Genomic DNA, 122,098 nt, shown 5'->3' on the forward strand with positions numbered 1-122,098 from the left:
AGTACTTAAGAGTGTGACAATCGCAGCTGATCCATTCCATCACGTATTTTAAGACGACCAACAACGAATATTTGCTGAAAAACATTAAACATTATCAAATGAGGAAAATGAGTAAATTAAATAATGCAAATGAATAAAGTAAATATTTATATTAGTGTAATTCAACTGATGTAGAATAAAAGTGTAAGACACCAGCTTTTGTTCCATCGTCTCACTAAGATGGCTATGATGGAAGAGTACGCAAAACAGTATTGAGACATTATCATTAGTCCTAAAAACGAATTCGAAGTGGAAAAAAGTCGTAGGACTTATCTCTGAGACTGGGAAGCTGTAATGTTGATAACAAAAGGTGGGATTACAAGACATGTGGCCTCAACATATGACAGTTTAACGGAACCTTGATTTTCCCGCCATTTTTAAGCCGTACTATTGCCCCAGAGACAGTGACCTTGACACTTGTCACAGCAGTTACCTTGAACTGTCACTTTAAAAGTGAAAGGTCAAAAAACCCAAAAATCAGTGAGTCCATACCCTTTTGCCCCATTACTCTCATTAACTGTAAATGTTTAATTTTCTCCCCTTTACGAATTAAATGAGCTGCTTGAATGTGCTGATACACTTATATTATTAATTAATCAGATGCTATTGTTTACCTTCAATAACATTTAGTTGCAGCAAGTCCTATCCACAGATCAGATAGTAAGAACCATTTACACACAAAGCACCTGAATTTTTTTATTGGGTAGTCACAACATGAATGATTCCACTCTCAACCATCAGCAAGTTCGTAAACGAATTGTGTAAAGAGAGTTTCACTCGTCTCTTAACCTTCACACATCAAAATGTCTGTTATTACAGTCAGTGACACAGTTTTTCTACCTTGCCGACTGGTTTCGTTCAGTTACAGAATATCATGGTGGCTGCATACCAGCCACTTTCAGGTGCTGTGGACAATGCCATTTTGTTGTCATGGTTACTAGGCTGTTGCCATAAAACATGAAATGCTCACATTTCTTATGTTTCTGTTACTAGGACTGTGATCAATATTCTCCGACTCACACAAATTACCTCACTTCTATTTTAACAATTTTGTAACGCAACTTAGTGTGCGACATATACATTTCTTAAAGCAGTACCTGTCGTGCATATGTACTAACCTCTGTAAATTATTCTTTCAGGTACTTTATTGTGGCATATGTCAAAAACATTGACAGAATGATGATGTTTTGAAGTGACTCTAACATTGTCTACGCAAATCTTCAAGTAATCGTGGAGAAGCAATATATAAAGCAGAAGAGCACTGGCACGATGACTCCTGCTGCAGCTGTTGTAAGCAGGTACAATCCATCCCCACCACGCCACCTTCGAACAGCATTTGTTTGTTTTTTGTTTTCCTCTCCCCTCCCTCCTCCCCCACTCTTCAGCCCGCTAGATACGGCTTACGACGCTCAATCGTTGTCGGCTTCACGAGCTGATGGCAGTGAGTGAATGCGCCGTTTTCTTTTAGCAAGGATACAGTGCATTGCGGCCCGCTAGAGAGTCATCCCTGTAAACGGCACGATGTCTTCATGTTTCTGTGCTGATGGGAGAAGGTGGCAGGTAAGCAAGGCGACTGGTTTGAAATTTACGACAGTAAGCCGAAAAAATTTTCGCGCTAATTCTGGTCGATGTTTTATTTATGCATTTATTTCTACTGACAGGATTAGGGTTAGGAGGCACACTCTTACATCTAATGAAAGAGCTTTCTCAAATTCCAATAACGTGATACCAGATTTAGGTTCAAACAAATAAATGCAATGAGACTACAACTGACATAATATAAATGTTTCATTGTTAAGGGAAGAAAATTATTACTGTAATACGGTTCTGGGCAGTGGAGACAACTGTTAGATTAGGCAGAGAAGTATTAACAGTTCTATAGCAATAAATTATAAGTCATACAGCCAAGATTTTTGGAAGAATTTTACTAAATCATTTAGGTGGAAAGATAGAAAAGGAGCTGAGTGAAGAACAGCATGGATTTAGGAAAGGAAGAAGCACGATCGACCTGATATTTTCTATCCGTCAACTGACGGAAAAAAAGGTTGGGAGTATAACAAAAGGGTGATAACGGTTTTCATAGACATAGAAAAGGCTTATACTCAGTTAACAGGGAAAGCCTCTGGGAAGAAATGAAGAAGATAGGTATAGAAGATGGATACATTAATGTAATAAAGACAATGTACAGAGGACACAATTGGGGAACTCTGGATACTTCGAAATAAGACAAGGACTTAAACCAGGAAGTATTCTATCTCCTTCACTTTTTAATATTGTAGTGGAGGGCAGTTAAAGATATAGTAAAAGAAAAAAGAAAAGATGATTTTTGCAGATGATATGGTAATATGGGACGATAAAGAGGTAGATGCACAGTTACAACTTAATGTGTGGAAGGAAATAATGAAAAGGTCTGGATTAAAAATAAATAAAGATAAGAGTGAAGTAACGGTATTTGGAAGAGACAAAACGATCAATGGGAATATTACTCTGAACGGAGAACCACTCAAAGTGGTAGACAGTTTCACTTATTTAGGGAGTGAAATATCTAGTGATGGAAGAATAACCAACGAAATTAATAGGAGGTTATAGAAGGGAGGCAATTTCTGCCAAACAATAAAACACCTGATTTGGAATAAGGAAGTTTCAGAAAAAGCAAAACTCCTTACGTATAAGAGTTATTACTTCCCTGTTGTCACCTATGGAGGAGAAACATGGACAATGACAGAAATGGACTGGAGCAGACTGCAAGCAGGGGAAATGAAATTCCTCAGAGCAGCTAACGGAAAAACAAGAATGGACAGAGTAAGGAACGTAAATATTAGAAGGCACCTTAAACAAGAAAGTATGAGAGAAGAACTCGAAAAAAAAGAGACTAATATGGTACAGACATGTTGAGAGGATGTGTGGGCAGAGACTCCCCAAAATTATGGAAGAACTAAAGATGGATGGAAAAAGACCTAGAGGGCTCCCAAGAACACGGTGCAAAACAGGAGTAAATATCTGTGGGAGGGAGAGGCGTGACCGGGCAGCAACTGGAGGAAGAAAAGTGGTGGTAGGACCGAGCCAAGTGGAGGGGACTCGTCAGCACCCAGACGCGGCAGTAGCTGGAGCGGGATCCGGATATAGATAGATAATTAATAATATGGAAGTAGCTGACACACCAATCTAGCGTCCCTCATGTGTTTCACGAACGGCCCCTAAAAGAAGTATTTGTTGTTCCTGCCTACATGACAGATCAAAAACATTCTTACTCCACAGAGACAGAACTAAAACTTATCTCTTCATAATTTTCACAGGTATTCCGTATAACTACTATATTATAAGAGAACAATTTATTGGAGGGGTATCTCCCGGTCCGCAGCTCGTGGTCGCGCGGTAGCGTTCTCGCTTCCCGCGCCCGGGTTCGATTCCCGGCGAGGTCAGGGATTTTCTCTGCCTCGTGATGACTGGGTGTTGTGTGATGTCCTTAGGTTAGTTAGTTTAAGTAGTTCTAAGTTCTAGGGGACTGATGACCATAGATGTTAAGTCCCATAGTGCTCAGAGCCATTTTTTTGGTATCTCCCGGGTATTCATGTCGGTTTTCGAAACTGAAGACTTAATTCCGATCAAGCAACACGTTAGTTGCTAAGTACATGCCAGCTGATCCCACCAAGATACTAGTAATCGGGAGACGCACTCACGTTTTTCATGTTTGTCACACAATGACCGCTCATCCAAGCGGGCAGATGTCTCGACGTAAAAATTTCCATTATAATTTCCCAGTAATATGGAATGCACTGTTCATTTTCTCGTTGGAGAAAAGGTAGCTGTTATTACTTATTTTATACGTAAAGGTTTTAATCTTCATTTAATTACAACATTATAAAATTTTATCTTCCTGCCACAGTCTATTCAACTATCAATCTGTTTATGATCACTGTTGTTACTTGAATCCAAAAAGCTCTGTGTTATTACTTATTTTATACGCAAAGGATTTAAATCTCCATTTAATTACAACATTAAAAATATTCTATCTTCCTGACACAGTCTATTCAACTACCATTTTGTTTTTGATCACAGTTGTTGCCTGAATGTGTTTGATAGAAATGGGATGAAAAATTAGTGTACACAACGAAAATAGACAAGCAGCCGAGGGTCACAAAAATTGCTGCTCATTTTTCAGAGGAAAATGTCTCATTAATGCAGCCGTATCACAGGAAACGAGTCAGTGACAGGAAGGGACGTAGGCAGTTTAATATGTGATCTTTCGCTTTCCCGGTGAATCAGCTGTTTTTTGTTAATCTCGGGTGTATATTCGGGTCCAGTCGTTTACGTAACCTACAGGTACCGCCTCAAGATAACGGCAAGATGAGCTGTCAAAATATCGTATTACGTAAACGAAGGTACCCGCATGGGCAAACGAGAGCAATACAAAGATAGGTTCGCGTTTAACGCCTCGTGCCGTAGTTACATCATTAATGACGGAGCACCTGCTTCTACGGGGCCTCAGAGAGAAACGAGCATTGAGTCGCCTGTTTTATGAGAACATCAATCTCTTTTCTAACGTTTACATTTCTCCCCCTTGTTGAAATGTCTCTTATAAGCTACACTACTGGCCATTAAAATTGCTACACCACGAAGATGACGTGCTACAGACGCGAAATTTAACCGACAGGAAGAAGATGCTGTGATATGCAAATGATTAGCTTTTCACAGCATTCACACAAGGCTGGCGCCGGTGGCGACATCTACAACGTGCTGGCATGAGGAAAGTTTCCAACCGATTTCTCATACACAAACAGCAGTTGACCGGCGTTGCCTGTTGAAACGTGGTTGTGATGCCTCGTGTAAGGAGGAGAAATGCGTACCATCACGTTTCCGACATTCTCCAGATCTCTCACCAATTGAAAAAGTCTAATCAATGGTGGCCGAGCAACTGGCTCGTCACAATACGCCAGTCACTACTCTTGATGAACTGTGGTATCGCGTTGGAGTTGCATGGGCAGCTGTAAAAAAATGGTTCAAATGGCTCTGAGCACTATGGGACTTAACAGCTATGGTCATCAGTCCCCTAGAACTTAGAACTACTTAAACCTAACTAACCTAAGGACATCACACAACACCCAGTCATCACGAGGCACATCCTGAACCCGCGGGGAATCGAACCCGGGAACCCGGGCGCGGGAAGCGAGAACGCTACCGCACGACCACGAGTTGCGGACAGGGGCAGCTGTACCTGTACACGCGATCCAAGCTTTGTTTGACTCGATGCCGAGGTGTATCAAGGACGTTATTACGGCTAGAGGTGGTTGTTCTGGGTACTGATTTCTCAGGATCTATGCACCCAAATTATGTGAAAACGTAATCACATGTCAGTTCTAGCATAATATATTTGTCTAATGAATACCCGTTTATCATCTGCATTTCTTCTTGGTGTAGCAATTTTAATAGCCAGTAATGTATTTCACAGGAAGTAAATTTCAATTATGGTCGTTAGGTTAATCCCTGTCAAAAACAATCATAAACAGATAAACAAAACGTTAAAAATTCAACGACCTACTGACACGTTGTGCCGGCCGAGGTGGCCGAGCGGTTCTAGGCGCTACAGTCTGGAACCGCGCGACCGCTACGGTTGCAGGTTCGAATCCTGCCTCGGGCATGGATGTGTGTGATGTTCTTAGGTTAGATAGGTTTAAGTAGTTCTAAGTTCTAGGGGACTGATGACCTTAGCAGTTAAGTCCCATAGTGCTCAGAGCCATTTGAACCATTTGACACGTTGTAATTACTTTAACATCCTTTATTGCTGGCGACACTGTCGAAGACATTATAAGTTGTTGATGTAATCCACTGGTCTTCAAACAGCAGCTCGCGGGCCGCATGCGGCCCGAATCAAGTATATATACTGCCCCTGGTTCTCAGCCGTGTTTTATCCATTGTGTGATTGTTACCCAGAATCTATTATCTTTTTACAAAGATCTAAATGCATACAAGTTGTCTTTTCCGAATTTTCGTACGACACAAGAGAACTCTTGACGTTACACGATTGCACTTACTGATAGGACCTGAGTTCTAACCGCCACCACGAAATCTCATTAACATTACCGATATACCTAGCAAGAAGCGCACGAGGGAAACTCCAAGAGCATGTGAGCGTCGTTCGTGTCAGTCGAGCTTCGGTGCTCTTGATCGTTAGACGCGTTAAGTGTGTATGTAGTCGTTCGTGTTGTGATTACTTCTATCAGAATAAATAATGCCTGGTGTACCATCAGAAATACCCTGGTGTCCAAAATTTAAGCAAAAAACCTCTATTTTCCCGTTCTGTGTCTAATTCACGATATGATCATACTAACTGTCAACCACATGTCCGTACCATCTGCACGGAAGATGGCATTCCGGTCAACGAACAACCATCCCAACGATGACGTCAGAGCGCCTTTGAAACGAGGTATTGTTTCTCGGATTGTCCCACATCCTCAACCGCTGTGAACACAGTCACCAACGGTACAGTATGCCACAGGGAGAATGCCTACCAGATTCTCTGCTGTGGAGGGCCGTAGAAAGAAAGATGGCTTATCGTGAATCGTTCTGTTGTTTCTCAGATGAGGCGACAGTTTATAGAGACCGAAACTGTGTCCCGAAGAGCAGCGCAGGGCCGACCATGTGTGACGTCAGAAAGAGAGGACCGTTATTTGGCTGTAACGGCACGATAGTACAGTCTTAGCACTGCACAGCAACTGGCTCGTGGGGTCGCAGCATGCACTGGACGTGTTGTATCGAAGCAAACGGTGTGCAGAAGTGTTCGGCAGAGTGGCCTTTATTGTCGGAGACGTGCTGTATTTCTACCTCTGACGCCTCCTCACTGAAGGGAACGTCTAGAGTGGAGTCGTCAACATGCCTCCTAAACGATCGAAAAGTGGGCTAATGTCGTTTTCGCAAATGGGTCCCGATTTAGACTGGAGAGTGATTCTCGATGGATTCACATCTGGAGAGAACGTTGAACACAATTTCTCGACCCAAGTATTGTGAAAACAGACCGATATTGAGGAGAACCTGATGGGATACCAGTTCGATTTTACACAGAGTACGCGAAGGAACTTGCCCCCCCTTCTTGCAGCGGTGTACAGTAGGTCTCTAGAAGAGCGTAGCGTTCCAAAGGATTGGAAAAGGTCACAGGTCATCCCCATTTTCAAGAAGGGACGTCGAACAGATGTGCAGAACTATAGACCTATATCTCTAACGTCGAGCAGTTGTAGAATTTTGGAACACGTATTATGTTCGAGTATAATGACTTTTCTGGAGACTAGAAATCTACTCTGTAGGAATCAGCATGGGTTTCGAAAAAGACGGTCGCGTGAAACCCAGCTCGCGCTATTCGTCCACGAGACTCAGAGGGCCATAGACACAGGTTCACAGGTAGATGCCGTGTTTCTTGACTTCCGCAAGGCGTTCGATACAGTTCCCCACAGTCGTTTAATGAACAAAGTAAGAGCATATGGACTATCAGACCAATTATGTGATTGGATTGAGGAGTTCCTAGATAACAGAACGCAGCATGTCATTCTCAATGGAGAGAAGTCTTCCGAAGTAAGAGTGATTTCAGGTGTGCCGCAGGGGAGTGTCGTAGGACCGTTGCTATTCACAATATACATAAATGACCTGGTGGATGACATCGGAAGTTCACTGAGGCTTTTTGCAGATGATGCTGTGGTGTATCGAGTGGTTGTAACAATGGAAAATTGTACTGAAATGCAGGAGGATCTGCAGCGAATTGACGCATGGTGCAGGGAATGGCAATTGAATCTCAATGTAGACAAGTGTAATGTGCTGCGAATATATAGAAAGATAGATCCCTTATCATTTAGCTACAAAATAGCAGGTCAGCAACTGGAAGCAGTTAATTCCATAAATTATCTGGGAGTACGCATTAGGAGTGATTTAAAATGGAATGATCATATAAAGATGATCGTCGGTAAAGCAGGCGCCAGACTGAGATTCATTGGAAGAATCCTAAGGAAATGCAATCCGAAAACAAAGGAAGTAGGTTACAGTACGCTTCTTCGCCCACTGCTTGCATACTGCTCAGTAGTGTGGGATCCGTACCAGATAGGGTTGATAGAAGAGATAGAGAAGATCCAACGGAGAGCAGCGCACTTCGTTACAGGATCATTTAGTAATCGCGAAAGCGTTACGAAGATAATACATAAACTCCAGTGGAAGACTCTGCAGGAGAGACGCTCAGTAGCTCGGTACGGGCTTTTGTTAAAGTTTCGAGAACATACCTTCACTGAAGAGTCAAGCAGTATATTGCTCCCTCCTACGTATATCTCGCGAAGAGACCATGAGGATAAAATCAGAGAGATTAGAGCCCACACAGAAGCATACCGACAATCCTTCTTTCCACGAACAATACGAGACCGGAATAGAAGGGAGAACCGATAGAGGTACTCAGGGTACCCTCCGCCACACACCGTCAGGTGGCTTGCGGAGTATGGATGTAGATGTAGATGTAGAATCCCTAATGCGTGGTGACTGGGTGCTGTGTGCTGTCCTTAGGTTAGTTAGGTTTAAGTAGTTGTAAGTTCTAGGGGACTGATGACCATAGATGTTAAGTCCCATAGTGCTCAGAGCCATTTGAACCATTTGAACCTAATGCATGGGCACATATTATGTTGACCACTCGAATCCCTCTTTATGAAATGGTACGGGTGAATTGGTGAAGTTTAACTGCTGTCAGGTATCGTGATGGGATTGAGGGACCTCATCTGCAACTGTTGTGAGGTGCTGCGGGCCCAGACTTCGCATTAATGCACGATCATGCTCGACTCATAGACCACGGGTGGTTGGAAACCGAAGATGCTGCACGCATGGCGTGACCTGCTCGTTCTCCCGATTTGAATCCCATAGAGCATATTTGGGATGCACTAGGAACATGGCTTGAATCACGTCAGCATCCGCAACCACTTTCCAAGACCGTGAGCAGCTCTGGACGAAGAATGGGCTTTACTGCCTCAACATGAGACTGATGACATCATTCACAGCATGCCACGTCGTTGTTGGGCCTGTATTGCTGCCAAAGGTGGTCACATCTCATGCTGAGCACATTGACGTGTTCTCAGATTGTGTGTGTAAATTCCGTTACGTTGGAAGAAACGAAGAACATTTTTGTCTACTGTTATGCATGTTGCAGTTATTTAGATATTATTTACATCGTTTCTACTGAGACCGCCAGAAAAATGTATACACTCTTTGTCAGGCCTTATCGGGATATCAATATTGTCGTTCGAGTTGAGTAACGAGTGTTTTGTACGAGGTGCATTCAAGTTCTAAGGCCTTCGATTTTTTTTCTCCGGACTGGAAAGAGATAGAAACATGCACATTGTTTTAAAATGAGGCCGCGTTCTTGTCAATACGTCCCAGAGATGGTAGCACCATACGGCAGATGGAATTTTACCACCAGCGGCGAGAATGAGAACTGTTTTAAATACTTAAAATGGTGACGTTTTCCTTACTTGAACAGCATGCAATCATTCGTTTTCTGAATTTGCGTGGTGTGAAACCAATTGAAATTCTTTGACAGTTGAAGGAGACATGTGGTGATGGACTTATGGATGCGTCGAAAGTGTGTTCGTGGGTGCGACAGTTTAATGAAGGCAGAACATCGTGTGACAACAAACTGAAACAACCTCGGGCTCGCACAAGCCGGTCTGACGACATGATCGAGAAAGTGGAGAGAATTGTTTTGGGGGATCGCCGAATGACTGTTGAACAGATCGCCTCCAGAGTTGGCATTTCTGTGAGTTCGTGCACACAATCCTGCATGACGACCTGAAAATGCGAAAAGTGTCATCCAGGTGGGTGCCACGAATGCTGATGGATGACCACATGGCTGCCCGTGTGGCATGTTGCCAAGCAATGTTGACGCGCAACGACAGCATGAATGGGACTTTCTTTTCGTCGGTTGTGACAATGGATCAATGGATGAGACGTGGATGCCATTTTTCAATCCAGAAACAAAGCGCCAGTCAGTTCAATGGAAGCACACAGATTCACCGCCACCAAAAAAATTTCGGGTAACCGCCAGTGCTGAAAAAGTGATGGTGTCCATGTTCTGGGACAGCGAGGGCGTAATCCTTACCCATTGCGTTCCAAAGGGCACTACAGAAACAGGTGCATCCTACGAAAATGTTTTGAAGAACAAATTCCTTCCTGCACTGCAACAAAAACGTCCGGGAAGGGCTGCGCGTGTGCTGTTTCATCAAGACAACGCACCCGCACATCGAGCTAACGTTACGCAACAGTTTCTTCGTGATAACAACTTTGAAGTGATTCCTCATGCTCCCTACTCACCTGACCTGGCTCCTGGTGACTTTTGGCTCTCCGCACATTCACCAGCCGTGCTGCTATTGCCTCAGCGATTTTCCAGTGGTCAAAACAGACTCCTAAAGAAGCCTTCACCGCTGCCATGGAATCATGGCGTCAGCGTTGTGAAAAATGTGTACGTCTGCAGGGCGATTACGTCGAGAAGTAACGCCAGTTTCATCGATTTCGGGTGAGTAGTTAATTAGAAAAAAAATCGGAGGCCTTAGAACTTGAATGCACCTCGTAGTATGGTCTTTGATTCAACAGATGTTAGTACTTTCATCTCAGTATTGAGAAAACAAGGTGGCTGGAGCACGCTTGACATTCGAGCAACGAAAATGTTTTGTGAAGTGGTTTTTCTAGTTTGATAATGCATCGAGGTGCAACGTCAGTGGAGGCGGGAGTTTGAAACAGAACCGCCAACCCGCCTAGCAAATAAACGCATCGTTGACAAGTTTGAATTGCATGGAACGATTTGTGATATTCACAAAGGAAGGACGAGAAGTCAGTGTACAGCTACAAGTCCTGCTTCGACGGCTCTTGTGTTGGAAACATTTGTTAATTCTCCACAGAAGTCTGCTACACAATGTGTACATGAAGTGAGGGTTAGCAGTACAAGTGTACGAAGAATTCTGAAAGCTGCTAAGTGGAAAGTTTGCATTCCACTATTACTGCACGCGATTAATGATGGCGATACTGATCGCTGAATGCAATTTTGCGAATGGTATCAGCAAATGGTAACTGATGACTAACAGTTTGTGGCAAAGGTAGAATGGAGTGACAAGGCTCAATTTAAACTTAATGGAACCGTGAATCGTCATAACAGGGTGTGCAGGCACCGGGAAATCCGTATGTTTATGTGGATAAAGCGTTCAATCTACCAGCGGTTCATGTGTGGTGTGCACTATCATCTAGGGGCTTAGTAGGTTCCTTTATCTTTGATGCTACTGTCACTGGAAAAGTGTACCTCGAAATGTTACGCACATCAATTTTGCCAGGTATACGTGCGCTTTATGGAGCTGATGAAAAGATCTTCTACCAACAGGACGGGGCGCCACCACACTACCACCTAGCCGTTCGAACTTTCCCGGAAGACAGTTTTCCAGGGCATTGGATTGGACAAAGAGGGCTCATTGAGTTCTCTCCACGGTCGCCAGATCTAACACCTATGGACTTTTTCTTGTGGGGAACTGTGAAAGATAACGTCTATCGACGTTAAGCCACGCAAGCTGGAGGAACTTCGTCAGAAGGTTACAGCGACATGCGCAGCGATCTCCACTGTTAACATTGACTGACGTAGTTGCGGCGACCGGTTATCGTTCTGTTATGTGTACAGCCACCAACGGTGAACATTTTGAACATTTAAAGCAAACATGTGCTTAACTGAAGGTTGTGCAACTTGTGTGATCAATTATTAAATGTAAAATAAACACATAAGTAATACTTTTCGTTCCTTAAAGTGTATACACACTTTTTTGGCGGACTCTGTACTTGACTGTCAAATGTTTATACTCTTTTGTGGCAAAATAAAAGCAACCTTGCAAAATTTCAGTTTGTTCCTTTAATTTTGGACACCAGTGTAGTTATTAAGAGGAAAATAAATGAGGAGCATAGAAGTTTCCAAGAAAAATGGGAAGAATATAACCGAACACAAAGAAGAAACTGCTGTTTGTTTAAGGGCCGAAGAACGATTGAATGTAAAGGTACATTTTATTTCGTCACTACCCCTAAGTCAGCATATTTCATTTACAGTAGCTATTATCTTAGATTTAAATGCAAGAAAAAAAAATTATCATCTAAAATCAACAAAACGTTATGCCAGTAACGGTTGAGCAAAACGGTGATGTCACGAATACATCAGACGACGTAAGTAACCTTCTTTCAGAAAAATATGAAATCTTTCACGAATGCTAATTAGTGAATCAAAGTGCGTTAATCGTTTTTCAAACTTTTTTCAACGTTTCTTAATCAGTAGGCTTAAACAAACATTGGCTGAAATAAATAATCTTACGCTTTTGGAATCCAATTGTCGCTGCCGCATAGAAGGCATTTCAAAATATATGTTTGACGAATTAATTAATAAAGTAAAACTATGTAAATATTTTAGTCTTGCATGTCATTTCAGTACAGATAAATCTTCGACGGCTCAATTTTCATTATTTATGCGTTACTGCAGGTATGATGTGGTAGTAGACGAAAACGCCTTGGCGTTATAATCACAAGAGGTCACACAAAAGTTTGTGATTTTTATGGATGCAACTGACAATTTTGTGGGAAAAAATGGCTTACCCAGGTAAAATTTAATATGAGTGTATGCTAAAGCCTTTCTGTAGAAGATGGGGCAAACAATTGTTTGATAGCATTGATTAAGAGGGAATGGAAACTCAGATCGGTACTCAACATTCTATGTCGATAGAGTATGAACCAAAACTTTGATTTAGTGCATACTGTGTGCTGACTCCAGCAGAACGAGCGTAAACGTTAATTAAAAATAACACCAGAATTACGGAGCAGGAACAGCATATCCGTCATTAATATGTATAACTTCGAGTGGGTGGAGCCTCTCCACGCCCACACCGCCATGATGGCCAACACAAAAGGTCTACTACCATATCTGCAGAAGGATTAGTTTTCAACTGGAATGAGGTCTCGCAGGATGTGAGTACTGCGATGTTTGCGTACGTCTGGTTAGGGTTAACCATTAATACGCGCTGATCTGGAGATAGATTGGGTCGAAAGTTGAACGAAGGTTAGCGGTTTGAAGGGCAGAGGGAAAAAGTGCCAAGGCAAGAGTCAAGGGAAAAAAAAAACCTGCGATAGTTGGGTCGGGTTGTAAGAGCAGTACCGGTTTTCTTGCTACCTGCGACAGGTCATGCAAGGGTAGGTTTTGTTAGTAGTGGGTATCATGCAGGTCGATACCTTTAATGTTGTGCGGTGCTATTACTCAGCGGGTGCTGCTGGGTGTCAGTCTTGATTTCTCCGTCAGCGTCAGCATTCACCTGTAACAGTTAGGTTCATCGTCGTTTTGTGTCCGGTAGATCATACATCAGATTCACAGTGTAGGGTAATGTTTACGATTGTTTTGTGCGTCAGTGTGCGAGCTTGTCGGTTTCTCTGCTGTAGCCTGTTGGTCAGCTGGCATATCCAATCAACGTTGCTTTTTTATAGGGGCTTGCCGGCGTTTGTCGCTTGTGGGTGTATGTTAGCTTGCCATAGGTGCTTATGCCCTAGCTAGTAGTGTCTATGACCGCTTATGGTTCCACCTATGGTTGCGATCATAGTTTCCCAGAGTAAGGATGAAAGGACTTTAAGGGTGTCTCGATTCCTGTATAGTCGTGTGGCTTGTTTTTAGAATACTTTCTTCAGGGTTAAGGCGGTATTCATTGTGAAGATTCACGGTGCGTGTGTAGCGTGGAGCGTTGCTAATGATCCATAGCACTTTGTTATGTTTCATCTGAGGGCGCCGCAGGCGTGTAGGAGCTGCGTATCTCCAGACGGGAGCTGCGCACGTCATCAGATGTCTAATCAGTGCCATGGACCTCGACACCCTCCTATTCAGTGTACTTTCCATATTGAGCATTGGGTAAAGTTGTTCGAGCCTCGCCTGCACTCTGTTGGCAACGTATTCGATGTGGTCCCCCCATGTAAGTTTTCTACATCTACATCTACATTTATACTCCCCAAGCCACCCAACGGTGTGTGGCGGAGGGAACTTTACGTGCCACTGTTATTACCTCCCTTTCCTGTTCCAGTCGCGTATGGTTCGCGGGAAGAACGACTGTCTGAAAGCCTCCTTGCGCGCTCTAATCTCTCTAATTTTACACTGTCATTACCTCCCTTTCCTGTTCCAGTCGCGTATGGTTCGCGGGAAGAACGACTGTCTGAAAACCTCCGTGCGTGCTCTAATCTCTCTAATTTTACATTCGTGATCTCCTCGGGAGGTATAAGTAGGGGGAAGCAATATATTCGATACCTCATCCAGAAACGCACCCTCTCGAAACCTGGCGAGCAAGCTACACCGCGATGCAGAGCGCCTCACTTGCAGAGTCTGCCACTTGAGTTTGTTAAACATCTCCGTAACGCTATCACGGTTACCAAATAACCCTGTGACGAAACGCGACGCTCTTCTTCGGATCTTCTCTATCTCCTCCGTCAACCTGATCTGGTACGGATCCCACACTGATGAGCAATACTCAAGCATAGGTCGAACGAGTGTTTTGTAAGCCACCTCCTTTGTTGATAGACTACATTTTCTAAGGACTCTCTCAATGAATCTCAATCTGGTACCCGCCTTACCAACAATTAATTTTATATGATCATTCCACTTCAAATCGTTCCGCACGCATACTCCCAGATATTTTACAGAAGTAACTGCTACCAGTGTTTGTTCCACTGTCATATAATCATACAATAAAGGATCCTTCTTTCTATGTATTCGCAATACATTACATTTGTCTATGTTAAGGGTCAGTTGCCACTCCCTGCACCAAGTGCCTATCCGCTGCAGATCTTCCTGCATTTCGCTACAATTTTCTAATGCTGCAACTTCTCTGTATACTACAGCATCATCCGCGAAAAGCCGCATGGGACTTCCGACACTATCTACTAGGTCATTTATATATATTGTGAAAAGCAATGGTCCCATAACACTCCCCTGTGGCACGCCAGAGGTTACTTTAACGTCTGTAGACGTCTCTCCATTGGTAACAACATGCTGTGTCCAGCCAGACACCGAGATATCTGACTTTCTCTTGGAAACGTATTGGGCATATACGTAGTGTTACCTGTCTAGAGTGTCGATGTTTGCGCAGTAGTTTCGGTCTTCGTGTGAACAGAACTGCTTCGCACTTGTCGATGTCTACTTTAATACGCCATCGTTCCAACCAAAACTCAGCAGTTCTGAGTGCTGTCTGTATTCGTGAATTTATGTTTGACGGTTTCCAGTCTTGCGCAAAGATGGATGTGTCATCTTACTAGATGGTTAACGTCGTATTTTGTATTGCTGGGAAGTCGTTAATGTACAGGTTGAACAAGGTGTGCCCTAGGATACTTCCTCCTGCCAGAGGTTCGAGTCCTCCCTCGGGCATGGGTGTGTGTGTTGTTCTTAGCATATGCTAGTTTAAGTTAGTTCAAGTAGTGTGTAAGTCTAGGGACAGATGACCTAACCAGTTTGGTCCCTTAGGAACTCACACGCATTTGAAAATTTTTTCGGATGCTTCCCTGGGGTAATCCAGCTTGGATACCGTGTTGTGTCAGTTGTTTACCCAGCACTTCAGTGTTAAAACAACTGTTCGTGAGATTTGAGTGTATGAGACATACGAGTCCATCTGGGAAACCAGCTCCACATAGTTTCCGTATAAGGCCATTGTGCCAAAGCTTCGTAGGGCAATTGGTAGCGTGTTAGATTGTTGTCACAATAACCAATGGCAGTGGTACGGAATAACTTACATCCATAAAACACTCAGAATGGAAATACAAAAACGTCCACTAAAAATTGCGGCACAAAACTGGCGAATAAACCAACACACAATAAGAGCGCTCGCCAGTACCCATGCCAATCGAATTGTAACGCTGGGACAAAGAGTCGAACTCATCAACACTATGATTCTGTCGAAAGCCTGGTATTGGCACAGATACTATGCGCACCAGCAGAAATTGTGTGAATGCTAATATGAGCTTCTATTACCTGATGTGAAGGCGGGAGATATTCAAAGTCCTACAGGCGACATGCTCGTTGGTGAAGGAGGAAGGAAGTATTGGAACAAAGTTGACACTGAGCCACTTTGGCGGCATGTAGACTTGGCAATAGCGCATGACGTCATCAAAGATGGCGGCCAGGACGTAATTCAAGATGGCGAATTTAGGCGGGAAGTATGAATTATGGCGGGAGAAGGTCAATTGGGCTACATCCACTAACCTAACCCCCTCCCCTCCCCCAGAAAAATGGCGGGAAGTTCAAATTCCAACAGGATAATGCATCACACCACAGTTATCTCTACTAAGCTAAGAAAATCGTGGGAAGATAGGCCACTTGGTCTACTTCCACTAACCTGTGACCCGACTGCCACTTCCTCCTATGAACTGGCGTCAATTTTGAATTTTGGCAGTAAATAAAAGTCACTTGAGGTTTCGCTACCAACCTAAGAAAATCGTGGGAAGATAGGTCATGTGGACTAACCTCAGTCACCTGACCGCCACCTCTTCCTAGGAACTGGCGCCAAGTCTGAATTTTGGCAGTAAAGAAAGGTCACTTGGAATTTCGCTACCAACCTCAGAAAATTGCTGCATAGAAAGGACTCTTGGACTAACCTCAGTCACCCGACCGCCACCTCTTCCTAGTGATTCGTGGGAAATGGAATCAGTCTTCATTGGGCTGCTGGAGAGAGGAATGAGTGTGCTTTATTTATTTTGGAACAATTTATTTATGGATGGAGAATATTTATCATAGTGATACAGAACACACACTCTGACATGCCACACAGCATAGATACCTGGAAACTACTCCTAAAAAACTCATGTATAATGTTCTACACACACACACACACACACACACACACACACACACACACACACACCTGCTAATTGTAAACTGTAAAAATAACGCATTGCACAGCCTACAGACATGCAAACCACTCGTAAATAATGCAATACATTTACATCCAGAGACCCAAAAAGCTCTTAAATTGTCAAAATAATAATCCATCTAAAACACTCTGCAACATGCTTGCTAATCGTCAACTATCGAAATCATGGACCAGTCTTTATTTAAACAATTAGAGACAGCACCACCATCCAGTGTGTTCGCCAGGAGGTCTGGACTCCCACTGACTTAGTACACACTACCACCAGCAGAGGGCGCTGTCGTCTGTGACGTCATCTGACGATGCGACTACAGTTATTCAAGATGGTGACCTACATTGTGTTCACCACAAGGCCTAGAACATATTGACACCACCAGAGAGCGCTACCGTGGACTTGGAATGAATTTTCAGGAATACCCCTCCCACCTGGACTTGGAAGGAAATAGTTAATGTCTCCACCACGATCCTCAACCGACCGCCACGTCCCCTTACCAACCCATGTTGTCATGCTAACGTACACTAATGTGTACTAAAGTATATTAATGTGCAGTAACGTGTACTAACGTTCACTAACATGAACTAAAGTGTACTAATGTGCACTAATGTGCACTAACGTGCACTAACAAGCACCAACATGTACTAACATGTACTAGTGTGCACAGTGCATGATGTCATCCAAGATGGTGGGGGGAAATGGCGGGACAACGACTCTGCCTATGATGACATTAGTTTTTATTTTGCAAGCAATGTCTCCACCAAGAGATCTAGACTCCAACTGACCAAGTACACGTTACTGCCACCAGAGGGCGCTGTCATCCGTCCTGTGACCTAATCCCAGATGGTGGTCTGGAGGGGGAAAATGGCGCGAAAACGATTCGGCCTGCGCTGGGAAGAGTAAGGAAGGAGTGTATTCTATTTAGTTTCGAACATTTTATTTAGGGATGGAGTATATTTATCACACTGGTACAAAACACATGCTGGGGTCACGCCACACAACCCACAGACCTGTAAACTACTCCTATATAATGCTCTGTAGACACACATACAACTCCTAATTTTCCAAAATAATTTTAGTACGGGCCTGCAAACTGTTCCTAAATAATGCAGCACAGTGATGTGTAGACATGCTCAGTACTCGTAAACTGTCTAAATAGCACATGGCACAGCCTACAGGCCCACTCACAAAATAATGCAGTCAATGCACGCAAGCACCACCACCCCACACCCTGTCCACTGGACTGCAAGGTAATGCGGTTGTCAGCTGTCAAACCATACACAGATGACTACACGCATGAGGCGGGGACATCCCTTTCATACTTGATTTTTGATAAATTCCTGTCCAAATACGTGTTCACCTAGACATAGGTGCTGACGTGATCGGGCAGGAGCACAGCCACAAGCCGCCGCTGAGCGCAGGTGAAAGTTGCATCTATTGTCAGGTATACAGCCACTGTTATACTAACGTCACATAACACCAAGGCGCAGCTCCCATATGCGAGGCACCTCCGGACAGCACTTGTCTTTACCTTTGATGACAGTGTAGCTACAATCCTTCACAAACCCATTTAAGAATGTTCTCAATCTTATTCTCATGTCATCTGTCTATATGCAAGTACTTCCTCAATTCACCTGCATTTTGTTGCATATTCAGTCAATTTATACCTATTCCCACCAAATAAATAAATATATTTACAAGAACTTAGTCGACCTCGCGGAAATTGTATAAGGTCCCAGAAATAGTTAAGATTCACTTTCTTGATGTCTCAGCTTGTATGCACGAAAATTCCTGCCCTAACAGAACCTGTTTACGAAAATGACGCAGAATAGCGTCGAATGCAGTCTTCCTCGCGGACCTAATGTGGTACCCGCTCCATCATGTGCTACCCTTCCTGCTCTCAACATACGCAATTTTTCCCACCACTATGTAAAGGCTCCTATATCCCAGCACAAAGGATGTGGATGAATCGAGAATTATGATTGGCTCTTATCGAATTTATCCGCCACGTTACTGTTGTCGTCAATATCGAAGCACCACCATCTTTTCTTTCTTTCTGCAGACTGGACTTTCAGCGGTAAAATTATTTTGCATAGACCGCTAAAGTGCATTGAGAGTTAAACCCGTAAAATTGTCTATAGATCATCAAATACATACGCGACTCACAAGGATATGGGAAGCCAGGAACATATTTACCAGTGTAACTAAATTAAATATAACGATTGCTGCTACAGTCTGACACCGATCCATGTACAGGTAACGTCTCCTCGTGATGGCTGTGCTTCTGGAACGAATCTCAGAATCTATAGCGCCCATAATTTTCCAAGAAAAAATCTCTCGTGGTTATCAATGTGCTGAATCTATACATACCTCACGATAGGACACATAGTCATCCTCTCTAGTCATGCCACACCATAAACCACAGTAACTTTACAATGCAGTATATAGACATTTTACACAACATAAGCTACAATAACTTTACAATGCAATACATACATATTTTACACAAAGAGAGCAGTTATCTTTTATATCTGTATAGCACCCGAAAAAATTATGGTATACCTACACTCAAACCGGCTATATTTCACGATGCTGCTCAGTCCTAGGGAAGCACTGTCCACCCTTCCTTTCTTTCTACAGACGATACTTTCAGCGGCAATAAACTATTTTACATTGACCACGATACTGCAGCGACAACTAAACCTCGCGAAGTGTCGTACATATCGTCAAATACGGAAAGACTCTTGCTCTATTAGACTGCTCTCCCACTGATGACAGGACCTTGAATACAAGAACACAAGTATTTCCGGATCGTTTACCATAATATTATATCATTTTCGAGGTACTTCTCTATATCAAGCACACAGCAGTACCCTCCCGATAGCTCACGCAACATAATTCCGAAGATATAGACTGGAAATTATTTCTCTACAAACCTGAAACTTCAGCTAGGTGGAGCATGCTCTAGATCACTGACCAACTAGAAACAAACGGATGAGAAATAATATTTCCATCCGCAAATTCTGATCTCGCTGATGTAACAGATACCAAATCATCCCTAATTTACAAGCCAACTAAGGTGTTTCTCATGTCTAGAGAACAAGCAAACGTCTCTTTCACCTGCTAGATGCACACCCTACAATCGATCTTCTCTCAACTAAATTAAGGCGCGAAATGTGCAGAAGCAGTCAACCGAACAATTTACATGGGGGGGGGGGGGGGGGGGGGGGGGGAAGAACAGTCCAATGCAAACGCATCTCCATATCCATTCTTAAATTTCCACTTGTTCACAAAAGCTATCCAACACATATTAATTATTAGTTCGCTATTCGGTCGTCTAGACTCTAGAGGATGGCAAAGTTAACTCAGATGTATTTCTACACTCCAACAGGCCTTTGCATTCGGATGGATGGTGCCATTAACGGGAAACGTGAATCATTCCCACCACAGGCCATGCATACACGGAATCGTTCTAGAAAACCCGTCACATATATCTTTTATTATTATACTTACAATTAAATGTTATGATCGCAGTCTCAATTGAAAGGCACCCAACAATGAGCGAAGTATCGGAAATACACCCTGCTGAAGGCTGTGTCTCTGGAAATGGAAATATATGTACCTTCCTTATGACTGGACGTAGTCATCCTCTTTCCATAAACACATACTTTATAAACCTGATTCTCAAATGCGAACATATTATGCGCTTACCACTACTACTAAGTATAATACTTCATCAATAACTGATTGCCTATGATACGAAATAATACTTACCGAAAATCAACAATGCATGTGCATGTCTCTTCTGTTTTTCTTGCCAGTGCTACCACTGTGTCACAGAAAGATAGATGTAATTGGGCAGACGTTAAAAAAAATCAGATCCCAACAACTACTACATATTGCTGTCACAAGCGATCTTGGTTCTACAGGTGCACACAAGTATCCCTGTTAAAAGCTATACCCGCTTTACGAATCGAGGTACGACATTACCTCTGAATGAGGTGGTTTTTTTCCAGACAAATACCGTGACGGTGATCATAGGAATGTGTATTATCAGCCCATGATGCAACATCTTGATAAAATCACTGAACTTTGAAAGTGATTCAGCTAAGGAATGTGATATGTAAGCGCTATTTGCGTCTCGCTCAAACCGCCCCCAGCTAGATAATTCTACAGTATTTGTAGCGCATTCTGTCTCGAGACCATATCAGAGGTTCCACGATATATCCACTGAGTTATAGGTGATGACTGATTGAGAAGGAACACAAACAGTAGTAGTAGTATATGATGTGCCGCTTGAGTTCGTAAGAAAATGTACACGAACTTCTCAGATCTCTAGTATTATGCTATCTGCTAGAAATGATGTCCATGATTTGGAATCGGGTCTTTCCATTCAACCACATACCTGCATTGGATCCTATTGACAATACCTTTAATGGTTACAACCACTACTCAATATATATTTCTGACACTTTCATATCTTGGAACGAGTCACCTTTCCCAAACCTAGCTGCTACAGTAAAATTCCAACGTGGTTTTAGACACTCCCTACGCATCTTGCAACTTCTCCCATTTCTAAAGCTTTCTGCATGTGATCGTTCCAATTTAAGCCGGAACTGAGCAGAAGTCGGAGAAAGACATATCCTCCACCTTTTGCAACTCATGTACAAATAGAATGACCTGAGTTACTGCAACAGGACCGTGTTTTGACCATTCGGTGGAAATGCGCGCAATGAGGTACATCTCCAAACTAGATAAAGATACTAAGGCCTGAAGAAAAAAAAAAAAAAAAAAAAAAAGGTTCAAATGGTTCTGAGCACTATGGGGCTTAACGTCTATGATCATCAGTCCCCTAGAACTTAGAACTACTGAAACCTAACTAACCTAAGGACATCACACAACACCCAGTCATCACGAGGCATCACGGAGAATCGAACCCGGGAACCCGGGCGCGGGAAGCGAGAACGCTACCGCACGACCATGAGCTGCGGACAGCCTGAAGCAGATCCATGTCCATTCAAATCAGTCAGCCCAACATGCTACCATCGTTATTCTCTACCCCTCAACAGAGAAAAATTACGAACTATAGAAGCTCAACTAACTTCATCCGATATAGAAGTCACCTAGGCATCGATGCTGGCGCGATGATACAAAGCTGTGGTGGGGCTCCAGCGTGGAGAAAGAAATTTCACAAAGCTCCCCAGAATAGCGCAGTGTGCAGCCATGCAAGCATCCCTAACAGTATACACAGTCCCTCACCGAATTTACACCTCAAACTGCAGCTGCTAGTGTGCTTCTAAACTGGCATTAAGAAGTTCTGATCCGCGGCCTTTCGCAGGAAACTAGACGTTGCACAGTGTAATTTATGTTCTAACGGCGGATAACATAACACGTAACACATCGGCTGATTTTAAGTAAAACACATCTACAACATAAGGAAACCGGAAGAGTTTGCTCGCGTTGTGTACAGTCCCCAAACTACAGTCCGAACATAATTCACGAGCTCTACATTTAGACTCGTTTCGCCGGCCATTGTGGCCGAGCTGTTCTAGGCACTTCAGTCCGGAAATGCGCTGCTGCTACAGTCGCAGGTTCGAATCCTGCCTCGGCCATGGATGTGTGTGATGTCCTTAGGTTAGTTAGGTTTAAGTAGTTCTAAGCTCTAGGGGACTGGTGACCTAAGAAGTTAAGTCCCATAGTGCTCAGAGCCATTTGAACCATTTTTTGGAACAAGTATGCGGCAACAGGAGGAATCAGAGAAAACGTCGACACCGAAACGAAGGGAATCAGGGAGGCAGTCAATTTTTTTCCGTCGAGGCAGCATTATACTGTATGTCTATTGAGTTACCAGTGATACACGCGAGTTGACTACTGTATTTGATGCTTTTCAGGAGTCGGGCAGAGAACCATTCACTTCTAAACTTACTTGCATCTGCATTAAAGGATAACAGAGTGTTGACGGGGGTGATCAATTGAGATAGAGCTGTAATGGGATACGATTTAATGTTTGATGCATTCTAGAGAAGGAGAAGTTGTTACAGGTCAATTTTTTCCAGTGTTTTGTCCGGATGCATCAGTCGCGTGACATAACCTGCATTCTACTCATATACAGCCACGTTTTCTGGATGTGGTTTAAAGCACTGTCGACTTGCAACCGTTAACAGTAAACCTGTCAGACATCAGAGGACTTCCACCTCATGTGTGATGAAACTTGACACATTTCTCTAAACGAACTCTGATTTATGCGATGTGCTTCATCCCGCCTGTCGCATCTTGGTAGTAAAATCGAGACTACAGCGTCATAACTAAGTTAGCAATAGGAGCTTGTGAGGCGCTGCAGTCCCCGTGTACACATTTGCCCGACAGATATGCTGTTTCAGAGTTAGTGACGGAATAACTTGTAATTTTCACGTGTCGGTCGCAGCTGTTATGCATTTATCTGTTTGCTTGTGGGATGTATCCCCTGCTACTAAAGATCATTTTGTACAGGCCTGATGCAGGCATCGCATAATTTGTGAACGGTGATTGGATGTGAACAGTGGACACTATACATCTCCAGAAAGCTATATTGTGCTCGTATCTGCCAAGAGCAAGTGTTTTACGGAAGTAATTTTTTCGTTTTTACGAGCGGTCTTCTTCTGGTCGGTTGCAGATTAATTCCCTAATGGTGCTGCAGGGAGGGTAGGTCAATGGCTGTGTGAGAGGGCCTTCCACTCTCTAATTTTACCCTAAGACAGTGAGAACGCTCTATGACTCCCATACACAGAGAGATAGATCGTAAATTACTGGTATACTTTGATGATTTATGTGTTCGAGAATTAACACTGAATGGACATACTGCACAGTAATCTATCCATATTCGCAATGATACTCTCTAAGTGGAGAGGGGGTGGTTTAGCTATGATACTGAAACTGGAGAAACATGCTGTCACGTCACTGGCCGATGTTGAAGTTACTCTTAAATTGGTAAAAAATTGTTCTTGCTATCAGCTATGATGCTCATTATTAGAGTACATAGATGGTGCCGTTTCCATCCCATCCATGCACTGGCACGCTATTGGACACCACATAAAGATTGACTGGCATCGCTTATTTGAGTTGTAGAGAAAGTTTAACTATTTCCTTTCCAAGTCCAGGTGGGCGTGGCATTCGCGAAAATTCATTCCAAGTCCATGGTAGTGCTCTCTGGTGGTGTCAATATGTACTAGGCTTCGAGGTGAACACAATGTATGCCACCATCTTGAATAACTGTAGTCGCATCATCAGATGACGTCACGGACGACAGTGCCCTCTGCTGGTGGTGGTGTGTACTAAGTCAGTTGGAGCCCAGACCTCCTGACGAACACACTGGATAGTAGTGCTGTCTCTAATTGTTAAAATAAAGACTGGTGCATGATTTCGATGGTTGACGATTAGCAAGCATGTTTTGCAGAGTGTTTTAGATGGATTATTATTTTGACAATTTAAGAGCTGTTTGGGTCTCTGGATGTAAATGTGTTACATTATTTACGAGTGGTTTGCATGTCTGTAGGCTGTGCAATGCGTTATTTTGACAGATTACAATTAGCAGGTGTGTGTGTGTAGAACATTATAGATGAGTTTTTTAGGGGTAGTTTCCAGGTATGTATGCTGTGTGGCATGTCAGAGTGTGTGTTCTGTATCACTGTGATAAATGTTCTCCATCCCTAAATAAATTGTTCCAAAATAAATAAAGTACACTCATTCCTCTCTCCAGCAGCCCAATGAAGACTGATTTCATTTCCCGCTAATTGCTAGGAAGAGGTGGCGGTCGGGTGACTGAGGTTAGTCCAAGTGTCCTTTCTATGCAGCAATTTTCTTAGGTTGGTAGCGAAACTCCAAGTGACCTTTCTTTACTGCCAAAATTAAAACTAGGCGCCAGTTCCTAGGAAGAGGTGGCGGTCAGGTGACTGAGGTTAGTCCACATGACCTATCTTCCCACGATTTTCTTAGGTTGGTAGCGAAACCCCAAGTGACTTTTGTTTACTGCCAAAATTCAAAATTGGCGCCAGTTCATAGGCGGAAGTGGCAGTCAGGTCACGGGTTAGTGGAAGTAGACCAAGTGGCCTATCTTCCCACGATTTTCTTAGCTTAGTAGGGATAACCGTGGTGTGATTCATTATGCTGTTGGAATTTTAACTTCCTGCCATTATTCTGGGGGAGGGAAGGGGTTAGGTTAGTGGAGGTAACCCAAATGACCTTCTTCCCGCCAAAATTCAAACTTCCCGTCAAACTCCGCCGTCTTGAATGACGTCATGGCCGTGATCTTGGATGACGTCATCACCGCCTAATGGATACATCTGGCAACAATGCAGAGTGGCTGAGGTTCCAATACTGAAGGAGGGCTGGGATTGGTCGACATGAAAACAAAGCGATTTGTGCTGTTGTTCCACAATGCAATCCAAATGGAAAACAAGAACGGAAACAACGTCGCACCCTGCCCAATAAGGAACTACAGGCCATAGTCAGAGGAAGCGCCAGTAGACACTAGACACATCCCCTTCCAAGACGTGTCACATCAGGCAACTAACGCTCGACAACTACGCACTCCCCACTATGACTAACCCACAATTAAGGACGGCGAAACACATCTACGGTGAACTAAAAGGGCAAACGAACAAAAGAAAAATTGAGACAAAATTTCCAGACCACAATTGGCCAGCAGAGTCGAAAAGCATCTCAGAAGGTTTGCTAGCACGTGGATGCAGGATATTTCCTGGTTTACACTATATAGTAAAAATTGTTTCAGCATTTAAAATGGTATGCTATTCTCACTATTTACATATTATGTATAAGCAAGGGAAAGCAAGAAACACGTTATATTAAACCATGTAACACTGTATTACATTTAGACAATCGAGTGAGAAACAACACACTGGGATGCAATGGACAGAGCAAGTATAGAATAAATTTGATAAAAGTGGGGAACGAGAGTAAAACAGGCAGAGCAGAGAGAGAGGGAAAAAGTAATGGTTAAATAGAGTGTTTAAATCACTAATTGATTTCAGTGCTGAGCACTAATTTATTTCACTGCTAAGCTTTAATGATAGTGTGATAATCACTGTTTAGCACACATATTATTTACACATGAGGGAAAAATACACAGACACCAAAATGATTACGATGGCACTATAAGATAACTTTGCATGTGAGAACCTAAAAAAACCTCTTTTCACTGTCACTTAATTGCACTTGGAGACACATGTAGCAATTCTTGTTGCCTGTGGGGTGTGGAAGGGATGGGAAGGCGTTGGTGCCGACAACGAGAGCGTGGGGGCTGTGGGATTGGGGTGGCGACGGCGGGGGTGGGGGGGGGGGGGGAAAGGCTGGCTGGCAGACAGGCCATCCCTGAAGGCGCTATTTGGTTGTTGTTTTACCTTCTTGTCTTCTTCCCGCAAGTCCGTAAGGAATTGCACACTGTCGGATTGCTTTTTTCGCGTTTGCAGTCAAGGCTAGCATCCATATCGTGGCCGTGCTCTTCGGTCTGGGGAACGGTTTCGCATCAGGGACGGCAAGTGCCGTAATTTGTATGTTACGTGTATTGTTTGGGCTACCATTTGTTTTCATGTCGGCCATAGATTGCTGCTAGCCCTGCATAGGAACCGGTGTTGTGCGGTATCCTTTCCGTTGCAGATTTCGCAGTTGGGCGATTCTTTCATATGAGTTAGGGCCTGCCTTTCATTATTTGGTACGGTATTGTGCACGAACTTGTACCACATAGGTCTGGCATGCTCTGGAATTGCCAGTTCTGGGATTTTTTTTCGACACTATTCGCCAATCGTGGTCTGGAAATTTTGTCACAATTTTTGTTTTGTTCGTTTGTCGTCTTAGTGCGCCGTAGACGTGGTTTGTCGTTCTTAATTGTGGGTTAGTCACAGTGGGGAGAGCGTAGGTCTTGTCGAACGTCAGTTGCCTGTTCTTGTTCACCATTTGGGTTGCTCTGTGAAACAACAGCGCCGTCGACAAATCTCAGCCAACACGTCGCCTATGGCACTTCGAATATCTCCCGCATCCAAATCCGGTAAAAGATTCCCCTTGGATCGTTCGTGCAATTTCTGTTAGTGCGCAAAGTATCTGTGCCATATACCAGGCTTTCGACAGGATCTTAGTGTTGATGTGTTCGACTCTTTGTCCCAACAATAGGTTTTGGTTTGGATGGGTCCTGGCGAGCCCTCTTATTGTCTCTAGGGTTGTTCTTTAACGGATATTTTTCTATGGGGTCTGAACGCACGATGACCTCACGCACTATCAACTCACACTCTTGAGATCTGCAGAACTATCACTCACAGATACGACTTTGCTGTGCTGCGTAGTTCCGGTGTTAGTTTTAATTACCGTTAACACATGTTCTGTTGGATGACAGCACATAGCACGGACTAAATCGGTGTTTTGGTTGATACTCTATCTACTTACGATGTTTGGTACTGATCTGAGTATCTCGGTATAAGCAATGGAAAAGTACAAGAACAGTTCGTCAATTTAAAATCTGAAATTTTTTAATTCTTACAACACAGCAGTAAAAATGGTGGGCACTTACAGCTTTTTTCTTCAATACTGCACAAAAATTCAACAAATGTAATTTGGAAATCCAGGGCCAAAATAAAATAAATGGGCACATGACTAATTAAAAGATTAGCATGTGAAGCCAAACAGCAATTGCACGTAAATGAACATGAAGAAAAAGATTTCTCCAATTTTTCAACTGTTGCTGTGCTCCAATCTGACCTAACTATCGCCGAAAGTATTTACCAAGGCATGACATTCTACGTGAAAGTATGCTTGGAAGAAATTAAAAAAAAGGGTATTTGTTTCATCCTCACAGAAAACACTTGGTATGTTGATGATGGTGATCTCAAATTATTCTACCAATTTTGGCTTCATAAAACTTATTTAATAAATGAGATAATCGAACTTCATCTTAACACACAGCTTAAAGCTCAATTTATAGGACATTGTGAAAAGCAGGAATAGATTGAATTTTGGAGATGAGTGCCCAGCAATAATAAAAATTTACGAGACTCTACGCAGTTTATTTTAACACTATTTCCTTCAACCTATCTTTCTGAAATTTCGTTTGTGAAAATGAACTACTTGAAAAATAAATATCGTAATTAAAAGACGCACCGAGGATTGCATGCAGTCCAAACGACGCATATATGGTCGAAATAGCCGAAAAGTACAATAGATGTCAAATAAATTGGTATTTATATTTTTGTACCTAAGTTCACTTTGGATTTAAAATCAATAAAAATCCACTTTTAAGAAATGTTGACTGTTTTTATTGCCTTTGGCTTGTGAAGAGTATCGGAAATCAAGGGGCTTATAGGCTTTTTGTTATTTTGAAAGTTTGAGATTGGAGGTATTAGAATAAAGTTTTGATAATGTAACATAATTTTTTAACGAGACTACTAGCTGACTTGCATAAACTAGTCTGAAATCAACTTCAGGGACAAAATACACTGATCCCATATTCGTTTTTGATGGTGACTCAAAATAATCAAATTACTGATGAGTCCCTTTTTTTCCTGCATGCTTCACATGCGCCTGTCAAGGGACAAGAAAATTGTAAAAGTGTGCGGTACAGGTGAACTCCATTTCCACAGGGATGTGGTAGACAGGACTCAGTTAGACAGTCGCACTGTACTTTTTCTTTTAGTTCGTTCACAATTGATTAGCAGCACTTCATGTTATTTCATACATTCGCACTTAAGATGATAGTCATTCTGTGAGATTGCAATAATAATAATAATAATAATAATAATTTTATTGCTATGCAGCCATTACAGCAACAGAAAATGTTACACATATAATACAATACAATTGATATTTAAAAAAACAGGTTTGTTGTTAGTGTCACATTATTACAAAATGGTTCAAATGGCTCTGAGCTCTATGGGACTTAACATCTGAGGTCATCAGTCCTCTAGAACTTAGAACTACTTAAACCTAACTAACCTAAGGACATCACACACATCCACGCCCGAGGCAGGATTCGAACCTAAGACCGTAGCGGTTGCGCGGTTCTAGATTGAAAGGCCTAGAACCACTCGACCACTGCGGCCGGCACATTGTTACGCTGAAGCACCAAAGAAATTTGTATAGGAACGCGTCTTAAAATACAGAGATAGGTAAAGAGACAGGATACGACGCTGCGGCCGGCAACGCCACTATAAGACAACAAGTATCTGGCGCAGTTGTTAGATCGGTTGTTGCTGCTACAATGGCAGCTTGTCAAGTTTTTAAGTGAGTTTGAACGAGATGTTATAGTCGGGGCACGAGCGGTGGGACACAGCATCTTCTAGGTAGCGATGAAGTGGGGATTGTCCCGTACGACCATTTCACGATTGCAGCTTGAATATCAGGCATCAGGTAACACATCAGATCTCCGACATCGCTGAGGCAGGAAAAAGACTCGTTCAACGTGACAGAAGTGCAACCCTGCCGCAAATTGCTTCAGATTTCAATGCTGGTCCAACAACAACTGTCAGCGTTCGAACCATTCAACGAAACGTCATCGATATGGTCTTTCGGAACCGAAGGCCCACTCGTGTATCCTTGATGACTGCACGACACAAAGCTTTACGCCTCGCTTGGGCCCTTCAACACCGACATTGGACTGTTGACTGGAAATACGTTGCCTGGTTGGACGAGTCTCGTTTCAAATCGTATCAAGTGGATGGACGTGTACGGGTACGGAGACAACCTCATGAATCTAGGGACCCTGTATGCCAGCAGGGGACTGTTTAAGCTGGTGGAACCTCTGTAATGGTGTGGGACGCATACTGTTGAAGTGATATGGGACCCTTGATACGTCTAGATACGACTCTGACAGGTGACACGTACGTAAGCGACCTATCTGATCACCTGCTTCCATTCATGTCCACTGTGCATTCCGACGGACTTGGGCAATCCCAGCAGAACAATGCGACACCCCACACATCCAGAATTGCGACAGAGTGGCTCTAGGAACACTCTTCTTGGTTTAAACACTTCCGCTGCCCACCGATCTTCCCAGACACGAACATTATTGAGCATATATAGAATGCCTTTCAACGTGGTTCAGAAGAGATCTCCATCCCCTCGTACTCTTACGGATTTATGGACAGTCCTGGAGGATTCATGGTGGCAGTTCCCTCCATCAGTAATTCAGACATTAGTCGAGGCAATGCCACGTTCTGTTGCGGCACTTCTGTGTGCTCGCGGGGCCCTACACGATATTAGCCAGGTGTACCAGTTTCTTTGGCTCTTCATTGTATATTACAGTTGAAATGTTCATTTATATCGCGGAATGTGTGAGTAACTACCCAGTCATACAATATTTGTTTGAATGCTTGTTCCGGTAATTCTTGTAAAGATTGTGGAATGTTATTAAATAATTTATGCCACATGAGTTCGTAGCTATTCAGTGATTTGGACAGTCTGTGCTTTGGGTTATAAATGCAACTGTTGCCTTTTGTGTTATAACAATGTACATTTTCTCTACTTTTTTTCAGTAACTTCTTTTTTGCGTAAAATGAAACATAGTCTATGTGTAGTTTATTACAGTCATCATCTTTCATTCACAAAACAATAGTTTACGTTGCGATTTATAAGTGTTCCTCCATAAAATAATACCATATGTTACTATGCTGTGGAAGAAAGAAAAATAGGCTGTTCTAACATACGTTTTGACTACACAATCTGTAAGTCACCTTAACACATAGATCACACTTGACAGCTTACGACTAATATATTGCACATAATGTCCTCAAGATAATTTATCCTCTAAATATACCCCCAAAAGCTCAACATAACTTGGATCATCTGACGGAATCTTGCCTTTAGGATTGTTGTCATTCAGTAAGAAGCCATTTGCTTTAAACCAAGTGGATGCTTGATACATTGTCTTCGCAACACAACTTTTAAGGTTGCTGATATCATTACCACACTGAATTGCTGTCTTAAACAACTTGAATAAAATTTCATGAGTGTATATGACATTTTCTATGACTTGAAAAAACTCATGTAATGGAAAGTTACAGTGTTTTTGACATAAATTTGTTTCAAAATTATACCCTTACTCATTCTTCTTTACTTTAAAGTAATATTAACATATTTATGTGTTGTGACTGACAGGAATGTTCATGTTAGTTGCAAACAGTAAATTAACTGTTTGTTGATGTTTTATCATCCTGACTGTTCTATAGCTGCTGGTTACAAAGCACCCCCCCCCCCCCCCCCAAGCATATATCTGCCTTAGCTGATTAACACTTGCAACCCATAGTACAAAGACTTCCCTCCTACATCAAAGACACCAACCATATCCTAGATCATCTGAAATCCGCACCCATCCCACTCCCACCACACCCCTTGCTTGTCAACGTTGATGCCACCTCCCTCTATAACCAACATCCCCCACACATATGGTCTGTCTGCTGCTGAACGTTTTCTCAGTTAGTGCCCACCTGATTCAAAACCTATGACATCCTTCCTACTCATCTTACTCAGCTTCTTACTTACCAACTACTACTTCACCTTTGAGGGGCACACATACAAACAGATCAGGGTTATGGCCATGGGAACCAGGATGGCTCTTTCCTATGCCAACCTTTTCATGGGTCACTTCGAGGAGGCTTTCCTGGGATCCACAAGTCTTCACCCCTGGATTGGTTTAGATACATTGATGACATCTTTACCATATGGAATCATGGTGAAGCTGACCTGCTAAAATTCCTAGAATCTCTGAATACCTTCTTCCAATTAAACTTCACATGGTCCTATTCTGAGTTCCATGCTACTTTCCTTGATGTTGATCTCGTCCTCACTGAAGGGCAGCTACACACTTCCATCCACATTAAACCTACCAACCAACAAAAGCACTTACATTTTGACAGTTGCCATCATTCCCATGTCAAACGTTCCCTCCCGTACAGCCTTGGCATCAAAGGCAAATGTATTTGTTCGGATGCAGACTCTTTACAGCAGTACACCACCATTCTTACCTCAGCCTTCACTGCATGTAATTATCCCATAGCCTAGTTAAAAAGCAGATTTCCCGAACCATCACATCCAATCCTGGTACTGCTGATCATTCCAAAAAACAACTTCGGAGCACACTATTGGTATTCCAGTATTATCATGTTCTGGAATGTGTTAATCAGCTACTCTGACAGGGGCATGACTTCCTAAAATTATGCCCTGAAATGAGATTCATTCTGTCTGAAATTTTCCCACCACACCCAGAAATATTCTTGTCAAACCCTATGCTCCTTCTGCACCTATCTCCCTACCATATGGATCCTACCCCTGTGACCATCCCTGCTGCAAGACTTGCCCTAAGCACACTCCTACCACCACCTATAACAGTACTGTAACTCGCAAAACATACTATCAGAGGGAGAGCCACCTGTGAAACAACACATGTCATATACCAGCTGTTATGTAAACACTGTTTGGCCGTCTATATCAGCATTTCCCAAAATGTACCCATTTTCCTAGATCTCTCCAATCCTTTTCCTTCACCCCTCTTCCTTCCACTTCAACCCTTCTGCAAGAAGAAGGAGCCACTGGTTCCGTAAGCTTGCCAATTACAACTGTCTTTTATGTGTGTGTTTTGCTGCCCTTGGTGAGTAGATTTACTATCTATTCAGTTAAATAAATTAATAAATGTTAATGTTTATTAACTGATTGGGAAGGGTTCAATTATTGTCTGTTCTCTTATACCACTGCTTCATAAACTCCAGATCCTTCTGATACTCTGGGTGCAATTTATGTTGGTGCTGCAATGCTTTCAGCTGACATCTCACATCCATTGTGTTGGCTAATTGTACAGATTCCCTCTTCCAGTCAATGAAATTCATCTAAGGAACAATTGTGCCCTTCAACAGTGCCTGACAACTATTACTAATGCTGTATGGTTCTCGAAAACAGTCAGTCTTACACCAGTTATTATTATATGCTAAATATTTGTACTCAGCATGTAGTATGTATTCTGTTCACAACATGTCACTTAGAATCATTGCCTGTATCTCCCACTATCTATCTCACATGCAAATATGCTGATTCCAAATCATGATTGATAGGTGTTCACATGTTATTTTAATCCAGAGTAGTAAACTTGGTCCCTATTTGTGATGTAGTCACTTTATGATTGTCAATGACTACTTGGTCCCAGCTTGTGATGTATTTACTTGGTGATCAACAATGATTGCTCATTTGGTGTAGCACGCATGATCCTGTGTGATGTTCCTGTACAGAAGGATTGTGAATCAGCTCTTGTTTTCTTTTTTTCATATAACTACAGTCAGGACCACAAAATGAACTAGCTGAGATTATTGAATGAATTTCTCCCGTCAACACAATGCTGGCATGTCTGTTGTGTATACTACTTCATTACAATTCTCTGAATACACATTTTTCTCATGCCCAGTGTATGATTCTTACTGCATCTACAGCTAGGCGGTTCAAATAGTTCACTTTACTGCCATTATTTATGCCCCATACAAATGTACTATTTCCATGTCATATCCTTAGAGATGTTAATTTTTTATATTTTCTGATAGTGTGTAACAGCACAAAAATAAATGAACAAGTTCCATAGAAGTGAATTCAGTAATTAATCCGGGGAATTTCTGTGGTTTCTGACAACAGTGCACTGTGCCTGGACATTTTGCTCCTATGCCACAAGACAACTCTTTCTTTGGCTGTATCTTTCCTATTATCAAAAGGGCAAGGGAGCGTCCCATCAAAAATTTGTTTTAGCTTAAGAGGTGTGTATAGATAGATGACAGATGTTAGTAAACAATAGTCCTGTTTCGGGTACAATATCAGAAGAAATTGTCAACGTTTTTCAAAGAGTTATTATTTGGTACTCTGCAAAAGTATGACCCTTGTTTCTATAAAAGAAAAAAAAACACAGTATCATCAGTTCTATCAGACAAATAAATAACACCAGTGATGTATGAAGCACATGAACAGGAGTCAGTGAATAGGGCAGACTATTCAAAATTTTTGAGTATACATTATTGTTTGGGTATACATTATTATTGGAGTTCTCAATCTGAAGACTGGTTTGACGCAGCGATCCGTGCTAGTCTTCCTTGTATAATCCTCTTCCCCTTTGCATAGCTGCTGCAACCTACATCCATTTGAATCTATTTACTGTACTAAAACTTGGTCTTCTTCTACAATATTTACCCCCATACATCCCTCCATTATTAAATCTATAATTCCTTGATGTCTTAGGGTGTGTCTTATCAACCAATCACTTCTTTTAGCCAGATAGCGCCATAAATTTCTTTTCTGGCCAGTTCAACTCAGTACCTCCTCATTAATTACCCAACCTACCCACATAATTTTTGCTGTTATTCTGTAGCCCCCCACTGCTAGTCAAAGGTTCTGTGTTGATGCTCTGCATTGTCTTTACCTACCTGGAGATGTGCATTTTCAGTGTTCCAGAGATCAACTTTGTGTGGCACAGGATATCATCTGCAGGTTTTTGCCCCTTGACGAGAAGGTCCAGGTTGTGTCTTGAGTTCCCACATCCCACTATGTGCAAGGAACTGTGCATGTTTCTTGGAACTGTGAATTTTTCCAGGCACCACATAAAGGATGCCAGGAGTGTGCAAATAGTGCTCAAGGCTGCACTCTAGAGTGATCAAACAAAAGGCAACAGGTCCATTCTCTGGATGGCACAAATGTCTAAATTTTGAACTAACAAAGCATGACCTCTCACAAGCTGCCCCTCCTAGCATAACCTCATCTGACTACTCCATTCACAATTGTAATTGAAGTCAGCCAGTCTGCCATAGGCACAGTCCAGCAGCAACACACTGAAGGGAGTTGCAGCCCCTGAAATCTCACAGAGCCACAGCAGTGTTAAGCCATGTATGATCACTAGTTCCTTACTGTGTATTTCAGAACCTTGAAGCTGGGGTGCCATTTCACAGTTTTTAATGACTACTGCCTCTTGACAAAAGGTTTCTGTTGCGAAGAGGGCATGCAGATATCGCACAGTTCACCACTGTTGTCCAGCATGTTGCTGGAATAGACAACATAATCATCAACTGCTGATTGTGTGCCTTTACTGCTCCACTCAACTATTTGGACCTCACCACTGCTGCCTCTATTGCCGATGCTGATCTCCTACAGCTGCAAAACGATGTAAATATTGGTATCAGCTTGCAACCGTGTGTAATGCCAGGCACCCACAAAACCATGTAGTGCAATGTTCATGCCAGTACTGACCGGCCAGGCTCCCCCTTGGAACGTGTCCGTCCAAACCATCCCCCAGAGTTCCACAAGGCAGCTTTCAAGCACTTGCACAACCCTGGCATCTGTGAGTCTGCTGTGCTCCTGTGGGAGTATTTCATTTGGCCCAATATCCAGCATGATTGCACCAACTGGGCCCACACCTGCATCCCATGCCTGTGCTCTAAAGTAGGCAGGCACATGCATACCACTGCCCCCCCCCACCCCCCAGTGGACCATCACTTCTGATATCATGAATATCGTAGTCTCCTGCCATCATCCAATAGCCACTGGTATCTCCTTACTATTATCGATAGGTTCACCCAGTGGTCTGAAACAGTACCTCTGCCCAACATAACTTGCTACCAACCTGCTGCTAATGGCATGGTGGAGCAATTATACAGATCTCTAAAAGCTGCTCTCACATGCCACTCAGCAACTTGGACTGCTGCGCTGCCTCTAGTTCTCTTAAGTTTGTGGGTAGCCCACAAAGCAGATTTGGGAACATCTGCTGCCAAACTTGTGTATGGACAGCCACTTGCCCTCCCAGGCAACCTCACTGAGCAACACACCCTGCCACCCGGGACAGGCATGTCACCCTTTGTACAGCAGCTTCACAACTCAGTGGTGCACCTGCACCCAGCACCTCCCAGGCAACACGCTGAACACCAGTCCTTCATGCAGTGGGAACTCAGTATAGGTGCGCATGTGATGCTGTGGGTGAGGCCTATCAGTTGTCGCTCTGCCCACAGTACTCAGAGGCCTGCATCTCATCCTCTCATATGGCACAAAGATGCTCTCCTTGCAGCTCCACAGCATTGCGACCAATGTCTCAATCACCTGAAGCTGGCATAAACATGCGACCTCTCGAGCCCATGTGTGCCGCTGGCCATTGTGATTTAGGTGGCATCAAGCAACTGTGATGATGCCTCACCCAACACTGCCAAGCTAAGTGGCAGCCCATGGGACTCCAGGAAGGAGGCTGCCTTGCTGTTTGCCTTGCTGACCAACTCGACAGTGCTGCCAATTACTCAGCCACCTTGTCCACACTGCTGGACCTTCGCTCCCCGACTGTGGTACCTGAGTCGACATGCAAACACGCCACACCCCAGGCACTGATGGGCCATTCACTACCACTGCAGCACCAGCGCATGCCCTCCTAGTGGTGGGTGACCCGGCCTACCAGCACAGGGCACCCGCAGTGCATGCCCATGGCACCACTACAGTATGGTGTACAGTATACCACCCATGCAGGGCACACAGTGTGCCATTCTCCATGTGCCACCTGGCAACATACCAGGACACTACTGCCACTATTGTCACCTGTGTCCCAACTGTGCACCATGCTTCAATGTGGAAGTGGACCAAAGTGCAGTGCCACCCCTCACACCAGCTAGTGATTTGGTCATGGGACAACACAAAGCCAACCATATATGCTGTTAACATGCCTGCCATTGCAGCATATGCTGCCCTGCTGTCTCTACACTGCAGCCAGATATGGGGAACATGACACATCATCACTGCCTCCACAGCTGATGCCCCCCTCACCAGCTCCACACTGCCATCTGGTGCACGGGCTGCAACCACCACCACTGCCGTTGGCGGTGCACCCCTCCCTCCCAACTGTCTCCTTCTCACAGTGGGAAACTGTGTAGCAACATGCTACAATGTATGTGCGCTTGACATCTGCCTGCTTCAGCAGGCAACAACCGTGGATGATGTGGATCGGCTGTGTCCAAAGTGGACTGAAGCAGTGGAATCTCTGTCCACCATGCAGTGCCCTGTGGCAGCCCTGTGGTTTTTCCAGAGAAAAGCATGCAATGGAAAGAGCTGACTGGCACTTCCTGCACCAATGGTGAATGATTGAAAACCTCACCTGAGTGAGATAGTGCTTCATTGTGACTGTCTTTTGTGCTGTGTGGACTTGAAGACAGGACTTGCTGTGAGGTGCAGTGACAGTATTCTGGTCGTGTACTTTTGCAGAGAAGATGATGCTGGTGAGTTTGTATTGCATGCTTTGGCCAGAAAATGATTGAGGACATATGCAAAACCTTGCTGAGTGCTGGTGGTGGAGTGTTAGAATTTTGCTCACACGGACCAATTTGAGATTGATGTTTTTCACTCTATCCCCAGCAGTTTCATGGTATTGGTAGGCTACTTCCCCATCATGGAATTCCCAGTAATGACTATATTATACTGATTAGTATACCATATGTCATCTGATTGCTGTATTCTACCACATGTGTGCCCACAAGTTTTCTTTTCTTGTATTTGCTAGGTATGGAATAGGTGTGTAAAATTTTTGACTTTTATAATTCACTGCTTACCACTCTCTGAAACCTACAGTTCTGTGAGGCTTCTTATTTAATTTAATCCTGTTCTAATAAAGGAACCAAAAAATCAAGATTAACTTCCATATCCTGTTCACCTTTTTCCCTGTTAATATTAATACCTGTACGTACTAGTGTACCACAGGGTTATGTATGCAAGGTCAGTGAAGAAAGAATTCCCTACACATCTATTGTCTTCTTGTTTGAACTGTGTATTGTTCTTGTTTCACTTCCATACAAGGCTATTCTGCAGATAAATACATACAGAAAATACAGGGTGTACATAAAGCCCAGGAACACTTTCAATTACACTCCTGGAAATGGAAAAAAGAACACATTGACACCGGTGTGTCAGACCCACCATACTTGCTCCGGACACTGCGAGAGGGCTGTACAAGCAATGATCACAAGCACGGCACAGCGGACACACCAGGAACCGCGGTGTTGGCCGTCGAATGGCGCTAGCTGCGCAGCATTTGTGCACCGCCGCCGTCAGTGTCAGCCAGTTTGCCGTGGCATACGGAGCTCTATCGCAGTCTTTAACACTGGTAGCATGCCGCGACAGCGTGGACGTGAACCGTATGTGCAGTTGACGGACTTTGAGCGAGGGCGTATAGTGGGCATGCGGGAGGCCGGGTGGACGTACCGTCGAATTGCTCAACACGTGGGGCGTGAGGTCTCCACAGTACATCGATGTTGTCGCCAGTGGTCGGCGGAAGGTGCACGTGCCCGTCGACCTGGGACCGGACCGCAGCGACGCACAGATGCACGCCAAGACCGTAGGATCATACGCAGTGCCGTAGGGGACCGCACCGCCACTTCCCAGCAAATTAGGGACACTGTTGCTCCTGGGGTATCGGCGAGGACCATTCGCAACCGTCTCCATGAAGCTGGGCTACGGTCCCGCACACCGTTAGGCCGTCTTCCGCTCACGCCCCAACATCGTGCAGCCCGCCTCCAGTGGTGTCGCGACAGGCGTGAATGGAGGGACGAATGGAGACGTGTCGTCTTCAGCGATGAGAATCGCTTCTGCCTTGGTGCCAATGATGGTCGTATGCGTGTTTGGCCCCGTGCAGGTGAGCGCCACAATCAGGACTGCATACGACCGAGGCACACAGGGCCAACACCCGGCATCATGGTGTGGGGAGCGATCTCCTACACTGGCCGTACACCACTGGTGATCGTCGAGGGGACACTGAATAGTGCACGGTACATCCAAACCGTCATCGAACCCATCGTTCTACCCTTCCTAGACCGGCAAGGGAACTTGCTGTTCCAACAGGACAATGCACGTCCGCATGTATCCCGTGCCACCCAACGTGCTCTAGAAGGTGTAAGTCAACTACCCTGGCCAGCAAGATCTCCGGATCTGTCCCCCATTAAGCATGTTTGGGACTGGTTGAAGCGTCGTCTCACGCGGTCTGCACGTCCAGCACGAACGCTGGTCCAACTGAGGCGCCAGGTGGAAATGGCATGGCAAGCCGTTCCACAGGACTACATCCAGCATCTCTACGATCGTCTCCATGGGAGAATAGCTGCCTGCATTGCTGCGAAAGGTGGATATACACTGTACTAGTGCCGACATTGTGCATGCTCTGTTGCCGGTGTCTATGTGCCTGTGGTTCTGTCAGTGTGATCATGTGATGTATCTGACCCCAGGAATGTGTCAATAAAGTTTCCCCTTCCTGGGACAATGAATTCACGGTGTTCTTATTTCAATTTCCAGGAGTGTATTTATTGCACAAGAACTAAACATTGTACAGATGTCATACATATTGCATTTTGAAGAGAAGCTCTGAAAGTTTTTTTTAACAAACATTCAATATGCAAATCATGAGTGACCCAGCAGACGTCAATATGGTAATTGAATTAGTGCCATACCCATCCCAGCATGGCATTGTCGACTGTGGCAGTCACTTCCCATATTCTCTCCTGGAGCTCTGCTACATCACATGGTAGAGGCGGTACATCAGATCTTTAATGTGTCCCCACAGAAAAAGTCACATGGTGTGAGATCTGGTGATCAGAGAGGCCATTTCATGAAACAGCTGTCACTTTCTGTAGCACAGCTGATCCATTGCACCTAAGCTCGCCATGTTTGCGACTAGCGCTGACTATCAGCAGATTACCAAACTACACTGTGGTGGTATACATGAAGAAAACTTTCAGGGTTTATCTTCAAAATGACACATGTATGATATCTGTACGATGTTTGGTTCTTGTGCAATAAATAATTGAAAGTGTTCCCAGAATCTATGTACACCCTGTACTTCCTAAAATTTACATTTATATCTCTTTTTCGGAAATGCTTTTCTCGCTATTAACAGTGTACATCTTATATCCTCTCAAACTAAGCCTTTGTAAATTATATTGCTCTCCAAATAACAACAATCATCTTCTTTTTTATGTTGAAAATTCTAAACTAATTATCTCAGCACTGTCTGATTGAATATGGCTGCATTCAATTACCTTTTTTATATTTGCCAATGTTCATTTTATAACCTACTTGCAAGACACTGTTCTTCCAGTCAGTTGATATTTCTATTCCAGTCTCACTCCCTTCTTGCCTTTTGTGGTTCTACATTTTTCCAGAAACCACACCTGCCCTCTCTGGTGTCGACTTCCATCAGTTTTCCATCCTTCTGTAAAGAACTTGTATTGGCATTTCACAACCAAGTTATATTAAACTGATATTTTGGTAATATTCACATCAATCAGTATCTGGCTGCTTTGGCACTGAAATTATTACATTTCATTTGAAGTCTGATGGTGCCTCTCATTCAATTTTCACAGCAGGTGGAATAATTTTGAAACTGTCTGTTCTCCTAAGGATTCTGAGGGAATGTCATCTGTTGCAGAGACCTTGTTTTGACTTCGGTCTTTCTGTGCTGTGTCAGATTCTTCTCATGAGTATCTCAACCCCCACCTGTTCTTCCCCATTCTATAACATCGCCTTAGAGTTCATTTCATTTCAAAATTCCTTCTACATAATTCTTCTGCCTTTCGGCCTTACCTTCCTTGCTTTGTACTGGCTTGTCATGTGAGTTCTTAATATTCATGCAGGGGCGTATCTGTTCTCCAAAGGACTTGTGGAACTCCAGTGCATAGTGATAGGAAATGATAGACAACACAGTGGTACAGAATGCACAATACACTTTATTTTATAGAAACACGATACATACAAGAATATGTGACATAACACTCTCTGACCATCAACGCAAACATACCCACAGAGTGCCCACCACTCCCCCCCCCCCCCCTCCCCCCTTTCACTGCTAGTGCAGACCACAGTGTGGAGATCATGACTGGTGTGTGTGTGAAGGGCCGGGGGGGAGAGCAGAAGCACTGGTGGGGGAGTCTGGTGCAAGGTGTAGAGATGATATTCATGGAAATGAGTGGGTGCATGGATGGCACAGCTCCTGCGGGTGAGCATGGGAGGGGGAGGTACCTCTGGTACATGTGCATTGGGTGGGTCCATGAGCTTACTGTCCAGAGAGGGTAGGCATATAGTGAAGATGGTCAGGCAGCCATTAACAGTGAAATGCAAATGCAAAGTTGCAGGATTGACATTATCAGATAAGGTGAGAACTTCCCAGAAATGGTGTACCAGGGACTCAGGTGAGATGGTGCAGTCATCATGGTCCCCTGTGACTACCAGCTCCTTGTCTGTAACCATGAGACTAAGATGCACTGGTTGAGAGTTTGCCAGCGTGGGCCACTTGGAAGTCTGTCCTGAGCAGCAGAAATGAAGTTGGACATCAGCTATAGGATGGAACCAGATTGTCCAAGCAAGATGGTAGTCTGCATAGGCATGGCATGTTCAGTGAGCTGGGGAAGCTGAGATACAGGGTGGCAGGCAGTGCTGCAAGCAGGTGCTAGCTCAGCCTGGCAGGTGGCAGTGTCAGATTGCAGTCGCAGACTGGAGCTGGACCGCCCGGGTGAGGCTGGTGCATTTACATGCATGGCGTGGTCAACGAACTGTATAGGATCAGTTGCAGTGCGACAGGCACACAATGGGTGCAGGCGCTGGTTGGGCATGGACAGCAGCATACTGTGAAGGCGATGGCACAGTGTGGGTGAGGCCATTCTGCATAGGCGCAGCATGGGGCAGGAAGCAGCATACTGTGCAGGCACATATGCAGCATGGCAGGGATTGTCTGACATGAGTGCAGGCTTGGGGGAGGTGAACAGCAGGACTACAAGAGCAGCACCAATGACACAAGGTGCAAAGGAGCAGGCACAGAATAAGCAGCAAGTGATTTACTGACCTTGGTAAATGGTGAGATAGGGGTGGCTGCATCAAGTGATGTGAGGTGTCAAGTAACAGGTGCAGGTCCGTAAGTGTAGGTGATAGGTGTGGAATGGAGGTGCTCAAGGGGCGATCAAGCCTCTGCAATTTCTGCCTGCACTGTTTGGATGTGGCTGTGCAAGGACACATTGTACTGTCAGACGCAAATAAGTGTCTTTTGCGTGTCCTTATTCTGTTGACAGATGTGTAGTAAGTGGTCAGTGCAGTCCACACACTGTTTATGTACCACTGCATGGGCTTGTCCGAGGGTGAAGGATTGTTGGCATCATCGCATTGGGGCAGTGAGGTGGCCGAAGTGCGTGTACTGTCAGCAGTGTGATCAGGAGGCATGTAGAAGAGTTTGTTTGCATGCAGTAAGGGCATAAGGCAAAAGGCCCATAGGAAATCAGCACTCAGGGCCATCTCCGTAACACTGGAAATGGTGAACGACCATGTGAAGTGTGTAGCATAGCCAGGGTCTTGAGTATGTGTCTGGAATCCCTTAACAGCAACAGGAGAGCCATTAGCAGCTGTCAAGTGAATGTGCATGTCTGCAGACATAGGCAAGACAGGTGCGTGAGGGGCAAATATCTATTAGGTACATTATGTATGTAGATTGTGGACAGTTGGGAATGTAGGTCTGACAGGAAGCATGCAAGGTATAAGTCCCTGCAGTCGCACTATTCAACTGTGTCCTCGGTGGCTCAAATGGATAGAGTGTCTGCCATGTAAGCAGGAGATCCCGGGTTCGAGTCCCAATTGGGGCACACCTTTTCAGCTGTCTCCATCGAGGTATATCAACAACACCTGTCAGCAGCTGAGGGTTTCAACTAATTATCATTTATTCTAGAGAAGCTGCACGGTCATCAATGGTATCTGTTCTTTCGAGAATAGTTACTATCTTCATATATATATAGTTAAAAGGCTACTCAGCCATTGACCTTCGTCTGTGCGAATGCTCACAGGTTGCCAAACTCTTACGGGATTCATCACCTTAGTGTGTGCGAGTAATGAGTGGATGGGCAAATATCTATTAGGTACATTACGTATGTAGATTGTGGGCAGCTGGGAATGTGGGTCTCACGGGAAGCGTGCAAGGGATATGTCCCTGCAGTTGCACTATTCGTCTGTGTCCTCGGTGGCTCAGATGGATAGAGTGTCTGCCATGTAAGCAGGAGATCCTGGGTTTGAGCCCCAGTCGGGGCGCACATTTTCAGCTGTCCCCATCAAGGTATATCAACAACACCTGTCGGCAGCTGAGGGTTTTGACTAATTATCATATAATCATTTGTGATGTAAACCACTGCTTCTCAGTATATTTATTCCTTCATGAAATTTGTTGCAAGTAACATATCTCTATTTCCAACAAATAGATCAATACATAGTCTAAAATGACTTACCTTGGTCCAAAAAGTGATCCAGTATTCAGGAACACATATTTTCAACAAATTGTCAGCAACCATTAACAACTTGGCTTTAGATAAAGCATGGTTTAAACAGAGTTTGTAAGACTTTTTGATAGGCAACTCCTTCTGCTCTATAGAAGAATATCTTAACAGGGGCTGTTTGGCCAGATTAAGTAAAAATGTCTGTTACATTTCAGTTTTAGCAGCACTTAGTCACTACAGTTAAGATTATGTATTTTGTGCAATCATAGTCATTATGTGGAAACAGAGTGATTTATCTGATGTCCAAAATGTCATGATCATTGTCTTTTGAGCCAAGGGTGGCAGCATTTTCAAAATGTATAAGTTTGTAAACTTTTCATGTGCCGCTATGATTAAAGAATACTGTGTATAGCAAATTGGCACTATCCAAAACCAGTGAGGCAGCTGTGGTGCACCATGGGACATAGATGACAGGGCTGAATGATGGCTGTGGAGATGAGTATGAGCAAATAGACAAATAACTGTTAAGGAATCGACCACCCAGATTAACCCAGGGGCCACCTACATTGTCTTCTCAATGACTGTTCAGTGCACATTTCTGCGTATGGACCTCCACAGCAGGCACTTGGTTGATGCACCCAAGCTGAATGCTGTTCACTGGTGACAAAGGCTGGCACTCGCATGCCAGTACTGCAGTTGGATGTATGCTGAGTGGTGTTGAGTGACCTTCTCAAATGACTCACATTTTGTGCACAAAATGTCTGAAAGCAAACACCCGGCAACAGTTGTCAGAAGGGCTCAGGCTGGAGGAGGCAGTGTTATGTCCCAGGGGATATTTTTTGGCATTCCCTGAGTGATCTCATCACAATGAATCAACAAAAGTACACATCTATCCTTGGGGATCATGTCCACCCCTACTTATGGCTCGTTTTTCTTGACATGTTGGCATCTACCAGCAGGACAGTGCAACATGTCACACAGCTTGCAGTGTACATGCATGTTTCAAAGAGCACCAGGATGTGGCTAGCATTCTACCCTGGCCGCTAAACCGCCCTGGCCTAAACCCAATCAAGAATCTGTGGGACCACCTCAATCGGGCTGTTTACACCGTGGCACTGGAGTCAGCATGGCTCCACATACCTGTCGGTAACTTCCAGAACCTCATTGACTCTCTTCCTAGATGTCTCACACTGGTTGGTGCTCCACGAGGTGGTTATTCAAGCTTTTGACAGGTGGTCACATACGTGGGTATTAGGGGAAACGAACTGGCAGATGTGGCTGCCAAAGACGCATGTTCCCTCCCTCACGTTGTTGAATGTGCCGTCCCCCTCCATGCTGTTACCTCCCTTTTGCGTTTTCGTGTTATGAGTCAATGGGAAGAGGAATGACTGACAGTCGGTGAAAATAAGCTGCATCTGGTCAAGGCCACCACGCGGCCATGGCGTACGTCCTACCAGTCATGCAGGCGGGATGAGGTTGTCCTCACTTGCCTCCGCATCGGGCACAGTCCCTTAACGCATGGTTTTTTACTCTGGCGGGAGGAGGATTTGCCCTCTATTTTGCAAGATGACGCAATGATTGTAGTTAAGGTCTTACGGTTTTGTGTCCTGTCCAATTCGTTGCCTCGGATTTTAGGGAGAGGATTTTAATGTGCTGCTGGGTGACTGGCTCACCCAGGTTTTAGGTAAGAGGTCCGCCAGTCACAATTACCTACTTGTTTCACTTCGATTTCTGTTCTCTTTTCCTTGTGTTTCCTTTCCTTTTTTAGTGCGTTTCTTCTCTTCTCCTCTTGTTTTGCCTCTGTATGTGAGGATTTGGAACTGCATCAGGTCTGTGTCTTTTAGCCGTCTCCTTGTTCGCTGTCCGTCTTCGTCGCTTCACTGCATGTGTTCCTGTTTCTATGCATTTGGGCACTGACAACCATGCTGTTTAGTGCCCGAAAACCTCAAACCACACACACACACACACACACACACTAGTATGACTGGACAATGTATAATCAGCAATAAAAATCTTTCCTCATGCTAAATGTGAGTTGAATGAGGCCCATTCAGATCATTTTGAATAATCTCTAAGGTTTCTTTTTCTAAGCTTCTATTGCTTTCAAAACGTAAATTGCACATTTTATTTTCAAACAAACTTTACACTTCATAAACTCTGATTTTAAATTTGTTACAATCCATATGGTAACTGATGTTTACGTAATGTATCCAGATCGTTAAAATTTACATGTCCCAGAGTACAATGCCATTTCTCCTTTATTGATATACTATCCTTATTACTCATATTATTTACATTAATAACTTTCTTATAAATTGTACTTGTAATTTTGTACAGCCTATTTCCTTAGAAAGTGATCACAAGTAAGTTATTGTCTTTATCAAAAACTTTTGAGGAATTGTCTGCAGGCACAATTTTATTTATTTTTTTTGTCACTTTAGTATTGGTAATCAAAATTCTACCCATGTCTTTATGTAAAATACATTTTTTTATTTGAATTGGAATCATGTCATCATAAAGTGGAAAATAATTAATCATATTTCCAACTTTTGCAGCTTGTCAAACTTCACCATCCACAGTTTTTACATGCATTTGGTCTTGTAAATATATGCACTCAGAAAAATAACTATCATTATTGACAACATGATCTATACAACCACTGAGTAATAACCAGTTAATCTGTACATTGTTATCTGACTCAACATTATTACATGCTATCGTAGGTTGTACCTCCATTACAAAGCTGATCATGGCATATCAGTTCTGTTGATATCTTCTGCATCCTGGATGATGACCACCTCTTCAATCTACTCACCTTTAACATGTGACCAGTTGTTACTGCTGCTATCCTGTCCATTTTGACTATGGTGTCAACTGTCATGACTGCCTCCTCGAAGATGTCCATGAATCTCTGCTTGTTCCTGACTGGTGACAGTCCCTCTGGAAATGTCCTTGTTTGTCAAATACATAATGCAACTGCTCCTGGTAGCTCATAGTGGTTTGGTTCACAGAGTAAAATGCATTTGATTATGCACCTTCACTTTCATCCTTGTTTTTTAAATCCATCATTTTAATTTTACTTTTAATGTATTAAACTGCCTGAGATTTTTCTTTCAAAATTTCAATTAAGTCCCTGCTATAGCACAAAGATTCCAGCAAGGATCTCAGTGTATAGTTTTCTATCACTTAAGTGCCTGCTAATTTAGTTTCTTCACTGAAACTTCCTGGCAGATTAAAACTGTATGCTGGACCGACACTCAAACTCAGGACCTTTGCCCTTTGTGGGCAAGTGTTCTGTCAAACCAGCCAGTCAAGCATGACTCACAAGCTATCTTCACAGCTTGACTTCCACAAGTTCCTCATCTCCTACCATCAAAATTCACGGAAGTTCTCAAGAGTTCGCAGGAGAACTTCTGTGAAATTTGGAAGGTAGGGGACAAGATACTGGTCGAAGTCACTATAGTCTCTAAACTTCAGTTTATTCAACTTGTTTCTGCAAATAAATTGCAGTGCTGTCAGTTCTCTGGAGTATAATTCATCAAACTTTTTCATTATCTCAAAAGCAGTTTCCTAATCACTCACAAATTCTGGTTGCTTGTTTGAAATTGATGCATATATGTAGCTCAGTGCAGTTAAATTTCTTTTTCCCAAGTACCATATTGCTCATACTCATGTTTGCTCTTGAAGTGACTGCGGAGGATTTCTTTGTTTTCAGATACATTTCCATTCACTGCTTCCAGTTCCCAAAGTCTTCTCCAGAAAACACTGGTATCTCAATATCAACCATGTCCTATTCATTAAGCACTTTTTGAATAACAGTGTTCTTTTTAATTCATAATGGATCACTACTTTACCAAATAACAATCTTCCTTTTACTTAACAGCTGTGAACTGCCTCCAAGTTAAGAATATTTATTAACAGAAAGCTAAAGACATTTTACCTCTCTGTTTACACATTGAGCACAGTCACAGTACAGAACTGATTGACTACAATATGTACATATACACTCACTGTTGAGAGCCCTCTCAACACTATCGATACTATCACTGTAAATGTGCCACATTTCAAAAATTATATCAAGGTACTCAAAACAGTTTCTTCATGATTAACAAGGGCTAAGACCTGTAGTGGTCCTGACAGCTTTCTTTTGCTATTTAAATACTGGTTGTAAGCCTGCATAATTACCCTGTAGTAATATTCCATAGTTCAAGTGGGAGTGGAAGTAAGTGAAATAAGCATATAGTAGGAGGTATTTACCAGCACAGCTGCTCAGCTTGTGGAGCAGGTAGATTCCATATGCTAGTATGCTATATAATCTTTTGTATGGTTCTTTGTGCTGAGCTTTTGGTCCATTTAAAATGCTAATAGTTTTTGTTCAGTCCAAATGCTTCTAGTCATGATAGTGAACCAGTCATTGTCTACAGTTTCCTTGTCCTTTTTCTGTATTATGTTTTTCTGTAACAGGACTGAAGTACCTACCCAAGATACTTCCAACCCCTCCTGAAGTCGTGTTCCATTGACCACCCGACCTCCACATACCCTAGTCCATCCCTATTTCACTCCCAATCCCAACCGATTGCCACAAAGAGCATATCCCTGTGGAAGACCCAGTTGTAAAACCTGGCCAGTTTACCCATCCCACAATTCCTACTCCAGTCCTGTCACAGGTTTATCCTATGCCATCAGGGGTCTGGCCACCTGTGAAAGCAGCCATGTCATTTACCAGCTTTGCTGCAATCATTGCACAGCTTTTTATATTGGTGTGACTACTAACCAGCTGTCCTCCACGATGAGCGGCCACCACCAAACTGTGGCCAAGAGCAACATAGACCACTGCATGGCACAACACACAGCTGAACATAACACACTTGATTTCAATGGCTGCTTCACTACTCGAGCCATCTGTATCCTTTCCTCCACCAACAGTTTTTCTGAACTTTACAGATGGGAGTTATCTGTACAACACATTCTCCACTCCTGTAATTATCCCACCCTCTACCTACAGTAAGATACTGTCCCCAGACTCCACACCCTACACCCAAAAGTTTCCACCCCCTCTGTCTTATCATCTCCTACCCATTCCCATCTCCCACCCTGTTTATTTGCAGCCCTCGGCCAATGCATTCATCTGTCTCTCCCCGCTCCTCTACTTTCTTGCTCCTTTTTTCCCCATGTCCCTGCCCCTCAACCTCCTGATGCTGTGCCTGTTGGCAGTGTAGTCCGTGCACACTCCACCAGATGGTGCTTGTCTCTCTCCCCACCCATACACTACTCTTTCTTCCCCTTCCCTGCCCCTTCCATATTGCTGCTTGCATCTCACGTGACAGTTGCATTTCGGCTTGAGATGCTGGAGTTGGCAGTCATGTGAGTGTGAGGTGTGCTTGCATGTGTATGTGAATGTATGTGTCTCTCTTTTATAGGTGAATGTTGTGGCCAATTGTGACTGCCTGAAACTTGACATGTCTTTCTTACATTACATAGCAATTGATCTTTTCCTATAGTGTTAAATGTTAGCCTTTCTCAGGCCTAGGCATCTGAAGATGATAGTGGACATGTGTGTGCAAGTTAGAGTTTGTCGTTTGTGTGTGTGTGTGTGTGTGTGTGTGTGTGTGTGTGTGTGTGTGTGTGTGTGTGTGTGTGTGTGTTTTCTACATCTGAAGAAGAACCCTGTCTGGTAACTTAGTTTACTTTTAAATGTACTATTAAATGTTCTGTCTGCCACTCAATCCCTCCTCTATGTGGTGAGTGGAAATCTATCCTGTTTCATGTTGCTGTTAACCTTTGCTTTTGTATAAATAAAAGGCTTTTTTTCTGAAAAATCAACATTTGACACCCCTCTTCATCTCCTTTAAGTCACCCTGTATTTCCACAATCCCATTGTAGTTTTTTATACCTATTGCTAAAATTTTAAGTGTTTATCAGCTCTTATACATCAGTCCTAAATATTACAGATGCTACACATGAAAAATACTTTGTGGCTCCCATTTCTTTAGCTGTCAACACTTTATGAGTGAGGAGAAACTTACCTTCTGAACTCACTGTGTAACTTATCTTGAAGGTATGTGTCTTCTTTTCCAATCAATCTCAAAAAGTGGCAACAACAAAGTAAGTGATACCAATCCATTAACACTATCCAATGACTTTTATCATGGCAGTTAGATGCTAATAAAGTTGATGGCAAGTAATTACAGAATAGCAGCAAGTAAGGGGGCCTTTCCAATGTGAATGAAATATTACGGGCATAAGAAAAACAAAGAAAGTCATAAACATCTATTAATACATTTCCTAGTGCAGTAAATGCCAATCCAAAGGAAGTCAAATTGAAAAATGCAGTTGCTGCATTCAAGTAGTTGCCATGTAGGAATTTTTGCTTAAGAAGAATTCTTACTACAAGAATATGACATACAACATGCTTAAAATGAATTATTTTTGTGCGTGATACAAAACTGATGTAAGAAGGCAACACTCAGTAAGACAAATATGCCTACTGAAACTGAAAGAATTTGATCCATATTTGTTTTATAAAATGTGGAACCTTGTGTTTAACTGCAGACATATATCAACTTCTAATTGATTTCAAATTGCCTCTTATGTTGATATTTTTTATCTGGTATTATTGTTGTTGCTGTTGTAAATAGTTATCCATCTTGTTGATGTTGGTGTTGGCTGCTATCTGTTGTGTACACCCGAAACGTCATCTTTTAGAAATGACAGTCATAAAACCTATGAATACAATGAACTGGACATGATGCCTAATATTGAGTAATTTAGAATAGGCAGATTTATTCACCATATTCAAACAAGTTAAGTAATAATACATCTCAATGAGATACTAGAGATATTCAGATTTGTGATTAAATGAACTTATGACAACAGACAAATGTGAGTGCAACACCTGCAAAAAGCTTTTATTTTTTCATTTTTGCTACTCTGTTACAGATCATCTGGCAGTGTATACTTTTGCTAGCTGGAGTCATCACACAGGGACAGGGAGCTAACATTCTGTCAGTGATGACAGTTCCAAGCAAGAGTCACATGGTCTTTCTATCACCATTGCTCCATGAACTAGCTCAAAGAGGGCATAATTTGACTGTGATTAGTCCATTCCCACAGTCTCCACCTGTGAAGAATGTAAGAGATATTAAATTAAACTACAGAATGGATAGCTTTCGTAAGTAAAGCAGTGTTGATATAAAAAATAATTTAAGTAGAATAATGCTCATATCTGATGTACAGCATTACCTATTAACTGCCTCATTTTATTATTTACAGATAAAGAGAGAAACATGTCACTTTTTGAACTAGGTGAAGTGAACCCACTTATTTTTGTTTTCCGCAGTAGCATACTTGGAATTGAAATGTGTAAGGCTGCTATCAGTACACCAGAAGTACAAGAACTAATAACATCTAGTGACCAGAAGTTTGATCTCCTTATAGCTGGTGTTTACACTGACTGTTTTCTTGGACTGGCACATAAGCATAATGCCAGTATTATATATCAAATTCCAAATACTCTCACATTTATATTGGGTGATCCAGTTGGCAACCCTGGTGCATATTCCTACATTCCTGACATAATGCTTAATATTCCTGTGAATATGAATTTTTTACAACGGATGTTAAACAGTGTGTGTGGACTCCTTGTTGAATTAGTGTGGTTCTTCTGTTATATTCCACGCCAACAAGAAATAATGATGACATACTCTAGAAATATTGACAATTTTCCATCTATTGATAAGTTGTGGAAAAGCACTTCACTGTTTCTCGTTAACAACCATGAAAGCATAGGCCTTCCCAGGCCTCTAACACCAAATACAATTCAGATTGGAGGAATGCATATTAAACCTTCAAAAGATCTTCCAAAGGTGAGTATAAGATCAATATCCAGATAAGCAGTCTTGCATATTGCATTTGATAGAATTAATTTTGCAATATTTATATGTTTGGTGAAAATAAAAGTAGATATTTGGTAAACATATCATGCCAAAACTAAAACATTATTTCACAGATTGTATGATATATTCACAGTTGTTGAAATTAGGAATAAATTTGCTTCTGACTGCAGAAATGGTCTTCAGTTTCTTTTATTATGTCATGGGCAATTTCAGGGTTACGAATCCTTTCCAGAGATGTATCTGGAATATATACATCTAATCAATATGAGATATATATTTATTTTCCTCAGTAGCGTCCTTGGAATTGCAATGTGTAAGACTGCTGTCAGTACATCAGAAGTACAAGAACTAATAGCATCTAGTGACCGGAAGTTTGATCTCCTTATAGCTGACATTTACACTGATTGTTTTCTTGGACTGGCACATAAGCATAGTGCCAGTGTTATGTATCAGTTTCCAAATACTCTCACATTATAAAATGCTGTGTGGCTAGGGCCTCCTGTAGGGTAGGCCATTCGCTTGCTGCAAGTCTTTTGAGTTGACGCCACTTCGGCGACTTGCGTGTCAAACTCACACATTTATATTGGGTGACCCAGTTGGCAAGCTTGGTGCTTATTCCTACATTCCTGACATAATGCTCAATATTCCTGTGAATATGAATTTTGCTGTCATCACTATCCAACTGTAATGTGCACTGTAAAACCTGTGTCAACAGCACCATTTGGGAAGTTACTCCTCACTAGTCAGCAAAGCTGTTTATGTCCATACATACCAGGTGCAGCTGAGGATGCGATTGGTAGCCCCAAGTACAATCTTCACTACAAAAAGAAATTGAAAATCATGCTTGCAGTCAGAGAAAAATTTATCCCTAATCTCTAATTATTGTATGACTGTGTTCCCATACACCATCACAATGAAAAGTTTCAATATATCACAGTTGCATAATTTCAATTTAATCACCAATATTCCATTTTATTTCTTTTGTGATACTGCACACATTAGAAGACACTGCACACATTAAAGTAACTTTACTTCGCTAAATAGTGGAACATCAAAAAAATTGACATATATTTACCCACAGTTACTCAGAACTGAACAGACAGATTCATTATAAAGCTGCATGACAAGTAGTAGTATATTGTAAACAGCCTTTGTTGATACAGCCGTAGGTAACTCTGACTCATTCTACATTCTTGAAAGTTCTTCTTCTTGAAAAATCTGCAGAATATGAAGAATTAATGGTTGTAGACTCAACAACACAAATAGTAAAAGTGGCTGAAATTTGAGTTTCCCTCCATGTTACTCAGGAGCCAGTCACACCAACAGACTGTACGGTATTGCTCATAAAAGGAAAGGACACTTGTAGTTGTGAGTGTAACTGGGAGATTTATGCATTATTGACACTCAGTGCAAAGTGTGACCCTCTAGAAAAATGCAAGAAAATCTGTTCAGATAAGGAGCAAGCAAGCAAAGGGCACAGAGTGGTGCATGCAAATGAGAAAGCTAAACTGGTGAACTTCAGTGTGACAATACAATGGCCATCTTTTAGGATGAACAAATGGGAATGACATGAGACCAGCTAGCCAGGCCATTCACTTTTAAACTGACACAATTTATTATTTATTTAGTTTTTATTCTGCCCACATCTCTTTAAGCAGCTATCTTTTTTATTTAGTGGCTTTATCATCTGTTCATTTTGTTTCCTTATTTTAATGTGTTGATTAATCAATTAGATTTGTTGTATTATGCTTCTCTGTGCACCTTCATTGTTCATAATACTTTCTCTCCATTTCCATATTTAAATATTGTCAGTTAAGTGCGAATGTCTGGACTAGTTAGTCTCATGTCATTCAGTGCAGATCACTCCATGCACTACACTCACTTGTGGTAGTTGCCTCCTCTGTACCCAGCAAAGTGGCACTCAGGGTTGCAGCACATGACTGACGTATATGTTCTGGCTCCTACCTTACACCAAGCCTCTTCATCTGGCTGTTTCTTTGTGTTATTATTAGCTATCACCACAGTATTTTATTATTTCTTATTTCTTTATTCTTTATTTCTTATTTCTTTTAACGTTTCACCATATCTAGCCCAACAACTGCTAAGAATTGTGTATTGTATTGTATGAAATCAGGAACATAGAAACGATGGATAGGCTTCATCCCACTGTAGCCCTCAGTGGTTCACAACCCCACAACAGATCACAGCAGTCCACCCACACCACCACTGCCCCACAGCAAACCCAGGGTTATTGCGTGGTTTTGCCCCCAGTGGACACCCCCCCCCCCCCCTCGCCCCCGTGAGAACATCTCATACCAGATGAGTGTAACCCCAGATCCAGATGTTTGCATAGTAGAGTAAGGATGGTGTACACATACGTGGAAAGGGTGTTTGTGCAGCAATCGCTGACACAGTGTAACTGAGGCAGAATAAGGGGAACCAGCCCGCATTCGCCAAAGTAGATGGAAAACTGCATTAGAAACCATCCACAGGCTGGCCAGCACACCAGACCTTAACAGTAATCTGCTGGGAGGATTCATGCCAGGGACCAGCATGCCTTCCCACTCAGGACGCAGTGCGTTAGACCACACAGCTAGCCGGGCGGCCTAAAAATTGTGTATATGATATCTGCATTAGTTTTAATTATTTCATTCATGCAGGAATATAGAAAAATTATTTTTAGCACATTACTCTCCTTTGTTTTCAGTGATTTGCACATGGTGATGGACATTGTTCACCCAAAACTGGTTGTGACATTAAAAATAAAAGCCTTACAACTAAAATGTTGATTTTCATGTCTATCACAATTCTATTTCATTTTCTGCTAGGGCACTATTCCAGGGTCAGGAAAGTTTTCTCATATGGTCCACTTTATCTGCACCCATACTTTTTCAGTGGGTTTGATGTCTGGTACAGCAGGAAACCAGCTGAGAAAGGAAACCTCATTCTGTTCTTTCATGTGTATTGGGCAATGATCCTGCTGGAAGCAAATTGATCCCTTATGATATAATTGCCCCACCGATGGAATTGTAACATTATTCATAATATGAACATATTTTGGAAACTAAGGGCTACCAGCCTGAAACCTTTTGTAAGAGTTACTTTTGAGTGATCCCCAATCAGTGTATTAAAGTGCATCAAAGTGAGTGGATGCAGCATCCCCTTTGCAGAATTTACTAATGCTACAATCAGCCCCCCCCCCCTTCCTCCCACCCACCCGCTGTATACTGCAAATCGGCTAGAATCTAAGAAAATTTAAATTACATTTGCTGGACAGCTATTGAGCTAACTGCTGGCCATGGCATCTGTAGTTGCTGCTTGTGATTACATTGTGGCTGCTGGCTTATGGATGGAGATGGTAACTGCATGTGAGGTCAGCATGGACGTCTCTGGGTGTAATGAAGCTTGCAGTGTCTTCATGATGTCTTGTGGAAGTGAAGGCACTGGCTTGACTCACTCAATAGTGACCTTTGTGGTTTTGCCAGTTTGCTTGATCTCCATGGTGTGGTCTCCTGGTTGCATAATTGGAAAGGGAGCAGTGTATCGTTGCTGGAATGGTGATTTGATGTGACCTGTGTGGAGACTGATATAAATACAGTCATCCAAAGCTTCATGGATGAAATCATGGTGTTCAATGTGGCACAAAGCTGGGCAGGTAGGTGGTGGATCTAGGCAGGTGTGATCTTGGAGCTGTTGCACCACCTGTGGCATTTCTGCTGTACATGGTAGTGGTACAGGTATGAGGTACTTTGCTGGAATGCATAATGTTTCATCATGGGCCACTTCTGTTAATGATGCTCTGATGACCTGTTTGTACACTGCATGGAGGTCAAAGAGGACTGTGAGAAGAGCATCTGTCCCTTTCTCATTGTGGCATATGAGAGATGTCTTCAGTTCTGATGCCATCCTTCCACCAACCCACTACTGGTAAGATGATACTTTGTCATATGATGACACTGAATGCTGCAAAAGTTGGACAGTTCTTAGACCAAAATGGATTTGAATTGATGGCCCTCATCTGCAGTCATGTGGAGAGAGCAATCAAAACATGCTATCCAGGTGGTGACAAAGTAGAAATGTCCATGATAGGTGTTGCTTCGCTCATCAAGCACATCTGTCCATCACTCTGAAAAGGCATCTCTAGCCACTCACAGGTGGAGGGGGGCCTACAGTAGGGTGTCCATTTCATTTTCATTGAAAAAGGGAACATTTAAAATAAATTAGAGAAAAACCTGGGATAACGAAGAAAAAAAATGGGACATAAATATTGTATAGACTAATTTAATACACATACAAGTTTACCTTTAAAACGTGCACTCAGATGACCCCAAATAACTTCTTACAATTATTCTGCCACACTATCATCATGCTTTTCACTTTTATGTACTTTATCAAGAAGTGCATATTCATTTGAAATTGTATCATAAAAGTCAGTACTCGATACACCATTAAAGTGTGTTTTGACAATGAGCAAGGCCCTCACTGTTTCAACTTTCATTCTGGTTGTTTCATCTGACCACAAAGAGTTCACTAACGAAAACACATGTTCCAGAGGAGCATTTGACCCAGGAATTGCCAGATAAAACTCCACCAAATGAATCATGTTTTTCATGTTAATGTTTTTACTTTTGAAATAGCAAATATTTTAGACCACGTTGCACTAACACTTTCTTTGTCTCCTTCTTCACTTTTTTATGAAGTTCTGTGCACATGAAAATTCATCAAATAGTTCATCTTCATCAACAGGAAAATTTAGTACAATACTTTTAACAAAAACACAACAGTCCTGAATATCCTTTACTGTAGCTGCTCCTTTTCAGTATTTAACCCAGTCAAATGCTTTAAAAGGCGTGAGAAATGGTACACACCATTCTTTAATATACTCAATGCAAGAGTCATAGAAGATGTCAGCATAAACATGAAATTGTTCTACGGTAATTTCACCCTCTTCTTCCAGCTTTCTTAGAGTCTCAGTACAAAGGATGTGGGAAATCTTTCAGATTTTCTACGTTGCAATTTGCCCAATTATTTGATTATTTCTTGATAAACTTCCATTATTGTGATTTCTTGTTTCTCAATAAATTTAATTGTTGTGGAGGAAGGTTTTACCTGGCTAGTAAGAAAATGTACAAGAACAATAGACACAAGGTTATCAAAGAATTGTTTAAGGATAACAGGACACTTATCAAGGGAAATGAAATATGATTTAAAAGCAGGAAATATCTCTACAATTCTTTCGATGCTGGTAGCAGAGATAGCCACCTTGTCTTGCTGTGTCCAAGTACAGTTTTGTATACAGTTTCAGTAAACTTACAGAATTACTTCAGAGATTCAACCCTTACTGTATCTATGTGGAAATGCTGGTAGATTTTGTTTACAATTAATTGGCAGTCGATGGGTAGGCAATCTGAGCCAGTTTGTAAGGAATTGTGCACCACATGTGCGGGACAGCCAACACCTACTGTATTATTCACTGTGTTCTGTTGCAGTTTATAGAACAAATTGTTTTTTCCCTTTCCTCTGCTTGCCACCAAAATTGGTGTTAGTGTTGTCTGCAGAAACTACAATCACCTTTCCCTCAAGATCATATTTCTTTAAAACCACCAATTCTGAAGTAAATCTGAAGTTTCTCCAGCTAAATTAAGCAATTCGAGGACTTTCACCATGATGCCATTTTCAGGGTGAAAATACCTGATAAGGATAGGGACCAACTTCAAATCCAGATGATTCGATGTATCAATCATTACAGAAATGAATCAAGCACTTTTCAGTTCATTTAAAACCTGCTGAGCTGCATACGGTGCAATAACATTTGAAATGATTGCATTACATTTTGTGTGTCCACATGTGAATTTAGGATTGAAAAGTTTTTTAACAACTGCTGTAGTACAGTCCATTGACTTAAAGCTATGGTTATGCATTGCACTGTGGTATGAAAAAGTAGCTTCTTGAGCTGCCAACTGCCTATCCATTTCTGCTACTGATTTTAAGTTTACGTAGTAGTCACTCACGCATTTGTTTGCTCTTTTCGTTTGATCACTCATGCGATGTTTCTTAGTCTTAATGTGATTCACAGTGTCAGACCTTACACCATGATCAATAGCAAATTTTCATCTGCACAACGTACATTCTACAGTTTCTCCACTACCAGTGATAAAAGGAAACTTGCTTTTTATATTGCTGTTAAAATTACACTTTCGTTTTCGCATAATGAAACAGTGATTGCACAGTGCAAAACATTAACAGTGAGATGATAAAAACCAGAGAGCAAGTGTTAGTGGTGTAGAGTATCTCTGGACCGAAAGGACGGATTCAGTGGATCGATTTAGAAGAGAAGAATCTTCGTTGTTATTGGTAACCTATAGTGCGTTTAAAATTACTTGCGATTGTTGACAGTTCAGTACATGTTTGGTGTATGCTGAAAGTCATCACACGCTTCCTAGCGTAAATAATTGAGCAGTTAATAGCAAGTCAAACAACCAGTAGCGTAAAATACTCTAGCCAAGTGGAATCATAAAAAAACGGGACATTTGAGCATCCCCAAAAAAACTTTCGGGACAGCGAGACATTTTGGTAAAAAACCGGACTGTCCCGGGAAAAACGGGACGAATGGACACCCTAGCCTACAGGACTGATGTGGACTTGGGCAAGTCTTATTGGAGAGCCTCGAAACTGCCTCATGTCAGTGTTTATGACTCATCCTGTTTTGCATAGCTAGCATTGAATACATGAATGTGACTATGTGAGGACATTTATTTTAAACCAATAACTTGAGTATCACGTTTACTCCTGGATGTGACAGATTGTGAACACTGGCAAGAGTAGCTTTGTGGAGTTCTGGGGCAGTGTACAGGCTTGGCTTGTGTCAAGAGATGTTGCACCATAGTGTTAATTTTGTGCCTGGCACCAAGTTTGTGAAAGTCATGGTCCTGTGGAAGGGTAGGCAATAATTCCTTGTAGTTGTTGATCTGCAGTCTTCAGAAGGTAGCATGTTCTTAGCTGTCCATGCTATATATACGCCAAACCACAGATGTGTGAGAAGTAGTCAGCTGTAATATTTTCTGCTACTTTCACATGACACACCTCCATTGTAAACTGGCTGACAAATTCTGTATGTCTAACCACCTGGTGGAACACCTGTCACTAGTTTTCTGGAAAGTGGAACTAACAGTTTTGTGATCAGCTTAAACTGTCACAGTGCAAGTTTGAGATTGTTGGTGGAAATATTAAAGAACTTCTTACACTGCAAGTAGTTCTCTGCCATATGTGATCCACTGCTGTGAAGTGGTTGCAGTTTTTTTATTTAATGGTTGCCATTGGTGGTCAATCTGTTGGTGTAGGACTACATCTATTGCTGTTTGCCTGGCATCTGTGATTACTGCCAGCAGTGCAGATGGCACTGGGTGATTGAGGAGCACTGCACTAATAATGTTCAGCAGAAGACTGTAGAAAACTTTTCTGTCTCCAAGGTTGACTCAAGGGATCATCAACCTGTGGTATCATGTTCTGCAAGCATGTCTGTAAGGGACAGTTGCTGGGAAGTGGCAGCAAAAAAAGTTGATTATTCCCAGGAAACACTGTAATTATTGGCAGTCTGTTGGCTTCAGAAGGGTTTGTAGAGCTACTGATTTCTCTCATAATGGACGAATGTTATCTGCCAAAATGATTCATCCCAGTGAGGTCATTTCTGCTTTGCTGATGATGCATTTCTGCTCATTAAATACTATGTCATATTTGTCAACCACTAACATGCTTCTCACATTTGTCATTCATGTAGCCCGACATTTGGTGAGATTGCTAAAATGTCATTAAGGTATGTGATATGTTGCCATGTCTGTGGGACAGTTTTCAGATATAACAGCATAAATAGAATTCAGATGGGCCAAATGATATCTTCAGTGTGTCATTAAACTTCCACCTCCCTCCCATGTGTTTGGTTGCATGCTTCATGGCAGTATGTGATGCAGAAAACTTTTGTGTCAGCTAAAGCACCCACAAAATATTGAATGTTTGGCACAGAGTACCTGTTTGGTACGGTCCTGGCATTTAAAATGTGATAATCACCACAGGGGTGCAACAAGCTGTCTTTCTTGCAGATGAGTTGCAAAGGTGAAGACCACAATCTGTCAGAATGCTGGATTATCTCAGCTTGAAGCATTTCTTAAAATTTGGCCTTTGATTCTGGTAGGCACAATGAGGCAAGTCAGCAGGCATGTTGTGCAACAGATTAGCCAGTTGTGGTGTTTGATGTCACTATGCTGTGATGCTATCCAAAAACTGGCCATAGACTTCTTCTGTAGATTTGCACAGGTGTTAGCATTGTCTGTTGTCTGTACCATGCTGCAGGCAGAACTAGCCTGTCTAGGAGTTACTGTGCCTCTGATCACTTTGTTCTGTAGTCCTACTTTTGGCACCTAATACAAGCTTGGTGATGCCAGTAACTACAAATGTCCATATAGAGAGGCTGGTGAAGTCAAAGTCAATAATCAGTACGTAATGGCTTATTGTTTACTGCCTCCAGGTACAGATGTTCATCTCGTTTATTGTCAAATGTGCACTGAAGTGGGAAGATGCTGACCTTGGGGCCAGTGTCAGTCAAGGAGGCTATCTATCTGTCTCTCTGATACAACAATTGAAATGCTGTGGGGTGTGCAGGTGGCTGTAATATTTGTGAAGATTGTGTAGATGTTTTACTGCTACTGTGGACATACTAACCATTGTATAGCAGTTTGCTTACTGCTGCATGATGATGTCCCACCTGTTGTTTAACTTGCATTTGTCACTAGTGGCACATTTTGTTCAATTGCGATCTGTCGTGCCTAATCCAGATTGAGATTGTTGTTCGATTAGGTGCATGATTTTATGCATTTCTATGCTTGTTGACGTCTGTGGTACCAGCAAACATTAGTAGAATTGCTCCCAGGTTGCTGGTAACATTGGCATTGCAGTTCTGTAACTGTTTGCTAGGTCCTCTCCAGTGCTACTGTTCTCAAACCTGTCTGATAAGCATTTCAGCTGTGGTGAATGAGCTCTAGAGCTCTTCAGAAATGCTCAGCAGGTGGTGCAATGTGATGGTTGCAGTTCAATGTTGTCTCTTTGAGTGAGATCAGCATCCACTGGGCAGAGCTGAATGGCATGCCACCTGCCAATAAAGTCGTGGTCACTGTTTTTGGCATGTTCAGTGTTGCATATATTCTACCAGCTAGTTTTAGTAACTCGTTTATAAGTTGATATTCATGTGCCGCCAATGCTACTTGCACTGGTGATGGTAACTGTTGCCAAATTTGCAACAACAAATAGTCGAAAACTGTGATTGTGTTTATCATACCTTGTAGGTGCCACCAAAATTCTGAAGGGACTTTGTCACCCTTTGTTTCTTGATAAAGCACTTGTCTCAGCCTTTGACCTGGCAGTTTTGGGCAGCAAGCAATTACTTCTGCTTTTAAAATAAGGTAAGCTTGATGACTTGCTGGGTGCACAATAATATGAAACACCAAATGCTTCACCCACTTGACTAAATAGCTGATCACTAGTATAAATTATTCACATCTTTAACTTGTTGGTGTGTGAAAACATTTTCTATGATTGCAAACCAAATTTGTGGTTGATCAAGGATTTACAACAGGGACTGTAACTGCAAGTATGGCATAGAAGAACCTCTCAGCCGACAGGTGGCAGTTCATTGCTCCTGAGTAGCGATGCTACAGTGAAGAGTTTACCAGAACAATCAACATTTTCAAATTTGGCTTAACATCACTTTCTGGCATAGCAGGAAGATCAAATACATGGTAATGTGTAGTTGACATTATTGTTTCTGTTTGTTGAATGGATACAGGATTGTGCACTGTTTTTGTGTTGGTTCCCAGCACTTCACTGTGTTCACTTCTAGTGTTTCAGGAAAAGAGAGCTCCAAAACTTGAAGTGCATGGTGAATTTATTGAATCTTGGCCCTACATGGCTCTTATGCCAAAGACAGAAAAGGAAAAAAAATTGTTGCTTCCTAACATGGGACTGAACCTCCACCCTTTTACAGAGAATGCCAAATGTTGTCTGTTCCACTGTAGTGATGAGCAGAGACCAGAACTTTGGTAGAAACCCTTTTTTAAATGTGGTAAATCTACATTCAGTTTGAATGTGAATCTGTATTATTTACATGTTTATGATTGAAACACCAGCTGTAGGTTGCCTTTTTCTTTATTTAAATGCCTAACTGCTAATATAAAAGCCTTTTGTTGCCTCTTTGATTATTATTTATTCCTTTACTGGTTCAACTCATGTAAAGCTTTTTGTGGTGCCAGAATCTGTTTCTGGAAGCTATAGAATCCAACATTATGACAGTTTTCAGAGACGTATACAAATGAGTCATTGCCCAATGCATCAAGTTTATGAAACAGTTACTTAAGTGAATGATACAATGAAGTACCGGTAATGAAAATATTTAAAAATGAAGTAAAAAATAAAAGAATCAGTATTTCAGTCAACAAGTCAACTGATCCTATGGATCTTTTTGCTGCCGGTATAATTGTTAGACCATTAGATGCTTTAGAAGGCGAATTAAAAGAGCTTGCAACAGAGTATCTGGAAAAAGTTAATGATTCAACTATCACACTGTTATTTAGCAATTATTTACAGTTATGATGGCATGAAGAAACTGAATACCTATGACACTGTATTCATGTCATTCCATCTCAGATGCTGTGTTATACATGAAAAAGCACTATTTCAAAATGTGCTTCATGTGGCCTTTGTAGGATGTGGTTTTCACATAGTGTCAGGAGCTTGTTTCTGGATGTCGACAAATTGATATCCAGTATTAAGAAGATCATTGTGAAAGCCCTGTCGAGGAGTCAGGCATTTAAGGATATTGCACCAGACATATCTCTGCCCTCTCAGTTCATCGTAATGAGATGGGAGATGCAGTTTAGAGCAGCAGTTTACTATGCTACAAATTTCCCCAGTACAACTAAGTTGGTCATTGCTCTGGAGGATGAAGCATCTTCAGTTGTAACAGCAAAGAAACTTCTCATATCTTTGGAAGTGAGAAATGACTTTACTTCCATCATGGCAGAGTCCAGTGTCCTGGTACAAGTGATCTGCCAGCTTCAAGAAACAGGGCAACCTTTGACAAAGTCAGTGAAAATTGTGGACAATGCAGTTCAAAGATTGCGATGTGCCAGCAAAATTTGGTTTGTTGGAATTCCAGTGTGGGGAGTTTGAGGAATGAAGCAGGTTGCTAGCAAGTGAGGTTAATGTGAACTGTATTGTAGACAACAGAGAGTTCATGTGCACACAGTACAACTATTCATAACAAACTTTGGCTGACTAAAGTCACAGACATGTCCCTCCCTGCAGACTTGGATAATTAATATCACTTCCAAAGAGTTTTATTTGAGTGATATTTTGCATCAATGATGGTGAGGGCCCCACAGAAACTCCCTCAACCCCACTATGCAATGTGTAGCACTGATGGCAGGAGGCCACAAAGGTTTCAGCTTCTCACATGTTATTCATACTACTTCGAATGACCAGCAGGCCTGTGGCTGGCTCCAAGGCAGGACGTGACTGGACCATTCCTTGACAAAGAAGCACAGTGATGATGTCCCCTCTTTAGAGCAAATGAACTGTGTAAGGTTGGGGGGAGGCCTTTGTATATGGCTGCAATGACACTGCTGGCCAGTATCAAAAATCTTGAATTTCATCAGTGGGAGTGTTGCTTGTGGCAGAGATGGATGAGGTGGTGCATTGCCATCTCTTTCTTTTTGCTTGTTGTCTTCTGCACAAGTGGTACTTGTGTCATCTGTGGTGGGTTTATCCCCAAAGTCTAGGTTTGAGGCAATGCACAGAGACAGTGGGCCTGATGTGGTGTTAATTTTTTGCACTGTAACATGTATAATCGCTCTTCATAACTCTTTGTTATGATTGTAGTTCAGACTCCAAATCATGACGGTCATTACATAGTTGTAGGCACGTGTTATATGTCAAGTTTGAAGGGGGTTGTATAGGAATAATCCTCTCTGGAGTTGTATGTGAATGTGCTGGTGGACTGCCAGTGTTACTGGGTACTGACTCTCCACTGCTGGGGTTTGCCTGAAGATGCTTAATGTTAGGTCAGGGGAGAGGTGAAATCAATGGATAAAATCTGCATCCAAGATTGGTTCACAAACATCTCTTACCATCAGCTGCAATGGGAAATTCTCTCTAAGGTGCACAGTGTGCCTGATGGTAACAACAAATCTGATGTGAGTGTTATTTGCAATGTGCAATTGGATGAGAGATGTCATATGTTCCATTTGTGGTTGGATATAGTGATCTGAATTGCCTGTGGCAGAACACATAGCATTTGGGTGTTCGCACAGTGTGGATCAGTTGCATGCACAATCACCGAAACACGAGTAAAACCAACATAGCTGTGATTGCACCCTCTCGATGCTGTGAGGTATATTTTTGTCAACTGTGGGTATGGCAGTCACAGCCAGCTTGACGTCACCACTCTCTAGAAGTCACTTGTGATGTCACTCTCATGAGTGTACACAAATGGGGGGGTCTTAGCATCTCCTCATGATTGTAGCCAACATCACGCAGTAGGAATGTGCTTGAAATGTTTATTATTGTATGTATTATCCAACTATTGCCATTACTGTGAGACTACAAAAGCCTGTCCAGAAATAGTTTGTTTTTCGTTGGATTATATTTGTGCAAAATTATTTGCATTTGAAGCTGAGGTGTTAATTTAATTAGCCAGAGCACTCAGAGCATTCTGTCTTGCATGAAAGTCAGATTAACTGATTCACAGAGTTGTCTCATAAATTACTTGTCCTAGCTATTACTCTGGTGTCTCCATGAGTTGGAGCAGTGCTGCCTTAGCAGTGTCAGACTTGCCTTTGGCCAGATGTGCTTCTATGACATCATTAGTAATGTGGGCGTGATCCCCTGTGTTGCTTAGTAGCGCCATAAATTTGGAGGTATCATTGATGGATTCTGTAACTGTACAGTGTGAATTTGATGGTCATGAACTATTTTGCCAGGTGCTCCATTTTAAAGGTTGGTAATTTACACTGGGAACTCAAACATACATGTTCTCTACAGAAGTCCTATTAGGGACATGCTAAAACATTTGTTCTGAGGTCTATGGTGAACAAGATTCCATAGACCATGTATGTACAGTGCAGGTGGAAAATGAAGACTTTTCTTGCATTGGATTGTGAATGGATGCATCTGGTTCATTCCCATTGTAGATGGGCAAGTGAAGCCACATAATGTGTTGTCATACTGAGTTGAATTAGTTGCCCAAATACTTTGTTGATGATGTGAGGCAACATTTGCCTCATCACCAAAGTCACTGAGGACATTGAAATGTGTTCCACACAGTGTACAGAGTCACCATTTTTGTATTGATGGTAAGACACAGTAGATCATCAATTTCAAGTTTCAAAACAACTATAGGCTGATGATGGTGGAAGACAACATTATGTGAGTCATTTTTACTATCACAATTCTCTTTGAATTGTTTGAAATGATGGCAATTGTGGAAGGTTCCTCTGTCAAAGCTAACACTACATCGTAAGGTACACTTGTTGTATCAAAATAGAAGTTGTTGTTCACAGTAGGGTCATCACTCAATTCATTATTTGTAGCAAACTCCAGTTAACTAGAGTCACAAAGATTTTATTCCCTGTGGGCAGGAGTGACTAATATCTCTGTCAAAGAGTTTTATTTATGTGATATTTCACATCAGTGGTGGCAAGGTCACAATGGATTCATTAGTTAGAGAAAAGTGTAAAATGGTGTTTTTGAAAAATCTTGATCTTGACAGATTTCAAATATTCTACAAGGTGACAATTCAGTTGCAGTGGAAATGGACCCTACAATGGTTCAGTGTTTTAGATTTGTTCCAGTTACCTATATAGATGTTGAGGGCTCATTTTCTCATATTAAAAATGTGCTTTTTGACAGGAGACTCTGCAAGACTCCAGAAAATTAAAAAAGAATTTGACTGTCAACTGCAACCAATAAGCTGGTAAACCACTGTAGTGAATAGGCTTTCAAGAAACATTTTCCTTTTTCCATCAAGTACAATTAGCATTTTGTTTACAATCTTTAAGTTGCTTTAAAAATATAATGCACACAATGTTAACATAAATATGCTGATTTCATGGCTGAGTAGTGCAATTTATTAAACAAACAGAAATAATGTGAGGTTTTTCAACATTGCCTCATATTGCCTATTTTAGCTATTTATAATGCATTTTTGCCTGTCTATTTCAATGATTTATAGTGCCTACATATTTGTTCTCTATTGACAATCAACAGAAGCTTCCCTTTAAGCTGTTTCTTCAATGTACCTATAGCTAATAGCAGTGTATTTTGTTTGGAGAAAATTTTATTTTATTTTATTGAAGTACAGGCAGAATATATACAGGATGATATTGTGTAAGATTTCAAGTAATAATCTCTCTTCCTCTTGTTCTCAATGTAATCCAGAAAAATGGCATAGGACAATTCAATCATGTCAATGCTGTGCTGGACTTTGACTCTGGCTGCAGTTTTCCACTGCCACTTTTTGTGCTGTCAAGTGTACATTTGAATGGATATGTGATTATCTTTGCTTATTGCACCATGTGTGTTTTCTTAACTTCATGAAGCATAGATTAGTTGTCATAACAGTAATTATGATACTTTAGTTGCCAGGACCATTAAGTGTTATATCAAAATAGACAGTATTTAGAATTTGTCTGTCAGTAATAAAGTTTTTAGCAAGGTTCACTTTTTAATATTGCAGGAAATTAAAACAGTTATGGATAATTCAGAAGAAGGAGTTATATTCTTCAGTTTCGGATCAAATGTTCAACCTTCTGAAATGCCAAATGACAAATTTAATGTTTTTATGAAAGTTTTCTCAAAACTGAAGCAAACAGTATTATGGAAATGGGATCAAGATGATATGATTGGGAAGCCAAGTAATGTACATCTTGGGAAATGGTTTCCCCAAAATGATATTTTGGGTAATATACCTAACTTAAAAATCACATATGTATAATAATTTTTTATGTTAATTTAAGCATCACAAAGAGACATCAAAAAAAGTTTTGCATCACCTCAGTTCCAAGAGTTCTGGAACCTGTACAGAAAATTGGAATATATTTCAACATAAACATCATTTCCACCCTTTTTATTGCTCATGAAAATCACAAATTGCATGTTGTACCACCATACAGCGAGACCTTCAGAGGTGGTGGTCCAGATTGCTGTACACATCACTACTTCTAATACCCAGTAGCATGTCCTCTTGCGCTGATGAATGCCTGTATTCCTTGTGGCATTTTATCCACAAGTTTATCAAGGCACTGTTGGTCCAGATTGCCCCACTCCTCAACGGCGATTCGGCATGGATCCCTCAGAGTGGTTGGTGGGTCACATTGTCCATAAACAGCCCTTTTCAATCTATCCCAGGCATGTTACTTCCAACTTGGCCTCACCATTCTTTCCCATGTTCCTTCCTCAGAGAACCAGGCTTTCTACATAAGGAAACAAATCCTGACCATATCATCTTACCTGCAGACAAAGGTTCCACCACTGTTGCTATGAATCACAGTGACAAACTGGCAGAAGGCCCCTGTGAATTATCCAAGTCCTCCACTTATAAACTCTGCCAGAGTGATCACATCCCAGAAGCCTAACATAACCTCTGCTTAAAGCTGAAGGCCCTTCCCACAACCTCACCCCTAAATTCATTTCCCTTCTTCACCCTATGAAACTCTGTACATCTACCTTCTACATATTCAACAAAATCCACAAACCAACAATCCTGAATGCCCCATTGTTGCTGGTTATTGTGACCCCACTGGAAGAATTTCAGCCCTCACTGAACAACACCTCCAACAAATTGCTCATAATGTAGCCTCTCAGATCAGAGATACCAACCACTTGCTTTGCCAGCTCTCTACAATCCCCACTCATTTACCTCCTGGATCCCTACTTTTCACTGTTGACATGACTTCCCTATGGACCAACATCCCTTGTGCCTATGTTCTTACTGCTATTGAACACTACCTTTTCCAACATCGACTACCTCACACCTCATACACCTAAATCACATCTACTGCTCCTCTGAGGGGAAGGTATACAAACAAATCTGTGGCACAGCCGTGGGCACCTGCATGGCACCCTCACATGCCAACCTGTTTATGGGCCATCTAGAGGAGGCTTCCCTAGCCTCACAAAATGACAAACCCCTTGTCTGGTTCAGGTTCATTGATGATATCATCACAATCAGGAGTCATGGCCAAGATACCCTATCCTCATTCCTCCACAATCTCAGCACCTTCACTTGGTTCTCCTTAACCCAGCATGTCACCTTCCTGGGCGACCATGTCTTCCCCTCTGATGGCTCCATCCACACCTCTGCCCACATTACACCCACCAACCATCCACCAACAGTACCTATATTTCAATAGCTGTCATCCTTTACACACCAAAAGTTCCCTCCTATACAGCCTGGCCACCAGGGACAGAGTATCTGCAGTATGTTGAGGGTCTCACCAAAGCCTTCACATACAGGCACTATCCCCCACTCTCAGTCTGCAAATAGATCTCCCATGCCATTTTCCCCCACACCCCCAAACGCCCCACCGCCCCCAAGAATCAGCTACAAAAGAGTGCCCCTTCGTCACTCAGTACCATCCTGGACTTATCAGCTGAACCACATCTTTCTTCAGGGCATTGGTTACGTACCTTCATGCCCTGAAATGAAGGATTTCCTACCCAAGATCCTTCCCCTAAATTGGAAAACCCAGGTACAAGACCTGCCCATCCAACCGCCCAGCACTTCCCATTCCATTCCTGTCACAGGCTTATCCTATCCAATCAGACGCCAGGCCACCTGTAAAGTGGCTATGTCATATGCTTGATTTCAATGGCTGCTTCACTACCTGAGCTATCTGGATCCTCTGCTCCGCCATCAGTGTGTCAGAACTGTGCAGATGTGAGTCATCCTTATAGTACATTCTCTACTCCCAGCATCATCTCAGCCTCAAACTACAGTAACTTAACTGTCCTAACAACCTCAAACCAACAGCTTCCACCCATTCTTCCCTATCACCTCCCCCTATACTTGTCCCATTCCCCTCTTTGTGTGCCACATTCTGCCAATACATCCACCTGTCTTTCTCCTTTTTTGCTCCTCTTTTTCTAGCCTTTTACCCCCCCCCCCCCCCCCCCCACTCTCCTCATATCCAGGACCAATAGCCTCCCAATGCTGCACCTGTTGGTAGTCTAGTCCCTGCACACTCCTCCTACCCATACCCTGCTACTCCTTCCCCTTCCATGTCCCCTCCAGATGGCTGCTTCCATTCTGTATGAAAATTACTTTCTGGTCCCAGCTGCAGAAGATGGCGGTCATGTGTATGTAAGGCGTGCCTTGTTGTGTGAATGAATGGGTGTGTGTTTTCTTTTCTAATGAAGGTTTTGGCCAAAAGCTGATGTGTAAGTGTCTTTTCATTGTGCCTGTCTGCAACTCAGTGTGACATCTTTATGGTGAGTAGCCATCTGTCTTTTACTTATATTGTTGATATTGCAGCTGAGGTTTCCATTATTTGATTTAGCCAATAATGTTATTTTGTTTTTTACAGGACATAAAAAAGTTGTGTTGTTTATATCACACGGCGGTTTACATAGCCTTCAAGAAGCTGTCTACCATGGAGTTCCAGTTTTAGGAATACCAATATTTGGAGATCAAAATGTGAATTTAATTCGAGCTGAGGCTAAAGGATATGCAGTTAAATTACTGTTCCACAACATTACAGAAGAGTCATTACTATGGGCAATCAGCGAAGTCTTAACACAACAAAAGTAAGTTAGTTTATTCACTTTTATTAGCATGTCGACTATTACTGCTCTATTCAGTGATAAAACACTGCAGTCATTAGGTTATTTCCAGAGGGAAATAAATATTCCTCTGGAGTGACAGAAAATTATTTAGTGCCTCAAAAAATTCACAGGTTATATGTAAGCATTTCTTTACAAGGGTATTTATATTATAAGTAGTGAAGTTTGGGATTTCATCCATGATCAGTCCAGTATTTTGTTCTGTCAATTAAGTCACTTGTTCTTCTAGATATTGTTTGGAACTGCTCATTCAGCAATAACCAGTTATTTCCTTCTTTATGGTAGTAGACGATTTAATCATATTACTTTGCTGACATTGTGATTATTATTAGTAAATTCATACATGGCTTGTCGTTTTACCTGCCCGTATCCTTTGTGTCAAATGTATGTTACAGTATTAGTGTGTTACTGTACCCTCATGGATAGAATGCCATTTCCCTCGCCACTGTAGTGACACTGCTCTATTGTATTGTTTCTGTTGCACATGATTAAGCTTAGAGTACATTCATTCAAGGTCACTTCATCCACCTCCTCTTGTGTTACAAGTGCATAATAGTGTTTTGTTGTCATGATAATGCTGTTGTGCCCGGTTTGATATAACTGTGTGCTGAAGTATTTGTCTAAGTTGCGTAGACCGTGATGAGCATGTTTGCAAGTTATAGACTGCTTAGTGCCTTGTCGATAGGGCTGTGCCTGACAAACAGTGTCCACATCTCAAACTGCAAGCACCCACTGAGTGTTACCCACAGTGACTTATTTGTGGTTTGGCATCTGGCCTTTTTAAGCCAAGGACAGACAGCCTTCCTGTAAATATGCATACACTGAAGGGTATTATCTTAATAATACAGACACCTTCAAGCTGGTATTTAGTTTCACTTTGATACGTGCACCAGATCTAGGTGCATGCGAATAATAATGTCCACGAGGAGAGAAGTAGTGTCGTTTCAGAGACATTTTAAATTACTACATTATAGTATGTAATCTTACTATCTGTTATATGTAGTTTTCTCCAATTTCAGTAAAGAAATCAAAGAACATTTCTGTGTCTTGTTATGTCATTCTGCACACCTAGTCCTATGTGGCTCCTCCTCTATTGACCCCTGGTGAAACCCTGTTCCCGAGCCCATCCACAATCATGGCTGACCGCGATGAGCAGTTGCCAGCCTGACACTCCCCCCACCACACTGGGGCATGTGTACCATGCAGCTTTCCCCAGCCCCCTGCCTTCCCAATGCTCGTGAAGAAAGCAGCATACTGTGATGTGAAACAATCCCTGGTGCACTGCTCCCAGCGGTTTCAACCCCCACCAATGGCCAATGGTTAAACCCCTTCCACCCTCCCTCTCTCCACTCTACAGGGAAAGACGGATGGCTTCCAAGCATCTATGAATCTCTTCACATAGTTCACAGAAGCTGTCACCGTAAAGGTGCACACTTCCCCTCCCACCCCTCAGTCTTCCTCTGCTGCTGTTCACTTGCTTCCATTCAACACACATGAGCCCCTTCTGTGATTCACTTTCACAGAGACAATACTTGCAGGTTAGTCTATCACAAACAATGCAAATCAGTTTGCACTTGCTGTGGCACAGCTTAAACCCTCAGTCATTCACAGAGGCATGTCAAATTATCACCAACCCACTGCAGTTTGGCAAATTCAGTGGCCTACAAGCCCAGCTAAAAGAGTTACTTTCTGCAATGGAATTACATTGCACATGCACATTATTCTCATTGGAGGAATGTGCCTAGATGTGGCCCTCCCAGCTCTCCAGTACTTCCACATACTGGCCAAGCCAGCAGTGTTTCCCGACGCTGCTGGTTGTGACATGGGACATGCATTTTCCCACTGCAGTACACATGGCATTATCTGTGCAAGATTTTTTTATGGCCACTGCAGTGACCATAATTTCTGACAGAACATTTGAGGCCCTTGGCCCGACACCATAATCACTGCCGCACAGCATCGCAGTGCCTGCTTGCATGATTGTATGTTTGCACAACCTGTATCAACCCCTGCATCCCCAGCCCATGAATGCACCAAAGATATGGCCCAGCTAATAGCTAAGATGGTCAGTGAGAGGGGCATGCTTGCCACTGCCCTTGAGTGCACACACTTGCCCCACCCCACACATTGCCCACCTCCACCCACAGAATCTGTGGCATGCATTCATCTCCAGGCACATCCTGTCCCACCACCCCTGACCTGTTGATGATGGCCAAGGCGTGCATGGTGCCAACAATTATTGATGTTTGGCAGAGCCGCTGCAAACTGCCGTGCACTGTGTGCAAGGGCTAACGGCAACCAGTAGCAGGTGCTCCTGTCCACTCTGCGATACGACAGTGTCTGTTCGTGCATGATCATGGGAACCCACTCTCCTCGACCCTTGACACACTACCTCATTGTCACTGATTCAGATTTTTCCGACTATCCCTGCCAGTTGTACTTGCCATTGTCCTTACTCTCCCCTACTCCTCAACTACAGCTGATTGCTCAACGATCACAATCTTCTGCTGCACTTGATCCTTCAAGCTAGGTCTGGCAAGAGAATTTCCAGAGATCTTTATTATAACCAATGTTACGGACCCCATCCTTGCAGATTTTATTTTCCATTACAGCTCCTCTTCGGCTGGCAAATGGCACTGGCCGGAGTGGCCGTGCGGTTCTAGGCGCTACAGTCTGGAACTGGGGAACCGCTATGGTCGCAGGTTCGAATCCTGCTACAGGCACGGATGTGTGTGATGTCCTTAGGTTAGTTAGATTTAGTTAGTTCTAAGTTCTAGGCGACTGATGACCACAGAAGTTAAGTCGCATAGTGCTCAGAGCCATTTGAACCATTTGGCAAATCGCCATGTTGTTGATGCCACCTTCCACCATTCTGTCCCATGTCAATCCCGCTCCACCATTTTTACTCCTTCAAACAAGTGTCCTATGCCATCCATTTTCGTTGACGTCTTCACGACATTTCCCCCCCTCACCTGTTCCAACCACTCCCTTCCACCATACAAAGAGAGAGCCCCACAGGCCAAGATCTAGGCAGCAATCGCTGCGGAAGTGCTCCGACCTTCCAAGAGCCTATGGGCCTCCACTCTATACCTTGTGCAAAAGAAAGATGACACACGGCGCCCATGCAGAGACTTCCAGGCACTAAATGCCAGGATGGTGCCTATTCGTTACCCCATTCCACTTTTATGATTGTCCGGCGCAATCGTATTTAGCAAAGAAGACTGCACAAAAATGTGTACGAGATACCAATGGCCTCCAAGGATACGGAGAAGACGGCCTTATTACACCTTTCGTCCTCATCGAGAGTGTTTTCATGCCATTCCGGCTCCAAAAGCCACCCACAAATGGCAGCGCATCCTTGACAACGTCTTATGTTTGGTTTAGGGGTGTTTCGCATATTTGGACAGTATCCTAATTTACTCACATGACCTAGATGAGCACTGCCACCAAGTTCGGAAGGTATTCTCTCTCCTTCATGTGGTGTGTGTCATTATCAGTCTGGAGAAGTGCATTTACGTTTTCAGAGATCAACTTTCTGGGGTACAGGATATCGTTCGCAGATTCCCGCCCCATAGACGAGAAGGTCCGTGCCGTGTCATAGTTTCCATGCCCCACTACGCACAAGGAAATCTGCATGTTCCTTAGGATTGCAAATTTCTTTAAACGCCATCTGAATAACGCCGTGAGCATGCAAGCGCTGCTCATGACCACATCCATGGCAACTGCACAAAAGGCAACAGGCCCATTCCCTGAACAACACAGATGTCAAGAAGTTTTGAGCAAGTGAAACGCAGCCTCTCACAAGCCGCCCGCTTGGCCCATCTCCACCTGAACGGCCTGCTTGCAGTTGTTACTGACACCAACCAGTCAGCCATAGATGTAGTCCTGCAGCAACGTCATGAGAGGATGGAACAGCATCTGGCGGTTTTCTCAGCAAAGGTCGCAGAGTCATGGCAGCCTTGGGCCATGTAAGATCACGAGCTCCTTGCTTTGTATGAGGCGATTAGGTATTTCCACCCCTCGGTGAAAGAGCACCATTTCACTGTTTTTACTGCCCACTGCCCACTGAAACGAGATTATGTCGCTAGGAAAGCATGCAGGTCTCACCCAGCCAATTTTGACAGCATTGCTGGCATTGAAAACCCTAGTTGCTGATTACCTTAGTCAATCGCGCGTCCTTACCTTCAAACACCTGCATGGTCTGACCCATTCTGGCATCCGTGTGTTTACTATGCTCATTCTGGAGCATTTCGTTTGGCCTGGTATCCAGCGTGTCTGCACCAACTGGGCCTCCACCTGAGTCTCTTCCAGTGCTCAAAAGTAGGCAGGCACGTGCATGCCCCCATTGCCTCTTCTCTCCCTGGCTGACTATTTGCCTCTTGCACATACACATGGATCTTGTAGGCCCCCTCCCATCATCCAACAGTCACCAGGAGGTGATTAGTGTCACTGACAGATACCCCTGGTGGCCTGAAGCTATGCCCCTACTTGAAATAACCGTGGACACAGTGACCAAGGCTTTTATAGACATGTGGGTCTCATGTTTTGGGTGCCCTGCCATGTCACCACGGACTGCCATCCATTGGCAGTTCATGTCATGTTTATTAAAGATTCTCATGGAAACGTCTGCCACACTCATCCACTTTATGACAAGCTACCACCCTGCCGTCAGTTGCATGGTGGGGCGGTTTCACTGGTCTTTAAAAGCTGTCCTTACATGCTGCTCTGTAACTTTGTTCGCCACACTGCCTCTAGTCATATTAGGTGGCCCAAAAAGCTGATCTCGGTACATCTGCTGGCTTGGAATTTCACTAACTGACGTGGAATTCTCTCTTCAGTGATTAGTCCCATTTTGAACTGAGACCTGATGACCGGCGAAGATGTGTCTGGAGTTGCCCCCAACAGTGGTGGGATACCAAACTGACTGTCACCTACCATACAGCCTGACAACCAGGAGTGATGGTCGGGGATGCCATTTCTTTTCATAGTAGGACCACTTTGATTGACATCCACGGCACCCTTACAGCACAGCAAGTGTGTCGACGATATTCTATGGACTGTTTTGTTGCCCTTTATGGCAAACCATTCCAGGCTTACATTTCAGCAAGATAAAGCCCACCTGCACACGGCGAGAGTTTCTACTGCTTGTCTTCGAGCTTGCCAAACTATACCTTGGCAGCAAGATCGCAGAATCTCTCCACGGCTGAGAACTTTTGGAGTGTTATAGGCAGGACCCTCCAACCATCTCGAGATTTTGGCGGTCTAATGCAGAAACGGGACAGAATTTGGCACGGTATCTCTCAGGAGGACATCCAACAACTCTGTCAATCAGTGCCAAGCCGAATAACAGCTTGCATTAGGGCCAGATGTGGACCAATATTTTTATTAAACTTGCTCAATTTGTGGAACCTTTTCTCTTTAATAAATCATCCAATTTTTCTGAAATTGTAGTAATTTTATTTTGTCTGCACATGTACAATACGTCTACCAATTTCCCACCTATTCGGATAATTCCGTCGTGGTGTGTTATTTTCTTTGCCTTAGAGTGTATTTGACTATACAGCAGTGCATCTGAAAATTTCCAGCAGTAGTTACTTGAGACTCCGAACATGTCTGTGTGAGAATCCTCAGTATTATTGATTTTTATGGGCAGTCAAAAATACTGTAACTATATCCTAGATGAACACTGCAAGGAATTCTGTCTTGAAAAAGAAGTTGGTGCTTACATGTTAAAAAGTGTAAAGTGTAAAGTGACACGCTAAGAAGTCATACTTGGTGTGGTGTTCTGGGTGTTGTCCCTCGATGATCACAAAATTGTAAACTAATTTGACACACAGGTCGTCAGGTAGGAAGTTTTGGATCTCGAGATGTACCTCGAAATCATTGGGGGCTTCAATGTGTGTTGTCAGACGTCCCAGCTGAGTGCCAAGGGACGGGGCTGGCTGGCATGAAAGAAGCGGTGCAGCGTCAGTGGACGAGTTGATGTGCAGGGTCCACATGAGCTTGAGACGGTTTATTGTTACTGTTGAAAGCGTGTCATTCAGTAATATTTCGAAAGGCTGTATCCTTCGTTTAAGCACTTTCTTTGTGTCCGTGTGCCACCCGAAGCGGCCGCGCAAGGTAGTTAAAGTTAGATTAAGTAGTGTGTAAGTCTAGGGACAGATGACCTCAGTAGTTTGGTCCCTTAGGAATTCACACACATTTGAACATTTTGTGTGTGTGTATGGCATTTGCAAAGCTGACTGGACCATGTCGCTGTGGAGCATAACGAAATCACAGTCATCAAGCGCCTTGTGAATGAAGATAGGAGTGACACAGAGGCATGCTGTAAGGTATTTGCTGTGTGTGTGACGAGGATGGGTGGGTCTTGGCTGCAACTGGTGGTTGTTGAAGCACGAAATCAGCTGGTAAGGAGAGTGTTTCGCAATACAGAACCTCTGTTAGAGATTTGTCAGGTTTGTGTGCCAAGTACACTGATAATAGCATCCAAGGCAGGACTTCGGTTTATTGGCCTCCATGGAGCGAGTGCCACCATTCGACAAGACCATTGCTCTGTGGATGGTAGGCAGATGCCTGACATCGATGAGTAGCGCAAAAAGTTGCACAGTTCACTGAACAGGGCCGATTCGAATTGCCGACCTTGATCAGTGGTGATAGACGCCAGGCATCCAAACTGAGAAATGCACGTATCAGTGAGAGCTCTGGCTCACGAAACTGCTGTGATGTCTCTGATAGGTGCAGCCTCTACCCACGGCATTATGCAGTCGATGACTGAAAGAATACATCGATAGCATCTACCAGAGAGAGTTCCCGCCAGATCGAGATGTACATCTTGGTTACATCCCGTTGGGACCGCAAACCAGCCAGGAAGTGGTTGCACTTGATGCCCCACTGTGCTCTGTTGACAGAATGCACATGTGTATTCACTCTTTGCAATCTTCCTTAACGTTCAGCCACATGAAGCGATCTGTAACAAGGTTTGAGGATGTGAAAGATCCACCATGGTTAATAGCTGTGTTAGAAAAGCACTACGTAAACAAAGAGCACTTCATCTCATATTGAAGAGAAGTAAAAGCCTATCTGACAAACAAAAGCTGAACGAAGCGAGAAGGAGCGTAAGGAGAGCAATGAGAGAAGCATTCAACGATTTTGAAAGTAAGACGTTATCAACCGACCTGAGTAAAAACCCTAAGAGATTTTGGTCGTATGTAAAATCAGTAAGTGGGTCAAAATCATCTATTCATTCTGTCAGCAACCACATCGGCACCGAAACGGAAGATAACAGATAGTAGGCCGAAATACTGAATTCGGTCTTCCGAAGTTGTTTCACCGAGGAAGATCGTAACACCGTCCCTCATTTCAATCGTCATGCGAACGTCGAAATGGCAGATATTGAGATAACCGAGCGGAATTGAAAAGTAGCTACAATCGATTAGTAGTGGAAAGGCTTCAGGGCCAGATGAGATACCTATAAGATTCTATAAAGATTATGCGAAAGAACTTGCTCCCCTTCTGGCAGTAATTTATCGTAGATCGCTTGAACAACGAAAGGTACCTAACGACTAGAAAAAAGCGCAGAGTAGAAATCGTCGGATGCTTTTTAAGGCTATTCACAGATGATGCAATTGTTTATACCAAAGTAGCAATGCCAAAAGTTAGTAATAATTTGTGAAACGTCCCCTTAGAAAAATTATACATGACTGTGCTTAAACTGACACACAATATTTTTAGCGCAACGCAATCTGACTTTCAATAATCCCTACAAGATAATGGCCCTGACTAAATTAACCTATACGTTTCACAAATCACTTACCTCACAAAAATCTTCGTTACTCGAACTACTGCAATACAGCGAGCGCCACTACTGCCAGCTAAATAAAAGATTGAAACTACGGAAGGCACTAACTACTGATAGGCATAGTTAGCAAATGAAAGATTTTAATAGAGAACAAACAATGTATTTACCTTAATAGTCATAATATGTATAGCAGTTCATGCCATCCAGTCTTACAAATTTCAAAAATCCGCCATTTCTCTCCCCACATCCACCACTGCTGGCGGCTCACCTCCAACTGCGCAACGCTACGCGCTGTTCACATCCAGCTGCCCAACACTACAATGGCAGACAACAATGCAAACTAGCCACAGACTGCACACATCAGAGCCAGTGATTTTCATACAGAGTGCTACGTAACGTTGGCAATAAGAAAACATAAACAGCCTACTTACATTTGCAGAACGACCTGCAGAGAATTGATGAATGGTGCAGACTGTGGTAGTTGACCCTGAACATAAGTAAAGGTCACATATTGTGCATACATAGGAAAAGAAATCCACTACTGTACAGCTACACTATTGATGACAAACAGCTGGAGACAGCGTCTGCCGTAAAATATCTAGGCGTAACTATCCAGAGCGACCTTAAGTGGAATAACCATATAAAACAGATAGGGGAAAAGCAGACACCAGATTCAGATTCATCGGAAGAATCTTTAGGAAATGTAACTCATCCACGAAAGAAGTGGCTTATAATGCGGTTGTTCATGCGATTCCTGAGTATTGTTCAACTATCTTGGATCCCTATCAGATAGGACTGATAGAGGAGATAGAGAAGATTCAGCGAAGAGCGGCGCGTTTCGTCACGGGATCGTTCAACTGGCGAGAGAGCGTTACGGAGATGCTAAACAAACGTTACAAGAGACGTTACAAGAGAGGTGTTGTGCATCAGGAGAGATTTACTATTGAAATTTCGGGACAGCACTTTTCAGGAGGAGTTGGACAACATATGACATGGGGCAGGGGGAATGAAATAACAATGAACAAAAAATAATTTCCATATTAGTTCCCTCCTGAGTTGTGACATCCCCTGACCTGAAATGCCTGCTCATTGAACAGGTGAATGTCAGATGACCTCAGATGACAGAATATCTCCATCTCCTCCAGGAAGTTCATGAATCTGCCCTTCTCAGCTTTATGCAATAACCTGGCACCGATCCTCTGTGAGGAGAGTGTGTGTCCATTCTCAGCCTGATCGGCAGCGAAGTTGGATCTCTCAGCTATACAAAGCTACATGCTCACCAAACCTCATCTCAAGTCCTTTACCAGTCTGTCCCACATAGCAGGCATCACAGTCTGAACATTCCATCCTGTACACCCGCAGACAACATATTACTTCTCCCCATATACATTTCACGTATTGACCACTAGGAGAAAATTCGAGAAATTAGAGCCAATACAGAGATTTACTGTCAATCATTCTTCGCAGTCACAGGAACAGTGTTGGAGGGATCAGATAGTGGTACCGGAAGTACCCCCCCGCCACACACCATTAGGTGGCTTGCGGAGCATGATGTAGATGTAGGTGAAAGTGTGTCATTGGGCTGATGCTGGAATGCGACAATTTGTGCAACTCGTCGAAATGATCTTCCAAAGCAGTGAGATATAAAGGGGCGAGTTCGGTTTTGTAACACATCATACCAAAATCTGTCTACCCACCCCCAGTATCAAGCAATGTGTAAGTCTGAGATAAGTAGTGGGATCGTGGCGAAGGTGTTGTAGTTGTTGGAATTCGTTGTAGTCGATTCGCGCAAGAGGGCGTTGATTTGTGAGGTTGTCCACCACAACATTGTCTGCGCTCTTCAGGTGGTGCACATCGATTGTAAACTGTGCAGTATAGTTCAGGTGGCTGAATCTCCTGAGGCATATGCCTTTCGGATTGCGTCTGCGGTTGATGGCCCATGTAAATGACTAATGGCCTGCCTTCGATATCAACTTTGAACTGATGAACTGCCTCATAAACGGTTAGAAGCTCACGGTCATAGGTAAACCACTTACGCTGTGAAGCTTTCAGTTTACATGAGGAAAACTGAAGTGATTGCTTAACCTGTCACTGCCTGTTGGAGAACCGCCTCAATAGAGGAATCATTTGCATCAGATGTAATAGTGATGTGAGCGTGAGGAAGTGGGTGTGCCAAAATAATGACATGTGCAAGGTGGTCTTTAAGCTGGTCAAAGGCGAGCTGCATGCAAGGGGGCCCAGCCAGCTTACATTTTACCAGTGCTAATCTTGTTCGCAAAAACTTCTATGAGTTGAGCCTAAATGGCGACTACCTGCAGAAGGTAATGGCGATAGAAATTAATCATCCCTAGGAATAGACATAATTTTTGGAGATACTGCAGCAGCGGCAGCTGAAAGACGAATTCCACTTGTTGTGGTGTAGGACAAATGCCGTCATCATTAATGATATACCTGAGAAAGATGACCTCAGTGCGTCGAAACTGCCATTTTTCTTCATTAATCACAAACCGATATCAGCAATCGTGTCGAAAACTCATTTAAGATGCAATTCACGCGTGCCCTTGTCTGAGGACGTTGTCTAGGTGGGCAAAGCAGGTTATGAGCTTGAACAAAATACCACCAATAAAAAGATGCCTGATTTAAATCGCGTTTATCGGGCCATGTAGCGTAAACGGGAACTCGAAGAAGCTGAATGGCATGATAACCGCTGTCTTGTGAATATCTTTTGCACTCATCACTATCTGCAGGAACGCTTGCTTGCAGTGATTGATCCTCAAAGCAGAAGTGCGTACAAGACAATAGGTGAAATCCTGAATGTTCAGTGTGGGTGAAGCCCATGAGCTGTTCAAAGGTCTCAGAACTCCGGCTTTTAGGAGTTCATCGATTGCAGCCTTAGTGACACAGAGCTTGTCTGGCGGTAACCTGTGTGGTCTGTGATGGGCTGGAGGGTGTGGCATGGTGGTAATCTCACGTACCACTCCATTCCTGATAGCGCACTGTATAAACGACTCTTGTGGAGAGATTGGGGGTATAGGCATGCATGGAGTTTCAGTGGGAAGCACACAAGTAAGAGGTGCATTACTGACCCCATTGGTGAGTGAAGGGTTGTGTTGGCAGAGGCACTTCCTCAGAGACTTCCATCGCCGTTTGAGGCCGGGTTGAGATGGTGTGAGGAAGTTGTCATTGGCGAATGTAGGTGACTGTTGTGTCCGAACTCGGCTGCAGCGAGATGGTGGGCATGCTGAGGCTGTTGCTGCGATCTATGTGCAGTGGTATTATTGTCGGGCACAGTATATGATCGCGAACCTAACCGTTCGGATTATTGTGGCTCATTATGTCCCAGATTTTCATGGGAAGTGGGAGTGGCAACAAAGCCTCAAAGTAAATCGTTTGTAGTACACCATTGTTACTGTCCACTGTTGGAGCACTGTATTTGATGAATGCTGCAGAAGAGTAGATTACAAAGCACCATACGCTCTAACATTGAAATCATTGTCTTGTCTTGTGGACTGCACCACGCAATGGTTGCACAATGGCGTATTGTCGACGTGTAGTATCTGAATCAGCATGAAAATAAATCAGTATTTAGTCGTTATGGGTCAGCAATGTAGAGTCCTGCGCCAGGATAGGACCAGGGTGACAGATAACACGTCCTGCTTTGAGATAGCACTCTTTTTTTTTTACACGAATAACCGCAGTACAAGACCACATCCACACAAGAGACAGCCACAGAACCTACTAGAGCGCATTCGCAGTTCGAAAGACTACAGTCAACAGTCTGCGAGGTTAAAGTGTTGTGTCGACAGAGATGCCATTGTTGTGTCAAGACCACGTTTGGATGGTGTCACAAAGTTCTTGGGAGAGTGTAGGTGATTGTTGTGTCTGTGCTTGGCAGCAGTGTGGTGGCAGGGACGCTGAAGCTGGTGTTGTGGTATTATTATCGATGGTACCCCGATGCATTGTGTTAGAGTATGACGAAGATCCTGTCTGCTAATCTGGGCCAGTTATCCAACGATTTATGTTCATGGGTGATTATGCTGTACACTTGCGATGGAAGTTTGAAGATCCATAAAGTCCATAACATATGGTATGGCATCAGTTGATAACTAGTTTGCATAATCTACGTCAGAGCTGTGACGGAGACCTGTTCATGTACATCTACATCATACTTCGCATGCCAGCTAACGGCACGTAACTGATCCCTCGTTCCCTGTTCCGCTCGTGAATGGTTTGTGGGAAGAATGATTGATGGTAGGCCTCTGTATTATCTTTAATTTCTCGAATTTGCTCGTCGAGATAATTTCGCGAAATGTATGTGGGAGGAAGTAATATGTTGTCCAACTCTTCCCGGAAAGTGCTCTCTCGAAATTTTGATAGTAAGCCTCTCTGTGATGCACAATGCCTCTCTTGTTATGTCTAGCACAGGAGTTCGTTGAGCATATGAATCGCATCGCTCTTCATTGGATCCCAGATTGATGGAATCAAGAATCGGAGAACGAGCTCCTTGTAAGCCACTTCATTCATGGTGCGTTTACGATTATAGAATGAAATTATCACTGTACAGCGGAGTGTGCGCTGATATGGAACATCCTGGCAGATTAAAACTGTGTGCCAGACCGAGACTCGAACTCGGGACCTTTGCCTTTCGCGAGCAAGAGCTCTACCCACTGAGCTACCCAGGCACGATTCAGGCCCCGCCCCCACAGCTTTAATTCCGTCAGTACCTCGTCTCCTACCTTCCAAACTTCACAGAAGCTCTCCTGCGAACCTTGCAGAACTAGCACTCCTTGAAGGTTCGCAGGAGAGCTTCTGTGAAGTTTGGAAGGTAGGAGACGAGGTACTGGGGGAATTAAAGCTGTGGGGACGGGGCGTGAGTCGTGCTTGGGTAGCTCAGTTGGTAGAGCACTTGCCCGCGAAAGGCAAAGGTCCCGAGTTCGAGTCTCGGTCCGGCACACAGTTTTAACCTGCCAGAAGTTCCTTACGATTCTTCCTGTGAATCTCAGTCAGGCAACTGTTTTTCCTACCATTTGTTTTACGTGGACATTCCACTTAGGGTTGCTCTGGACAATTACTTTTATATATATATATATATATATATATATATATATATATATATATATATATATATATATATATACGGTATATGCTGTTTCCAGCAATTTGCCATCAACAGTGTAATTGTGCAGTAATGGATTTCGTTTCCTATGCACGCGGAATATATTACATTTATTTACATTGCGGGTCAATTGCCAAAGCTTGCACCATTCATCAATCCTCCGCTGGTGATTCTGCAAATCTGTATCGTTGCATTCCTACTTTCTTATAGAGAGTCACATTATCTGCAAACATTCTTCAAGAACTGCTTATCCTTCCTACCAATCATTTATGTACATTGTAAACAGTAACAGTTTTTATCACACTCCTTGGGGTATTCCGGAAGTTACTTTTACATCTGTCGATTTCCTTTAAGAGGAACGTATTGAGTTCTGTCTGCAAGGGTGCCCGTTTCCCAGATGTTCGTTATAAATCACTAGCTATAGTTGTTCTACCGGCATCCGTGAGAGGGATTGCAGAAGAGACGATTTTGCTGTAGTGTACTTGTTATCTGCAAGAGGCGCAAGGATAATGTTACTTACCACAAAGCGTGCTCTCATGAGAGATTGAACAGCGCGTAACAGGTTTAGCATCGTCACTAGTGATGTCATATGTGGCGAGGATGCTTTTGACTATAGCGAACCAGACAATGGGTTGGTCCGGGCCAAAAAGTGGCTGTCTAGGATGTGTGCTAAAGCTTGTGCAGGCGACATCAATGGGTAGTCGTGCCAGCTACCAGCACGACATCCTTAGGGGTACGACAGACGAATGTTCCATATCTGTTCGAAGCACAGTTGGGAGCCCGATACGACTTTCTGAAGACTGTTCATCCGGCTGCACTAGCACTGGATCGAACAATTTTGCAGGCGGCACGGAAGAAACGTCAGTCTGAAAGAACAATTTCAAATCGGACCAGTCGGACAGTTGTGGCTCAGTATGTGCCAGATTTTCGTGCGAAGCGGAAGTGGCAAGGAAGTCACAAAATAAATCGTTTGTGGTACCCCATTGTTTTACAATATTGTCTGCTGTTGAAGCACTGCACTGAAAGTGCACTTTGATGTTTGATGAATGTGGGTTGCTGAAGAGTCGATTGTGTTGTCTTGGAAAGTGCAGTTCACAACAATTGCACAACGGCTAGATTGTCAATGTGTTGTATTCGAACCGGTAAGAAAATACATCGCAGACAGAACAGGCGCCACACATATATGATTTATCTGTAAACTTGAATGCTATGATATCCTCAGTGCGGATACAAAATGGGGTCGTAACGTAGTACAGGGATTCCTGCGAGCAAATGAGGTAAATGGACAAGGATGGTACTTTCAAATGTGTGATGAGTTGAGAATTTGGCTCACACGGAAAGAGTTTTCGGACTGCCAAAGCAGTTGAGACAACCTTTCGCGCAAAGAGGGAAATCTGGATTCGAGTCCCAGTCCGACAAAAATTTTCAACTTCCGCCATTGAAGTATTTCGATGCCTATTTGCATCTGAAGTTGATACCTTCCTCAAGATAGTGATATTTACAGCTGCTGTATCAAAAAACAGTGGTGTCTGTTTTGTCAGATATGTTTGACGGAACGGATAAAGTATACAGAAAATGCTGCGAGACAATAGGTGTTCTGTAAGGTGAGAATTCGTGTCGGATGAAAAGCATGCTTGGGTAGCTGAAGCAGTTAAGGTGAGCATTCGCATAAAGTGGAAATCTGGGTTCGAATCTCGGCCTGGCACAATTTTTCAACTTTCGCTATTGAATTGTTTCAATGCCCAGTTGCGGACGTGTTCGACAGGACAGACATCAAACGTATGTAGTATGTGTTTAAACTTTTTGCATTATTCGAACACGAACCTCTTCCACCAGCTCAGTCGCAATTGATAACAAAATACTGACAGTCTGTCCCACACTACCGTATCTTTACACAACTCACACACAATATGCCAAACATCACAGTTTTCACGAATTTTCAGTGTTTTTCTTTGGAAGTTTGTCCACTTTTGACGACTCGGAAATCACTTCAACACCACCTGCCTCATGCAATATTTCCATTTCAGCACAATCACTGCATGAGATAAATACATTGCCACTAATAACGCCCGGTGTCTTAACATTTTCTGCATTTGTCACGGTACTTCGTTTGTATCGTTAGTAAATCTGCATTTACGTGTCTTGAATTTCAGTTTTGAGTCCATTACGCTTCTTGTTACCTTGTCTTCGGAATTCATCTTTTTTTCTGACTAAGTGTATTAGTAAGCTCTACTCACACATTATCAGTTTCATCACACAATTGTCCCTCATCTCTTGAGTCATTTATTCAATTTATTTATTAGTTTTTTCAGTTTCCCGATTAAGTTTTTCCATTTGCTGGTCGAGTTTTTCACTCTTTTGCAATATCTGCAACAGTAAATGAAAACTAATTCTCATTTTGTAACTCTGCTGGTGCTGAACTATGCGTTTTTGTGTTTGAATCACAAATCTTCTCTTACACAGCTCGCGGAATGATCGAGTTCACAACTCTTTTCTACATTAACTGAATCGTCGAATTGTCCTTCCTCATTAATAATGTCACCATCGTTTTGTTCTGTGTCAGCCATTGTAATAATGTTCACAATAATCACTTTTCATTATAATTGATGCCTATGCATAATTTAAATTCGTTAATAATGTTCACAGTTTCTTTCCTAATCAGTCCTAAACAATGTTGAATCCAGTTCGATACGAACTACTACTGTCGCAAATAACTGATGCACACACGATGTTGCTATGTTTTATTCTCCGATGTAGCCGAAGACAGTGATGAAATCGTAGTCCGACACATGCGTCGCCACACTTTCTAATGCCCAACTGCATTGATAATTCTTCATGTACAATATTAACAGTGTTAAATCTAGGATAATTTGATACTATTTCAGCCAACCGTAATGCTTAGCTTTGTTGAGCAATAATCTTAATTATGATGACTCAGGATCTCTGTCTGCCCAAATCAGTAACACCACAAAGACTAAACACGATTTATTTATACAAATTCACTTGAAATCGACTTAACATTTCAATTTGTTTGGTAATACTAAGCGAGGACCGCCTTGCTACGTCACAACGATCTTACAACTGCTCTTACTCCCACCGCAGCCAGCTTACAACTCTTTGTTCACTGCGCATGTCGCTGTGCATTGTGGGCGTCAGCGGTATTCTGTACCAACATGCTACTGTTCCCATGGACAATGGATGACTGATAACGAATGATTTGGAATGACGAATCACATTATACTTGTGGCAATGTCAGCATACATCTACGTCTTCATGGATACTCTACAAATCACACTTAAATGCCTGGCAGAAGCTTCCTCGAAACAGCTTCAGAATAATTCTCGATTATTCTACTCACGAACAGTTCACGGGAAAAACGAAGACCTATATCTTTCCGTGCGAGCTCTGATTTCCTTTATTTTATTATGATGATCGTTTCTCTCTATGTAGGTCGGCAACAATAAAATATTTTCGGATTCAGAGGAGGTAGTTGGTGCCTGAAATTTCGCGAGAAGATCCCACCGCAACGAGAAACGCCTTTATTTTCATTATGTCCACCACAAATCCTGTATCATGTCCAAGACAATCTCTCTCCATTTTCTTCGTATCCTTACAGCACAGCAGTACGTCAATGATATTCTACACTCCGTTTTGTTGGCCTTCATGGCAACCCTCCTCGGCTTACATTTCACCAAGACAACCCTTTCAGACCAGAAATACTAAATGTTAGATTTTTTGAATTTTCTTTTTTAATTAGATTATTAGACGTACGTCGAGACAGAACAATGTGAAAAACACGTGTCACATACATGAACTGAACACATATGGGGAGGTTTCAAATGCAGCCGCTGTGTATGAAATACCGTAGCTTTTTGGTGGTAAAATAAAATGCAGTTTCTTTCTTCGGGTAGGCATAGGGCTACTTGACAGAGAACACACATCCCGCTGATTCTGTGACGTTCTTTCTTTGTGCTTCAGGATACACAGTTCCTTGAGGTGCTATCTATTGGTAGATGCTTTGCTTCTGTTGTATATTTTTTATATGGTACACCAGTTTTACTTTTTTTTATTTATTTATTTTTTGCTCATGATACGCTTTGACTTCCAGGAATTTCTGATTAGCTTGGAAAACTATTTGTTACTGCGTACTATCGCCAAATCGAGATCACTGTCTTTAGCTAACACATCATCTCCAATTCTTCGTTTATGTGGCCATGTTGTCCGTAGTTGCTTTACAATTGTTGAGGGTATTTTCGTTCTGTCATTGCAGCCACAAAGAAGTGCATGTTTTTTGTTTCCACGAGACGCGTCTCGCTTGCTTGAGGTAAAGCATCACCAGTGATCTGTAATTGAGTTATTTACATTTTGATTTGCCTTAAGATTGAAAAACAGTTATTTAGCAATATGTTGATTTTTACTTAAGGTGATTTCCGCTTGATTTCTCGCCGACATCGTGAAATGCCGTCTGCTAGCACATCATTGATGCTTTTCCTCTTTATACAGTGATAGTTGTAGTCTAATTTTTAGATGCTCTGTAGAATTAAGCATTTTTTTATGTTTTACACAGCACACTTTTCCGCACAGGACTGTTTTCTGCTTGTTTTTTATTCTTCTAAGTATGTATTGTGGTTTGCGTTTTGTAGTGTTGCCAACATAACATTGCTATTAGTTTGTCTTTGACCTTTACTCATTTTTTTAGTTTATTGTATGAGTATAATTCTGTTTAATTATGTTGCTGTGTATTTATGTACTGTGTAAGAGTGGTGAAGTTTAGTGGTGATTTCTTTCCGGTGGGTGAGGCAGAAGCCATGATGAGTGGACATAAGTGTTTAGTAGCGTGATGAAGTGTGAGTTGGAGGAGGTGAGGAGCAAGAAGTGAAATGAAACTGGAAGGGGGGGGGGGATTGGGTGGGAGAGTGGGAGAGGGTGAAGGATGGAAAGGGCTCTTTTCTATTTCATGTAATTTCATAAATTATTTTATTAGAGTCTGGTTTCCAATATTTATTTGGTCATTGAGCAACTGTTCATTTTGTGTTAATCATCTCCACTTTCACTGCTGTTTTCAATCTCTGAGTCGGCATCAGAAGTAAACCCTTTCAAAAGGCACGCCAGAATTTCGGCTTCATTTATTCTGCGAGAGTACAATGTGTGAAACTGGAAATACAATAACTTTTTTTTCCTTTATTGTCATTTTATACCTTATACAAGGTAGGCCGGCAGCAGCAAAACTACGCCACTCTTCGGCCACAGACATTACAAGTAGTACAGATGAAGAGATAGAAAAGCAAAAACAAATTGGTGGATAGCAAATAGTAGACACACAAAGTAAAACACATGGAGCCCTTCACAGGCGTAACGAAATAAAAAAACGTTCAGCACTGATACACAAACATAGATGACAGAAACGACACACGTGAACGAGGAGCACGGACGGTGAAACACTAAGGCACTAACACGATGGCACACAAAAAACCAATGGCAATGATCTCTGGCGCGTGAATGTTCACTGGTCATGTACGAGTCCAGGGACCTGCCCTAGTGGAAAAGGTGGGGGAGGAGGGAGAAGGGTGGGTGTAGATGCCAGTGACAGACGAGAGGGGGGGGGGAGGAAAGAAGGTCAGGTGGGTAGGGGAAGCCTGGGGGAGAGGAGGGAGGGAGGTTGGGAGGAGCGAGAGAAGGGAGAGAGTGTGCCCTTGGGAAAAAACACAGGGGGTGGAAGGGGAGGATCAAAATTGGTAGGAGGGATAGATGGAGGGGATGCGGGCATCATCAGGGAGGCGGAGTTGGCGGAAGGCACCTTATGCGAGGGTATGGAGAATGGAGAGATGGAGAGCAGGTGGGATGTGGGAATACAGGTGCGGCAGCGGACGGGGGTGGGAGAGGATGGGAGAGATAAGCGGGTGAGGGGGATCAAGTTTGCGGGAGGTGTAGAGGATCTGTATCTGTTCGAGGAAAAGGAGGAGGTGCGGGAACGGAATGTGGTCATACAGGATCCGTGTGGGGGAGGGGAGTAAATACAACAACTGGCCACAGCTAGTCATGTTGCTCTTAGAGTCGCAGTGCTTTCAAAAGGAACCACTACTACAATCGTGAAAATAAGTACATAAATTTAATTTCTATTGCAATACGCAGAGTATAATTGAACATACCTTATAGAGACAAATTCAGTCACAATTTGAAAACACAGACAGTCGTGGACCGCAGTCAAAAATGGCTCCTATGTTTGCTCGTCTAACTGCTAAGATTTGAAGCATATGAAGTAGTTCAAGCTGCAGCTTCTAGAGGGCAGCACCTACTGGTGGCGTGGAAGGTAGCTAGAGATGTAGTTAATGTGCATTTGCCACGAAGTAAGACAGTCGTAGGTAGGTTCAAACGGAACCACATCGTCTGAAAGGGATAATGCCAGCACACACACAGCGACTTCCTGCTGCTTGTCTTCGTTCGTGTCAAACCCTACTCTGACCGGCAAGGTCATCGGATCTCTCCCCAAATGAGAACATTTGGAGTGTTATTCGTAGAGCACCCTAATCAGCTCGAAAGTTTGAAGTTCCAACGCCTCAGTTTGATATGCCTTGGAAGGACATCCAACAACTGAGTCAATCAATGACAAGCCGAATAACTGCTTGCATATTATCCAGAGGTGGACTAACGTGTTATCGGCGTGCTCAATTTGTGAAGCACTTTCCCAAGCACTTGCCCTGGAATAAATCATCCGATTTTTTTCTGAAACTGTAATCACTTGTTTGTCTGTAGTTGTAAATGACACCTACCAATTGTGTCCCATTTTGATAATTCCTTCGTGGTGCGTCCTTTTTTTTTCTTTTGTGTGTGTGTGTGTGTGTGTGTGTTACCGTTGTGGCGCCAAGTCAGTGTGTCTCTAGTGGTGCTGTGCGGCTGGCGTGACGTTGCAGGTACCGGCAGCGGGCAGCGGAACTGTCACGGTTGTTCCGCGACCAGCCACAGCCGCCACTGGAGCGCGCTGTCTACTGGACGGAGTACGTGCTGAGACACGGCGGCGCACCGCACATGCGCAGCGCGGCGCTCGACCTCAGCTGGTGGCAGCTGCTGCTGCTCGACGTCGCGGCCTTCGTCGTCGTCTGCGCACTGGCGCCAGTCTTCCTCTGCCTCTTTGTGGTCCGCAGGTGTCGCCGCCCGCGCGCCACACGTGCAGCCTACGCTGAGTCGAAGAAAAAGCAGTGATGACACCGGCGCTTCGAGGCCCAAGATACCTTCTTGAGTTCAGTGGGGTCGATCACTCGCACGCCATATAATCTGACTTCTCCCCACTGCAGTTATGTCAATACAATCAAAAAAAATTCTCTGCATTCATCAGAACAAAAAATTAGCAATTTGTGCAACACAGCATTCTAAATAGTGGATGGATTGATATGCTGAGTATAAAACATAACTAATATTTTAATGAAAATTTTGAAGCATTACAATTCGCATACAAATTTTCTTTGCTTTAGATTAGATTAGATTTACTTTCATTCCAATTGATCCGCAGTGAGGAGGTCCTCCAGGATGTAGAACGTGTCAGAAAAGCAATAATAATGGCAAATATTTACAACTAAAACAGATAAGCTAATGTACCTTCCACAGGTTCCAAGTGGAATAATCCTCATTTTTTTTAATGAACACTGTATGAAAGAATCATTTTGGAACACTCATTTACTAAGATCGCATTAATGCACTGCATTTAAAAATTAAAAAAAATGTTTTATTTATTTATAATGTAATAAACATATAATATAACTACTACAATATTTGCTGCAATTTTGTCATATGATGACATAGTTGGAGACCATGGCTCTTATTTGAAGACAAATGTTGATGGTGTTATATTTTAGGACAATTAATCTGTAAAAAAACACACCACATGTTATATGGAAAGCGTGTAAACCGTCTGAAGATAAATCGCAACGATTCGAAACCGGTAACGGTACCCTTTGAATAAAGGAACTGAAAGTAAATTTGTGGCTTATTGCTGTCCCAACACCATCAACATTTACTGCAATACTTATTTACAATGAACACATTACTGCACTGAAATGGCGCGGAAGTTAGATTGTACTTTTATATATACAAAAATAGCTTGATTCTACTGAGAAATTCATCAGTGGAGTAGAAGGAGTTGGCCAACAATAAATCCTTTAGGCTTCTCTTAAACTGAATTTCATTGGTTGTTAAGCATTTTATGGCTGCTGCCAACTGATGCGTTTTACTTGACAGACACGGGACATCTTCAGAAATTTAGTGACCAGAAGTCACACATCACATATATCTGCCTGTGTATAGGGCTACCGTCATATACGAGGGGCGTTTGAAAGGTCCGTTCAAAATCCGAGAGATGGCACCACCGGCGCGTATCGAGGCCATGTTTAGTTAGTAGCATCTTTGGAAAGAACGCACACCAAGTTTCAGCCATATTGGTCTATTTCTTTGTGTTTAGCATTCGTGTGAATCAAGGTAGTCAAAAACGGACGAAAAAGAATTTCGTGTGGTGATTAAACATTACTTTATGAAAGGCAAAACGCCTCAGGAGACTAAAGAGGAGCTTGATTAACATTACAGTGGCTCTGCACCTTCGATTAGAACAGTTTATAAGTGGTTTCAAAATTTTCGGAGTGGTCATATGGGCACAAGTGATGCTGAACGCTCTGGACGCCCTGTGGAGGTTACGGCTCCAGAAATCATTGATAAAATCTATGATATGGTGATGTATGACAGAAGAGTTGAGGTGCTAGTGCTGTGAGCATCCCGAATGCACGGGTAATAATCTTTTGCACAAACATTTGAACATGAGAAAGCTAACCGTAAGATGGGTTCCGCTTGACCGAAAACGGAATCGTGTCAAGTGTTGCAAGAATGGTTAGTAGCTGTTCAGGAAGAATCCGCAGGACTTTAACCTTCGTTTCGTCACTGTGGATGAAACATGGATACATTACTGTACTCCTGAGACCAAACAACAATCTAAACAATGGGTTACCAAGGGAGAATCTGCACCAAAAAAGGCGAAGACCATTCCTTCGGCCAGAAAGATTATGGCGACTGTCTTTTGGGATTCGCAAGGTTTAATCCTCATCGACTATCTGGAAAAGGCTAAAACTATTACAGGTGTATATTATTCATCGTTATTGGACCGTTTGAAAACTGAGCTGCAAGAAAAACGCCGGCGATTGGACCGCAAAAAAGTCCTTTTCCATAACGACAATGCACCAGCACACACCTCAGCAGTTGTGGTCGCAAAACTAATGGAAGTAGGACTCCAACTCGTTTCACATCCCCCCTGTGCTCCAGACTTGGCTCCCTCGGACTACTATTTGTTCCCCAATTTGAAGAAATGGCTGGCGGGACAAAGATTTTATTCAACCTAGGAGATGATTGCAGCAACTAATAGTTGTTTTGCAGACTTGGACAATTCCTATTATTCAGAAGTGATCAGCAAATTAGAACAGCGTTGTACAAAGTATATAAGTGTAAAAGGAGACTATGTCGAAAAATAAAAAAAGGTTTTCCCCAAACACGTAAGTAGTTTTTATTTTTGCACGGACTTTTCAAACGCCCCTAGTTGAAGATACACTGATGGAAAAAAAATTGTGACACCAAAGGATGTAAAGTATTGAAATTGCGGGAATACGTTTGTCTAGGTAGCATATGTAAGTGATTAACATTTCGAGATCACTGGTTAATGTAAGCGCTAGATAAGTCATTACGAATGCGAAATGCTGGTACACTGGTAATCGGATAACCGCCAGAATGTTGAAAGCAAGCATGCAGACGTGCATGTGTTGTGTTGTACAGGTATCGGACGTCAATTTGTGGTATGAAGTTACATGCCAGTTGCCCTGGTCGTTCAATACAGAGACGGTTAGTGCTCTTTGTGGATGATGCTGGAGTTTTCGTCCGATGATGTCCCATCTGCGCCCATATGGTGATCGAGCAGGCCAAGGTAATATTTCGACACTTGGTGGAGCATGTTGGATTAAAACAGTGATATGTAGGCGGTCGTTACGCTATTGGAAAACAGCCACTCGAATGCTGTTCATGAATGGCAGCACAACAGGTCCCATCACCAAACTGTCGTACAAATTTGTAGTCAGCGTGTGTGGAATAACCACGAAAGTGCTCCTGTTGTCATAAGAAATCACACTCCAGACCATAATTCCAGTTGTTGCTCCAGTGTGTCTAGCACGCAGGCAGATTGTTTCATGCTCTCAACTGGCCTCCTACTAACCAACACACGGCGATCGCTGGCAACGCGGCAGATCAAGCTTTTATCAGACTCAACAGCCTGACTTCCAACGAGCTCTCGGTTGACACCACCGAAGTCACCAAAATCAGTGCTTTGGGGTCAGTGGAATGCACACCACAGAGTGTCTGGCTCGGAGCTGTCCTTGAAGTAACCGATTTGTGACAGTTCATTGTGTCACTATGGTGCCAATTGCTGCTGCAGATGCAGTACGATACGCCAGAGCCACACACCGAACACGATGGTCTTCCCTCTCGGTTGTGCAACGTGGCCTTCCGGAGCCCAATCCACTTGCGACCGTACATTCTCATGATCACCGCTGCCGGCAGTCAGGTACAGTGGCTAAATTCCTGCCAAGTCTTTCTGCAATATCGCAAAAGGAACATCCAGCTTCTCGTAGTCCTCACCAGTGAGGTGTTGATAAGGCATCTTCGTCGCCTTAAAGGCATTCTTGACTAACATCAACTCTCCACGTCCAGTCTCAAACGTAACTAACGCTAACGACCGTTGCAGCCTATATTTAAAGCAAACCGTATTTGCATCTTCATAGTGGCTCTTTCAGATGTAATAATAATACGCCTATCAACTTTCGTTTATATCCCACAACTTCTTGGCGTTGCAATTTTTTTCCGTCAGTGTATATCTGGCTGTGTATAGCCCCAGCTCCATACACAAAATATTTTATGAAGAGGTATCTCATTACATTATTTCCATTGGCATATACATTACAGGTCAGAAGACGTGTTTGATGAACAGTAATAAATCGTTCCTAGACGATTCGTAGTCACTAAACATCGAAAAAACTCACAGCATGTCGTTCAGAGCTTGTAAGAGGTTACCTACCAGTATATGTCTAAAATATACACGGTGTTATAAAAGTTATTCCAAATTTTAAGAGACGTTAGTATATACCAAAACAAAGAAAAATGTGCAGTAAACATGGGCCCTAAAATGTACACCGTAAGAATTATGAGGACTTGTTCATCTTCTTTGTCCGCAGCTCGTGGTCGTGCGGTAGCGTTCTCGCTTCCCGCGCCCGGGTTCGATTCCCGGCGGGGTCAGAGATTTTCTTTGCCTCGTGATGACCGGTTGTTGTGTGCTGTCCTTAGGTTAGTTAGGTTTAAGTAGTTCTAACAAGGGAACCTCCCCATCGCATCCCCCTCAGATTCAGTTATAAGTTGGCACAGTGGATAGGGCTTGAAAAACTGAACACAGATCAATCGAGAAAACAGGAAGAACTTGTGTGGAACCGTGAAAAAATTAGTAAAATATACAAACTGAGTAGTCCACGCGGAAGATAGGCAACATCAAGGAAAATATGTGCCTAGGAGCGCTGTGGTCCCGTGGTTAGCGTGAGTAGCTGCGGAGCGAGAGGTCCTTGGTTCGAGTCTTCCCTCAACTGAAAATTTTACTTTCTTTATTTTCGCAAAGTTATGATCTGTCCGTTCGTTCATTGACGTCTCTGGTCTCTGTTCACTGCATTAAGTTTAGTGTCTGTGTTTTGCGACCGCACCGCAAAACCGTGCGATTAGTAGACGAAAGGACGTGCCTCTCCAATGGGAACCGAAAACATTTGATCGCAAGGTCATAGGTCAACCGATTCCTCCACGGGAAAACACGTATGATATATTCTATACGACACTGGTGACGGCATGTGCGTCACATGACAGGAATATGTTGTCGACCCATCTAACTTGTACACTTGGCGAATGGGTAAAAAGATTCTTCTACCTTGCCCGATTTAGGTTTTCTTGTGGATGTGATAATCACTTCCAAAAAAGTGATGAAAACATAAGAGTTTGTCACATAAACTGAAAATAATTAAACTTTTCACTCGAGGGAAAACTTGAACCTAGGAACTCTCATTCCGTAGCTGCTCTCGCTAACCACGCGACCACGGCGCTCCTTGACTGACAGTGTTCTTGATGTTGCTTATCTTGCGCATGGACTACTCAGTTTGTATATTTTACTAATTTTTTTCATAGTTCCACACAACTTCTTCCTGTTTTCTCGATTGATCTGTGTTCAGTTTTTCAAGGCCTATCCACTGTGCCAACTTATAACTAAATCTGAGGGGGGTGCGATGGGGAGGTTCCCTTGTAAGTTCTAGGGGACTGATGACCATAGATGTCAAGTAACATAGTGCTCAGAGCCATTTGAACCTTTTTTTTCCATCTTCTTTACTGTGAAACACAGCTCTTGCACTGCATGCTTTTCGCTGTTATGAACGACCAACAGAATGCAGTAAGCAAATGAGCAAACTATTGAGAACATATTATTTTGTAATAAATCAGAATCTATGAAGCAATAGCGTGTAGACAATAACATTCCTGACTTGACCAGGGTACCGCCCTGAACCCGATGAAACCCCTATGGGATGAGTTAGAACATCCCTTTTGCTCTAGCAGAGCTTCTAATTTAAACTGTTTACTGCATACGACCTGCAAGGCTGTGCTTGTGCGTATCGATGAAAGAGGTGTTCAGTTTTGTTTTTTATTCGTTGTAAGGCATTCTTGTGTCGGCGCGTTGCCGGTTTGTTCGCCAACAGAAAAATATTCCACTCACCTTTCGGTGGTCTTTCTCTGCTGTTAGAAAACGAATGATGTTCCTTGGCTAGAGAAATTATAGCATAAACTGGCTGCATTAATCAAACCTAAAGGGTACATATAATGCTTTCCGAACTCCAGGTTTTTACTAGCTATTAAATGAGAGCAAGTTGCAGAATGAAAATTCGTTTATATTGTCACTTCTCGGATACAAATTAACTGACAAATCTGATCTAATTGAATGTTACAATTACAACATTCACACGTAATTACGGTCACTTTCAGTAGCCAGCTTGTAGTATGTGGCTTGACACCGGCTAATTAGCAAATGGGTTTCCTGTGAAACAGAATTCTCGCTTAGTATTCCAGAACTCGGTCATTTCGAACGTTCACATCTCGGTCACGTCTTGCGCAGTATGTCACCCGGATTTAAGTTGTACAAAAAGTCACAGTTCACACAAAAAATCCGAAATTTACACGTTCGTCTTTGTTGTTCGTCCGTAAATACTTTACAACTTTCCACCGTCTTTTTAAGGTCATAATTTCGCAGAATTAAAACATATTTTCAGAGCTGCAAGTAAGCCTTTCCAGTCGTGATGATAGCTGAGCTCCAGATCCTTTCTAGACTCTACAGACACAATTTTCCACTACCGTATACTCAGTTAATAGACATGCCAATATTCTCATATTGCTTTTCATTTACACCTTCATTCACAGTAGTAATCAAACACCTCTAATCAGAAATAATTAACAGAATTCATAATATTCACAACAGACAAAATTAATGACTAAAAATGCATTATTTTGACTGCTCCATATTTAATTGCCTGTACGATATCAATATGGGAACACTGCTTGATTACCGGCCGGATTGGAGGTTTTCTCCGCACGTGGACTGAGCGTTGTGCTGTCCTCATCATTTCATCATCACCGACGCGCCAGTGTGCCGTCATCTGAAATAAGACGCACCCAGCGGCCGAACTTCCCCGGCCATCAGTGCCACACTATCATTTAATTTCATTTTACTGTTTCCGTATGTTTGTTTGTGTATGCTCGTCCTATGAGTAAGTATTGTTCGTCGGAATATTGCGATCGCGTGGTTTTTCGTTGTAGTCATTTCCTATTCCCTGTGGATCTACAATGGTGACTCCCCGCATATAAATTGAACGTATCTGTCTATTCCTCAACGACAATGTTGCCGACGTGCCCACATTATGCTGTGCAGTTTTCACTGGTAGACAATAGACTTGGCCACTGTTTCTATGTTTCGATACAGTGTACCGATACGTGGAACTGTTTCAGTGTTTCGGAACGGCTGTGGTTCACTGTTGCGAAACAGTGGTGTTTCATTCCGCCCCTGTCTCGGGTAACCGGACCAGATTCGATCTCGAGCCAGACACAGAAACTGTATCGTTGTTTCAAAATAAGGCTGTTTCAGTCCACCTCTGCTTAGAACGGACTAATTGTATCGAAACAGTGATGTTTCATTCCGCGCTGTGTCGGACGAGATTCAGGCTCGGCATAGGTACTGAAACACAACATACCACTTCGTGAAACACTTTCAAGAGTGTCGAAATCTTTTTGACAAGCAATAGCATGAAACAATAAAACAACGCATACTATTCACATTCAAAATAATAAATATGTGAAAATCATTCAGTTAAATTACACTTTCTTTTTTACAACATACGTTTCTCTGGTCATGTACAGTAATCATATTAAGAAACGCAAGTAGGCCTACAACATTTTGAATAAAAAAGGCGTAAAGTGACAGTTATTAGACATATACATAAATTTGATGTAGGTATAATTGCAAGCAATCTGTTTGACGTATCACTCATAGTGTAATGGTGAACGGGAAGGGCTGGGAAGCATAGTGAATTTATAGTAACGGCTCGAAACACCTTAAAAGACAAAATTCTTTCTGTTATATTTTGTTATTTATTCGAATTATTTGGCATTATTTGTGAGTCTATAGTCACGGTGCCTATTATCCACAATGATTCCCTTTGTGTGCATGGAAATTAGCAAGATGGGTATATTATCCATACTAACGGAATGTGGGAATCCCAGTAGCATATCCGTTGTTTCTGCAGTTTGCTCCCACCTCCAGTTCCGTTCGTGGTGGTTCTTCTGTCATTGCTGTCCTCAGCCAATTGAGAAGTATGAAAGTCACACGACACGGAAACAGCGCATTTGCTTCAGGAAATACGAAACTGCCAAGACGCCTAAGTAATAGTTTCATACTTTCTGCGATGTGATTAGCGCTCTCGCACCTCATTTATGGTTATATGGACATACTTATACAGTAGACATTCAAGATGATAAAATGTGTAGGTTTGTTAGATTACAAAACAAAAACTGTTTCACTGTTTCGAAACATCGTATCGAAACATTACATTGTACTGTTTCATTTGTTTCGAAACAGTTACGTGTTTCAGTTTGCCCATCTCTAGTAGACAACGTTTCTCGGACCACGACGCCAGCTGAGTGACAACGGACATTGCTATGTTGTGTACAACAATGCCAAACAATGGAAGGTGACAATGTACCTTTTGATTCCAATTGGAAGCCGTTTTTTCACAAACCAGGGTACACCCGAGCCACGGCAATTCAACCCGTTGAATACGTGTTTAATCACTTTCGACGAGACAAAGGCGCTGCGCGCAAATACGATAGCTTCGGAACTCATGCAGCTGGCTGCATCTCCTACCGTACCACGTCGCCTCCCAAGCATCATGTCATGCCAGCAATGGACAATGCTGGCGTGGCAGTTCTATCACTACGAACATCGGCCTGGGAGTCTTCCGGCCATTGGACGCACCTCACACTACCGCCTTTCTGGCCATACCAACCGAATTTGTGATTTTCCATCTCAGACAGCATATTCACATCGCGTGAAATCATCCATTTTGTGCCTGATCGCACGTTATGAATCCGGAGGATTGTAAAACTACACCTGCAAGTGCAACTGACGATGGTCGTTCATGAAGACGATCCCTTGGACGCACGCCTGAAGCTCGCCGATCGGATATACTCGGTCATACTACAAGAGAAAGCAATAATAATGTTGACAAGAATCGCGATGGCCACGAGTCACAACTCCAACGGTAGTACAAGCGTTGGTCCACCAGCTACCAGTCGAGCCTCTGCCGACCCCAGTTGACTCTGGCGTCATTATACCTGGCCGGAGCGTTGACTTTCGCATAGCATCAACAAATCCCTACTTCCCTACCATCCATGCCACACCAGCACCTGCACAGAATACTGCTAACTGCGTCATGCCTGCACTGCCTGCACACGACATCGCCATCTGCATCGTGCCTAGCCCTACGCAGCATGTCATAGAGCACACTGCACCTGTGCGGAACACTGTCAACTATGATGACACGTCCGCGCCTCCGCAACACGTCTCTGAGCAGAACTGCTTCCATTGGTATTACGCAACATATGTTGCTGCCGCACGTAACTTCAGCCCACTATACAATTTTCCAAACTAAACGCAGGATTCGCTGAGGTGCATCGGACCGGCTCGATGTTTAAGTCATTAGGACCTCTGCATGACGAATCAATTGCAACACGTTCAACGACTTTCTTCTGTCATGCATAAAGTGAACTTTCATTTATGCCACCACAGGAACACCATCAGAGACAAGACTCAAGGTGTCGAATGCAAACTCCTCATGACACAGTAGTACATCGATAGATTACGCCAACAGCCTCCACTCGTTGCCTACTCCTCGCTGACACACTCACAACATGGCGACTTGGCACTTATTTCACCACCCATGGGGTTGGTAACAACCTCACTCCCATTGGTCACTTTAAAGGTGAGTACAGGACTACTCGTCTTCTCAGCCCCCACTGAGTTTTTGAGTGACCCCTCAAAGTATATTTCAGACAGTGCTCCGTTAAGAATGGAACAGTCCATAAAATCATCACTACATCCAGCTCACAGTGTGTCACAGACCATGTCGCTTACCACCTGACCTACCAAGGGTTGCTGAAGCGACAGTGGATGAATCCTTACAAAAAGGCATAGTCCACCCTCTTATACTTCCTGGAATCCACCCATAAAACTGGCCCACAAGAAAGACGGTCTTGCCAGACTGTCCAGCAGCTACAGAATCCTTAAGGCGCGCGCTACAGGCAAATACTTTGTTCCAAAGATGGAGGACTTCACCCACAATCCTTGATTGTAAAATGGCATATCCATGAAAACCTACGTGGCCAGATGAATTCCAAAAACAGCCGCAATCGTGGCACAATCATGGCAATGCTTTATCGACGGGTTACTCTTCAAGCTCCCATTTTCTTATGCCAAGTTTTCAATAACCTCTCTGACAACAGCATCATAACAAACCAAGAAAAATGTCAACTCCTTCTGAAAGAAGTCATCTTCTCAGACACACTGTAAATGCATCAGGAATAAGGCCTATACCACAACACGTCGAGATCGTCTGACAACTGCCTCCATTACAAGACTACCAAGAATTATGCAGAACCCTAGACATGATAAATTTGTACAGAAAATATCTTCCACATGCAGCAGCTTTGCAAGTGCCTTAAAATAAACCCTTGCTTGCAAACATACCTTTGGCAAACGAAAATGTCTGTGGCTGGACCAGATGCAGGCAGTGTTTGAATGCATCAAAGATTGCTTCACCCACGCCATCACCCTGAAAACACCTTCTCCCTGATGCACAGCTCGTCGTAACAGCAGACAAAAGTGACACTCCTACTGAAGCGATAGGGAGTGTCCAGCAGCTGCTCTGGCTCTTCTCTCAAAAACTCAGTCCATCCCTAAGTAAATGGTCCACCAAATACGTGGATCTCATGGTACTCCATGAGATAGTAAGATATTTCAAGCAATATGTTGAAAAGAGTTCAAAATTACTTTAAAACATGTAGAGAAACACGTGTGTGACGTTCAACCACATGACTGCAAGTTTTAAAATATCCTCTAACGTATCCTAATAACTGCTCTGCCACTGCAACTGTATGATCAGCAAGAAGCAAAAATGCTTCAAAAAGCAGTACTGCGATCCATGAGAGTGCAATGCATGGACTAATCGCAACAATTACTGCCATACGTTTATACATAGAAATGTAATTATCAGGAAGGGTTTGGTCAACTAACCCTAAACAATGTAGAGAAAAATCAAAGAAACCAATAAAAACTTTTAATTTACTGTATTCAGAAAACTGATGTTTAAATTCTGACAAACTCTACACAGACTTTTAATTATTCCACAATGTCTGTACTCAATAAACATGTTTCTGACCACAAAAAAGATATGAATATTATTCTGAATGTATCCATACACTAATGTGACAAAATCCCTCCAGTGCACAAGCAACCAACAACTACGTGCAGCAAAAAAGGCAAATTACTAAAAAGTTCCTCAATTAATACCGAAGTCTCCTCCAGCGCTACTAGCATGATCATGGCAGGCTATGACCTCTCATGTCGTGCGGCTTCTCTCCACCGCACCATGCAACCGATTACTTCACCATTTCCGACTCCTCTCGACAACTGCTCGCTCACTGCAACTTGCGTTAATAATATTTCAGGCTCAGAGCTTGTGAATGCACACAGCAGAATCATAGATGTTCAACATTCATAACCTCCACCTTCACTTTTAAGATTCTTGCCTAACATGTTGGCAACGAGCAAATGCAAAATTCTTACGTACACCCGAAATTGAGAAGAATAGCATCAGATGTTTTACAAAAGTGGTAGAATACATGAACATAAGCATAAGATTACATACGTTATGTACATAACAGGTAATTGATAAGCTGTAACAATATAGTCAAGAAAAAAAATACAAGTATCATCTTGTGGATGTAAGCACTCATACCCATCTGACATTGATAGCACTTCATTTGACAGGATAACAAAACTTTATTTATAGTTCTCCAAGAGCATAAAAAAGTCCAATTGAGTGGATATAAATATTACATAGAATTCAAAATAGCGCAAAGAGACAGAAAATAAATATACAATTATCATTGTGCTGGTGAGTATTCAAATCTACCTGACATTGGCGGTAGTTAATTTGACAAGATAACAAAATGTTATATACAGTTCTTCAACAGAATAAAAATCATCTGGCAACAGAAAACCAGTTAAAGAAACACATGTTTTGGGTGCAGCGTACTTAGGGTCAATGCACACGATGTTCACTGATAACAACACCAAAAATGTTAATATTTTCAGTTTGAGGTGTAAGTACACTCAGGGACTCATTACATACATTACATCCACTGGTAACCTTGGTGAGTACCAAAGAGTTCATGATGATCATACAAGCTTGACATCATATCCCTTTGAGAAAACAGGTTCTCATAATTGACGTGGGAATGTTTTAGTGTGTCACTCCTTTTCATATTCAGATAAAGGTGCAGTACAGAATCAGTAGTAATAGTATGAGGCACAAGTATACCTTGTTGAGTACCAGAGAATTCATGATGATCATACAAGCATTGAAATCATATCCCTTTGAGAAAACAGGTTATCGTAATTGACATTGGAGTTCAAAAGTCTCGTATATGACACAGTAACAGAAACAAATCATAGTGAATAAATGAATAATAAAAGGTTATATGCACTTAAATATAAAAGTCAACATTATGTGAATAGGCACATATGCTCAGTGCTCAGTAAATGACTTAAAGTGCATGATCACAGATAATTACACAAGTGTGGCAATTTCCTTGAAGTACAATTGTAAACCTGAAGTTTAGCCCAGACACCTAGTGGCAAAGTAGCTCTATACAAATTCATTTTCTAATGGTTCAGTACACAGCATACCATAAAGTACATGTCTTGATCCAGAACATACAAAATATGTGACTCATAACATCACTGAATGACATACAGATGTGTTCAAAGGCATTAATGGTGACATATCTAAAAAAAAAGTTACAATTAATCTTAGATTCCACAGCTTATATATATACATAGTACTTACATGTCACTTAATTTGTCATACAAGAGAATATTTGCACCGCTGAAAGATACATTTGCATACAAATTAAAATTATGGATAAGCAATCAAAATATGAAGTTCATATAATCCAATTTCTGTGGGAGATATTCAAGAAAAAATATATGTGAGTATACATGCAATTCCTTCTTATACAGTATAAGTGACTTGAACTCCAGTCAACATAAGTTAGGAAAGAATGTCATTTCTTATGACTGCATATTCAGTTAAGTTCTCATAACTTATTACAATTCAGTCATTGATTAATGGGATTATGATTATCACAAGTACTACTTATTATTACAACACAATTATTTCATTTCTCAAACATCATACTAATGTTTACATGATGATCATCGAAGAGAAAACACCAGGTAGCAACACAAGGTCAATATCGTTAGATGTCAAATGTCAACCTGTCCGTGTGTGGAGTCAAAATTATACGGCCATATTTAGTTAGTCACAATAGCAAAATAAATAAGACATTCAAAAGATATATCTAAAAACCAACTAATAATGACGTAACTTACTCTACTGTAAGGATCAACACAAAAAGATTTATCCTCGAACTGTTCAGTAGTAGTTGAAACAAATGTTTTATTAACCGAAAATGGAGAAAATAATTTCAATTGAACTTTAGTATTGCTTAATGACAAGAGAGAAAAAATCGCCATCTTACAATCATTAAGTTAAAGTGATAGAATAGGCACTGCATCACTGCTGTAGAAGAACCATAAGAGAAAGTCTGAAATAAAAGTGTTTAAACAGAAAGGCACCAATGTATTGAAGTAACTTATTTTACGCAATTATTTGCAAGATGCATAAAAATGTGGCTGATCAACTTGCAACAATGGGTACAAATGCTACACGCTGAAAATCAAAAGGTCAAAAAGCGTAAAATATTTACATACACGTCAAGGGTCAATGTTTTTAGCCAACTAGATGGCCGCCGAGTGAGAGCAAAGGTATTTTCTTCGTCCGCTAAAATAACTTATTTAAGAGGACATAGTGTCAAATTTAAATTTTCTTTGTTTCGTATACTTGCTATAGTGTCGGTTATTGTCACACAACTGAATATTAGCGTCCCAGAAGAGCTTTTTCTTGAAAAAAACTTCGTGTTATCTAAAGTCCTGATAATCGCGACATAATCCGAAATTTTGAGAGACATAAACACAAAATATTCTGTTCATTTTTTCTTGATAGTGCAAAATTCGTTAAAAAAGAATCTAATGGTTCATCAGTGTCTATTGTCGTGATAAACGTGTAATTAAACGTTTCTAAATCGTATTTAAGTAACACATTTCGTATTTTTTACTAGGTAGACAGACGCCATCTAGGCCTAAATTTTCCGACTTATAAACTTTTAAAAAACTGACCAAGCACGCTTGATAACGTATATTTTCTAAAAGCAAAGTAATTACGAACTCATTCTCCTGTCACTGTGTCTCTAAAGCAGTACAAAAACAACAGCAAGTGCACGTAAGACCTTTGTGTCGTTTTTTGTTTACATACAGCCAATCTCGCGTCCTTGACATATTTAAAACATTCTTTAAATTTAATTATTCTTTCGAAACTGATCATGAGTGAGAAATGTGGGAGCTGTTATAGGGTAGCGAGTAGAGGGATTTGTTGCCAATCTTGCAGGTAATATCTTCACTGGGAGGGATGCAGTGGAGAGAATGTTGGGAGAATAGAAGAGGCTTTCTTCTGGAACTACAGAGTATGCAGGCATATGACAGAGGTGGTGACCTGGACAAATAGCTTCCCTGACTCATGGCACGAACGTGCGTTTTCTACATCTGCATCTACATGGATACTCTGCAAATCACATTTAAGTGCCTGACAGAGGATTCATCGAACCACCTTCGCAATTCTCCATTATTCCAATCTCGTATAGCGCGCGGAAAGAATGAACACCTATATCTTTCCGTACGAGCTCTGATTTCCCTTATTTTATCGTGGTGATCGTTTCTCCCTGTGTAGGTCGGTGTCAGAAAAATATTTTCGCATTCGGAGGAGAAAGTTGGTGTTTGGAATTTCGTGAGAAGTTTCCGCCGCAACGAAAAACGCTTTTCTTTTAATGATGTCCAGACCAAATCCTCTATCAGGGAAGGGGGGATCAGATAGTGGTACAATAAGTACCCTCCGCCACACACCGTAAGGTGGCTCGCGGAGTATAGATGTAGATGTAGACGTATCATTTCAGTGACACTCTCTCCCATATTTCACGGTAATACAAAACGTGCTGTCCTTCTTTGAACTTTTTCGATGTACTCCATCAATCCTATCTGGTAAGGATCCCACACTGCGCAGCAGTATTCTAAAAGAGGAAGGACAAGGGTAGTGTAGGCAGACTCCTTAGTAGGTCTGTTACATTTTCTAAGTGTCCTGCCAATAAAACGCAGTCTTTCTATATGTTCCTTCCAATTGAAGTTCTTCGTAATTGTGATACCTAGGTATTTAATTGAATTGACGGCTTTTAGATTAGACTGATTTATCGTGTAACCACAGTTTAACGAGTTCCTTTTAGCACTCATGTGGATGACCTCGCACTTTTCGTTATTTAGGGTCAACTGTCACTTTTCGCAACATTCAGATATCTTTTCTAAATCTTTTTTAGTTTGTTTTGCGCTTCTGATGACTTTATTAGTCGATAAACGACAGCGTCATCTGCAAACAACCGAAGACGGCTGCTGAGATTGTCTCCAAAACCGTTTATACAGTATAGATAAAGAACAGCAAAAGGCCTATAACACTACCTCGGGGAACGCCAGAAATCACTTCTGTTTTACTCGATGACTTTCCGTCAATTACTACGAACTGTGACATTTTTGACAGGAAATCGCAAATCCAGTCACATAATTGAGACGATATTCCATAAGCACGCAATTTCACTACGAGCCGCTTGTTTGGTACAGTGTCAAATGCCTTCTGGAAACCCTGAAATACGGAATCGATCTGGGCCTTGCCTTTATTAAGTGATTTAAGCTGCTCCGTTATACTGAGGATATCTACTTCTATGTTTCTCATCTTGGCAGATTTTCTTGTTTGGAATTCTGGAATATTTCCTTCGTCTTCTTTGGTGAAGGAGTTTCGGAAAAATCGTGTTTAATAACTCTGCTCATCAGTGACTTCACAGTTGTTATCAAATGGTTCAAATGGCTCTGAGCACTATACGACTTAACTTCTGAGGTCATCAGTTGCCTAGAACTTAGAACTAATTAAACCTAACCAACCCAAGGACATCACACACATCCATGCCCGAGGCAGGATTCGAACCTGCGACCGTAGCGGTCGCTCGGTTCCAGACTGTAGCGCCTAGAACCGCACGGCTACTCCGGCCGGCCACAGTTGTTATTGCGCAGTGAAGGTATTGATTGGGTCTTGCCACTGGTGTGCTTTATGTATGACCAGAATCTCTTTGGGTTTTCTGCCAGATTTCGGGACCGAATTTCGTTGTGGAAATTATTAAAAGCATCTCGCATTGAAGTACGCGCCATATTTCGAACTTCTGTAAAACTTTGCCAATCTTGGGGATTTTGCGTTCTTTTAATTTTGGCATGCTTTTTTCGTTGCTTCTACAACAATTTGTGTAAGGCTACACAGACGTCGATTTCCATCTTTTAGACAAACTGAAAGAACAACTGGGAGGGAAGATATTTTCACACAGTGGTTCCCGATCGGCTCCGTGAACAAGGAGCGGATTCGTAGGGGATCTGAATGGCTGGTAGAAAGTTGCGACCGTTGTTTACACAGACTTGGTGACTATGTTGAAGAATAATGTCCTGTACCTATGTCACTTTGAAGTGCGGTGGAGCATTCACTGAAAGTTAATTGGCCTGCCACAGTAATATGTAATTGATTTTTTTGAAGACCTTGCATAACAGACTATGAAGATAATTAAACGCCCCAACTTCATGAGCAAAGAGGATGGCTGTAAGTTGGCGACATCCTGGCAGTTAGCGATCCGATCCAAACGGGACTCTTAAATTTGAACTGTCCATGACGTACCAATACAATGAACAGAAGGAGCATCCCGAGAAACCAGCAGTTTAGTCGCCCTGAAGAGCACCGCTGCGAAGATGAACGAAACTTCGATCTTAATAGTCGATTTAGTTTAAAAATGAAGCGGCATGATACCCAAATCGATTTGATTCAAATTGTTGCGGACCCTTGAAGTTTACGCACTTACAGCTCGGCGAATTTCTCTGTAGTTAGTGTTGAAATCCCGGTGCAATGTACCACTAAAGTGTAGCCTCTTACCCCGTTAAAGTAAGTAGTGCAAATTCTGTTCTCTACGGCCAGTTTGACGAGAGTCCATCTAAGTCGACTGTAGGACAAACTTTTGTTTCTTCAAACACAATTTCATGATTATGCTTGAGGTTGTGTTCAGCAATTTTTGGGTTGCCTAAATTACGTTTTTTAAAGTACCGACACTGTTTTATATAACGTTCTAAAACGGGTGGAGTTATTATCCAACATAGCTGCTTCTGCACTGATACGCGATGCAATAAATTCAAGGGACCCTAGGGCCAAAGTTACTAGGTGTAGTATAGACCTCTAACTGGACGTGCGGCTAGAAAACGTGTCTTACGCCTTGTCTGTCCAGACCCCTAAATATTTTGTTGGATGTAACCCCACAAAAAGCAAGGAGCGCATTCAGCGGATTGTCTTGGCTTTGTTGATATTTTCGCATTTCCATTTTTGAGAGAAAGTTAACTCTACCTCGAGTTCCATAGCCATTCTTTACCAACACATGATTGAAGATGGTTCATCTTAGAATTCAAGTGGTACTTGTCAGAAGCAGTTGTAACTGTGTGTACCAATGAATTTAAAATGCTCCTCCTCTGGGCCGGCATCGTCTCCAACTCGTCAGTGAATAGATTTTAGGGTCTGTTCTTCTCATGTGACCGAGGACTACTGGAGAGATATGGCGCCTTACGACCGGGTCATAAATCAGTCATAGATCGCTAACGGCTCCTCATCGAAAGCCTGAGTTTTTAGTCTAATCTGATGTGACAAGAAGGCCAGTCTGTTGTGTATTGGTTTTCCCTATTCTTAATATTTAATCTTGACCGACAGCTTGTGAATCCCAGTCTAGCTTTGCTGCTAAGGAAGCAGCTTATGATTTTTTGGGTGCACCTCCCCTATTCTAACCTACTGTTTCCACTGCAGTTTTATCTTTTCGATATAACAATGTATCCACGTTACACATATAGTTATATAGTTATAAGTTCATTGCAGTATGCTACAGTTTTTCCTGAAGCGAATTTGAAGCCTCTTCCCTCTACAGCAGAGCTTTCCAAGGGTGTCGAGTAGTAGTGAGGCTCGTCAGTTCAGAATGTAAAGCGAATGAAAAAATTTTTTGATAAAATGTGTATTGAAACGTATTGTATCTGGGAAATGGTGTTTAGCGTATAATTATACTGTACTTGGAAATGAAGAACAAAAATCAATATTTCTTTAAAATGTCATTTGTTACGGTATTATGTCTTAATGTTGTTGAAAGAGTGGCTCGTGAAACTGTATGTACACCTAACGACCAAAAGAAACCTTCTAATACTATCGAAGGCATGTGCAGAAAAATGTAAAACCTTACAGGTAAGTGTTGCCATCTGTTGCTGGTGCGGGAACTATCAAAATTGACATTGGTCTCACTTCCCAGTGAAATATGGGGGTGAGACCAATTTTGGTAGTTCCCGCACACAGCAATAGATGGCAACACATTTCTAAGATTTTACATTTGAGGGTTAACCCGTCTTTCCGCGCAAGTCTTCAATCTATTGAAAAAAACGGCCTAGCACGATGGAGTTATCCAAATTGGGCAGAAATCGGTAGATGTGATGTACATGTACAGGCAAACAAATGGTTACAATTTCAGAAAAATTGGATGATTTGTCCAATAGAAAGAACTTAAGAAATTGAGCAAGTAAATGATGGGCTGGTTCATCTCTGACCCTTATGCAAGCAGTTATTCTGCTTGGCATTGATTATAAAGTTGTGGGATCTCCCGACAGATGGCATGTTAAATTCTGTTCAATTGGTGCGTTAGATCATCAACATCCCGAGCTGGTTCGAAGGCCTTGTCCATAATTCTAGATAAGTTCTCAAACGGGGAGAGATCCAGCGACCTTGCTGGCCAAAGTAGGGTTCGGTAAGCTCGAAGACAAGCAGTATAAACTCTTGCCGTGTGTGGGCGGACCTTATCTTGCTGAAACGTAAGTCCATGATTGCTTGCCATCAAGGTCAAAAAAGTGGCGTAGGACATTGTCGACGCACCATTGTGCTGTAAAAGTGCCGCGAATGACAACTAAAGGGGTCCTGCTAGGAAAGGAAATGACATCCCATACCATCACTCCTTGTTGGCAGGCCTTATGTTTGGGAATCAACGTCTCAAGGGAAAGGGTGGTTTTATTGACCCTTTCTATGCCACCTCCTGTCAATTATGAGCGCTAATGTGTCTGTAATGTTTTCCTCGGCCACCCACAAGAATACCCCGTATATCAATAATGCGATCTCGGGTCTGACCTCCATCATAGAGGCGTTATAGGAAGGGGTGAAATGCGAGTAAGAGGGCGTGTGACGACTTTCTCATGGTGCGGCACGCTCGCGGTGGCACTAGGTAGAATTGTGATGACATTTGGTGCCAATGCGACACCATTAACCCACCTTACACACCACATGAACTACTGAGCGCTGACATTTTTATGCACGTGTCGACAGCTTGCTGTTTGAAGCGTTGTTGAACCCGAGGGTGAAGTCGCAGAGCACCACGCTTTTGCACTATTACAGAGGAAGGTTAGAGACGCCTTCGAGTGAAATTTCAAACTTCTGCGTTGCAATAGGAATAGGAGACAATGAACCTTTAATCGTGTTGCGCAGTATTAATGTTATCACGTAATTTTTACCGTATGACTGTGTCGTGATAGGTCTGGAGTGCGAATTATTATTTCAGTCTATGATTCACTCCAAAAATTTCAGGAAAAACTAAGATATGGAAGGAACAACAGATGAAACTAGACGGATGCGCCACAAGAATGTAACAAAACAAAATTCAAACGGTCAGATGCTTTACATGTGCAAACTGCTCTAGGCTCTATTTTGAAAAACAGAACATTTGACAATAGACACCAATAGCACATGTTAGCTCTGTAGATAACAGTAGACCAAAAGGCAGCAGTTTTAAATCAGTCAATCAGCAACGTAAAAACCCTTCATAGGCTTCCACAAGCAAACCACAGCAATTAAACAACGTTATAGTGGGACGTGTAGACAACTGGTGCACACCACATTCATTTTCAATGATCGTTTGCCACACGAAATATGCAAACTTTTCTCAGTATTCGACGGTGAGATTTTCTTCGTGAGGCCGCGCTGTAGTGTCATTCAGATGTACCTCAACAGTCTACTGGCACGACAGGCTTTCTATAACATGATCATGAAAAACCTTGAAGTCAAATATTTTTTAACATTCTGTATTACATTTGTTAAGACCAGATAAATAATATTAAACAGGAGTTAAATTGATAAGTACCTTGACGACTGAGGTAAGTATGTGCAAGAATAATGGAATATATGAATTGGTTGTAAATCAACGTTTAAACGACTCTTCCTCATGTCGGTGGGACTTATTTCCGGACGAGTCTAGTATTTTGCAGTTAAGTGAAGGAGCACCTAGAAGAGGCGCCTGCATGTTATACGGCCAGCAACACATACTTGTTACCGTAGTAACCTGCAACAAGGCGGTACCACCTCCCGCAGCTTGTCCGTACTGGAACAATTCGGCAATAAAATATATACTTCAAGTTCACAATTTGACAACGTTTAACTGATCAAGTATAACGAAACTCTTGCCCATTTCAAATAAAGTCTTCTTGGTAGGTACGACTTTTGTCGTAAGGATATTATCACATCAACTAATTTCAAGAACGACACACCAGAAAGTTAGGTGACGTATTAGTGGAGAAAATTTCGAATGACACGTTTTCATTTAGGAAATTTGTTACTGCTAAGTGTATAACTATCAATGCAGAAAAAAGCTCTCAAGTACTAAATAGATTTTCTGTTATCGGTTATTTTCAACTTCCTAGAGGATTCGATTTGGTGTCCTAATAGATTTCTATGCTTATCATTGCAGACTCATTGAAGTCTGCATCCCTGGACATGAAGACTCCAAATGCCGTTGACGGCTATTCGAATAAACCTGCTAAAGCACAGGAGCTTGGCTGTGCAGGAAAAATTCAACATACAAGAAAATGGGTTTACTATAATAGCTGAGGTCCCGTATTATAAGTGTTCAGTGGATAAAAGGCTCCTGTTGGTGAACGGGGCATGAGAACATTATCAATAACATAGTGAGTAAATTTAAAAGTTTAAGTGAGAAAACAATTTACGGGAGAACAGGGAAATAGTGATGGCTTGTAATTCCTCTACGTAAACGATGAAGATGAGGTAGAACGCATGTGTTTAGTATTGACAGAAAATCACCAACGGCAGACACTGAGGCTGTTGTGCGAACTTACGGAAAGATACTTCATTCACATGTTTAGCGGATAGAGCATACAGTCTCCTATTAAATGATGTGGACAGGCGAAACAAATATTAAGCACGAAGCCAACAAGAACAGTTATCAGAAGGGCATGACTGACAAAATGATCCGAAGGCGAAGGACGCAAAATGCGTAAGTCATGGAAATTTAGAGAAGATATAGACTCCATACAACGGCAGCATTTTGTCAATATTTTTAAACAATATTACGCTAAAGTAGCTTTTAAAACAGATAACACACTGGGGTACAGGTTACGCCACCAGTCTGGAAAGGGAGGTGAAGAAACGAGACAAATTACTTGCGTATGAAACCCAGTGGTTCGAATATGATGCTATAGTCCGATCCACGAACGATGGCTGTTCGCGCATGACGAGGCATGGTCTAGGATTGCATTGTTGACGAATCCAAGCGACAGTTGCGGTACGTGCATGCGCGTGCTATCCGCTCCAAGAAAGCGTGTATCCTGCAAATTATGTCTCTCGCTTGCTTATGCTGAATGTAGCACTTGCCACCATCATCAGCAATGACAACTCGCAACAAAAGGAATAAAAATTCACTGCAGAACTCGCTATGATCACGTTTAAAGCTCGCATTAGCCACGGCATTCAGAACAGAGCGCTCAGAACACTACTGAACGCTCATTGGAGGCTGGAGAATGCGTGACGTAGTTGCGCAGAACAAGCCTAAACTCGACCGCCGTCGTTCGTGACTCCTAGATAGATGGGCAGAAGTCTTCAAGTAAGATATAGTTAACTTAGAGACTTGTTCATATTGGGACAAATTTTCAGTCGCCACACACATTCATACAAAGGGTCGTCCAAGTATACCATCGACTGGACGCCTCAAAGCGCTGCGTACTCAGAGTAAAGGTAAGGATATTCATCTATAGGAAGAACTGCAAATTTCAGAGCATAGTACGATCCTTACTATGAGAGGATGGAGGAACTGATACAGGTTCAGGGCACTCTGCTATCTTTGGGGTGGGAAACTTTACATAAAAGACAGATGAATCAGCAATGAGCAAAGGTGTGAGGCTGCAGAAGGCAATGGAAACCACTGCATCAAAGACACACATTGTGGATCCAGAGGACATGTGACCAGTAACTGAAAAAATGTCATGATGATCTCCCCATTGGCAAAAGATTCCGGATTAGTCCCCCATTCGGATATCCGGGAGGGGACTGCTAAAGAGAAGCTAGCCATGAGAAAAAGATGGAATAGCCAACGACAGGTTAACATTTTTATGTCGGAATGTCGGAGGTTTGACCTTAGTAGGAAAGCTAGCAGATCTCAGAAGAGAAATGCAAACACTCTATCTACATATAGTGGAGGGTCAGTGAAGTGAAATGGAATGAAGGATTTCTGATCAGAGAATAAAGGATGGTTATCAACAGTAGCGGAAAACGGGATGTAGGGAGCGGAATTCATTATGAATGGGAAGGTAGAGCAGAGAGTGATTTACTCTGAACAGTTCAGTAAAATGTGAATGCCGTCTGGCTGGGGCCTCCCGTTGTGTACACCGTTCACCTAGTTCAAGCCTTTCGAGTTGACGCTACTTCGGAGACTTGCGTGTCGATGGGGATGAAATGATGATGATGAGGACAACACAACACCCAGCCCCTGAGCGGCGAAAATCTCCGACACAGCCGGGAATCGAACCCGGGCCGTTAGGTATGACATTCCGTCGCGCTGACCACTCAGCTACCAGAGCGGACAACAATTTAGTGATAAGGTTATACTCATCAAATCGACAATAAACCAAAGCTGGCAACGATAGTTCAGGTACGCCAACGTCGCAAGCACAAGATAAAGAGGTAAAGTATACCAGGATACTGAACGGGTAATACAGTATGTAAACGTAGATGAAAACCTAATAACTATTGGGAGAATGGAACGCAGTTGTAGCGAAAGGAATAAAGGAAAGGATTATGGGAGAATATGGGCTTTGTAGTATGAATGAGAGAGGAGAAAGCCTAACTGAGTTCTGCAATAAATTTCAGCTGGTAGCAGCGAATACTCTGTTCAGTAATCACAAGAGGAGCAGGTATACTGGGAAGACGCCAGGAAACACGAAGATTCCAGATGAATTACATTATGGTCGTATAGAGATTCCGAAATCAGGTACAGGGTTGTAAGGAGTACCCAGGATCGGAAGTAAATTCAGACCATAATTTCGTACTGACGAAGAGTAGTCTGAAGTTTAAAAGAATCGCCAGAAAAAAAATCAACGTGAATATAAGTTGGATACCAACGTTTTGAAGAATAACGATGGGCGTTGGAAGTTCTCCACATTTGTAGAAACTGCGGTAATGACTACCACCCTAGGCAGTTCAGTTCAAGAGGAATCAGGGTGACCATATTTATTTTCTTCGGCCAAATGTGGGTCTTTCATATATTTTTTTGGCCAAAAAGTGGGATAATTTTTATTTCTCGTTAAATATCACTTTTAATGCTAACATTTCTTCTTCCTCTGCAAATATAGCCTTCACTGATATTTGTGTGTGTGTGTGTGTGTGTGTGTGTGTGTGTGTGTACAAAACGAAACAAAGGATGGAAAGACTGGAAAGAAGTACATTTCAAGTTTTCAGAGGGGTGGGGGTGGGGGGTGGGGGGAGACTAAATGTGCAAATAGAGGACTGAATGCAAAATGGCTGAATCTAGAAGAAGATGTATTGAAATGGATCCACAGACACCATCAAATTGGCATTGGAATTAACACAAAAATGTCAATTACACACTCGTAAGCTAGTGCTGCAGGTTTATGATATGTCATGGACTTGACATGCAAACCAAAACCAAATTATCTCAGAAAATGCCAAAAGACTATGAAGAGAAAATCCATTAATTTTTAGACAACATAGTTGTGTGGAGATAACAGCTTACTTATAATCAATTACCCAAAATGACAGTCACAATCGCATTCTTTATTTTGCCGCCAACTGGTTTCAACCCGCGATGGGGTCATCTTCAGGGCAATTTACACCATTTGGTCGCTCACTGGAGTCGTCACCCTGCCTGTGCACGGTTGGTAACTATGCCCTGAAGATGACCCCATCGCGGATTGAAACCGGTTGGCGGCAAAATATATAACGCGATTGCGCCCGTCATTTTGAATAAATGATTATAAGAAAATCCATTGCTTTATTATTCAACAACAAAAGAAAACCAGTGTGGAACTAAGCCAAATAGTGAATATGGACAAAACTACTCCGACATTTGATGTGCCGAGTAACAGAACCGTTGGCACGAAAGGTGCTAAAATTTTAACTGTAAAAAGAAGTGGAAACAAAGAAATGTACTACACTGTTGTCCTTTCAGGTTGTGCTGACAGTACTAAACTTAATCCAATGATCATTTTCAAGCACAAAACTAGGCCAAAATCTTCTGAAACACTGTTAGGGGGTGGTATTCATGTACATGACAAGGGCTGGATAGACAAGACTGGTATGAAATTATGGATTAACAGAGTGTGAGAGAGAAAAAAAGGTGCTTTATTGAAGAAGAGCTCTGTTCTTGAGCCAGAACAGTTTAGTAGTCATTTGAAAAATTCTGTGAAAGAGAAACTGAGACAGGAAAATACAGTGTTTACTGTTATTCCAGGAAGACTTACTCCACAATTGCAACCTCTTGATGTCTCAATAAATAAACCACTGAAAGTGTATATGAGAGAGAAATGGAACAAGCAGACAATGGCTGAAACCCAAAATGAATTCATGCTAAAGGGAGCTTTACAACGACCTACAATCAAACAACTGTGTCAGAGGGAGAGAAGATGTTATTTTTAAATCTTTCAAGAAGTGCAGTATAAGTAACATTCTTGGTGGCAGTGAAGACCATCTTATATATGATCATGACGAAGAGGAGGAGGAGGAGGAGGAAGAGGAGGAGGAGGAGGAGGAGAAAGTTCAGATGATGATTTTCAGGGAATTTAAAGGTTTTATAAACTAATAATTTTTTTATCTAGTCAGGCTTTGCAATCCATTATAAAAGTGTTGTTTAAAAAAACAAAAATATGCTTAGTAATTAAGGCGCATCGTGTAGTCTGTAGCATCTTATAGTCCATAAAATACAGTATACTCCGACGATTAAGATCTCAAACAATGTAGAAAATTTTCTACATTGTTTCAATTTCACATATGTAAACTATCAAAATTTTATTGACCCATAAATTCCCTTTCGTATAAGTGATATGCCCTACTGTAGAGGGGAAAAGAAGGGAACCAGCAGAAAAATTCTCCTATTGGAGCACAAGAAAGGCGAATATGCTCCTGTTCACCTCTGAAAATTTTCCCAAAAATTATGGCATGTGAACATATTTGCACTTTTTTATTCTGAGAGAGAAGAGGACAGAAAACTAATAAATACTGGCAGACGGTAGACAGTAATTGTGGTAATAGTGAAGGAGACAATAACAGTGGATGAGAGAGAGAGAGAGAGAGAGAGAGAGAGAGAGAGAGAGAGAGGGAGAGGGTGGGAGCAAATGGGGGGGGGGGGGGGGGGACACAGCAGCAGTGGAACACAGAGCCAGAACAGTGACACGAAAAGATTGAAGGAGAGTTCCAGTGGCAGAGGAGTAAAGAGAAAGTGGAAGCAATAATGAGAATCTTGTACAACAACAATGAGGAAGAGAGAGATAGGGACAGTGAGAAGAGACAGCAGCAGCGAGAAGGAAATGAATGAGATATTAGCAGCAAGAGGAAGACAGTGACAGTGAGAGCGGGAAAAAGCAGAAGCACACAATGAAGCAGATTGTGGCTGTGAGACAGGACACAGTGACAGTTAAAGAGGCACAAAGAGATAATGACAATTAATTGGGCTGAATGAGTGAGTAAATATGGGCAAGTGGGAGTAATGGGTATGAGCGACCTACAGTGATGGACTAATGAGTGTGAGCAAGTTACAGTTAGGGGACCTTGTGAGAGTGAGAGATGATTTACATGTTAAAAAGAGCACTAATGTGTTCAGATGCCAGCCTTTATGGGAAAATTTTTAAAGGTGCTGAGGAAGATAGAATGAACATATTTATTATTGTTTCTGCAGTATCGATAGCTGCGATACTATGCCCACCACAAGACGAAACGCAGGTTGGCAGCAAAGTTGCTGCGGGCCGCCACGAGGGCGCCCTGCCACGAGGCAGCCAATAGAAGAAGAACACCGAGTCTTCCTGCAGAGAAGACGACGAGCCATACAGCAGACGTACACCAGCTAGCCAGCAGAGAAGAACAAATTATCTATGAACATTGTATTCTGCACTTTCCTTCGCTCAACATAGCAGAAGTTATGTAATCCGTTTATTTCTCTTAATACAAGTTATTACTAATAGTTTGCTTGGTGTTGCATATACTCACATGTAAGGATGTAGAGGCTTATCTCACGAGGGGTAAGATAGATACTGCCTACTGGAAAATTAAAGAGACCTTTGGAGAAAAGAGAACCACTTGCATGAATATCAAGAGCTCGGATGGAAACCCAGCTCTAAGCAAAGAAGGGAAAGCAGAAAGGTGGAAGGAGTATATAGAGGGTCTATCCAGGGGCGATGTTCTTGAGGACAATATTACGGAAATGGAAGAAGATGTAGATGAAGATGAAATGGGAGATATGATACTGCGTGAAGAGTTTGACAGAGCACTGAAAGACCTAAGTCGAAACAAGGCCCCGGGAGTAGACAACATTCCATTCGAAATACTGACAGCCTTGGGAGAGCCAGTCCTGACAAAACTCTACCATCTGGTGAGCAAGGTGTACGAGACAGGCGAAATTCCCTCAGACTTCAAGAAGAACATAATAATTCCAATCCCAAAGAAAGCAGGTGTTGACAGATGTAAAAATTACTGAACTATCAATTTAATAAGTCCCAGCTGCAAAATACTAACGCGAATTCTTTAGAGACAATGGATAAACTGGTAGAAGCCGACCTTGGGGAAGATCAGTTTGGATTCCGTAGAAATATTGGAACACGTGAGGCAATACTGACCCTACGACTTATCTTAGAAGAAAGCTTAAAGAAAAGCTAACCTACATTCCTAGCATTTGTAGACTTGGAGAAAGCTTTTGACAATGTTGACTGGAATACTATCTTTCAAATTCTGAAGGTGGCAGGGGTAAAATACAGGGAGCGAAATGCTATTTACAATTTGTATAGAAACCAGATGGCAGTTATAAGAGTCGAGGGACATGAAAGGGAAGCAGTGGTTGGGAATGGAGTGAGACAGGGTTGTAGCCCCTACCCGATGTTATTGAATCTATATATTGAACAAGCAGTGAAGGAAACAAAAGAAAAATTCGGACGAGGTATTAAAATCCATGGAGAAGAAATAAAAACTTTGAGATTCGCCGATGACATTGTAATTCTGTCAGAGACAGCAAAGGACTTGGAAGAGCAGTTGAACGGAATGGACAGTGTCTTGAAAGGTGGATATAAGATGAACATCAACAAAAGCAAAACGAGGATAATGGAATGTACTCGAATTAAATCGGGTGATGCTCAGGGAATTAGTTTAGGAAATGAGACACTTAAAATAGTACAGGAGTTTTGCTATTTCGGGAGCAAAATAACTGATGATGGTCGAAGTAGAGAGGATATAAAATTTAGACTGGCAATGGCAAGGTAAGCGTTTTTGAAGAAGAGAAATTTGTTAACATCGTGTATAGATTTAAGTGTCAGGAAGTCATTTCTGAAAGTATTTGTATGGAGTGTAGCCATGTATGGAAGTGAAACATGGACGATAAATAGTTTGGCCAAGAAGAGAATAGAAGCTTTCGAAATGTGGTGGTACAGAAGAATGCTGAAGATTAGGTGGGTAGATAATATAACTAATGAGGAAGTATTGAATAGGATTGGGGAGAAGAGAAGTTTGTGGCACAACTTGACTAGAAGAAGGGATCGGTTGGTAGGACATGTTCTGAGGCATCAAGGGATCACCAATTTAGTATTGGAGGGCAGCGTGGAGGGTAAAAATCGTAGAGGGAGACCAAGAGATGAATACACTAAGCAGATTCAGAAGGATGTAGGTTGCAGTAGGTACTGGGAGATGAAAAAGCTTGCACAGGATAGAGTAGCATGGAGAGCTGCATCAAACCAGTCTCAGAACTGAAGACCACAACAACAACAATGAAATATTGGGAACACATTTGTCTAGGTAACGTATTTACGTGATTAACATTACAAGATCATATTATAATATAAGTATGAGATAAACCATTGCGCATGTGAAATGCTGGTACATTAACAACAGTTGCAACCGCCAGAATCTTGAATTCAAGCGTGCAAAGTTTCATGCATTGCATTGTACAGGTGCCGGATGTCAGTTTGAGGGAGATGTCAGTTTAGGGATGGAGTTCCTTTCTGTTGCAATTGGTCGGCCAATACAGAGACGGTTAGTTTTGTTTGTGGATGACACTGGAGTGGTCATCCGATGATGGAGACAGATCTGGTGATCGAGCAGGCCAAGACATCAAGTCGACACACTATAGAGCATGTTGGGTAATAGCAGTGGTATGTGGGCGAGCGTTACCTAAGGTGCTTTCGCTTGACACCTCTGAAAACACAAATGGCAGTGGTTTAGGGTCGATGGAACGCACACTATAGGGCGTACGGCTCCGGCTCCTCGAACTAACCATTTATAACAGTTCATTGCGTCACTGTGGTTCCAATTGCTGCTGCTGATGCAGTATGATGTGCCAGTGCCATACTCCGAACACGATGGTCTTTCCTCTTGTTAGTGCCACGTGGTCGTCCGGAGCTGATCTTCTTGTACAGTACATTCCCGCGACAACCGCTGCCAGCAGCCTTGTACAGAGGCTACGTTCCTGTCAAGTCTTTCTGTAATACCGCAGAGGAGCATCCAGCTTCTCGTAGCACTATTACACGATCTCTCCCAAACTCAGTGAGGTATTGATAATGGCATCTTTCTCGACTTGAAGGCATTCTTGGCCATAACCACCTCACCACGCCCAACCTCAAAGGTAACTAATGCTCACGACCGTAGTCGTTACAGCCTGTATATAAAGCAAACCTGATTTGCAGCCTCATGGTGGAGTTACTAGCGCTACTCTTACACGACTGGCGTGAAATTTCAACAGGCATCATCTTCCAGATGTAGAAACACGCCTACCAACTTTAGTTTGTGTTTTGTTTGTGTCGCACAATTTCTCCTCGGTGTTGTGATTTCTTTTTCCATCAGTGTGTTTTAACATCAAATAAAAATTGTACCTCGAGTTATATTTCAGTCACATATCGCTTAAAAGTGTTTTGTTCCATGGAAATGTCTGTAGCTCATGTTGTTGCAATGTTGCCAGTCCTTTCTTTCGCAGTGGCCGAGCATGGACGTCTTTTTAGCTATTTAGCAGCATGTTCAGGCAGTTCTTCTTTATGCTGAATTGAATAGTCTCACAGCAACAGCATACTGGGCATGTTCTTCACGCGTCGAGCTGCATCAAGGAACACAGTTCTTCAGTTAATAAGAAAATTTAATGATGACAGTTTGCTGGAAGTGAAATGACCTCGGTTACCGATTGTAGCATCGCAGCGTTATGGGCCGCCATTTAAATCCAAAAAAGTCATCCTGGTGGGCTGTAGGGAAATTGGGATATCTCGTCGTGCTGTACAGACAATTTTACAGTGTGATCTCAAGCTCTTCCCTTACAAAAGGACTGTGTTACAGAAACTGACTAAGCAGAACAGAGAAGACTGGAGTCTTCATTATAAACCGAAGGAAAAGATGAAATAATGTTCAATACCTAGTTCTCAGACCAAGTTTATTTGCACTTCAATGGGACAGTAAAGAAACAAAATGCTCGATTTTGGGTTAGAGTAGTTGTTGTGGTCTTCAGTCCAGAGACTATTTGATGCAGCTCTCCATGCTTCTCTATCATGTGCAAGCCTCTTCATCTCTGAATAACTACTGCAACCTACACACGTCTGAATCTGCTTACTGTATTCATCTCTTGGTCTCCCCTCTACGATTTTTGCCCTCTAGACGTCCTTCCAATACTAAATTGCTGATCCTATGATGCCTCAGAACATGTCCTCTTCTCCCCAATCCTATTCAGTACTTCATCATTAGTTATGTGATCTATCCATCTGATCTTCAGCATTCTTCTGTAGCACCACATTTCAAAAGCTTCTATTCTCTTCTTGTCTAAACTATTTATCGACCATGTTTCACTTCCATACATGGCTACATTCCATACAAATACTTTCTGAAAAGACTTTCTGACACTTAAATCTATTCTCGATGTTAACAAATTTCTCTTCTTCAGAAATGGTTCCCTTGCCATAGTCACTCTACACTTTGCCCTCTTTACTTTGACCATCTTCAGTTATTTTGCTATCCAAATAACAAAAGTCATCTACTACTTTACTTTATTTCTTCTCCATGGATTTTAATTCCTACTCCAAATTTTTCTTTTATTTCCTTTACTGCTTGCTCAATATACAGATTGAACAACATCGGTGATAGGCTACAATCCTATCTCACGCCCTTCTCAACCACTGCTTTCCTTTCGTGCCCCTTGGCTCTTGTAATTGCCATCTGATTTCTGTACAAATTACAAATAGCCTTTCGCTCCCTATATTTTACTCCTGTCACCTTCAAAATTTGAAAGAGAGTATTCCAGTCAACATTGTCAAAAGAATTCTCCGACTCTACAAATTCTAGTCGTAGGGTCAGTATTGCCTCGCATGTTCCAACATTTCTACGGAATCCAAACTGATCTTTCCCGAGGTCAGCTTATACGAGTTTTTCCATTCATCTGTAAAGAATTTGTGTTAGTATTTTGCAGCTGTGACTTATTAAACTGATAGTTTGGTAATTTTCGCACCTGTCAACACCGGCTGTCTTTGGAATTGGAATTATTATATTCTTCTTGAAGTCTGAATGTTTTTCGCCTGTCGCATATATCTTGCTCACCAGATGGCAGAGCTTTGTCATGGCTGGCTCTCCCAAGGCTATCGATAGTTCTAACGGAGTGTTGTCCTTGTTTCCACTTAGGTGTTTCAGTGCTCTGTCAAATTCTTCACACAGTATCATATTTCCCATTTGATCTTTGTCTGCGTCCTCTTCCATTTCCATAATGGGTAGAAAATAACCCCAAAATGTTATTGTTCATGAAAAAATGACACTCAATCCAGTCATGGCCTTGTCAGACCAGTGTGTTTAAATGAAACTGTCAGTGCTGACTGATACAAGACAATCTTGGAAAATGACTTCGTGCCACACCTTCTTGCCACCAGTTTTCCAATGAACGTATGGTGGTTTACAAAAGATTGCGCAACACCTCATATGGCTTAATGCTGTACTGAATTGTCTACAGCAAATATTCGGCAATCTTGTGATGTCCCATGAGGTATTTCTTTGGCATCCTTCAATTCCATATTTAAAGCCATGTGATTTTTTTAAATGGGGATGTTTGAAAGAGAAGCTATTCCCATTGAGACTACAGAATATTATGGAAATGCATGTCCGGCATAGCTGGCCACTTGACCGTTAATCGCTAAATATGAAGTTAACTTTTCGAGTAATGGATTAACATCTGAATGTTAACATTCCTTTTAAGAGGACTGGTCCATAGAGTAAGATTTGTAAGCCCATATAATGCTTACCATCTTTCAAGACATCTTTTGGGAACATATTTATGTATGAATCACAGCTTTAGGTCTCACTTTTCTAATTGTATTTTGTTATAAGTAAAATAAACCATGCTAATTATTTATATACATGATAGGTACACATTACTCAAAATACAAACAAGGCAGTAGGTTTATTTATTTTCTGTAAATTCTTTACACTATTATGTTTTAAGTCGACTATTGAAAAGATAGTGCTGTCATAAACTGTGGTACAAAAACTTCTAAGTAGATTCTTAAAAAAAATTGGAAATGAATTCAGGGTTTTTCTTCAGAAAAGTTATGTCACAAATGTAGTCTAGTTTTTAATTAAGCATGTTTTAAGACAATATACAAAATCTCAGCTTTCTATTTTTAATAGTTTCATCCAAAGTGTACCAGAACATGAAATAATTTGACTTTAGGGAAATACAAGTAAAAGCTAAACTTGGTTTTCTGTTAAACTTGCATGGCACTAATGCATCTCAGACCCATATTCATCTTGTTTCCTGTTTTATTCTTCCTCCCTTCCCTTTTTCACACTACTTCTTCTTATTCTTGCTTCATCGGTGGCTTTCAACATTGATTTTTCTGCTTCGAAGAGTCTCCTTTGGTCTGTGGCTATTAGAGCTCTATGCGTATTTAGTCTACCAGGGACTCCCATCAGCTCCATAACATTAAGCCTTGATACTGCACCATCATTGAAACATAGAACAGCATCTAACACACCTATTTTCAAATATTTAGTCCTATGAGAACAGTTTTTTGTATCCGTTCCCATATAAAATTGTTGAAACTTTCAATTGGGTTTTGAGTCCTACCCTGTAAACATTTCTCCAATAGTTTGGTGTCACTAAGATCGCTATATATGGGTTTTATAACTTCCAATATAGTAAATGGCAAAGAATGTTTATGGTTGTACATCTCTCCTTGAGCAACAGCAATATGTAGCCACACCATGAATCACTGCCAGGTGGGCAAAGTGCATGACATGGGTTTTCATCTGTGGGGAATTTACGAAAGAAGGTAGCCCATACTGTCTTTTTCATTCCATCCGTGTCATTTGTGTTTTGTCTTATGGCTTGTCCATAACAACACTGCAACCTGTCTATTTCTTCGTCTGTAAGCCCACCACATCCACTAATGCACTTACCATCAGCTAATTTCCTTCCGTTCAAATTCCTCTCCAAGTTCCTCAATCTTTCTGGACATGTCCAACATGTTCCATTTTTTCAGTTTTTGTGTCAGCATAAGATT

General features: G+C 42.3%; 1 protein-coding gene across 1 annotated transcript; it reads left to right on the forward strand.

The window, feature by feature from the left end:
- Window positions 1-1,469: 1,469 nt before the first annotated feature.
- Window positions 1,470-89,483, forward strand: LOC124797634 (UDP-glucosyltransferase 2-like). The gene is made up of 6 exons (XM_047260801.1): window positions 1,470-1,599; window positions 50,145-50,376; window positions 50,478-51,070; window positions 65,880-66,102; window positions 68,728-68,947; window positions 88,809-89,483. Exons 1-6 carry the CDS (start codon window positions 1,561-1,563, stop codon window positions 89,095-89,097), a joined length of 1,596 nt encoding a protein of 531 aa, XP_047116757.1. The 5' UTR covers window positions 1,470-1,560; the 3' UTR covers window positions 89,098-89,483.
- Window positions 89,484-122,098: the final 32,615 nt, after the last annotated feature.

This window comes from Schistocerca piceifrons, chromosome 1, assembly GCF_021461385.2.
Source record: "Schistocerca piceifrons isolate TAMUIC-IGC-003096 chromosome 1, iqSchPice1.1, whole genome shotgun sequence".
NCBI lineage: Eukaryota > Metazoa > Arthropoda > Insecta > Orthoptera > Acrididae > Schistocerca > Schistocerca piceifrons.

What these genes read in the sequence shown, in the direction of transcription:
- LOC124797634 (XM_047260801.1), top strand. Translation starts at nt 1,561, where the DNA reads ATGTCTTCATGTTTCTGTGCTGATGGGAGAAGGTGGCAG. An exon ending in CTTCAAAAGATCTTCCAAAG is followed by an intron (nt 51,071 to 65,879) that starts GTGAGTATAAGA and finishes TTAATATTGCAG; the next exon opens with GAAATTAAAACAGTTATGGA. An exon ending in GAAGTCTTAACACAACAAAA is followed by an intron (nt 68,948 to 88,808) that starts GTAAGTTAGTTT and finishes GTGACGTTGCAG; the next exon opens with GTACCGGCAGCGGGCAGCGG.